The 144,179-nt window shown below is 44.3% G+C and overlaps 3 protein-coding genes and 1 pseudogene across 3 annotated transcripts; all 4 read right to left on the bottom strand.

Moving 5' to 3' along the window:
• Positions 1-5,813: 5,813 nt before the first annotated feature.
• Positions 5,814-21,739, bottom strand: LOC128692296 (sulfoquinovosidase-like). Its single transcript, XM_070096266.1, has 13 exons — positions 21,691-21,739; positions 20,310-20,472; positions 18,963-19,157; positions 18,298-18,505; positions 17,397-17,535; positions 16,796-17,116; positions 15,312-15,592; positions 14,360-14,519; positions 12,590-12,744; positions 10,653-10,802; positions 7,682-7,813; positions 7,428-7,549; positions 5,814-6,708 (listed from the first exon to the last, which is right to left on the bottom strand). The coding sequence occupies exons 1-13, from the start codon at positions 21,735-21,737 to the stop codon at positions 6,493-6,495; spliced, it is 2,289 nt and encodes a 762-aa protein (XP_069952367.1). The 5' UTR covers positions 21,738-21,739; the 3' UTR covers positions 5,814-6,492.
• Positions 21,740-32,918: 11,179 nt separating this feature from the next.
• LOC128692186 (glutamate receptor U1-like) lies at positions 32,919-53,789 on the bottom strand. Its single transcript, XM_070096265.1, has 14 exons — positions 53,658-53,789; positions 51,218-51,354; positions 45,322-45,459; positions 44,986-45,079; positions 43,704-43,931; positions 42,253-42,356; positions 41,384-41,474; positions 39,507-39,665; positions 37,973-38,135; positions 36,519-36,733; positions 35,142-35,267; positions 34,316-34,464; positions 33,194-33,522; positions 32,919-32,950 (listed from the first exon to the last, which is right to left on the bottom strand). Exons 1-14 carry the CDS (start codon positions 53,787-53,789, stop codon positions 32,919-32,921), a joined length of 2,097 nt encoding a protein of 698 aa, XP_069952366.1.
• A 129-nt stretch (positions 53,790-53,918) lies between these two features.
• On the bottom strand, positions 53,919-100,139 carry LOC138854247 (glutamate receptor ionotropic, delta-2-like; annotated as a pseudogene).
• A 3,203-nt stretch (positions 100,140-103,342) lies between these two features.
• On the bottom strand, positions 103,343-132,934 carry LOC138854246 (glutamate receptor ionotropic, delta-2-like). The gene is made up of 14 exons (XM_070096264.1): positions 132,914-132,934; positions 132,470-132,606; positions 125,989-126,126; positions 125,710-125,803; positions 124,482-124,709; positions 123,974-124,077; positions 123,155-123,245; positions 121,148-121,306; positions 119,613-119,775; positions 117,297-117,511; positions 112,454-112,579; positions 108,650-108,798; positions 107,597-107,956; positions 103,343-103,790 (listed from the first exon to the last, which is right to left on the bottom strand). The coding sequence occupies exons 1-14, from the start codon at positions 132,932-132,934 to the stop codon at positions 103,343-103,345; spliced, it is 2,433 nt and encodes an 810-aa protein (XP_069952365.1).
• Between the last annotated feature and the right edge of the window lie 11,245 nt (positions 132,935-144,179).

Genomic DNA, 144,179 nt, shown 5'->3' with positions numbered 1-144,179 from the left:
TCACTGATCGCTACTAGTGTGTGTGTGTGTAAGTTTATTTAGTTAAAGTTACACAGAATACACTAATCATACATAGTAATATATGTGTAAATTACTTAGGGTAACCCAAAAAAGTTAAAGTGACTTATTTCCATTGTGTGTACTCGCTCATTTGTGGTCGCAGGGGTCGATTCATAGCTCCTGGCCACGCCTCTTCACTGATCGCTGCGGGTGTGTGTGGTGGGGTGGGGGTTGGGAGGCTCCGGTCTAGTCTGTGTAACCCATCACACTAAGCCTGGCTGGCGCCTCACACAGAGGAACCCAAATAAAACAGCGGCCAAATACCTAATTACTTAAGTCCCTGCTGCCTCTCCCTGCCTCTCCCTGCCTCCCCAACACACCGGTCCGTTTTCCCAGATTACTGCACCAGAAAATGGGATGGAGTTACACCCCACTGAGAAAGTCGGCTTCTACTCTCCCTCCCTTCCTATCTTCTCCCTCCCTCCCCCATCTTCCTTCCCATTCTGTCTTCTCCCTCCCTCCCTTCTCCCTTCGTTATCACATTCTCCCTCCCAACTCCATCTCTTCTCCCTCTACAGAGGACCTCTTCATCAATCCAGTTTACCTCTCTTACCTAGGCGCTATATGGCCCCTACATATTTAATGCTTCCCATTGTTTATAATATACACGTCTCCACGCCCCTTTATTCTTCTCCTTATTCCTCCTCTTCTTTCTATTCGTGAAACACAACCACCATTTTCATCTCAGTATTTGTCTTGTATTAACTTTCATTTTATAGAAATTCTAATTATCTCTGTGTAAATTATTTTCCCGGAGGGTGACTTAAATCTGTGATGCAGCCTCGATTTATCCATATAAACCAGGGAACGGGGCGGGATTTAGACTCACGGCGAGTGAGTCGTAAAACTCTAGGCCAGTGCGTTAACCACTGGGCCAGCTGGCTCTAATAAGATTCATCTAACTGGGTATATTTCTATACGCCATAGAAATATACTCGCCATGGGTTCAAGGCCTCGCCCGTTCCGTGGCTTGCTAGGAATCATGGTATGACGATATCATGAGTTTACCTGGAGTTTACCTGGAGTTTACCTGGAGTTTACCTGGAGTTTACCTGGAGTTTACCTGGAGCTTACCTGGAGTTTACCTGGAGTTTACCTGGAGTTTACCTGGAGTTTACCTGGAGTTTACCTGGAGTTTACCTGGAGTTTACCTGGAGTTTACCTGGAGTTTACCTGGAGCTTACCTGGAGTTTACCTAGAGTTATCCAAAGAAACTTGGCGATATCCTCCCCTGAGCAACACAAGATTTCTGTGTGTACTCACCTATTTGTGGTTGCAGGGGTCGATTCATAGCTCCTGGTCCCGGAGCTATGACTCGGAGCTATGTGTGTGTGTGACTCAGTGTACACGGAACAGACAGTATGACGCTGCAACACATAATTGCGACTCTCTGATCGCGGGTTCTATCCCCGCCTCATGGTATGGATTGGAATATACCTAGAGCGGTTCTCGAGGGTCAACGCCCCCGCGGCCCGGGTCTGTGAAAAGGCCTCGCAGTGGATAACAGGGTTAGTGCAACAAACTTGCTATTAGATTTAGAGAAAACTCTTCCTCTTTACCACCATTAGAATGAAGAAGGAAGCTTCAGTTATACACGAAATCGCCCGCCATTACGTGACGGGTAAAAAAAAATCTGTGAATTAGCATTAATCAGCACCGAAAGAAATTTCAGGTTCTGGAATTGACAAAGACCGAAGTCCTATAGACCAATTTCCTGTGAAAGAAAACAGTGACGCACCAGACCAAGAATAACATAGTAATATGTCATGACTACCATCATGGCACAGTAGGCCTAGTGAAGTGCTTCTCGTCTTTTTCAGCTGGCTTGCCGCTCCTGTATATAATATTTCGTACCTTCCATGTACACGTTGATGATGATCCCAGCTGAGTGTCCACGTACACAGCTTCAGTTCCTGGTGACGACTTGCTGGTTACATGTGAGATGCTGTGTAACACTGACACACACATATATATGCAATGTAATCACAGTAAACATGGTGATATTACAATAAAATAACCATTGTGAAAACAGTGAAATTCCAAGCGCTTTCATTATTTCTCACATTATCAAGGAATTTCATAATGTGAGAAATCACTAAAGCACTTAAAAATTTCACTATACAGTATATATATATATATATATATATATATATATATATATATATATATATATATATATATATATATATATATATATTCCTTCAATACATTAGGTATTTATCTTCTAAAAAGATCAGATCCTGGCTTCCTAATTCGCTTGTGTCGAAAAAGTCATAAGTGGGAAAGACAGGCTAACGCGGAACCCATTAAGAAAACAAACAAGTCAGTGGAGGCGAGAAGCCAGACAGACCAAGAAAATAAAAGCCAGAGAGTAACAAAAAAATAGACAATTTGAAAAAGAGCATTAAGTCTCAACAATGGGTGTTCTAGTATCTCCTCCAGCACGCCATGTTTGCTCATAAACTCCTCAATCTCTCACTTCATTACCATTCTATTAACACTTGCGAATCGGCGCCATTTTCGTAATTAGAATTTAATCACCTAGGCGCGCTCCTCAATAGGATCCAATCGGCTTTGCTACGGGATTTGTGTTGATCCTCTTAGCGCTCGTCTCCCCGCCCGCCATGTGACGCTTCACACAAAAAAGACGCGACAGGCAAATTCAAAAGGTCGGCTAGAAGTGGCGGACACGGCTCTTTACAGAGAGAACTTGATGTAATTTTGAAATGGCATATAATTTACATATTATTGAAGAAGGGAATATTTCCTTTTCTTGTCCTCACTCTCAGAGTGATAATTTACTCAGTTTTCTTCCACATGTCTTCGACTGGAATAATTGAAGACAAAATCTTACGGAAGAGTTACTTTTATACACACACATATATAATATATATATATATATATATATATATATATATATATATATATATATATATATATATATATATATATATATATATATATATATATATATATATATATATATATATATATATATATATATATATATATATATATATGTCAGGATATAAAATCAATTCTTTAATCGAATTTTTATTCACTCTCAATATAGAAGTTCGAGTGAAGATGTACTGTGTGTCGCTTTATCAGTCTTGCCCATCAGAGACCCTTCAGGAAGTGTAATGGAGGCGTGGGAAGGCATTCTGGCAGATCATTTCACTGCTGGGACCCACAGTGATACAGCAGTGATCATCAGTTGTTGTGGTTCCCAGCAGTGCTGGTGCCTGCTACACTGCTGGGACCCACAGTGCTGGTGCCTGCTACACTGCTGGGACCCACAGTGCTGGTGCCTGCTACACTGCTGGGACCCACAGTGCTGGTGCCTGCTACACTGCTGGGACCCACAGTGCTGGTGCCTGCTACACAGCTGGGACCCACAGTGCTGGTGCCTGCTACACTGCTGGGACCCACAGTGCTGGTGCCTGCTACACTGCTGGGACCCACAGTGCTGGTGCCTGCTACACTGCTGGGACCCACAGTGCTGGTGCCTGCTACACTGCTGGGACCCACAGTGCTGGTGCCTGCTACACTGCTGGGACCCACAGTGCTGGTGTCTGCTACACTGCTGGGACTCACAGTGCTGGTGCCTGCTACACAGCTGGGACCCACAGTGCTGGTGCCTGCTACACTGCTGGGACCCACAGTGCTGGTGCCTGCTACACTGCTGGGACCCACAGTGCTGGTGCCTGCTACACTGCTGGGACCCACAGTGCTGGTGCCTGCTACACTGCTGGGACCCACAGTGCTGGTGCCTGCTACACTGCTGGGACCCACAGTGCTGGTGTCTGCTACACTGCTGGGACTCACAGTGCTGGTGCCTGCTACACAGCTGGGACCCACAGTGCTGGTGCCTGCTACACTGCTGGGACCCACAGTGCTGGTGCCTGCTACACTGCTGGGACCCACAGTGCTGGTGCCTGCTACACTGCTGGGACCCACAGTGCTGGTGCCTGCTACACTGCTGGGACCCACAGTGCTGGTGCCTGCTACACTGCTGGGACCCACAGTGCTGGTCTGCTACACTGCTGGGACCCACAGTGCTGGTGCCTGCTACACTGCTGGGACCCACAGTGCTGGTGCCTGCTACACTGCTGGGACCCACAGTGCTGGTCTGCTACACTGCTGGGACCCACAGTGCTGGTGCCTGCTACACTGCTGGGACCCACAGTGCTGGTGCCTGCTACACTGCTGGGACCCACAGTGCTGCAGCAGTGATCACCACTTGCTGTGTACCTCACAGTAAATGACTGGAACCAGGAGGTAACTTAGACTCTCCAATGTATGTACATCCATGACTCTAGTGTGATGGAGAGAGTAGTGTGATGGAGAGAGTAATGTGATGGAGAGAGTAGTGTGATGGAGAGAGTAGTGTGATGGAGAGAGTAGTGTGATGGAGACAGTAGTGTGATGGAGACAGTAGTGTGATGGAGACAGTAGTGTGATGGAGACAGTAGTGTGATGGAGACAGTAGTGTGAAGGAAACAGTAGTGTGATGGAGACAGTAGTGTGATGGAGACAGTAGTGTGATGGAGACAGTATTGTGTTTCAGACAGTAGTGTGATGGAGACAGTAGTGTGATGGAGACAGTAGTGTGAAGGAAACAGTAGTGTGAAGGAAACAGTAGTGTGAAGGAAACAGTAGTGTGATGGAGACAGTAGTGTGAAGGAAACAGTAGTGTGATGGAGACAGTAGTGTGAAGGAAACAGTAGTGTGAAGGAAACAGTAGTGTGATGGAGACAGTAGTGTGATGGAGAGAGTAGTGTGATGGAGAGAGTAGTGTGATGGAGAGAGTAGTGTGATGGAGAGAGTAGTGTGATGGAGAGAGTAGTGTGATGGAGACAGTAGTGTGATGGAGAGAGTAGTGTGATGGAGAGAGTAGTGTGATGGAGAGAGTAGTGTGATGGAGAGAGTAGTGTGATGGAGAGAGTAGTGTGATGGAGAGAGTAGTGTGATGGAGAGAGTAGTGTGATGGAGAGAGTAGTGTGATGGAGAGAGTAGTGTGATGGAGACAGTAGTGTGATGGAGAGAGTAGTGTGATGGAGAGAGTAGTGTGATGGAGAGAGTAGTGTGATGGAGAGAGTAGTGTGATGGAGAGAGTAGTGTGATGGAGAGAGTAGTGTGATGGAGAGAGTAGTGTGATGGAGAGAGTAGTGTGATGGAGAGAGTAGTGTGATGGAGAGAGTAGTGTGATGAAGACAGTAGTGTGATGGAGAGAGTAGTGTGGTTGAGAGAGTAGTGTGATGGAGAGAGTAGTGTGATGGAGAGAGTAGTGTGATGGAGAGAGTAGTGTGATGGAGAGAGTAGTGTGATGGAGAGAGTAGTGTGGTTGAGAGAGTAGTGTGATGGAGAGAGTAGTGTGATGGAGAGAGTAGTGTGATGGAGAGAGTAGTGCGATGAAGACAGTAGTGTGATGGAGAGAGTAGTGTGGTTGAGAGAGTAGTGGTGGAGAGAGAGAGAGAGAGAGAAAGAGAGAGAAGTCTCTAAGTCTGCCCTGTCTATCGCGATGGTTAATGGGGTTTAAAGTTTATTTTATTACACGAGGGTCATTAAGGTTGCAAGGTGACCTTTCCATCACCAGACAAGAATACTTTAATGCCTTAAATAGGTATTAAAGTAATCTCTCAGCATATATACGCTGAGAGAAATACATCTCTCAGTGTGTATATCCAGCGTCTGTCTGGCATTTGTATATGTAAGACAATCTGGGTTGCAAGGCAAAAGAAAGATATAGATGATGGGCCTGGCTGTCTCTCTGTCGCAAATCGGTTGATTTGAGGCAGAATAAAGAAATTTTATTTTTGAGACCTTGTACCCGTGTGTGTGTGTGTGTGTGTGTGTGTGTGTGTGTGTGTGTGTGTGTGTGTGTGTGTGTGTGTGTGTGTGTGTGTGTGTGTGTGTGTGTGTGTGTGTGTGTGTGTGTGTGTCCGACCTCAGCTCAAGGATTGATGGAGAACCAATACTTACACCAACAGTTACAGTGAGAAACGTTATGTATTTGTGTAGGTATTGGTCAGATTTCCAGCGTCACATGAGCCCTGGTCTCCGTGTAACTTCCTTCACGAAGACTCTTCCCTTTAGTGTGATGAAGGGAGACACTCAAAACCTTGAGTAGTGGTCTTAAAGAAGTCTGCTGATCTCTTTGATGGTCAAAACGAAAAAAAATAATCTGGCCTTGGTTACCACCATCAGTCCTTGAAATCAATAAACCCTACACGAATTTATTTCTATAAACATAGGGTTACAATACACAAACAACCAGCACATGTGCGGGTTGTTTGTGTATTGTTCCAGTCACGGTATTGTACCATTCACGGAATTGTTCCAGTCACGGTATTGTGCATTTGTATTCTTGATAGGGTTTCCAGCTCTCTCTCCATAAACAATCCCTTAAAATACAGGAACAGCCGTGGATTAGAGCACCGATGTCCCCTCTGTAGCCAGGCCGAACTCTTGTGCGATTTCCTGAAAGAGTGGCTGCCAGGGAGAGTCCTTCCTGTAGTAGACAGCAGGGTAGCCCATGGGGACGGGGACTGTGACAGTGACAGGTCCTACCACCGCCTCTTCCGTCACTTCCCAGAAGTACACCCAACCAGACCCTCCTCCAGGTAAGTACACCGTCTGCGTCTCCTGCAGAAGAAATTTGAGAGCGTTAACAGACCAGTTACATACACCATTTGCGTCTCCTTTAGAAGGAGCCAGAGTTAGCCGGTCACCATCTCACAAGTTATTACCATGATACAAGGGCTAGCAAATAATTTGCTTAGCTACATTGCCCCTAGGATCTGGACCTATTCTCTCCTTCCTAGGATACACCGTAGCCCCCCATGTCCTAGGCTCTGTTTGTTAATTACGAGGTCATCCAGGAAACCTTTCTTAATACATTAAATGTAGTATTCTTGACAAATCTGAGGGCAGAGACACGAATGCATTCAGTTGGGACACGAATGCATTCATTTGGGACACGAAGGCATTCACTTGGACCTTGATCAAATCACGTCATGCATTTGAAGCCATCATCAAGGTCCAAGGACAGAAACCTTTACGATAAAGGTGTGAATGCCTTTCTGGCCAGGTCCTTCAAGTTGTTGATAGTCATTTATCTTCTCTATTTACACACGAGTTACAAAATATGATTTTATTTTGACTACTTTTCTCTCTGTGAAGAGCTTCATCAAATCTGCAACCTCTGCATGACTTGATAAAGCTCTACACTGAGCGAAACGTTCTTTCTTCCGATTAAAGTTTGTTCTGCAAGTTCTGCCCCAGCCGTCTCATCTCTAGACATCTCTCTCACATCTCTATACCCAGTTAGGTTATCGTGCTATCGTAGGAGAGGCATAACTCACCTGGCCCTTATGTATGACGGGGGCCACAAGCAGGTCAGGACCATACAGATACTGGTACATAATGTCCCACGAACCGGCATCCTCCTCAAAATCCAGAAACAGGGGCCGCTGTACCGGCGTACCTAAGACCCAGAGAGGTCAAGAAGAGGTCAATTAGAACCCACATCCATTCGCCTAAACAAGAAGTTAAAACAACATGACTCCAAAGAATTTATTGACGATTGTGGTCATAGAAATGGCCCAGATTTTCTTACCTGCGGTAGAGAGTTCCTGTATCAGAGACCTGGTATAAGGAAGCAGTCTAGAGTGTATCTGCGTAAGACGAGCGAATTGGAAGAGTGTGTCCTCGTCAGAGTAGTACTGGTGGTTGGCCTCTGGTTTGTTTCCTGGAAATGGAGAAAGAGGTTTAATGTTCACACAGGCTATATAGTTAGTTAGCTAGGTTTAAATCCTGTCGACCGGACGAGGGTCATTAAGACTGCATTGTCACCTGTACATAAACAATATATATACGCCGAGATATACATCTTTAGATGTATATACATTAAGTATATCCCTGTACATGTCTGCCTAAAAGCGTATCTTCACTGAGAGGTGTATATCTCTCAGAGTATAAGCAGAGTATAAGCAGGATAAAAGGGGTATATCTCTCAGAGTATAAGCAGGATAAAAGGGGTATATCTATCAGAGTATAAGCAGGATAAAAGGGGTATATCTCTCAGAGTATAAGCAGGATAAAAGGGGTATATCTCTCAGAGTATAAGCAGGATAAAAGGGGTATATCTCTCAGAGTATAAGCAGGATAAAAGGGGTATATCTCTCAGAGTATAAGCAGGATAAAAGGGGTATATCTCACAGAGTATAAGCAGGATAAAAGGGGTATATCTCTCAGAGTATAAGCAGGATAAAAGGGGTATATCTCTCAGAGTATAAGCAGGATAAAAGGGGTATATCTCTCAGAGTATAAGCAGGATAAAAGGGGTATATCTCTCAGAGTATAAGCAGGATAAAAGAGGTATATCTATCAGAGTATAAGCAGGATAAAAGGGGTATATCTCTCAGAGTATAAGCAGGATAAAAGGGGTATATCTCTCAGAGTATAAGCAGGATAAAAGGGGTATATCTCTCAGAGTATAAGCAGGATAAAAGGGGTATATCTCACAGAGTATAAGCAGGATAAAAGGGGTATATCTCTCAGAGTATAAGCAGGATAAAAGGGGTATATCTCTCAGAGTATAAGCAGGATAAAAGGGGTATATCTCTCAGAGTATAAGCAGGATAAAAGGTGTATATCTCTCAGAGTATAAGCAGGATAAAAGGGGTATATCTCTCAGAGTATAAGCAGGATAAAAGGGGTATATCTCTCAGAGTATAAGCAGGATAAAAGGGGTATATCTCTCAGAGTATAAGCAGGATAAAAGGGGTATATCTCACAGAGTACAAGCAGGATAAAAGGGGTATATCTCTCAGAGTATAAGCAGGATAAAAGGGGTATATCTCTCAGAGTATAAGCAGGATAAAAGGGGTATATCTCTCAGAGTATAAGCAGGATAAAAGGGGTATATCTCTCAGAGTATAAGCAGGATAAAAGGGGTATATCTCTCAGAGTATAAGCAGGATAAAAGGGGTATATCCCTCAGAGTATAAGCAGGATAAAAGGTGTATATCTCACAGAGTATAAGCAGAATTAAAGCAATTTTGATCGGTGGCGCAGAAGCAAAAATACAGCCTTAGTGATCATCGTGCAGTCGACAGGCTTGAAACCTAACAACCCAACCACAACTAACATCGAGCACTCACAGTTGGAAATAAAAAACATCTGTCAACTTGTGTATTCTCAGAACTATTTATTTACGACAAATACCTACAAATGCTGGTCACCAGGAGCGTGTGACCACCTCTCAAGTCCTGGGTACCTAACGACGCATTCCCATAGCGTAAATAGGTACCTAGACTATAGATAACATTAAAATTTTAAAGATTGCACATTTTTTGGACTCCTGATAGCTAGCTTGTATGTGTAATATAATTATAATAATAATAATAATAATAATAATAATAATAATAATAATAATAATAATAATAATAATAATAATAATAATGATAATAATAATAATAATAATAATAATAATAATAATAATTATTATTATTATTATTATTATTATTATTATTATTATTATTATTATTATTATTATTATTATTATTATTATTATTATTATTTTCAAAACCAAAATAATACACAAATAATCCATACATAGAGTAGAGATTTACATGACTTGTAAATGCTCCGAGACGGACCTAAACACCGTCACAAGATATTCTCTCTCTCTTGTGCTGGTTATTTATACGTGGTGGTAGTTAGCATGTTTACAACCACCATTGATTTTTATGTAGTTTTTCCTTCCCATTTGAAAGTCAGCAGAGACGCGCCTTGATATTGTGTATACAGGTAAAAATTACCAATAGTACGTCTTTGTTTGGAAGACATGGGGAGGGTGAAGAGGCTGCCCCATCGGCCTGACGTAACGCAGTTCCTGCCAGTCCAAAGGTGGCGTTTTTGACCTTTAGATTGACTGTCAGTGTGAGTTAGACAATAACTGATAGAATAAGCTGGACAGTGAATGTATCTTGTGCTCTTCTTCTAATATTCACATTTCTGTTATTCTTTCGACCATCTTCAGTGCTTCAGATAAATGTGCCATTTTCCAGTCAAGTTGAAATAGATATGCATAAATTTATGTCGTAATGAACTATTTTTTGGCTCAGTGGCACTGTGTTGGGCTTGGTATTGCCAGGCTCACGGTTCGAGTCCTCGTCCATTCTTCTGTTTATTCATCAGAGAGTTATTTTTAATGCTTGTTTCAGAATTTTGCTGACGTAGAGAATTTATTTCTGGCGCTATATGTGTTTATTTCAATTAAAAGTGCTAAATATTTTTTTCTGGCGCTGCCTAAATATTCATAGGCCTATGCCATTTATTTAGGCCTTATTGATGAGTACTAATGAGTTAATTACTTTCTCTCCGGGGCATGTACTCAACTTTTTGGGTACTCCTGCCTCGAGTACTTCCCTCAGGGACGTGTGCTAACCCTACTGAGTCCTAACTGGATTACTTCTCTAAGGGACAGGTACTAACCCTAATGAGTCCTAACTAGAGTACTTCTCTCAGGGACGTGTACTAACCCTAGTGAGTCCTAAATGGAGTATTTAGAGGGTTCTACTCACCCTCATGTGTCCTCATGACAGGAGTGAAGACAGCGTACTCAGCAGACCTGAGGAAGAGTTCCTTGCTTCTCACCATCAGTGGAGGCATTGTTGTGTATCCGCCTATGTCGAAGTGGGTGATGCCCATCCCGCTCATACCCAGGTTCAACGCTACAGAGAGAGAGGTACAATGATGGTTCAGTGATACAGGAGGGAGGTACAGTGATGGTTCAGTGATACAGGAGGGAGGTACAGTGATGGTTCGGTGATACAGGAGAGAGGTACAGTGATGGTTCAGTGGTGCAGGAGAGAGAGGTACAGTGATGGTTCAGTGATACAGGAGAGAGGTATAGTAATGGTTCAGTGGTACAGGAGAGAGGTACAGTAATGGTTCAGTGGTACAGGAGAGAGAGGTACAGTAATGGTTCAGTGGTACAGGAGAGAGAGGTACTGTAATGGTTCAGTGGTACAGGAGAGAGAGGTACAGTAATGGTTCAGTGGTACAGGAGAGAGAGGTACAGTAATGGTTCAGTGGTACAGGAGAGAGAGGTACAGTAATGGTTCAGTGGTACAGGAGAGAGAGGTACAGTAATGGTTCAGTGGTACAGGAGATATGTACAGTAATGGTTCAGTGGTACAAGAGAAAGGTACAGTGATAGTTCAGTGGTACAGGAGAGAGGCACAGTGATAGTTCAGTGGTACAGGAGAGAGGTACAGTGATAGTTCAGTGGTACAGGAGAGAGGTATAGTGATAGTTCAGTGATACAGGAGAGAGGTACAGTGATGGTTCAGTGATACAGGTGAGAGGTACAGTGATGGTTCAGTAATACAGGAGAGAGGTACAGTGATAATTCAGTGGTACAGGAGAGAGGTACAGTGATGGTTCAGTGCTACAGGAGAGAGGTACAGTGATGGTTCAGTGGTACAGGAGAGAGGTACAGTGATGGTTCAGTGGTACAGGAGAGAGGTACAGTGATGGTTCAGTGGTACAGGAGAGAGGTACAATGATGGTTCAGTGATACAGGAAAGAGGTACAGTGATGGTTCAGTGCTACAGGAGAGAGGTACAGTGATGGTTCAGTGCTACAGGAGAGAGGTACAGTGATGGTTCAGTGGTACAGGAGAGAGGTACAGTGATGGTTCAGTGGTACAGGAGAGAGGTACAATGATGGTTCAGTTATACAGGAAAGAGGTACAGTGATGGTTCAGTGGTACAGGAGAGAGGTACAGTGATGGTTCAGTGATACAGGAGAGAGGTACAGTGATGGTTCAGTGATACAGGAGAGAGGTACAGTGATGGTTCAGTGATACAGGAGAGAGGTACAATGATGGTTCAGTGATACAGGAAAGAGGTACAGTGATGGTTCAGTGGTACAGGAGAGAGGTACAGTGATAGTTCAGTGATACAGGAGAGAGGTACAGTGATAGTTCAGTGATACAGGAGAGAGGTACAATGATGGTTCAGTGATACAGGAGAGAGGTACAGTGATGGTTCAGTGGTACAGGAGAGAGGTACAGTGATGGTTCAGTGGTACAGGAGAGAGGTACAGTGATGGTTCACCAGGGAGAATGAACCATAACTGATCATGGCTTTCTGATGTAACATCACATAATTTTAAGTAGTTATAATGAATATAATTACGAAATAACAGCAATAAGAATAACAACAATAATAATATTAACAAAGGCACAGGAAAGGCGTCAACAAATGCACTTTACATTTTCTAACAAAAGCCTTAATAACAGTTACCGAAGAGTTATTGTGAATTCTTGATCCATAAAACTGAAGTTGCTTTCCCCTTCCTGGAATCAACCTTCCCCCATTATCTCCCCTCCTTCAGACGTAGTACAGCATCCAGAGGCCTGGTCACAGACCGGGCCGCGGGGGCGTTGACCCCCGAAACTCTCTCCAGGTAAACTCCAGGTAAACACCTCCACTTCCTCTCCCTCGGTACTTACCAGCTATGACAGTCGAAGCCACTCCATCACCCAGAGACCAATCCACATTCTGGTCTCCTGCCCACGCCAGCACCTGGTACTTCGAGGACCCCAGGCCTCCAGACCTCATGAAGGGCACTACATGCCCCAGCTGGCCAGACGCCTCCAGCACCTCCCTGGGTAGAGAGATTTCTCCTTTAGAGTTTGCTCTCAGGGGCTTCGAATTTGGCGAGATGGATGCCGGAGGCTGCCAACTGATCTCACCCCTTTATATTGGAGGAGGTTTAGGGCTTAATAATAATAATAATAATAATAATAATAATAATAATAATAATAATAATAATAATAATAATAATAATAATAATAATAGTAATAATAACCCGCACATGGGAGAGAGGAGCTGACCACGACGTTTCGGCCTGACTTGGTCCATTTACAAAGTCACACTTTGTGTAGAGCTTTATAGAACTTTGCACAGAGCGAAACGTTGTCATAATGACGGCCTGCATTTCGCCTTTTTCTTCAGCAAGTGGCGGCTGGGCAGCTACACAGACACAAACATGGATAACACCGAGGTAATTAGAACAAGAGGTAACGTTTCACTCAAGGAGAGCGAAACGTTGCCTTAACGAATGCTTTCTACCGCTCTAATTGTTGCTAAGTTAGTCATGGTCACAACGCAAATAACTATGTCAACTTAACCTGGTCTGGTCAGGGCCGCTGGGGGCGTTGACCCCCGGAGCACCTGGAAGGTGTTCCGGGGGTCAACAATTTCTGAAACCTGATTCTGATAGAATTATACCATAATTATATCATTCTACTATCTTTTATCATTCTGCTATCTTCTATCATTCTGCAATCTTCTGTCATTGTGCTATCTTCTATCATTCTACTATCATTCTTTTATAATTAAACTATTATCCTACTATAATTCTATCATTCTATCATTTTTCTATCATTCTTCTATCTTTCTCTTATAATTATTCTATCATTTTACCATAATTCCATCATTCTTCTATCATTCTACTATCATTCTGTCAATGGTCACATAGACTCAAAACCTTAGATGAAATTTGAAATTATATAGGCAGATGTTTGCCGTCTCGACTCTTTAATGATACATTAGAGGTCACAGGATATACATATACACAGAAAGGTATGCATATCTCTATGTATATACACTGATAATTTATCCTTAATCCATATTTTAGGTATTAAAGTATTCTTGACCGGTGGTGAACAGGCGACCTCTCGTGTGGTAGACAGGCTTTAAACCCGGTTAAGCAACCAGCATTAGTTTAGTGGGTTTGGAAGGTAGTTGTGGGTTGGTTTATTTTTCGTGTGTTAGGTAGATTAGATAGAGCCTAGTTTCTAGGGTGCTGACCTAGGTGTAACGTTGTATTAAAGAAAAAACCAACCATACCACGGGTGGGGTTAGAACCCGCGATCAGAGAGTCACAAAACTCCAGACCGACGCGTTAACCACTGGGCCAATGGCTAACGCGTCGGTCTGGAGTTTTGTAACTGATCGCGGGTTCTAACCCCACCCGTGGTATGGTTTGTTTGCAGTCGTGTCATTACGATTTCGTAAACTATGAGCAACGTTGTACTGTACACAAGAAGGCAGAAAGACATGTTCCAGAACAAGATTTTCAGGGTAATGTTTCGCTCTGTGTCGAACTTTGTCATGTCAGCGGGATGCAGGAGGTATGGGAAAGATTGAACAAATTTGTTGCAATAAAACCTCGTTCTGCAGCACTGAAATTTGTGCTTCCCTTTACCAGAACTAACCTGTTGCAGCTGGCCCACTGCACCGGCAGCTGGTTGTGGCGTTCTTCAGCCTCAAGGTCGTGGAGGGGATCAGAAGTGAGCATATCTAGTGGAGTGTATTCTCCGAAGTCTGCCATCCATCCACCTAGTCCCAGTTCCACCATGTTCCTGATCATCTCGTCTGTACAAAAAAAAAAAAATTAAGGCAAAATTGGATGCGTCTGCAGTGTGATGCTTGCACTAGTCTATGTGATAGTTGCATAGTATAAAACAAGTGCTAGCCGTGTTTTCCTCTCATAGTATGTTACACAGAATGAGTTTGCTTATCGTATACCATCACACAGAATGGGTTTCACTGTGCTATTCCATCACACAGGATGCGTTTCAATGTCATATTCCATCACACAGGATGGGTATTCATATAGAGTGTTGAAATCCGTCATCCTGAGCTGGGACACTTCAGGCTGAGGGACTGACTACCTAAAACTATTTCTCCAAGGTTGATGGACTGACTACATCTTTACCTCGTCACTCCTGCTGCCAACAATCCATTCTCTGTATCTGGTTGAAAGGCTGGTGTCACCAGGCCACCTTATTTTGAGAACACTTGGTTAAATATCGAGTATTATATGAGGTATATTTGGTATTATATTAGGGATTTTAAATAATATAATGGGTCCAGGGACTGGTCTTAGTGTTCCAGTCGCTGGACCCTATTGTGGGTCTCTGTAAGCTTTTGACTTCTGCCCACAGGATGGGTATCGTAGGCATAATAAAGACGATAAAGCAGTTGAAAATATTGTGCTGTGAATTACAAATAGACACAGAAGGGCAGTGTGTGTGTGTGTGTGTGTGTGTGTGTGTGTGTGTGTGTGTGTGTGTGTGTGTGTGTGTGTGTGTGTGTGTGTGTGTGTGTGTGTGTGTGTGTGTGTGTATATATGTGTGTGTGTGTGTGTGTGTGCAAGTATCTCACCTCTGTACCAGTCTTTGGCCTCCGAGTTGAAGAGATCTATCGTGCCTGCAAGGAACCCGCCGAAGTCCTGCCTGTAGGGCTGCCCGTCGGCGTCCCTCATGAGGTAGCCGAGGGAAGCAGCCTCCAAGAACATGTCGCTGCCTTCTATGAGGTGAGGGTTGATGTAGGCCATAACTCGCACGCCTTCCTCGAGCAGGTCTTGTATCGTCACGTTCAGGTCTACAGAAGAGGACACAGGAGTGAAGGGTTGAGATAGATAGATGGTATAAACCTTGGTAATATACACCGACAAGTTGGTTTAGAAAGACACGTAAGCAAACACTAAAACATATTTATTAGAAAACGTTTCGGTCCTGGGACCTTGATCACTTCGGTCCCAGGACCGAAACGTTTTCTAATAAATATGTTATAGTGTTTGTTTACGTGTCTTTCTAAACCAGATAGATAGATAGATAGATAGATAGAGAGAGAAAGAGAGAGAGAGAGAGAGAGAGAGAGAGAGAGAGAGAGAGAGAGAGAGAGAGAGAGAGAGAGAGAGAGAGAGAGAGAGAGAGAGAGATAGAGAGAGAGAGATAGATAGATAGAGAGAGAGAGAGAGAGAGAGAGAGAGAGAGAGAGAGAGAGAGAGAGAGAGAGAGAGAGAGAGAGAGAGAGAGAGAGAGAGAGAGAGAGAGAGAGAGAGAGAGAGAGAGAGAGAGAGAGAGAGAGAGAGAGAGGAGTGTCAAGGGCAAGACGTGTGGCCAACCTAAGATAAATTATTTATTAATCGAAATAGATACTCCTTATTATTAATCTTAATATTTTATTTAACCTAAAATAATCCAAATAAAAAATAGTCTCTCTATCTCTCTCTTTATGGATAACTAAAGTGTAATGAACACTTGTTAATGATTAGTAAATAACCCATATGGAGATAGAAAAACGAAAGATAAATTGTTATATATACATGTATATATATATATATATATATATATATATATATATATATATATATATATATATATATATATATATATATATATATATATATATATATATACTATATATATATATATATATATATATATATATATATACACACACACAGTAAGTGGAATAGTTTGGGAAGGCGATGTAGTGGAGGCAGGCTCCATACATAGCAACAACTGAAAGACATCAGCTGGAACCTATTGTAGGTTATGCTTACTCTGCCCCTGCCTGAATTCACCAGCAAATTTACTAGTTAGAGACTAGGCAGCGACCAGAGGCAGGAAGATTAAGTTTATTTAGGTACAAGTACGCATAAATATTGTTACGCAAATTATCGTGTATAGTAACATGTGTAAATTACCTAAGTAATTCAACACTGTGAAAATCGATTACAGTAAAAGGAGATATATCAGGAATAAGGTAAATTGAGTTAATTGCATTAGCACAATACGATTTGTCACTGTTCGAAATTAGCTGACCTTAGCGTCTTGTGAGCTTCGTTCTAGTCTGGTGACGACTTTGCCTGTATAGAACTTGCCTTACCTTTGAGGCAGCTTATTTTCCTGGAAGACCTTACTCTCCTTGACGTGATATTTCCTTCATGGAAGCCTCCTTCTCTTCCTGGAGGCGACCTTACCTCCTGGGTGCCACGCTGCTGAGCCAGACAGGTGCCAGTGAGGATCCAGTCTGGGAGGAGTGGTTGAGGACCCAGTCTGGTGGTGACAACTTGTACAGTCTTCAGGAGACTTGACCCCCACACCATGGTAGCGTCGAAGAGAAGGCTGTGAATGTACACTTCGTGCCTCGCCTCTTCCGTGAAGTTCAATACCATATAACTGATGGAGAGAATAAAGGAAGGGGTGAGGAAATGAGAGATGGAGTAGGGGGAGGGAGGGAGAAACTGAAATACCGAATTCCTAACAGAAAAATTAACCTGACTGATAAAAGAACTGTCTGACGCAGACAGAATATATTGGATTCATGAAAGAAACCCGAAATATAAAAAAATAGAAAAGAGGAAAAGTCCTGGATGAGAGGAAGTGTCCTGGAGGAAAGTAAGATTCCTGCAGGAAAGAAAGACTCCTGGAGTCCAGTAGGACTCGATGACTGACTCACCTGTAACTGGAGATGATGATGGAGTATCTCCTGGAGGAGAGGAAGGAAGCCTGGGGCCAGTAGGTAGTGTAGTAGTGACCTCCAGCACCTCCATCTAGGTCAGATATGTTGGCTATTATCCCCCCGTCTCTCCCCACTCCTGCAGGAGGTCATCCAAGGTCACTAACTCTCATAACTTAAAGATTATGTAAAGAACATTAAATAACACTTTTTTTTGGAGAACGTGTGATTATTACGCTTCTTTCCATTATATAAAACATTGGACATTGTCTTGACTGTATCTCTCAGGGGCTCCATCTATGCCCCTCTTTACTCCAAGTCTGCCAGAGAGTTACTGTCTTAAGACTTTCTTTCTAGCAGTGAAGAGTCTTATGTGCCTTTACGCTGCTCTTCTTCAATTCACACGTTACTTAACTAACATTAAAAATTAACATACGCAGTTGAACGGCTAGTTAAAACAAGGAACTAACTTTCCAGTAGAAGAAAAAGGTCACTAGATGATGTGCTCTCAACCCGCTAGTTAATGATCCAAGTCGGACCGTAACGCCGTCATTGGTTTCTTTCTCCTATGTGCGGGTTATTTGTGTATTGTTTCAGTCACGGTATTGTGCTTTTTTTATTCTGTGTCTGACCAAAAATTAAGCTAGCAACCTAACCTAACTTTACTTATCGTAACTTTACTTATCTTAGCACCCTAACCTAACTTAACTTAATCTAATATACCCTAACAGTTTAATCAAGCATAAATTAACCTAACTCCTCTTAAAATCACGCAGTGTAAAAATAACTTAATTTACGTAATTTATCTAATAACTTCCATAACTTTAAGATAAGATAGGGGGATCCAATCCTCAGGTGATTGATTAAATCGTTGGAAACCCAACGTTCGCAGCAGACGTACCTTGCTCGCTCGTCCAGATGGGAAAGTAATGCCCCCTCAGGTTGAGGTACGTGTACTGCTCCCCACCTCCCCACACCTGCTCGTCTTGCTCGGCGGAGAATCTCACCCATATGCGGTTGAAGGTGTTGTTGTCGATGCTGTACTCTGTGTGCATCAACACTGACGGAGAGTCGTCGGCCTGTGAGTCTACTTTCACGACCAACGTTATCTATCAAGGCGGAAGAAATGAGCATTTTACTTCGTGTCAAAATTAGTCACGCCAGTTCGATCGGCTGTGAGTTGTAACTGGGAAGATATGGTGATACCGACAGTATGTAAGTGAAGACACATATATACAGTTCAAGACTTATATTGAACTGTGTATATCTTCCTACTGGGTCATATAGTATGACCCAGTAGGCCTGCCCCCAGTGCTCCTCCGTCACATTATATTGTGTAGGATGGCTTTACTGTTGGACTCGATCACACGGGATGGTTTTCCATCCCGCGTGATTGAGTATGGTAAGAATCGTACACACAGGGAGCTTGGAAAATTGTAAAAATTGTACACACAGGGAGCTTGGCATGCATTACCAAGAAGGTGATAAAAAAGACACATGTGCAACACCTAGGTATCTTTATGGATACCAAGGTATTGCACATGTGTCTTATTCACTAAGACTCACATCGACAGTGTCAGACTCGGCTGGCTGCAGATGCAAGGTGATTAAATCTGGAGAGTTGTCTGCCACCTCGAACTGCACGAGGGGCACCTTCGTCAGCACCTCATCCTCCACCTCGAAGTTGCCTAGAGACTCGGTGAAGTTGGTGCTCCCATATCCCACCCAGATGATGGGGTCCACGATGGTATGATGGAACACCTGTAGAGGACATAGCAACATGGGAGCAACATGCAAATCTCCTGACACTTAACGGCAGGCGAGTTGACTGTTGTGGGAGTAAAGGCGTTGGGCATGTTTCCTTACGCCTGCCGCCCCTGTTCACCTAACAGTAAATAAGTACCCAGGTGTCAGTGGACTGTTTGGTGTTGGTCGCATTTTGGGAGAGGACAAGAGGGCCTCATCGGAAATAAGTCACAGTAATTAACTTTCTTATAATGCTTATCTTCACGGATTAAAAACCAAAATTAGAGTCATCTCGCGGAGCCAGACCGCTGCCTGCTTTTCTACCGATGCTAACTCTGAGCCTGCCATCTTAATTACCAGACTCAATCAAATAACCGATGGAAAAGAAAATATTTCAAAGGTCTATCTTAAAAGAAACAGTTTTCTTTGAAAATTCATAGAAAACTATCGTCTTTTGAAATTGTGCATTAACTATTTTATTTCTCCGAACATTGATATGTTTACATAAGTAGAAGATATTTACAGTAAATTAGCCCGCTTATAAAAATATTTTATGCACAGTAATAACATTTTTGGCAAATGCCATTGAAAAAGTCCTTCCAGAATCAAACAGCACAAGCTATGAAGGCCTTTTCACATAAAATTTAATTTTGGTGGCACTTTCGCAAATACAAAGCAATCACACTATTCGTTCTATTAACTCGGAGGGTTAATAAATCCAGTATATCTCAAGAAAGCCACTGTCATCACACTGTCTGGCTTATTTCCATTGGGTTTTTTTAAATGTCTGCCCAGGATGCAACCCCACAACAGACAGCCAACTAACACTCTGGTACCTGGATACCTGGAATATGCCTGGAGAGGGTTTCGGGGGTCAACGTCCCCGCGGCCCGGTCTGTGACCAGGCCTCGTGGTGGATCAAGGTCTGATTAACCAGGCTGTTACTACTGGCCGCAGGCAAACTGACGTACGAACCACAGCCCGGCTGGTCAGGTACTGACTTTAGGCGCCTGTCCAGTGCCTTCTTGAAGACAGCCAGAGGTCTTACCTACTTACTGTAGGTACACAGGGTCAACAGGTGCAAGGAAACATAACCACATCCCATGAACCATGAACCTGTGCCCCATGAACCTGTCTCACTCAATATGCTCTGAACTCGACACTTACCTCATTACCATCGAAGCTGATGACAAACTCCCCTTCAGTGGTTACTAAGCTAAGGTCAGCGTTCGTCAGCGTCGCCGTCAGCAGCAAAAGGATGCCAAGAACCTGAGAGCATCCTGAAGATGTGTCTGCCATAAGGATGCTCTTAAGTTGGTCGTGAAATTTTCTGTTAATTGGTAAACAAAATGGTGATTTCTCCAGCAAGAAATAGGACAAGTGGACACGGCTGTAGGTTCATTTAGGTACAGGTCTACGTAAGTACAATTAACATATTAAGTAACGTATGTGTAAATTCCTTAGGATTATCCCTCAAAAAGTCAAAATAAGAACAAAAGCTAACTATATTTCCCTGTCATATTTCATTTTCCAGGATGAGGCTCATACAAGGTGCTGGAATCTGTTAGCCTGAGCTGGAAGGCTACAACAGAGGATATTCCAGATATTCCAGCAAGAGTTCATTAGCTACGTCAGCTTCAAGGATTTCGTTCCAGCAGAGTTGCAGTTACTGTCTTTCAAGAATTTCCATATCTCGGATTAGCCTACCCCTATATACAGAAAAAAGGAATTTTTATGCAGCTATCTCCCTAAAAAATCAGTTTCTTCTCGTGCAGGTAGAGACATATTGCGGGGAGAGACATTAAATAATGAGTAGATCTAGGAACGACCTCTTCATCAATATAATCTGGAATGAAGGAACAACCTCGTCATCAATACAGTCTGGAATGAAGGCAGCACGGTAGTGGAGACGGTGCTTCAAGGACACTATTACATCAAGTTTGTAAACTAAACAGAGCTAGGGGTGAACCTGGATTAATAAGCACAACTAAACAAGAATTAAAAGGCCCAATATCGTGACTGGAACAATGCACAAATATCCCGTACAGAGAATAGAGAACCTTGTGGCTTGTAAATGGTCCAAATCGGACCGAAACAGCGTCATAAGCTTCTCTCTCTCTTATATGCGGGTTGTGTATTGTTCACAACTAATGCGAGTAAAAGGGACAGACAGGGGAGCTAGGTAACTATAGTAATTCGTCAAACAGGACAATAAATTAAGAAATAAAGTAATGGTTATTTTGGAAAGGAAAAGATTGCCGATTAATTGAGCAAAAAACTTCTGGGGGGGACAAATTTTCTCTAAATGACAACATTTCGCACGGTGACGACCATCTTCGGGACAGTGACTCAAAAGGCATCGACGCCTAGCGAAACGTTGTCTTTAAATGATGATTTCTTCAGCACAGCGTCTTTTTAACAAATCTTAAATTAGGAAAGAAGACTGTAAGAGCGTTATTATAAAAGAACCTTACGTAGTGCAGTAATGTAGTAGAGTGTTGGGAAATAAATAACAAAAAGGCACAATACCGTGACTGGAACGATACACATAAAAGACAGAAGCTTACGACGACGTTTCGGTCCGACTTGGACCATTGACAAAGTCACACTAACAGGGGATGGAGGCAGTGTAGCCCACACCACCTACCCACATCTGCTGTGTTCTCACTCGCTCTTATCATTGCACAATACCCACAGGAGGGGTGAAGGTAAGGGTGAGTGGGGAAGACAGTGAACAGGTATATTTGCCTACCTGTTGTTGAATTCGGAAAGGGGGGTTATTGCCCCCACGATCCGGTCCCTGACCAGAGCAGGGGTGAAGAGGGGGAAAGAATGAAGGATTTGGGGGAAAGGAAAAGGTATTGGATTTACGGAGCACAAGGGAAGGGGGAAAATGGGAAAGTGTGGAAGGTTCACCAGCTGCGACTCACTGTTTGTTGTTTACGCGGGTTTCATCCCAACGCCACAGGCAGTGACAGAGCGTAACTCCTGTCCCACAGTGACAGAACATAGCTCCTGTTCCACAGTGACAGAGCATAGCTCCTGTCCCACAGTGACAGAACATAGCTCCTGTTCCACAGTGACAGAACATAGCTCCTGTCCCACAGTGACAGAACATAGCTCCTGTTCCACATTGACAGAACATAGCTCCTGTCCCACAGTGACAGAACATAGCTCCTGTCCCACAGTGACAGAACATAGCTCCTGTTCCACAGTGACAGAACATAGCTCCTGTCCCACAGTGACAGAACATAGCTCCTGTTCCACAGTGACAGAACATAGCTCCTGTCCCACAGTGACAGAACATAGCTCCTGTTCCACATTGACAGAGCATAGCTCCTGTTCCAAAGTGAATTAATAAGAAGTAACAGTAATAACAGTAGTAGATGGTGGCCAAACTGACCTAAAAACCAGACAAGTCAGTTTCCTACTACTGTAGGTCCCCGCAACACACACACACTGTAGGTCCCCGCAACACACACACACTGTAGGTCCCCGCAACACACACACACACTGTAGGTCCCCGCAACACACACACACTGTAGGTCCCCGCAACACACACACACTGTAGGTCTCCGCAACTCACACACTGTAGGTCCCCGCAACACACACACACACTGTAGGTCCCCGCAACACACACACACTATAGGTCCCCGCAACACACACACACTGTAGATCCCCACAACATACACACACACTGTAGGTCCCCGCAACACACACACACACACTGTAGGTCCCCGCAACACACTCACACACTGTAGGTCCCCGCAACACACACACTGTGGGTCCCCGCAACACACACACACACTGTAGGTCCCCGCAACACACACACTGTGGGTCCCCGCAACACACTCACACACTGTAGGTCCCTGCAACACAAACACTGTGGGTCCCCGCAACACACACACACTGTAGGTCCCCGCAACACACACATTGTAGGTTCCCGCAACACACACATTGTGGGTTCCCGCAACACACACACTGTAGGTTCCCGCAACACACTGTGGGTTCCCGCAACACACACAGTTGATACCTAGGATATTATAACAAAAAACTACTTGCAAAATGCACTCTTAGTAGTTTTATTCAGTGCTTGAAGTGCCAAACAAACACGACTCCAGGAAAACAATGTAAATGAAATTATTTTGTAAGCATTGACAGATGTTCTGAGCGGTGTCACCCCCGGGGACCGAGGGGGAGGTGGTAGGTGTCCACGGGGGTACCCACGGGGTAATGACCTGGGGGCACGAGCCACACATGATGCAAAATAACCCCTGAGGGGAGAAGTTGAAATGTAACTCTATGCCCTTTCGTGTTGCAATCAACACATCATCAGGAGCTTGCAATGGTGCAGAAATAGAGTGGGAATCCAGGATGATCCTTTCATGTGATGGCGTCCAGTCGTTCTTCCTCCTTCATCTCAATGTTTACGTTCCTTCTTTTCTGAGATGAAAGAAAACGGGAAAGTAAATCAGTTTTTTTTATGTTAATGCAAACAGAGACTATGTCAAAATGTTGTTGAAAAAGACATTTAAGTACAGTTCAGGACATTTATTAGAGGAACGTATAGCCACGAGTGACTTCTTCAGTCCTGATACAGATTCAACAGGTGTAGTGGAGAAAAAGTATTTGTGGCGGTCAGTCCCTCAGTCTGATTATGTCAGAAGAGTTCAGCTCCATGGAGCTGAACTCTTCTCCAGGCTGAGGGACTGACCACCTCAAATACTTTTTCTCCAAGGTTGTTGGACTGATTATATCACCTCTATTTCAGTACTACACCTGCTACCTCTGTATCTGACTGATGAAGCCTACTGTGTAGGCGACAAGTTTCATCAAAAAAGATACCAAACTGTTGTACAGGTGTTGTGGAAACTTATTTGGTCCCTAAAGTTCCACAGGACAGATCCGGCATGGCCATAATGGAATGGCTGAGCAGGGTGGCCCTTATACCCACCCAAAACAAAGCATTCTCTAGTTGGCATGGATTATTGGTAAGCTTATTTAACATCAAAATGGTATACAATACCGACAGGTTGTTAGGTAAGACACATATGCAACAGTTAGACAACTTTATTCCGAAACGTTTCGCCTACACAGTAGGCTTCTTCAGTCGAATACAGAAAGTAGGCAGGAACAGTAGAGATGTGAAGACGATGTAATCAGTCCATCACCCTTAAAGTCGTAGAATTTGAGGTTGTCAGTCCCTCGGCCTGGAGAAGTTCAGTTCCATAGTTCCTATGGAACTGAACTTCTCCAGGCCGAGGGACTGACAACCTCAAATTCTACGACTTTAAGGGTGATGGACTGATTACATCGTCTTCACATCTCTACTGTTCCTGCCTACTTTCTGTATTCGACTGAAGAAGCCTACTGTGTAGGCGAAACGTTTCGGAATAAAGTTGTCTAACTGTTGCATATGTGTCTTACCTAACAAGCTTATTTAATTTATAGATTTACCCTTCAGGGAAGGAGTAGGTAGTTTTACTGTTAGTATATTAATATTAGGTTTACTAAGGCAACTGTAGATTATAATAATGTAGACCTAAGACCTTAACATAGGTAGTAATAGGCCGATAATGTAGGCAAACACTAGGATAAGTTAGCTAGGGAGAACTGGCAGCCCTAGTTTGAACGAAGAGACGAGGGTCTGGAAGAGAGACCAGCTCGTTCTTCTTAAGACAGACACCAACTGGACAAGACGTGCCATGATCAGCAGACAGCGCCCCCCACGTGTCTTCACATTTGAGACCTAGGGAAATCTGGTAGAGGCACCTCGATGTACCGTAGATGACCTCCGTCAGGCCCATACAGTAAGACAAGACCTCCACTTTATCTCGTAGATTTCTGGCCAGTGTCTGGGGAGAATTGTGAGTGAGTTTGATCTGCGGGCCCGGTGTGCAACAGGCAGTGCATGCCCAGTAAGTACCAGTGTCTCAGGGCAGTCTGGAAGCTAGTGTCCGTGTCTGCATAGTTATACTAGAGGATACATACCCTCTTGGATATAGGAATTTCTTAGGTGCAGGCAGGACACTAATAACGATTGAATATTGCAGGAATTAAGGCTCCCGGTTGCATGTGGTTTCTGAGGGGAAGTCCAAAGGGGCTAAGGCTAAGCTTAGGGAAGTTGAAGATCAGGATATATGCTGCAACACCAAGTAAGTTAGTCCTTTATACGTGCATGCAGGCGAGTTTTCTTGCAACATCAATCATTTGTGAAAATCTGTCCTATAAGCCACTTGTGAGGCTGAGGTACCCACCTCAGAGCTCGGTGTCAACAGAGTTTGCCAAGGTAGGCGACTCACTTGGAGGCAGTCCACACAAATTTTCACAAAAAGTGGTCCTTCGAAAACATTGATGTGGAATAGCTAGGTTAAGCTATCATAGCTAGGCCACAGTTAGGAACCAGTTTAACAGAGTTAGGTTAAGTTAGCACTCCTAGGCCCAGAGTTACACAGAGGCTAGGCCAAGCTGACTATACACAGAAGTTGTTATTTGCAGTAATTTACAGGCAGGCCAGGTAGGCTAGAGAAGCTTGTGAATTTAATTATTCACAGTGATTACAAGTAATCCAGAGTAGGAGACTTGTGTTGATTACTTACAGTGGATTTGCAAGGTAGCCATAGTTAGGCTAGGCTTGTGCAATATTTACAACAGTTATAGTAGCTAGGACAGATTTAACCTAGTTATTATTTACAGGGAGTTATAAAGCCAGGTTTAAGCTATAGCACACTAGCTAGGTTAGGATTTACCTTATCCAACCATCCACGCTAGACAGAGTAAACTGGGCAGTTAGGCCAAGCTGTTTACATACATTATTCATTTACTGTTTCACAAGTTGATTTGTTGAATTTATTTGTGTTGACCAAGTGATTTTAATTTGTATACTGCACTTTTTATTGTGTGATTTTCATTGTCTTTGATTCATTTTAATGTGGGATTTGTGAATTGTACCTGAGACTAGGTTAAGTCCTGTAATTATTTGCTGGCATTGTACAGGAAAGTGCTAGGTTAAGCTTTCACATCGATACACATTTTGATTGGGATTTGAGAGCTAACAGTGTACATTTTTTATTCAGAGTAGAGTCAATATAATAAAGGGAGTTGTTAAGCTTGTTGAGAAGCCTTGAGACTCGTTCATTCTCACCTAATATCGTTTGTGCTGTGGGGTGGGCTAATTGAAGTACAAATTAGTACCGTGATCTTAACTAAACCGCAACTATGGTAGGTAAAGATGTAGTACCAGCTGTCCCAGCTCTAAGTCAATTAAAGCGGTCTATGGGAGCCTGTAAGGGGCGACTGAGCAAAGCATGTGAGGAGTGTCGTACGGTCAGGCAAGACCAGGACGTAGACTGAGAGGAACTAGAGAGTTGCCTGAAACCTTTGGAGCAAAGACTGGAGGCCTTTGAGAGATCATTTATCCTTTATGAGACAGAGGCCTATACTACAGGTGAGTCTGAATATACAGTCGAAGTAGCACGGACGGACTATGACGAACGAAGGGCAGAGTGTAAAGCAGAGATGAGACTCTGCAGGCAGTTAATAAAGACTTTGAAGGCCGGTACAGCAGGGGGAGCAAATGTTTCAAGGAACACGAACAACAGCACGCCTGTTAATGTGTTGCCCATATTGCCCCAGTTGAATTTACCAACGTTCGACGGAACCTTAACAGAGTACATTGCTTTCTGGGATCAGTTTAAAGCCCAGATAGATGACAGAGACGATTTGTCAGATGCCGTCAAATTACAATATTTACGTTCACAGCTCAAGGGTAAAGCCTTGGACTTGGTCCGGCATTACCAAACCACCGACACCAATTACCAACATGCCAAAGACCAATTAGAGGACATGTTTGGCAACACTGAGGAGATAAAGGTAGCTATACTTTATCGGTTGTTGGATCTAGAGGCTTGTCGCCATGACCGTCAGAGCCTAGAGAAGTTCCAAATCGAAGTTATGAGTTTGACGAATAGTCTTAAAGATTTACATGATTGGGGTAAGTCGGAATGGTTCATCAGTCAGGTGATTCAGAGGAAACTGGCTGACACTACAGTGCATGAGTTGCACTTAAAATATCAGACGAACCGGTTCACAATACAACAGATCGTTGAGGGGTTGGGAGATCTCGTGTCTCACCTGAGCATAGGTCCGGGGGAGAAATTGCCGACCAAGGTGGAATCGATCAACCCCTCCAGATACTCGAGAGATAAAGCTAAACCACCTCCTACTAGGGTTGGCTCATATGCCCAGGACAAGTCCTCCACCCCCAGAGCCAAGGAAAAAGTCACTCAAGCGGCCAGTATGAAACGGTGCATGTTTTGTGAAGAAGAACATGCTAGTTCAGGGTGTTCAAGCTTCACCACCTATAACCAAAGGGTTCAACGACTAAAGGAGTTGAAACTTTGTTTCAAGTGTTGTGGAGAACATTTTGCCAGGGACTGTAATGCCCAACTCAGGGAGTGTCGGGGCTGCTGGAAGGGTAAGCACCACAGTGCACTGTGTCGTAATGACGCCAGATTAGCACAAGTTAAGGAGAGCAAACCACGAGAAAGGGCAGAGAGCAAGAACAAGTCTGAAGTAGTGATGAGTGTGGCGAGTACGGCACCGAGAATTTGTTCTGGTGAGCAGTTTCAAGGTTCGGTGGCCTTGCCCACCATAATGGCGGTGGTTGCGAATGGGAAGAAGTCTGAAACGACCCATTTGTTCTTCGACAGTGGGGCACAGAGATCCTTCATAGCGGAGAGTCTAGCAACTAGGTTGAAGCTGGAGACAGTTGGTAAAGTTGACATGAAGGTGGAAGGGTTTGGTGGGGAAGTCCCACGCAGGTCTTATCCAGTAGTCAATGTGACGGTCAGGTTAGCCGGGCATCGACGGTAGGAGGGGATTACATAGACGAGTTCGTGTCTACGAGAAGGGTTATCAAGGAGGGTGTTGGCCTGTACAGGACTCCAGCGGGGTACATCGTAGGAGGCAGAGTACCAGCTCACTTCCCTGCGACCCCGGGAAAGGAGGGCTCTGGTATTACAGCGACTGAGGCTGTACTGGTGATGCGGATTGGTGTGCATGAAGGTCTGTCAGAGACGCAAGTTGGCATATCCGACAGTGAGCCGGTCCATAAACTATGGGACCTGGATGTAGTAGGGATTAAAGGTGACCAGCCGCCCCCTGAACACGAAGAGACATATCGAGATTACTTGAACCATGTGCAGTTCAGGGACGGACAGTACTGGGTGCGACTTCCATGGAAACCGGGACACCCAATGCTGCCCACTAATTTCAAGAAGGCACGGGGTCAGTTGAATTCATTGGTGAACAGCCTGACCAAGAAGGGTCTGGTGGGGAAATATGATGATATTATTAAGGAACAGCTGGCCCTTGGGTTCATTGAGAAAGTGCCCAATGCCAGCCCTGGGGAAAACACCCATTATCTTCTACACATGGCAGTCACCAAGGAGTCAGTAACCACTCCCATCAGAGTAGTCTTCAACTGCAGCTCACAGGCGAGTCCCCGAGAGCCATCGTTGAACGACTGTCTGCTCACAGGGTCCTCCCTGATGCAGAAATTAGCAGATGTATTGTTGAGATTCAGGACAGAACAGTACGCCTATGCAGCAGACATTAGCAAAGCCTTCCTATGTATTGGGTTGCAGCCACAAGACAGGGACTACACAAGGTTCTTGTGGTTGGCTAACAGGGAGGTGCCCAAGCAAGGGTATGATACCTACAGATTCAGGGCAGTGTTGTTTGGTGCCACTAGTTCACCATTCTTATTACAGGCTACCATAGACTACCACCTTGTGAACTGTAACAGCCCGCTTAAAGAATTGCTGAAGACCCTATTTTATGTAGACAACATGCAAGGTACCACCTCAGATGAAAGGCTGTTGATGGACATTTACCGAGAGTCTAATCAGGAGATGCTCTCGACTAACATGCCACTAAGAGAATGGGTGACAAACAATCCAACGTTGCGGGGCACGGTGCAACGTGACTATGCTGGCTACTCAGTACCTGAGGTAACATCGGTGTTGGGATTGGAGTGGGAAATCAAGGAAGACAGACTTAGGCTAAAGAGGAAACCTGATGGGGAAGGGAAGCTGACCAGGAGGTCTTTGCTGAGCAAAGTGCAGACTGCCTTCGATCCTTTGGGTTTGTTGACACCCATCACCATTCGAGGGAGGATGCTAGTGCAACAGACCTGGGAGCTGAACCTAGGTTGGGACGACCCACTGCCAGAAACAGTCTGCCAGGAGGGGAATCTGGTTAGCAAAGATCTAGCAGAATTGCATGAGTTCACATTCCCCAGGTCCATCGGGTGCACCGGGCGGGACTATGACTTGCATGTCTTCTGTGATGCCTCCTCCAGGGCCTATGGGGCAGTAGCGTATTTGGTGGCCGGGGACCAGGTCAGTCTGGCCACCAGTCGTGCACGGGTGACATCCCTGAAGGATTGCTCGATCCCAAAGCTAGAGCTCACGGCGATGTTGCTGGGAGCAAGACTGGGTAAGTACGTAGAGGAGGTGTTGAGTAATCTCAGGGTGACACACACCTATGTATGGACAGACTCGGAGGTGGCCTTTCAGTGGGTCCAGAACGACAGGTCTAAGCTCCCCTATGTCAGGAATCGGGTAAAGGAGATACGGGAACTACAGTCAACATCAACAATTCTGTATGTGCCTACAGATCAAAACCCAGCCGACCTGATAAGCCGAGGGGTGACACACAAAAAGCTGAGTAAAAGCGAGATTTGGTTCAAAGGCCCAGACTGGTTACTGGCAAGGGATTGCTGGCCGGAGCAGAAATTCGGGGAGACAACCAGCAGCATAGTACACTTTGCGGGGGAACCCGACACTGAACTATTTGACCCCAGGCACTACTCCTCTTGGAGGAAACTTATAGGAGTCACGGAAATGGTATTTCGATTTGTGAGGAAGCTGCATGACAAGGTAAGCCAAGGTCGACAGTTATCTCTCGTGGGTCCCAGAGAATATTGGATAAGGCAGTACCAAAGGGAGAGGTTTCCAGGAGTGCTGGAAGTACTGGCGACCAGGCAGCAGGTTATGGCGTCGGGACGTGTGTCCAACGACGACTCAGGGAACAGTAAATTGGTTCACTCTTTGGGATTGTTCCTAGATCATGCGGGGCTAATAAGATGCAGGGGACGAATACAAAACTCTGAGCTCAGCTATGGGGCCAAACATCCCATGCTGCTGGGAAAGGAGGGATGGGTGTCAGAGCTATTGATACAAGATGCCCATCAGAGGACCTTACATGGGGGGTTTGGAGATACCCTCACCTGCCTACATCAGAATTACTGGGTACTGAAGGGTTGAGCTGCTGTCAAAAGGGTGCTAAAGAGTTGCACGGTCTGCCGGCGGTACGATGGGAGGACCCTACCATACCCAGGTCCACCACTGCTGCCTCAGGAGCGGGTACATAGTGACAGGCCCTTTGAGACTGTGGGAATAGACTATACTGGGGCTATCACATTGAAGAACCCAGGAGACGATAGGGTGGGCCCTCAGAAAGTATATGTCTGCCTGTTTACTTGTGCCACTACTCGAGCTGTGCATTTGGAGTTGGCAGAAGATATGTCAACAGAGACTTTCGTGAAGTTGTTCAGGAGGTTTACAGCCAGATTCTCGTGCCCGCGATTGATTATCTCAGACAATGGCACAAGCTTTAGGGCGGCCGATAAAGTTTTCAGGAATCTTAGGGACAACGGAGAAGTACAGAACACCTGAAGAGAATAGAGTGCGAGTGGAGGTTCATAGCTCCCAGGGCGCCTTGGCAAGGGGGATTCTATGAACGCATGGTGGGCACAGTCAAAAGGTGCATTCGGAAGGTCTTGCATGGCAGGAGAGTGAGCTTTGATGAACTGAGGACAGTGTTAGTTGAGATAGAGGCAAGAGTCAATAACAGGCCTCTGACCTAAGTACAAAATGGGATTGACGAGCAGGAAGCTCTCACCCCCAATCACATGCTGTTTGGAAGGAGGATTGAGCCCTTCCCCGCAATTTTGAGTCAGTCTTCCAAGGAACTGGATTATTATGGGCCAGATGGTCCCCCCATCAATGAAGAACTGCACAGGAGTCACAACAGACTGGTGAACATCCTGGACAAATGGAACCAGGTGTGGCGCAGGGATTACTTGACAACCTTGCGGGAACAATTCTATGGTGCCGACCCCGAGGCAAATAAGATGATGCTAAGTGAAGGGGACCTGGTGCTAGTAGAATCGGAGGCACCCAGGGCATACTGGCCTCTTGGCCTGGTAGTGTCGACCCACCCAGACAAGGCTGGGTGGTTGAGAATGGTGAAGGTGAGAATGAATGGTGTCGAGATTATAAGACCCATCAACAGGCTTTTACCTCTTGAGGTCCACACGGTGGGACTGGGACATGAGAAATTAGACCAGAGGCTGACCGAGCTGAGCGGCCGGATGACCCGTCGAACGGCGTTCAAGTCCAGGGCCCACTGGGAGGGCCTGCGGGAGGCAGACTTGATCTAGACTTAGCGCCTACCTTCGCCGGCGGGAGGATGTGGAAACTTATTTGGTCCCTAAAGTTCCACAGGACAGATCCGGCATGGCCGTAATGGAATGGCTGAGCTGGGTGGCCCTTATACCCCACCCAAAAAAAAGCATTCTCTAGTTGGTGTGGATTGTGGTAAGCTTATTTAATTTATAGATTTACCCTTCAGGGAAGGAGTAGGTAGTTTTACTGTTAGTATATTAATATTAGGTTTACTAAGGCAACTGTAGATAATAATAATGTAGACCTAAGACCTTAACATAGGTAGTAATAGGCCGATAATATAGACAAACACTAGGATAAGTTAGCTAGGGAGAACTGGCAGCCCTAGTTTGAACGAAGAGACGAGGGTCTGGAAGAGAGACCAGCTCGTTCTCCTTAAGACAGACACCAACTGGACAAGATGTGCCGTGATCAGCAGACGGCGCCCCCCACGTGTCTTCACATTTGAGACCTAGGGAAATCTGGTAGAGGCACCTCGATGTACCGTAGATGACCTCCGTCAGGCCCATACAGTAAGACAAGACCTCCACTTTATCTCGTAGATTTCTGGCCAGTGTCTGGGGAGAATTGTGAGTGAGTTTGATCTGCGGGCCCGGTGTGCAACAGGCAGTGCATGCCCAGTAAGTACCAGTGTCTCAGGGCAGTCTGGAAGCTAGTGTCCGTGTCTGCATAGTTATACTAGAGGATACATACCCTCTTGGATATAGGAATTTCTTAGGTGCAGGCAGGACACTAATAACGATTGAATATTGCAGGAATTAAGGCTCCTGGTTGCACATGGTTTCTGAGGGGAAGTCCAAAGGGGCTAAGGCTAAGCTTAGGGAAGTTGAAGATCAGGATATATGCTGCAACACCAAGTAAGTTAGTCCTTTATACGTGCATGCAGGCGAGTTTTCTTGCAACATCAATCATTTGTGAAAATCTGTCCTATAAGCCACTTGTGAGGCTGAGGTACCCACCTCAGAGCTCGGTGTCAACAGAGTTTGCCAAGGTAGGCGACTCACTTGGAGGCAGTCCACACAAATTTTCACAGGTGTCTTAATCATCAACTTCTCGGTATTTTATACCATTATCAACATAACCTTCACTTATATTGACTCTTTATCTTTATAATAAGTTTTGTTACGAACTAAAAGTGCACAGTCGTGGTCACCACAAATTATAGTTGACTCTCAGACTAAAAATACTCGTAAAAGTTTTATAATGATTTCGTGTGAATTAAGTCGTTACAAATAATGAAATGTTAGCTTGAAATTATATAGCCAGATGAACTTTCTGGAAGTTATATTAAGAAAAATACTAAATGTAATGTGTAATTGAGGTTAAAATAAGAGGAAAAACAGGCCCCTCGAGGTTTTTTTCATGCCAGTGAGGGGTTTTAATCCCCTTCTTTAGATCGATCCTTTGTGCCTCCCAAGCATTTAATGCTTCCCCATAAATATAACAATAATATTCCATAAAACAGGAGCCATATCATACAATAAATTTTAGTAGTGAGTAAAACGACTGCGGTAATACCCTGGTCAGAGCGGTGGTCAGTGCGGTGGCCAGCGTGGTGGTCAGCGTGGTGGTCTGAGTGGTGGTCAGGGTGGTGGTCAGGGTGGTGGTCAGGGTGGTGGTCAGAGATGATCCAGAACCTTCCCCAGACTACAGTGTCAGCGAGGTGGATCAGGAGAGCCAGGCAGGCACCCACACCCAGGATAAAGAAGTGACCAACGAAGTTCTTCAGCTGAAGAGGCTTGGGAGCCCAGGGACCAGACACCCTCCCTGCTGTACACTTGTTGGCTCTGGGCCAGTATTGCTGCCTCCACTTGTTGAACAGTCCGGACTGTGCCATTTTGAGAATCCTGATGAAATAGTTCATTAACATTATAACTTATGAAGCTTTCGAAATACCGGGGCCCAGTTCCTGGATCCATAATGTGCCTCTGTTATCTTTTGACTAGCGCCGCCAGCATGGATCTGGGATGCATAATAAAGCAATAAAACCAATGAAAAATTTAACGTGTTGAGATGGCAAACAAAGACGAAGAGGATATACTTAGGGTTATTAAGCAAGGATAACCCAGCCAGGTAGAGCACAAGTAACAAACTGACTTAGCAACTGACAGGACCCCAGTCAAATACTGGCAGGAAAGGAATAGACAAGTGACCTAATTCCTGTTACTCGGCAGTAACTCTTTTTAAGCACAGATCATTACATAGTGCTATCCTATATATATATATATATATATATATATATATATATATATATATATATATATATATATATATATATATATATATATATATATATATATATATATATATATATATATATACATATATATATATATATATATATATATATAAATATATATATATATATATATATATATATATATATATATATATATATATATATATATATATATATATATATATATATATATATAATCACACACACACACACACACACACGCACGGAGAGAGAGAGAGAGAGAGAGAGAATTGCAGTGTAGACAGACACTGTATACAGTCTTTTTTTGCACCGTTTCTGTCTGCGAGTGAACTTCCTTATATCATCGACAAAGAGTTCACTGCAGTCGGATCTTCCGCTATACATGCTTGTCATTCACTCTTCACTGACCGGCTACTCACTCGGCATTGAAGAGCTGGAGGTATGTTGAGTTTTGCTGAAGTATCCAGCCGAAGCCGCTGCTGAAGAAGTACTGATTGACTTGTGCCAGACGACACTGCTTGGTGGCCTGGTAATCCTCCTCCATAGCGAAGTCAAGCCAAGATTTTTCCTTGTCAGGGAAAAGTTTTTTGAGACGGTAACTTTACTTTTTTGGGGATTTATTAGTGTACGTTGCAGGGATAAGCAAATACATTGTTAGTCAGATCTTTTGTTTACTAAGGTGTTCATTCATCACAGTTTGTCTAGATGATAGAATAAGAGTAGGGAAAGGAATCAGATACGTGGAGAGAGGATACAGAAAGAGCCAGGACAGTAGATGAGGAGAATCAGTAAGGGACAGTGAGAAGCAGAGAGACACAAATAACCCGCACATAGGACAGAGGAGCTTACGACGACGTTTCGGTTCCACTTGGACCATTTACAAAGTCACACAGACACAAAAGAGTAAGGAAGCCAGTGTATATAAGTGAAGGAGACAGGGACGGGACAAAGAGAGGTAGAAACAGAAGTAGTGATAGTGGTAATACTGTGTGGGAGAGTCGAACCTGAGGAATAAACCACGAGGATGACAATATAAAAGTTGCGAAGATGATAATGATGTACAATACCGACAAGTTGATAAGTAAGACACATGTTCAAAAAAATAGGAACAAAGATACCTAACTGCTGCACATGTGTCTTATCAAGGTAAACGTTCCACATATCAAGGCTATGGAAGGGCAGGACGAATGGATATAAGGACCAACAGATATGAGGTATAAGGACAAGCAGGTATAAGGTGCATACCTTAATAAAGGCAATGTGTTTTGTCAGCACGGCTTCGAGTCCCTGGCGGTCAGTCTGCACCAAAAGGTCAGGTCGTTTCTTCAACAAACGACCAATCTTGTAGTAAGTACTTGGAGGCTCGGCACTCTGTAAGTCAACGAACAGGTTTAGCCCTTAGCTTTAATAATAATAATAATAATAATAATAATAATAATAATAATAATAATAATAATAATAATAATGAAAGTTATTTAACTTCACTTAAAAAACAGAACACTACATTGTCGCGTTGGTTAAATTTATAAGGTGCTAAACCCGTGTGAGGTTATTCAGCTCAAAGAGCAGCTACGTGGTTTATGGTTCTAATCCGAAGGATCCAATTGTAAGTGAAAGTGGTTAGAACCAGGTATATGGTATCAAGTTGTGGAAATGACACTTATACAGCCACTTAATACATTTATGGGAAAATTGTGTGGGTCCTGGGGACCTTGTTAACAGTGATGTCAGGAGTACAAGAAACAGTACGTAACTCAGTGGTTAACGCAATGGTCTGTGAGTTCCATAACTCAGTCGCCATAGGTTCAACCCCCACCCGTTCCCTGGTTTGTTTACATTCGTGTCATCGCGATTTCCTGAGTCATGGACCTCAGCTCGTTCACATAACTTGAGCTGATCAGACAGCTAGTGCAAGGAAGCATCGTTTATCGTAGTTTCCAACATTATTACGTATAAAGAAGTGAATTGCAACATATCCAAAACATCCTGGGGAAGGGGATTAATAATCCAATCGTAAATGTTAATCCTTTGTGTTGATAATCCGGATAAAATCTTCATTTTTTAATCCCCAGGTTTGCTAATCGCGGCTCAGCCTCTGCTTAGGCAGACTTTACAAAAACCAACGCAAGGAAAATCATGTGAAGTTTTTGTAGTTTAATTGAGAAATCTACAACGAGGCAGTTGAAAACTTCGTTTTACAAAGCAGTCAAAAATTTAAAAAAAATATATACTATGCGAGAATTTTTTTATTTTTTTTTTGGGGGGGGGGGGAATTCTGAGCGAGACGCTTTCAGAATCGGGTGATTTGTAGCCAAGTGATTAATTTGTGCCAATCGAGACGTTTTAGGAAGCTTTCTTACAAGTGCTGCCCCTGTTCACCTAGCTGTAAATAGGTACCAGGATACTGATTGTCCTGATTGTACATTGTTAGTTGATGGGTAAGACGCGTGTGCAACACTTGGTATCTTTATTGACGAAATTATTGGCCTGTGCTGCGGACTTCATCAGTTGAATGCAAGGAGACGGCAGGCAAAGCGGAAAGGTAGTCTGGGGTAATCAGTCAGGCTTTTAGCTTTGCTGGAACATAATCTATTAGCAAGTACAAACAGTCAGTACACGCACCGAGAAGAGGGCGTCGTGTGGTGTACTGATCCGGTAACTCCAGAGTACCTTGTCCTGGTTAGCCAGTTCTTCCAGAGAGTTGATAAGGTTGATCTTACGAGGTACTGTTAGGAAGGCGATCAGCGTGCTGGTGTAGGCGTAGATGACGACGACCGAGAAGATGCACCATACTCCATACAGCAGCCGCACCGGCTCTGTCTGCCGCATGCGGCCGTCTGCACGACACAATAAATGGTTCATAAAACTGACAAGATGATAAATTAAACACCTGTACAACACTTGGGTATCTGTATTGCGGAAATGTTTCGTCACACAGTGGCTTCATCAGTCCAATACAAAGAATGGGTGAAGATCAGAAGGAATTTGAGGTAATCAGTCCCTCAACCTGGAGTCGACGTAATCAGTATATCAATCTTCTGAAGACTGATAAATTTAGCGCACATGGTGGACTTTATAAAGCTCACTGTATGGGAGAAACGTAGTGAATAAAGGAACAAATTATAATACATTTGTGTATATCTCTTTATTATCAGGACTCATACAACCATTCTCACTCATACACAAATACACACAGGAGAGAGAAGCTTATGACGTCTACTTAAGCTCCTCTCTCCCATGTGCGAGTTAATTTGTATATTGATCAAGTCACGGTATTGTGCCTCTTTGTTCTTTATTCTCATTCGTTTTCATCTAATCTACCTTTAAAGCTAATAATTAAGATATGGGATCTGAAAATGCTTTTTTTTAGTAGTGCAAAGGCGGTTTCATCTCTTGGTTATAGGTTTAGATGAGGACTAGAAGCAACTCACACGAACATCCTGGAAGAGGAGGTACTAAAGAAAGCCTATTGGCCCAGAATCAAAAGGTTAAACTCTCCACCCAAAAGCCTTACTAAAATCCAAATAAACAATATCAAATTCTCTATCATCAACAGCTTTAAAAGTTTTACTGAAGAAAGTTAGTAAATTAGTTAGGCAGGAACTGCCCCTCGTGAGTCCATGTTGAGTACCAGTCATTCCATCCAGACGACCCTGGAGGCTTGCCAAAGAATTGGATTCAGTAATACTACTTGGCAGAAGATTTCACACTTCCATTATCATTAATGACGCTTATCATGAGGAGTAATGAGAGAAATAGATCGTAAACAAGTTACTGAAATGTCGCTGGGTATGGGAATGTTTGTAACCGACCTGAGGCAACGAATCAACCTTAACTTAATTGGTGCGTATTACCCGACTAGCTGATGAATAAGACATGTCACATTTGTATTCGACTGAAGAAACCTACTGATTAGACGACACCTTTCGGCATAGAGATATCCAAGTGTTGGACATATCTTATTCATCAACAGACTCAACCTACCCTCCAGAAGAGGTAACAAAACTGACAAAACATGCAGGATTTTCATTATCCCACCACCTAGGAAGGGGTGAAGCTACAGCTATGGGACTCACTCTGCATTACGAGGCTGGTGGCACACTCCCACACGTATTTATGGATCGGGTACGGAGGCCCGTTCATGGAGTGCGGGTACAGCACAGGCAGCTTTCCTACGTTAGCCAGCATCCACAGGCACGGACCCACCAGCAGGATACTACCCACGATCCCAATCCACACCTTTCCACCGTAAGGACAGAAACAAATAAAAGATTAACTTTATAATTCAGTGGAAAAAGTTAAACCCTTGAGGGTTATAACAGTCTCTGGGGAGAACAGAGGAGCACTGAAGAACTACTGGCTCATGCTAGCAGATTGAGACATTTATGCAACATATGGGAAACTTTATTGAAGAATCATTTCGCCACATAGTAGCTTCATCAGTCCAATACAAAGTAGAAGGGTGTAAGGAGAGGAGGAGTTTGAGGTAATCAATCCCTCAGCCAGGAACCGATGTGTTCAGTCCATCAATCTTGTAGAAAGTACAGCATATGGTCGGAGAAGAGACTTATATACTGTACTCAGGAGAGTCTTAGCAGGAGGCGGGATCACAGAGGACCCATCCACTAGTGTAAGTAGGTCTTCGTCCAAAGGTTGGACAAGTGTTGAAGAATTCCTTGTATCAAGATCCCATGATGTTACAGTGTCTGACAGATGTGATGAATGGTTTTGAAAACCAACAAGTTGAAGATTGAGACACTTATGCAATATATGGGAATCTTACGCCTGTCTGCTGTGTATGGACTGATGAAGCCACTGTGGGGAGAAACGTTGCTTCAATAAAGATTCACATATGTTGCATAAGTGTCTCAATCTTTAACCTGTCTGTTTTCAAAACCATTTATCACATGCTAGGCAGGTCTAACTCGAACCCAAACATTAGCGCTGATAAATTTGCCCAATTGTATTATTAAAGCTACTCACGATATTAGTTTCAGTAATGTTACATCTGGCAGTTTATTGCTCACATAAACATAAGTTAGACACGTTTGCAACATTATTTAAAGTGTTTCAACAAAACCACTAAACAGAAATAAAAATTGTGAGTTTCGGTTTGCCTTAAACCATCATCCTGTCCGGGACAGACCGAAATGTGATGTTATTTTCCATTACAATTTACAAGATTTGTTATGGTTACTTTCAGTGCTGATTGTGTGACCTCTTTTCCGTCAAATTATATTATGTTTAAATTAATCAGGTCTGCAAGTGTATATAACTGAAAAACACAAAAAAAGTGTAAGAAAACGGGAGAAAGGAGGCAGTAAAAAGGAAGCAGGTTTATGAACCATATAGAGGCCTAGGCTGCGACCAGAGGAAAAAGAAGACAGGGCCATAAAGAAGAGAAAACACAAAATAAACATCATAAACAACGGAGGGAAAGGAAATAGTCTTCAGAAACAAGAAGAAGAATGAAAAGATGAAGCAGAGGAGATGATGCCAAGAGAGAAAGCACCTTCCAAGATATCTATACATTTAAATGAAAGACCAAATCCACACGTCTGACTCAATGAAAGGTGTGTTGAAGACTCCGTCAGTCAGTCCAAAATTTACCTGCCAGGAGAAGGGCTCCAGGAAGGCGAGGAAGTTGTCGTGTTCCTTGGAAGAAGGCAGAAGAATGGTGGAAGGCTCCTCGTAGAACTCGTGAGTGAAGTCTATCACAGTCTCCCTGGCCTGGGTGATGGTGAAGCCATTGACGGCGAAGTCCACCATCTGAAACACAGCAGCAACGTGAGACCAGGCCCAAAATATCGACAAACTGAGGCCAAAGACCCTACGTTTCTTAGGGACTCTGGCATGAGACACATGTGCAACACTTGAGTATCTTAATTGTGGAAACGTTTTGTTTAAAAGTTCATGTAAAGAATAAGACTAGAGAAAGCTTATTAGATAAATGGGCACAAGCAAAATTAATGAGACGTTTATTACCTCAATATTACTCTCTTCAGGAGCTTTGTCAAGCCTGTATAAGCAGCACAGAGACACAGAAAGTACATAAAGGGAATGAAGATGCAGGAAACGGAACGTAATAAGAATAGCAAGAGAAGTAATAGTAGTAGTAGTAGTAATGGTGGTGGTGGCAGAGTAAAGCTATTACTAGAAGTAATGTTAGAATTAGAAGTCAACACCAGAGTCTCCTTAGCCAAGGTATCCATCAGATATGTGACCAGGATCAAGATGAATCTTAAACTAGTAAACACGGGGCTTTGCATCATCCCGACAGGAGACTGAGGTGAGGTATATATTGGGGAAAAACAGCCACAAACCTAGAGACACGTCTGAATGAACGCATCTAGGTGTGAAAATGCGACGGCCTGAATAATTCAAGTATATAACACTGGAACGCCTTCGGCCACTTAATGGAACGAAATGACCGATAAGATGATTTCGTTAGGATTTTTAACCCCGGAGGGTTAGCCACCCAGGATAGCCCAAGAAAGTTAGTGAGTCATCGAGAACTGTCTGTTTTATTTCCATTGTGGTCCTCAATCTTGTCCCCCAGGATGCGACTCACACCAGTCGGCTAACATCCAGGTACCTATTTGCTGCTCGGTGAACAGGACAACAGGTGCAAAGAAACGCGTCGAAATGTTTCTACCCCGCCGGGAATCGAACCCGGGCGGTCCGCATGTAAAGCGAGAGCTTTGCCAGCCAGGCCACAGTGTCACCCTATACATTGTCCTCCCTGCGGGGACTCGAATCCCGGTCTCCCGAGTGACAGGCGGGGACATGCCCTTTTAGTTATTCTGAAACCAGACACCTGCAGACGTAAATGCCTAGAAGCTGCATTAATCTATACTTCAGATAGTGTTACACAGGTTCAATGCTAAGTCTGTCTCCTGTCATTGTACGATACCTCGCCTGTCATTGTACCATACCTCACCTGTCATTGTACCATACCTACCTGTCATTGTATCATGCCTCATCTTGCATTGTACCATGCCTCACCTTGCGTTGAACCATGCCTCACCTTGTGTTATACCATGCCTCACCTTGCATTGTACCATGCCTCGCCTTGCGTTGCACCATACCTCACCTTGCGTTGTACTATGCCTCACCTTGCGTTGTACCATGCCTCACCTTGCGTTGTACCATGCCTCACATTGCGTTGTACCAGTCCTCACCTTGCGTTGTACCATGCCTCACCTTGCGTTGTACTATGCCTCACCTTGCGTTGTACCATGACTCACCTTGCGTTGTACCATGCCTCACCTTGCGTTGTACTATGCCTCACCTTGCATTGTGCCATGCCTCACCTTGCATTGTACCATGCCTCACCTTGCGTTGTGCCATGCCTCACCTTGCATTGTAATGCCTCACCTTGCATTGTACCAGTCCTCACCTTGCATTGTACCATGCCTCACCTTGCGCCATACCATGCCTCACCTTGCGTTGTACCATGCCTCACCTTGCGTTGTACCATGCCTCACCTTGCGTTGTACCATGCCCACCAAGCCATCGTATGTTCCGTTTGGCATTGCTACTCCCCATTTTCCGTCGTAAGACACTACCATCTTGTACCTGAAGGAGAAATGAGGAGTCCTGTAGAGGGAAGGAGAGTACCTGAAGGAATCAGTTAGGTACCTGAAGTACATGTAGGAGGCAGAAAGTTACCATTATGAGTACTTCTGTTGTAATACCTTAAGTATTGGAATATACTGGCTTTAATAATAATAATAATAATAATAATAATAATAATAATAATAATAATAATAATAATAATAATAATAATAATAATAATATCACAAAGGCTTATCATTTTTTTATATTTTCAGTTTTATTATCACCAGTTATTAAACTTTGTTTTCTAATCCTTATTTTTAATCATTATTTTTATTCTTATCCTGAAGTTCTTAAATTCTTTTTTTGTTGTTTTGAAATCGAAATGTTTTAATTCTTCCTTTCTAAAAATTCTTATATTTTTAAAGCCCACTGTGTGGGCGAAACGTTGTCACTGATAAAGGTAACCACTGCATCAGTGGACGTCTTTATTAACGTTTCTCGGCTACGTTATCAATAAGATTAACGTAACCTTACCTAACCTAACCTAACCTAACTTAACCTAACCTAACTTACCCAAAACAAACCTAACTTACCCAAAACAAACCTAACTTAACCTAACCTCACTTAACCTAACCTCACTTAACCTAACCTACCTTACCCAAAACAAACTTAACAATCCAAACCTAACCTAACCAATATGGTGCTGGTATTCTTGCATTAAAGAGAACGTGTAAGAACGATTAGAGGCAGTACCTTTTAGGTTCTGACGCCTGGTGAACCTCTGGACAGAACTTACGTGAAGTTGAACCTCTTAGCCATCTCCTGGAGCATCTCCATGCAGAATCCCTTGGCCTCCGTGATCTCCTGGCCAGCCATCGTCAGTGTAATGAATGGTGGACGCTGTGACAGAAGGAAGAACTACGTGTCAACAGTCTGGTAAAAACAGTGAAGATAGTCTGGTAAGAACAGTGAAGATAGTCTGGTGAGAACAGTGAAGATAGTCTGGTGAGAACAGTGAAGATAGTCTAGTAAGAACAGTGAAGATAGTCTGGTGAGAACAGTGAAGATAATCTGGTAAGAACAGTGAAGATAGTCTGGTGAGAACAGTGAAGATAATCTGGTGAGAACAGTGAAGATAGTCTGGTGAGAACAGTGAAGATAGTCTGGTGAGAACAGTGAAGATAGTCTAGTAAGAACAGTGAAGATAGTCTGGTGAGAACAGTGAAGATAATCTGGTAAGAACAGTGAAGATAGTCTGGTGAGAACAGTGAAGATAATCTGGTGAGAACAGTGAAGATAGTCTGGTGAGAACAGTGAAGATAGTCTAGTGAGAACCGTGAAGATAGTCTGGTGAGAACAATGAAGATAATCTGGTAAGAACAGTGAAGATAGTCTGGTGAGAACAGTGAAGATAGTCTGGTGAGAACAGTGAAAATAATCTGGTGAGAACAGTGAAGATAATCTGGTGAGAACAGTGAAGATTGTCTGGTGAGAACAGTGAAGATAATCTGGTGAGAACAGTGAAGATAATCTGGTGAGAACAGTGAAGATAATCTAGTGAGAACAGTGAAGATAATCTGGTGAGAACAGTGAAGATAATCTGGTGAGAACAGTGAAGATAATCTAGTGAGAACAGTGAAGATAATCTAGTGAGAACAGTGAAGATAATCTAGTGAGAACAGTGAAGATAATCTGGTGAGGACAGTGAAGATAGTCTGGTGAGAACAGTGAAGATAATCTAGTGAGAACAGTGAAGATAATCTAGTGAGAACAGTGAAGATAATCTAGTGAGAACAGTGAAGATAATCTGGTGAGGACAGTGAAGATAATCTAGTGAGAACAGTGAAGATAATCTAGTGAGAACAGTGAAGATAATCTGGTGAGGACAGTGAAGATAATCTGGTGAGAACAGTGAAGATAATCTAGTGAAAACAGTGAAGATAATCTGGTCAGAACAGTGAAGATAATCTGGTGAGAACAGTGAAGATAATCTAGTGAGAACAGTGAAGATAATCTAGTGAGAACAGTGAAGATAATCTGGTGAGAACAGTGAAGATAATCTGGTGAGAACAGTGAAGATAATCTAGTGAGAACAGTGAAGATAATCTGGTGAGAACAACCTGGTAAAGATGTAAATTATGTTGATTATTGTTATTATTATTATTATTGTTGCTGTTATGAGAGGCTGATAGACTGAACATGGAGTGCCTGAGAGAGAGAATAAAGGAAAGACCGTCAAAGACTCACTTCTATTGTGGCCACCACCATATGTCTGCCGTTCAGGAAGGCTCGACCATCTGCCAGCAGACGTGCGTATGACTGGACGTCCTGAAAGGAAGCCACACCTCCTTTCACCTCCTGCAAGGACCCTTTACTTCCCTCCAGCTTCTGCAAGGATTCTATACTTTTCTCTAGATCCTGCAAGGAACCCACACTTTCTTGCACATCCGCGAGTGTCTTCGGGTACTCGTGTACCTGCTGGTGCACACACTTCCACCGGAAACTGCCAGAGAGAGACAGAGAGAGAGAAAGCGTTGACATAAGTGTGAGAGACATTGAAATATTTGATGCTAGCTCATATTTGATGCTAGCTCACTTTTAGTCCTTCAAAGGACGTGGTTTAATCCTCATTAAAGGATCGTGATCAACTTCCATCATCCCCTCCCCAGTGCACCGCCCTTCTTCATGGATCAAATCTGATTGTCTGCCAATCAGGAGCTGCGATATGCTGCAGCAGGTATACACTGATTGTTACGTTTGTATGTATAATGTTCGCCAAGACCGGGGTCCTGGCACAGGTCTGCTCAAGCACTGTTTTGGACAGTTCATCTGGACACTGAGTGTCACAGTACCGTGGGTGAAATAACTCCCAAGAAATACAAGCAATGGTACAAGACGGGGCGAAACATCGCCTAGAGATTCTTCTCTCAGCTTCTGATATGTTGTGTTTTAAGAAAGTTTTAATGTAAGATGGAAGTAGAAACTACTACTACTACTACTACTACTACTACGACTACTGCTACTACTACTACTACTACTACTGCTACTACTACTAATAATAATAATAATAATAATAATAATAATAATAATAATAATAATAATAATAATAATTTTCTGTAATAATTATAATAATAATAATTATTATTGTGTACTTGGGGAATCTATCAACACAAGTAGACGGTACAGTGTCCGGGGAAATAGGAAGCAATAGGATTTGATCCAAGGAAGATGAGGGTAGCTTCGACTCCTAAGATCAAGAACTCTTCACCCACCATGAAGGGTAACTGATACTACTCCTTGAGGCTTGACGTACGGGATGTCACCTTGAGATCGAGGGGTTATTGTTAGTGCCTTCTAGTTTGCCTTAAATAGTGTAAACTGGAAGGCGGTATCCTTGTGCGGGTTTTTCAAGAGGCTCGATCCTCCGTCCGCCGAAGAGTGAGACGGGCATGCTACTCTCGTAGTGAGGTTTTCCCCAGAAATAAAAAAAGGTGCAAGTCGAAGTCTCTATCTGACTTCGATGACTCACCTGGAGTTCTTCGGGAGGGAAGCAGCGGTGGAGGGCAGGTCTTGGACCACGAGGCTTCCAGGGTAGACGGTCGCTCTTGGATTGCTCACCACCCCTGTTGAAGGAGAGGTTAATCTGGGATTGCTCACACATTGAATGTCCGTGGTTCAATCCCCGGTGCGGGTGGAAACATTGGGGCGTGTTTCCTTAAGACACCTGCTGCCCCTATTCAGCTAGTAGCACGTAGGTACCTAGGTGATAGTCACATTACACCTGCTGCCCCTGTTCACCTAGCAGCAAGTGGGTACCTGGGAGTTAGTCGACTGGCGTGTGTCGCATCCTGGAGACAAAATTAACCTAAGTTGCGGGAAATGCTCTGCGTAACCAGGGGCTTTCAATATAGTATGGCACTGACAGCAGGGAATATCAGGGCAGATACCCTTGGGGTTATCAAGGGTACTGACAAACATATCTAGTACAGAGTTATCAAGGTGCCTGTGGGAATAAAAGCACACTATGGGACCTTGTAAAACGTTCATTAAAGAAACGTTTAGTTACAACACTATCCTTTACAAGTTTGTGTGGAGTACTTGGTAAACGTAGGATATGAATTGTGAGGAGAGAAGGTGACGAGGAGTCGTGAAGTGAGAACCCATGTCAGGTGAGGAGAGTGATGTGTGCTGTGGAGCGTGAGCCACGACTCACAACAGCTGGCAACTTGAGATTAAGACACATGTGCAACATCTGGGTATCTTTATTGTAGACGTTTCGCCATCCAGTGGCTTTATCAATACAAATTCTAGGACATAACTTGAAAACAGTAGAACTATGTGCAGAAGATGAGGTAATCAGTCCCTCAACCTAGGAGTAGGTGCGAAGAGCACCATAGTCGTGGAGATTCTGAAGCAGAAGAAAGGAGCCTGGCGCTTATATAGTAACGTCAGGTGTAGCAGACGAGGGCATATTCACTGGTAGGCGGGATTCCCCAGTGGAAGTAGGTCCTTCCCAAAGAGTTGGGTTAATTGTAGTAGTAGTTGTCGTAGTCGTGAAGGTTATGTACATATCCTCAGAATTAAGATTCCATGATGTTGCAGTGTCTGACAAGTTGTGTACGAATGGTATATAATACTGACAAGATGAGATTAAGACACATGTGCAACATCTGGGTATGGAACAATGCTCTTCTCCAGACTGAGGGACTGACCACCTCAAAACTTTAAGGGTGATGGACTGATTACATCGTCTTCAAGTCTCTTCTGCTTCTATCAACTTTTCTGTACTCGACTGAAGAAGCCTACTGTGTAGGCGAAACGTTTCGAAATAAAGATACCTAACTGTTGCATGTGTCTTACCTAACAACCTGTCGGTATTGTATACCATTTTGATGTTCAATGGCCATGTTAGTGACAGAGGCGACACTGGCGGTGATGGAACTGTCTTTCCTAAGTAATTTAGAAGAGTTCTCACATAAGAACATAAGAAAGAAGGAACACTGCAGCAGGCCTGTTGGCCCATACTAGGCAGGTCCTTTACAATTCATCCCACTAACAAACATTTGACCAACCCAATTTTCAATGCCACCCAAGAAACAAGCTCCGATGTGCAAGTCCCACTCAAATCCAACCCCTCCCACTCATGCACTTATCCAACCTAAGTTTGAAACTACCCAAAGTCCTAGCCTCAATAACCCAACTAGGTAGACTGTTCCACTCATCAACTACCCTATTTCCAAACCAATACTTTCCTATGTCCTTTCTAAATCTAAACTTATCTAATTTAAATCTATTACTGCGGGTTCTCTCTTGGAGAGATATCCTCAAGACCTTGTTAATATCCCCTTTATTAATACCTATCTTCCACTTATACACTTCGATCAGGTCTCCCCTCATTCTTCGTCTAACAAGTGAATGTAACTTAAGAGTCTTCAATCTTTCTTCATAAGGAAGATTTCTAATGCTATGTATTAATTTAGTCATCCTACACTGAATGTTTTCTAACGAATTTATGTCCATTCTATAATATGGAGACCAGAATTGAGCTGCATAATCTAGGTGAGGCCTTACTAATGATGTATAAAGCTGCAGTATGACCTCTGGACTTCTGTTGCTTACACTTCTTGATATAAATCCCAGTAATCTATTTGCCTTATTACGTACGCTTAGGCATTGTTGTCTTGGTTTAAGGTTGCTGCTTACCATAACCCCCAAGTCCTTTTCGCAATCCGTATGGCTAAGTTCTACATTATTTAACTTATAAGTGCTAGGGTTATGGACACTCCCGAGCTTCAGAACCTTGCATTTATCTACACTGAACTGCATCTGCCACTTTTCTGACCAAGAGTAGAGTTTGTCTAAATCCTCCTGAAGTTCCCTAACATCTACGTTTGAATCAATTATCCTACCTATCTTCGTGTCATCGGCGAATTTGCTCATATCACTAGTAATTCCTTCATCAAGTTCATTGATATATATTATAAACAACAACGGGCCCAAGACTGATCCCTGTGGTACGCCACTTGTTACTGATCACCACTCGGATTTAACCCCATTTATGGACACTCTCTGCTTCCTGTCTGTGAGCCATGATTCGATCCACGTCAGCACTCTTCCCCCAATGCCATGAGCTGCTACTTTCTTCAACAGTCTTTGGTGCGGAACTCTATCAAATGCCTTACTAAAATCTAAGTAAATAATATCAAATTCTTTATCGTGGTCAACAGCCTCAAAAGCTTTACTGAAGAAAGTTGATAAATTAGTTAGACAAGACCGGCCTCTTGTGAATCCATGCTGAGTATCATTAACCAAGCTATGCTTATCGAGATGGCTTCTTATAATTTGAGCTATAATTGACTCTAGTAATTTGCCTACAATTGAGGTCAGGCTTATTGGGCGGTAATTTGACGGTAACGACTTGTCCCCTGTTTTAAAAATAGGAATTACATTAGCCATCTTCCACATATCAGACACTACACATGTTTGAAGAGATAAATTAAAAATATTAGTTAATGGTTCACAGACTTCCATTTTGCATTCCTTTAGAACCCTTGAAAAAACCTCATCAGGACCCGGTGACTTATTTTGCTGCAGTTGGTCTATCTGCTTCACAACCATTTCACTAGTGACTGTGATGTTACATAATTTATCTTCTTCTGGCCCACTATAAAAATTAATTACCGGAATATTATTAGTGTCTTCCTGTGTAAAAACCAAGATAAAATAATTATTTAAAATCAAGCACATTTCATTCTCTTTGTCAGTAAGGTGCCCATAGTTATTTTTAAGGGGACCTATCTTATCTCTAACTTTTGTTCTATATACCTGGAAAAAACCTTTTGGGTTAGTTTTAGAATCCCTAGCAACTTTAATTTCATAGTCCCTTTTAGCTTTTCTTATCCCCTTTTTAATGTCCCTCTTAATGTCAATATACTGATTCATAAGATGACCCTCGCCTCTTTTGATACGCCTATAAATTCCTTTCTTATGCCCTAGTAGATATTTCAGCCTATTATTCATCCATTTTGGGTCATTTCTATTTGATCTAATTTCTTTATAAGGGATAAACGTTCTTTGAGCAGCATGTATTGTGTTCAGAAAACTGTCATATTGATAGCTCTCTTCGTTACCCCAGTCAACAGATGATAAGTGTTCTCTAAGCCCATCGTAATCTGCTAAGCGAAAATCTGGGACTGTTACTGAGTTATCCCTACTATCATACTTCCATTCAATTCTAAATGTAATTGATTTGTGGTCTCTAGCACCCAGTTCCTCTGAAATTTCTAAATTATTAACAAGGGATTCATTGTTTGCCAGAACTAAGTCAAGCAGGTTATTTCCCCTTGTAGGTTCTGTCACAAACTGCTTCAAAAAACAATCCTGAACTACTTCTAAGAAGTCGTATGATTCTAAATTCCCAGTCAAGAAATTCCAATCAATATGACTAAAGTTAAAGTCTCCTAGAATTACTACATTATCGTGCCTTGTGGCCTTAACAATTTCCTCCCATAGTAGTTTCCCTTGGTCCCTATCTAAGTTTGGGGGACGGTATATCACTCCTAAAATCAGTTTTTCATGCCCCTCTGAAAATTCTATCCAAACAGACTCTGTATGTGTTACTTCAGACTTAATACCCGTTTTTATGCAACAGTTCAAGCGATCTCGGACATACAATGCCACCCCACCCCCCTTCCCGATACTTCTATCTACTTGGAACAATTTAAAACCCTGAATGTGACATTCCGAAGGCATGTCCCGACTTTTTGAATTAAACCACGTCTCAGTTAAGGCAAATACGTCAATGTTACCTGCACTAGCAACTAATCTCAACTCGTCCATCTTATTCCTAGCACTACGGCTATTAGCATAATAAACATTGAAAGACTCTCCTTTCTTTTTACCCTTCCTGCTCATTTCTGTTTTTCTATTAAACCTATTACTGTCCTTATCACCCAGTGTCACTGGCTTTTCAATATCTACCTCGTTCTGCTTATTACTAGTTCCTCTACAACTCATAATATTACTACACTGGGACTTCACTGTTTTCCTGCCAAAACCCATACCACTAACTATTCCTAGTTTAAAGTCCTAACAGCTCCCTCCACTGCAATTGCCAGTGCTCCCACCCCAGACCTAGATAAGTGAACCCCATCCCTGGCATACATGTCATTTCTGCCATAGAAGAGGTCCCAGTTGTCAATGAATGTTACCGCATATTCCTTACAGAATTTGTCCAGCCTGCAATTGACACCAATTGCCCTGGACAACCATTCATTTCCAACTCCTCTCCTTGGCAAAATACCACATATGACCTAAAACGCTTTCTTGATAGTTGTGACAGGATCGGCAGGTATAACACCAGACACAAACATCTCTGTGACATTCCCCGTGTCCGACTAAACCTTTACAAAAATTCAATGTATTTCAAAGGACCTAAAATCTGGAACACCCTGCCTGAAAACTCTAGAACTGCAGACACACTCATCACTTTCAAAACTCCAGTTAGAAAACATCTTATCTCCCTGATCCACCCCGACAACTAACTACATGATAACCACCTGGTGGTTCACAATTACACTCACTCACCCACTGACTATAAACACAGGAATACTAATCTTAATCTTAAAATAATGAATCCTAACTAGTCATAAGTTTGCCTATGATACTCCAATATAGACACTTTGTATTGTGCTAAAACAAAAGCATTCACATTGCTAAACTCACAAATTGTGATGTAGTCACTTAGCCTTAATACCATAATCTGTAAAGATTTAATGTTAAGAATTAATCTAAGTCTGCCCGAAATGCCTAGCCATGCTAGGTGTCCTAGTGGCCCCTCTGTAATTAGTATTTTATAACATGTAAACCACACAATATCGAAATCCTGTAAACCCCACATTGTAACCCTTATAGAGAATAAACTTGATTTGATTTGATTTGATTTGATTTGAGGGACTGATCACCACATCTCTTGTACACAGTCTTCACATTATGTCCTTGTATTTGTACTGATACAGCCACTGGCTGGCGAAACGTCTACAAATAATGATACCCAGATGTTTCACATGTGTCTAATTCTAGAATTCGACTACTGCTGCTTCTGTTCCCTGGCGTGAAATCTTTTTTCATCTCTGTATCGAGTAAAAACGCTGCAACGCTTAGGCCTTTCATTCGTGTTTTTTAAATGAATAAAACGCACATTGCGCCTTATGGCATTGTGTTTTGAAGACGTTTCTCCTCTGGCAGACGAAACGTCTTCAAGACAAAAATGCCATAACCCTCGTTAAGTGTTTTATATCTGAACATACTGTGCATTACCAAGGTATTTAATACTTGCTCTCCTCTCGTATATACGGTACTGACTACCTTACCTTCGTGTGTTAGTGTGACTAGTTAATGGATATTTGTGTACTTTATTCTGGTATTTACCCACCATTTTGCTTCACTTACGAGGAAGTGTGTTGGCAGTAGCCACAGGTGCTGCAACCTTGAAGACAACTTCCAGGAAGAGAGGAAGGAGGTGGGGGGTCAGTCTTCCCTCCATGTTAGAGGCAAAAAATTAACTTCTTCGATGATAAGAAGCCTTGTATAGTTTTTTACAGAAGGGGAAGAGCTAGGTGGTGATGGCTTGATCGCCAGGGGAGAAAAAAAAAAACCTCTTTGACTTGAGGTTTTCGTCTTAGTAGAGCCGGACGTGTGTTGAGCCACAGGTGTTCTTGCAGGATCTGCCACACGACAACGGCTGCTTGTCTGTCACTGACCTCTGTAGACAGCTACGAGCCTGCTCACGCAAGCGTTCACCGTAATGCACCGTGCGTAAGAGGACCTTGTTATTCCAGCCCACGCGCAACAGTGGCTTGAAGGTGCCTGCAACTGCAGGCAAGTTGAACTTCAGCGCCTATAAATATAAAAATAAAGCATTTATTACACTATAGAGGTAAACGAAAAAAAATTTCTTCCTTTCTTTGCGTTTGTAAGATGCCAAACGAATGACTTGTGTCCCACAGCACATGGCACTGAGGACAACTTACTGGCACTCTGAGCTGGTCATTGCGACACGGGCATCAATAATAGCTTGCAATGACTTGAAAAATCTTGATAAGACCATAAGGAACACTGCAGAAGGCCTACTGGCCCATACAAGGCAGGTTTCAGTTAATGTTGTCATTCTGCCATACTGCGCCTCAGACATACTCAACACTCACAGTTATCTTTGAGTAAGACATATGTGAAACAGTTGAGAATCTTTATTGCTGAAATGTCTCGCTTACTCCTTGGGGTGAAACGTTCCAGCCATTAATCTTGAGGAATTACCTTTTGAGGAGGTTAGTCACTCAGCCTGGAGAAGATTTCAACTTCTTAGCCTTAGAGAAGCATGTGTCTAGTATGGGGCAGTAGACCTGCTGTAGTGCTCCTCCCTTCTTATACTCTTATGGAACAATGTCGATATTGTTTACCATTTTCGTAATTACATCTGGGTATCTTTATTACGGTGACGTCTCACCCACCAGTGACTTTTACTTCAATTCAGAGTCTTTGCTGGAGACAGAGGAAGATGTAGTCAGTCCCTCAGTGACTTTCTGATCGCAGGTTCTATCCCCACCGGTGGTATGCTTTGTTTGCAATCGTGTCATTATGATTTCGTGAGTCAGTCCCTCAGCCTTGAAGGAAGTTGAAAAGAAATAATATGAGGGACTGACTACCTTAAATCTACATCTCGAAGGGTGATGGACTACTTACATCGTTATCATATCTCTACTACTTCTGCTGCCTCTGTACTCGACTGAAAAAGCCTACTGCGTAGGCGAAGCGTTTCAAAAATAAAGATACACAACTATTGCAAAAGTACCTTATCCCACACCTGCAGACAGGTTAAATGTACACGTGTACCTTTCCCCACACCTGGAGACAGGTTAAATGTACACGTGTACCTTTCCCCACACCTGGAGACAGGTTAAATGTACACGTGTACCTTTTCGAACACCTGCAGACAGGTTAAATGTACACGTGTACCTTTCGAACACCTGCAGACAGGTTAAATGTACACGTGTACCTTTTCGAACACCTGCAGACAGGTTAAATGTACACGTGTACCTTTTCGAACACCTGCAGACAGGTTAAATGTACACGTGTACCTTTTCGAACACCTGCAGACAGGTTAAATGTACACGTGTACCTTTCCCCACACCTGGAGACAGGTTAAATATACACGTGTACCTTTTCCCACACCTGGAGACAGGTTAAATATACACGTGTACCTTTTCCCACACATGGAGACAGGTTAAATATACACGTGTACCTTTTCCCACACCTGGAGACAGGTTAAATATACACGTGTACCTTTTCCCACACCTGGAGACAGGTTAAACATACACGTGTACCTTTTCCCACACCTGGAGACAGGTTAAATGTACACGTGTACCTTTTCCCACACCTGGAGACAGGTTAAATGTACACGTGTACCTTTTCCCACACCTGGAGACAGGTTAAATGTACACGTGTACCTTTCCCCACACCTGGAGACAGGTTAAATATACACGTGTACCTTTCCCCACACCTGGAGACAGGTTAAATATACACGTGTACCTTTCCCCACACCTGGAGACAGGTTAAACATACACGTGTACCTTTTCCCACACCTGGAGACAGGTTAAATGTACACGTGTACCTTTCCCCACACCTGGAGACAGGTTAAATATACACGTGTACCTTTTCCCACACCTGGAGACAGGTTAAATGTACACGTGTACCTTTCCCCACACCTGGAGACAGGTTAAATATACACGTGTACCTTTCCCCACACCTGGAGACAGGTTAAATATACACGTGTACCTTTCCCCACACCTGGAGAGAGGTTAAATATACACGTGTACCTTTTCCCACACCTGGAGACAGGTTAAACATACACGTGTACCTTTTCCCACACCTGGAGACAGGTTAAATGTACACGTGTACCTTTCCCCACACCTGGAGACAGGTTAAATATACACGTGTACCTTTCCCCACACCTGGAGACAGGTTAAATATACACGTGTACCTTTCCCCACACCTGGAGAGAGGTTAAATATACACGTGTACCTTTTCCCACACCTGGAGACAGGTTAAACATACACGTGTACCTTTTCCCACACCTGGAGACAGGTTAAATGTACACGTGTACCTTTCCCCACACCTGGAGACAGGTTAAATGTACACGTGTACCTTTTCCCACACCTGGAGACAGGTTAAATGTACACGTGTAGCTTTTCCCACACCTGGAGACAGGTTGAAGCGTAACAAATCAGAGAACAGCGTCTCACTATCAAATTTTAAGAGAAACAAATTGAAGTGCATCTCGTGGCCGCATCCAGACTTAGAAAACTTATCTGTATGCAGAAACACTTATTATTTGAACATTTTAACTCCGCGACTGGTCAGATTTAAAGGAATAACAATAACGTTTTGAGATAAATAGCGCTTGTTTTACGGTTGTGGGTGCCTTGATGCTGGTGATGGGTGCCTTGATGCTGGTGATGGGCGCCTTGATGCTGGTGAAGGGTGCCTTGATGCTGGGGAAGGGTGCCTTGATGCTGGTGATGGGTGCCTTGATGCTGGTGATGGGCGCCTTGATGCTGCCTTGATGCTTGATGCTTTAGTGATGGGTGCCTTGATGCTCGTGATGGGTGCCTTGATACTGGTGATGGGTGCCTTGATGCTGGTGATGGGTGCCTTGATGCTGGTGATGGGCGCCTTGATGCTGGTGATGGGTGCCTTGATGCTAGTGATGGGTGCCTTCGTGCTGGTGATGGGTGCCTTGTTGCTAGTGATGGGTGCCTTGTTGCTAGTGATGGGTGCCTTGATGCTGGTGATGGGTGCCTTGGTGCTGGTGATGGGTGCCTCGATGCTGGTGATGGGTGCCTTTATACTGGTGATGGGTGCCTTGATGCTGGTGATGGGTGCCTTGATGCTGGTGATGGGTGCCTTGGTGCTGGTGATGGGTGCCTCGATGCTGGTGATGGGTGCCTTTATACTGGTGATGGGTGCCTTGATGCTGGTGATGGGTGCCTTGGTGCTGGTGATGGGTGCCTTGATGCAACACACACACACACACACACACACACACTGTAGGTCCCCACAACACACACACACTGTAGGTCCCCTCAACACACACACACACTGTAGGTCCCCGCAACACACACACACTGTAGGTCGTCGCAACACACACACACACTGCAGGTCCCCGCAACACACACTGTAGGTCCCCGAAACACACACACACTGTAGGTCCCCGCAACACACACTGTAGGTCCCCGCAACACACACACTGTAGGTCCCCGAAACACACACACTGTAGGTCCCCGCAACACACACACACACACACACACACACACACACACACACTGTAGGTCTCAGCAACACACACACACTGTAGGTCCCCGCAACACACACATACTGTAGGTCCCCGCAACACACACACACACACACTGTAGGTCCCCGCAACACACGCAGTGTAGGTCTCCGCAACACACACACACTTTAGGTCCCCGCAACAAACACACACACAGTGTAGGTCCCCTCAACACACACACACACACTGTAGGTCCCCGCAACACACACAGTGTAGGTCTTGGCAACACACACACTTTAGTTCCCCGCAACACACACACACGCAGTGTAGGTCCCCGGAACACACACACACTGTAGGTCCCCGCAACACACACAGTATAGGTCCCCGCAACACACACACTCTGTAGGTCCCCGCAACACACACACAGCGTAGGTCCCCGGAACACACACACACTGTAGGTCCCCGCAACACACACACTGTAGGTCCCCACAATACACACACTGTAGGTTCCCGCAACACACACACTGTAGGTCCCCACAACACGCATACACTGTAGGTCCCCGCAACACACACACTGTGGGTCCCCGCAACACACACACTGTAGGTCCCCGCGACACGCACACTGTAGGTCCCCGCAACACACACACACTGTAGGTCCCCGCAACACACGCACTGTAGGTCCCCGCAACACACGCACTGTAGGTCCCCACAACACACACACTGTAGGTCCCCGCAACATACACACTGTGGTTCCCCACAACACACACACACTGTAGGTCCCCGCAACACACACACACTGTAGGTCCTCACAACACCCATACACTGTAGGTCCCCGCAACACACACACTGTAGGTCCCCACAACACGCATACACTGTAGGTCCCCGCAACACACACTGTAGGTCCCCACAACACACATACACTGTAAATCCCCGCAACACACACACTGTAGGTCCCCACAACACACACACACAGTAGGTCCCCACAACACACACACACACTGTAGGTCTCCGCAACACACACACACTGTAGGTCCCCGTAACACACTCACACACACTGTAGGTCCCCGCAACACACACACTGTGGGTCCCCGCAACACACACACTTTGTAGGTCCCCGCAACACACACACACATTGTAGGTCCCCGCAACACACACACACTGTAGGTCCCCGCAACACACACACTGTGGGTCCCCGCAACACACACACTGTAGGTCCCCGCAACATACACACTGTAGGTCCCCGCAACACACACACACTGTAGGTCCCCCCAACACACACACTCTAGGTCCCCGCAACACACACACACACTGTAGTTCCCCGAAACACACACACACTGTAGGTCCCCGCAACACTCACACACTGTAGGTCCCCACAACACACTCACACACTGTAGGTCCCCGCAACACACACACACTGTATGTCCCCGCAACACACACACTGTAGGTCCCCGCAACACACACACTGTGGGTCCCCGCATCACACACACACACACTGTAGGTCCCCGCAACACACACACTGTAGGTCCCCGCAACACACACTCTGGGTCCCCGCAACACACACGCACACACTGTAGGTCCCCGCAAGACACACACTGTAGGTCCCCGCAACACACACACACACTGTAGGTCCCCGCAACACACACACTGTAGGTCCCCGCAACACACACACTCTGGGTCCCTGCAACACACACACTGTGGGTCCCCACAACACACACACACACACTGTAGGTCCCCACAACACACACACTGTAGGTCCCCGCAACACACACACACACACACTGTAGGTCCCCGCAACACACACACACTGTAGGTCCCCGCAACACACACACTGTAGGTCCCCGCAACACACACACTGTAGGTCCCCGCAACACACACACACACACACACACACACACACTGTAGGTCCCCGCAACACACACACACACACTGTAGGTCCCCACAACACACACACACTGTAGGTCCCCGCAACACACACACACACACTGTAGGTCCCCGCAACACACACACACTGTAGGTCCCCACAACACACACACTGTAGGTCCCCGCAACACACACACACACTGTAGGCCCCCGCAACACACACACACTGTAGGTCCCCGCAACACACACACACTGTAGGTCCCCGCAACACACACACACACTGTAGGTCACCGCAACACACACACACTGTAGGTCCCCGCAACACACACAGTTGATACCTAGGATATTATAACAAGAAAACTACTTCCAAAATGCAACTCTGATGAAAACTCACACTCACACGAGCTTTTAAATCTCTGCACAAAATTCAATTTAAACCAGCAAATAATAGAGCCTACTAGACTGGAGAATACACTAGACCTCATCTTCACTAACAATGATGATCTGATAAGAAATGTCACCATATCAAAATCAATACACTCAGATCACAACATAACTGAGGTTCAGACATGTATGCGTGGAGCCCCAGACCGACATAATGAGATTAGTCACGAGGGTGCATTCACCAAATTCAACTTCAATAACAAAAACATGAAGTGGGACCAAGTAAACCAAGTCCTAACCGATATAAGCTGGGAAGATATACTAAGCAACACAGACCCAAACTTATGCCTAGAACAGATTAACTCGGTGGCGCTCGATGTATGCACAAGGCTTATTCCTCTAAGAAAAAGGAGGAGTAGATGTAAAATAGAAAGAGACAGGCGCTCCCTTTACAGGCGACGGAAAAGAATAACAGAGCGGCTAAAAGAGGTCAATATATCTGAAATGCGTAGGGAGACACTGGTCAGAGAAATAGCAAGCATCGAACTTAAGCTAAAGGAATCTTATAGGAGTCAGGAATCGCGGGAAGAACTAAAAGCCATAAATGAAATCGAAAGAAACCCAAAGTATTTCTTCTCCTATGCCAAATCAAAGTCGAGAACAACGTCCAGTATTGTTCCCCTACTTATACAAGATGGGTCCTACACAGATGACAGCAAGGAAATGAGTGAGCTACTCAAGTCCCAATATGACTCAGTTTTTAGCAAGCCGCTAACCAGACTGAGAGTCGAAGATCAAAATTAATTTTTTTATGAGAGAGCCACAAAATTTGGTTAACACAAGCCTATCCGATGTTATCCTGACGCCAAATGACTTCGAACAGGCGATAAATGACATGCCCAAGCACTCTGCCCCAGGGCCAGACTCATGGAACTCCGTGTTCATCAAAAACTGCAAGAAGCCCCTATCACGAGCCTTTACCATCCTATGGAGAGGGAGCATGGACACGGGGGTCGTCCCGTAGTTACTAAAAACAACAGACATAGCCCCACTCCACAAAGGGGGCAGTAAAGCAACAGCAAAGAAATACAGACCGATAGCACTAACATCCCATATCATAAAAATCTTTGAAAGGGTCCTAAGAAGCAAGATCACCACCCATCTAGAAACCCATCAGTTACACAACCCAGGGCAACATGGGTTTAGAACAGGTCGCTCCTGTCTGTCTCAACTATTGGATCACTACGACAAGGTCCTAAATGCACTAGAAGATACAAAAAAATGCAGATGTAATATATACAGACTTTGCAAAAGCCTTCGACAAGTGTGACCATGGCGTAATAGCGCACAAAATGCGTGCTAAAGGAATAACAGGAAAAGTCGGTCGATGGATCTATAATTTCCTCACTAACAGAACACAGAGAGTAGTCGTCAACAGAGTAAAGTCCGAGGCAGGCACGGTGAAAAGCTCTGTTCCACAAGGCACAGTACTCGCTCCCATCTTGTTCCTCATCCTCATATCCGACATAGACAAGGATGTCAGCCACAGCACCGTGTCTTCCTTTGCAGATGACACCCGAATCTGCATGACAGTGTCTTCCATTGCAGACACTGCAATGCTCCAGGCGGACATCAACCGAATCTTTCAGTGGGCTGCAGAAAACAATATGAAGTTCAACGATGAGAAATTTCAATTACTCAGATATGGTAAACACGAGGAAATTAAATCTTCATCAGAGTACAAAACAAATTCTGGCCACAAAATAGAGCGAAACACCAACGTCAAAGACCTGGGAGTGATCATGTCGGAGGATCTCACCTTCAAGGACCATAACATTGTATCAATCGCATCTGCTAGAAAAATGACAGTATGGATAATGAGAACCTTCAAAACTAGGGAGGCCAAGCCCGTGATGACACTCTTCAGGTCACTTGTTCTATCTAGGCTGGAATATTGCTGCACACTAACAGCAGCTTTCAAGGCAGGTGAAATTGCTGACCTAGAAAATGTACAGAGAACCTTCACGGCGCGCATAACGGAGATAAAACACCTCAATTACTGGGAGCGCTTGAGGTTCCTAAAACTGTATTCCCTGGAATGCAGGCGGGAAAGATACATGATTATATACACTTGGAAAATCCTAGAGGGACTAGTACCGAACTTGCACACGAAAATCACTCACTACGAAAGCAAAAGACTTAGCAGACGATGCAATATCCCCCCAATGAAAAGCAGGGGTGTCACTAGCACGTTAAGAGCCCATACAATAAGTGTCAGGAGCCCGAGACTGTTTAATTGCCTCCCAGCATACATAAGGGGGATTACCAACAGACCCCTGGCAGTCTTCAAGCTGGCACTGGACAAGCACCTAAAGTCGGTACCTGACTAGCCGGGCTGTGGCTCGTACGTTGGTTTGCGTGCAGCCAGCAGCAACAGCCTGGTTGATCAGGCTCTGATCCACCAGGAGGCCTGGTCACAGACCGGGCCGCGGGGGCGTTGACCCCCGGAACTCTCTCCAGGTAAACTCCAGGTTAGTAGTTTTATTCAGTGCTTGAAGTGCCAAACACGACTCCAGGAAAACAATGTAAATGAAATTATTTTGTAAGCATTGACAGATGTTCTGAGCGGTGTCACCCCCGGGGACCGAGGGGGAGGTGGTAGGTGTCCACGGGGGTACCCACGAGGTAATGATCTGGGGGCACGAGCCACACATGATGCAAAATAACCCCTGAGGGGAGAAGTTGAAATGTAACTCTATGCACTTTCATTTTGTAATCAACACATCATCAGGAGCTTGCAATGGTGCAGAAATAGAGTGGGAATCCAGGATGATCCTTTCATGTGATGGCGTCCAGTCGTTCTTCCTCCTTCATCTCAATGTTTACGTTCCTTCTTTTCTGAGATGAAAGAAAACGGGAAAGTAAATCAGTTTTTTTTAAGTTAACGCAAGCGGAGACTATGTCAAAATGTTGTTGAAAAAGACATTTAAGTACAGTTCAGGACATTTATTAGAGGAACGTATAGCCACGAGTGACTTCTTCAGTCCTGATACAGATTCAGCAGGTGTAGTGGAGAATAAGTATTTGTGGTTTTCAGTCCCTCAGTCTGATTATGTCAGAAGAGTTCAGCTCCATGGAGCTGAACTCTTCTCCAGGCTGAGGGACTGACCACCTCAGATACTTTTTCTCCAAGGTTGTTGGACTGATTACTTCACCTTTACTTCACTACTACACCTGCTACCTCTGTATTTGACTGATGAAGCCTACTGTGTAGGCGACAATTTTCAACAAAAAAGATACCGAACTGTTGTACAGGTGTCTTAATCATCAACTGCTCGGTATTTTATACCATTATCAACATAACCTTCACTTATATTGACTCTTTATCTTTATAATAACTTTTGTTACGAACTAAAACTGCACAGTCGTGGTCACCACAAATTATAGTTGACTCTCAGACTAAAAATACTCGTAAAAGTTTTATAATGATTTTGTGTGAATTAAGTCGTTACAAATAATGAAATGTTAGCTTGAAATTATATAGCCAGATGAACTTTCTGCAAGTTATATTAAAAAAATACTAAATGTAATGTGTAATTGAGGTTAAAATCAGAGGAAAAACAGGCCCCTCAAGGTTTTTTCATGCTAGTGAGGGGTTTTAATCCCCTTCCTTAGATCGATTCTTTGTGCCTCCCAAGCATTTAGTGCTTCCCCATAAATATAACAATAATTGTGGAAATTTATTTGGTCCAAATAGTTCCACAGCTCAGATCCAGCATGAGCGTCTGGTCGTCTGAGCCGAGCGACCCTTAAACCCTCCCAAACAAGCAAGGCATTCTCTGGTTGGCGGTTGGTAAGCTTATTTAATTTATAGATTTACTCTTCGGGGAAGGAGTAGGTAGGTTTACTGGTAATACACTAATATTAGGTTTACTAAGGCATCTGTAGATAATGATAGAGTAGACCTAAGACCTTAACATAGGTAGTAATAGGCCGATAATGTAGGCAAACATTAGGATAAGTTAGCTAGGGAGAACTGGCAGCCCTAGCTTGAATGGCGGGGCGCAGGTCACAAAGACAGAATAGCGTCCTTCTTACGATAGACTTCGACTGGACAAGATGTGCCGTGAACATCAGGCGGCGCCCCCACGTGTCTTCACATCTGAGACCTGGGGAAATCTGGTAGAGACACCTCGATGTACCGTAGATGATCTCCTCCATCAGCCCATACAGTAAGACGAGATATTCACCTTTTCCAGTAGGATCTGGCCAGTGACTTAGGAGATTGTGGATTGAGTTAACTGAGGGCTCGGCGTGCTACAGAGAGAGTATGCCCAGAATTAATGCTCCCGGTTGCACGTGGTTCCCAAGGGGAAGTCCAAGGGGGCTAAAGCTAGGCTTAGGAAGTTGAAGATCAGGATATATGCTGCAACACCAAGTAAGTTAGTCCTTTATACGTGCATGCAGGCGAGGTTTCTTGCAATACCAATCATTTGTGAAAAAATCTGTCCTATAAGCCACTTGTGAGGCTGAGGTACCCATCTCAGAGCTCGGTGTCAACAGAGTTTGCCAGGGTAGGCGACTCACTTGGAGGCAGCCCAGACAAATTTTCACAAAAGTGGTCCTTCGAAAACCGGATGTGGAATAGCTAGGTTAAGCTATCATAGCTAGGCCACAGTTAGGAACCAGTTTTACAGAGTTAGGTTAAGCTATCATAGCTAGGCCACAGTTAGGTTAAGCTATCATAGCTAGGCTACAGTTAAGAACCAGTTTAACAAAGTTAGGTTAAGCTATCATAGCTAGGCCACAGGTTAAGCTATCATAGCTAGGCCACAGTTAGGAACCAGTTTAAAAAAGTTAGGTTTAAGTTAGCACACCTAGGTCAAAGTTACTCAGAGGCTAGGCCAAGCTGACTATACACAGAAGTTGTTATTTGCAGTAATTTACAGGCAGGCCAGGTAGGCTAGAGAAGCTTGTGAATTTAATTATTTACAGTGATTACAAGTAATCCAGAGTAGGAGACTTGTGTGTTAATTACTTACAGTGGATTTGCAAGGTAGCCACAGTTAGGCTAGGCTTGTGCAATATTTACAAAAGGTTATAGTAGCTAGGACAGATTTAACCTAGTTATTATTTACAGGGAGTTATAAAGCCAGGTTTAAGTTATAGCACACTAGCTAGGTTAGGATTTACCTTATCCAACCATCCATGCTAAACAGAGTAAGCTGGGCACAGTTAGGCCAAGCTGTTTACATACATTATTTATTTACTGTTTCACAAGTTGAATTGTTGAATTTGCTTGTGTTAACCAAGTGATTTAATTTGTACACTGCACTTTTATTGTGATTTTCATCATCTTTGATTCATGTTAATGTGGGATTTGTGAATTATACCTGAGACTAGGTTAAGTCCTGTAATTATTTGCTGGCATTGTACAGTTGAGTGCTAGATTAAGCTTTCACATCGATACACATTTTGATTGGGATTTGAGAGCTAACAGTGTACATTTTTGATTCATAGTAGAGTCAATATAACAAAGGGAATTGTTAAGCTTGTTGAGAAGCCTTAAGACTCGTTCATTCTCACCTAACACCGTGACGTGCTGTGGGGTGGACTGGGTAAAGTACAATTAGTGTCACACTCCTCATTAAACTTCGACAATGGCAGATGGGGGTTCAGGAGAGTCTGGTTCAGTGCTAACAAAATTAAAACGATCAGTAGCAGCATACAAAGGGCATCTGAACAGAACGCGTAACAGGTGCAAGGCTACTTGCCAACGCAGTAATGTAGACTGCGATGATTTGCAGAACTGCTTGAAGAGTTTGGGGGAAAAGTGGGAAGCCTATGAACAAGCATTCTCAGCATATGAGCTACAGGCTATTGAGGATGAGGAATCCCAGGGAAGTCTTCAGCAGGCTATGGACGAATTCACTAAGGATGATGTAGATTGTCATCAGGAGATGAATATGTACAAAGATAAGTTAAGTACATTAAAGGCTAGTATTCCAAGGATGGTGTTGAACACCGCAGGTACCCCAAACAACCACACACCTGTCAATATGTTGCCCAAGTTGCCCCAGCTGAATTTACCAACGTTTGACGGAACCTTAACAGAGTACATTGGTTTCTGGGATCAGTTTAGAGCCCAGATAGATGACAGAAATGATTTGTCAGATGCCGTCAAGTTGCAGTATTTGCGGTCGCAGCTCAAGGGTAAAGCCTTAGATCTGGTCCGGCACTACCCGATTACTGACGCTAATTACCAACATGCCAAAGACCAATTAGAAGACATGTTTGGCAACACTGAGGAGATAAAGGTAGCTATACTTTATCGGTTGTTGGATCTAGAGGCTTGCCGACATGACCGTCAAAGTCTAGAGAAGTTCCGTATTGAGATTATGAGCTTGACCAATAGTTTCAGAGATCTGCATGGTGAGAATGATTCAAAATGGGTCCTTAGCCAGGTGATTCAGAGGAAACTGGCTAGCACGACAGTGCATGAGTTACACTTAAAATATCGGACGAATAGGTTCACGATAAGCCAAATTATTGAAGGGTTAGGGGATCTCATATCTCACCTGAGCATAGGTCAGGGGGAGAAATTACCTACCAAGGAGAAGTCGGTCGACTTCCCCAGACATTCGAGAGATAGACCTAAACCACCTCCCACTAAAGTAGGCACGTATTATGCCCAGGGCGAGTCCTCCACCCACAGGGCCAAGGGAGAAGCCACTAAAGCGGCCAGTATGAGACGGTGCGTGTTTTGTGATGAAGAACACGCTAGTTCAGGGTGTTCAAGCTTCACCACCTATAACCAAAGGGTTCAACGGCTAAGAGAGTTGAGACTTTGTTTCAAGTGTTGTGGAGAACATTTTGCCAGGGACTGTAACACCATGCTCAGGGAGTGTCGGGGCTGCCGGAAGGGAAAGCACCACAGTGCACTGTGTCCTAATGATGCCGGATTAGCACAAGTTAAGGAGAGCAAACCGCAAGAAAGGGCGGAGAGCAAGAACAAGTCAGAAGTAACGATGAGTGTGGTGAGTACGGCACCGAGAATTTGTTCTGGTGAGCAGTTTCAAGGTTCGGTGGCCTTGCCCACCATAATGGCGGTGGTCGCGAACGGGAAGAAGTCTGAAACAACCCGTTTGTTCTTCGACAGTGGGGCACAGAGATCCTTCATAGCGGAGAGTCTAGCCACTAGGTTGAAGCTGGAGACAGTTGGTAAAGTTGACATGAAGGTGGAAGGGTTTGGTGGGGAAGTCCCACGCAGGTCTTATCCAGTAGTCAATGTGACGGTCAGGTTAGCCGGGCATCGACGGGAAATTTCAGCCTTGATGGTGAAGAGGCTGCCCAATATCATTACCACTAGGGGACTGGCTGAAGCAGTCAAACGTTTGAGGGAGTTGGGTGTGAAGCTAGCAGAACCAGACATTGCTACAGACAATGTTAGTAATGTAGGCATATTGGTAGGAGGGGATTACCTAGACGAGTTCGTGTCTACGAGAAGGGTTATCAAGGAAGGTGTGGGCCTGTACAGGACTCCAGCGGGGTACATCGTAGGAGGCAGAATACCAGCTCACTTCCCTGCGACCCCGGGAAAGGAGGGCTCTGGTATTACAGCGACTGAGGCTGTACTGGTGATGCGGATTGGTGTGCACGAAGGCCTGTCAGAGGCGCAAGTTGGCATATCCGACAGTGAGCCGGTCCATAAACTATGGGACCTGGATGTAGTAGGGATTAAAGGTGACCAGCCGCCCCCCGAACACGAAGAGACGTATCGAGATTACTTGAACCATGTGCAGTTCAGGGACGGGCAGTATTGGGTGCGACTCCCATGGAAACCGGGCCACCCAACGCTGCCCACTAATTTCAAGAGGGCACGTGGTCAGTTGAATTCATTGGTGAACAGCCTGACCAGGAAGGGTCTGGTGGGGAAATATGATGATATTATTAAGGAACAGCTGGCCCTTGGGTTCATCGAGAAAGTGCCCAATGCCAGCCCTGGGGAAAACACCCATTATCTTCCACACATGGCAGTCACCAAGGAGTCGGTAACCACTCCCATCAGAGTAGTCTTCAACTGCAGCTCGCAGGCGAGTCCCCGAGAGCCATCGTTGAACGACTGTCTGCTCACAGGGCCCTCCCTGACGCAGAAATTAGCAGATGTGTTGTTGAGATTCAGGACGGAACAGTACGCCTATGCGGCAGACATTAGCAAAGCCTTCCTACGTATTGGGTTGCAGCCACAGGATAGGGACTACACAAGGTTCTTGTGGCTGGCTAACAGGGAGATGCCCAAGCAAGGGTATGATACCTATAGATTCAGGGCAGTGTTGTTTGGTGCCACTAGTTCACCATTCCTATTACAGGCTACCATAGACTACCACCTTGTGAACTGTAACAGCCCGCTTAAAGAATTACTGAAGACCCTATTTTATGTAGACAACATGCAGGGTACCACCTCAGATGAAAGGCTGTTGATGGATATTTACCGAGAGTCTAATCAGGAGATGCTCTCAGCTAACATGCCATTGAGAGAATGGGTGACAAACAATCCAACGTTGCGGGGCATGGTGGAACATGACTATACTGGCTACTCAGTGCCTGAGGTAACATCGGTGTTGGGACTGGAGTGGGAAGTCAAGGAAGACAGACTTAGGCTAAAGAGGAAGCCTGACGGGGAAGGGAAGCTGACCAGGAGGTCTTTGCTGAGCAAAGTGCAGACTGCCTTCAATCCTTTGGGTTTGTTGACACCCATCACCATTCGAGGGAGGATGCTAGTACAACAGACCTGGGAGCTGAACCTAGGTTGGGACGACCCACTGCCAGAAACAGTCTGCCAGGAGTGGGATCTGGTTAACAAAGACCTAGCGGAATTGCACGAGTTCACATTCCCCAGGTCCATCGGGTGCACCGGGCGGGATTATGACTTGCACGTCTTCTGTGATGCCTCCTCCAGGGCCTATGGGGCAGTAGCGTATTTGGTGGCCGGGGACCAAGTCAATCTGGTCACCAGTCGTGCGCGGGTGACACCCCTGAAGGATTGCTCGATCCCAAAGCTAGAGCTCACGGCGATGTTGCTGGGAGCAAGACTGGGTAAGTACGTAGAGGAGGTGTTAAGTAATCTGAGGGTGACACACACCTATGTATGGACAGACTCGGAGGTGGCCTTACAGTGGGTCCAGAATGACAGGTCTAAGCTCCCCTATGTCAGGAATCGGGTAAAGGAGATACGGGAACTACAGTCAACGTCAACAATTCTGTATGTGCCTACAGATCAAAACCCAGCCGACCTGATAAGCCGAGGGGTGACACACAGAAAGTTGAGTAAAAGCGAGCTTTGGTTCAAAGGCCCAGACTGGTTACCGGCAAGGGATTGCTGGCCGGAACAGAAATTCGTGGAGACAATCAGCAGCATAGTACATTTCGCGGGGGAACACGACACTGAATTATTTGACCCCAGGCGCTACTCCTCGTGGAGAAAACTTATAGGAGTCACGGAAATGGTATTTCGATTCGTGAGGAAGCTGCATGACAAGGTAAGCCAGGGTCGACAGTTGTCTCTAGTGGGTCCCAGAGAATATTGGATAAGGCAGTACCAAAGGGGGAGGTTTCCAGGAGTGCTGGAAGTACTTGCGACCCGGCAGCAGGTTATGGCGTCAGGACGCGTGTCCAACGATGACGACTCAGGGAACAGCAAATTGGTTCACTCATTGGGATTGTTCCTAGATCATGCGGGGCTAATAAGATGCAGGGGAAGAATACAAAACTCTGAGCTCAGCTATGGGGCCAAACATCCCGTGCTGCTGGGAAAGGAGGGATGGGCGACAGAGCTATTGATACAAGATGCCCATCAGAGGACCTTACATGGGTGGTTTGGAGATACCCTCACCTGCCTACATCAGAATTACTGGGTACTGAAGGGTTGAGCTGCCGTCAAAAGGGTGCTAAAGAGTTGCACGGTCTGCCGGCGGTACGATGGGAGGACCCTACCCTACCCAGGTCCACCACCGCTGCCTCAGGAGCGGGTACATAGTGACAGGCCCTTTGAGACTGTAGGAATAGACTATACGGGGGCTATCACATTGAAGAACCCAGGAGACGTTAAGGAGGGCCCTCAGAAAGTATATGTCTGCCTGTTTACCTGTGCCACTACTCGAGCGGTGCATTTGGAGTTGGCAGAAGATATGACGACAGAGACTTTCGTGAAGTTGTTCAGGAGGTTTACTGCCAAATTCTCGTGCCCGCGATTGATTATCTCGGACAATGGCACAAGCTTTAGGGCGGCCGATAAAGTTTTCAGGAATCTTAGGGACAACGGAGAAGTACGAGAACACCTGAAGAGAATAGAGTGCGAGTGGAGGTTCATAGCTCCCAGGGCACCCTGGCAAGGGGGATTCTATGAACGCATGGTGGGCACAGTCAAAAGGTGCATTCGGAAGGTCTTGCACGGCAGGAGGGTGAGCTGTGATGAACTGAGGACAGTGTTAGTTGAGATAGAGGCAAGAGTTAATAACAGGCCTCTGACCTACGTACAAAATGGGATTGACGAGCAAGAAGCTCTCACCCCCAATCACATGCTGTTTGGAAGAAGGATTGAGCCCTTCCCCGCAATTTTGAGTCAGTCTTCCAAGGAGCTGGATTATTATGGGCCAGATGGTCCCCCCATCAATGAAGAACTGCACAGGAGTCACAACAGACTGGTGAACATCCTGGACAAATGGAACCAGGTGTGGCGCAGGGATTACTTGACAACCTTGCGGGAACATTTCTATGGTGCCGACCCCGAGGCGAATAAGATGATGCTAAGTGAAGGGGACCTGGTGCTGGTAGAATCCGAGGCGCCGAGGGCATACTGGCCTCTTGGCCTGGTAGTGTCAACCCACCCAGACAAGGCTGGGCGGTTGAGAATGGTGAAAGTGAGAATGAACGGTGTCGAGACTATAAGACCCATCAACAGGCTTTTGCCTCTCGAGGTCCACACGGTGGGACCGGGACATGAGAAATCAGACCAGAGGTTGAGCGAGCTGAGCGGCCGGACGACCCGTCGAACGGCGCTCGAGTCCAGGGCCCACTGGGGGGGCCTGCGGGAGGCAGACTTGATCTAGACTTAGCGCCTACCTTCGCCGGCGGGAGGATGTGGAAATTTATTTGGTCCAAATAGTTCCACAGCTCAGATCCAGCATGAGCGTCTGGTCGTCTGAGCCGAGCGACCCTTAAACCCTCCCAAACAAGCAAGGCATTCTCTGGTTGGCGGTTGGTAAGCTTATTTAATTTATAGATTTACTCTTCGGGGAAGGAGTAGGTAGGTTTACTGGTAATACACTAATATTAGGTTTACTAAGGCATCTGTAGATAATGATAGAGTAGACCTAAGACCTTAACATAGGTAGTAATAGGCCGATAATGTAGGCAAACATTAGGATAAGTTAGCTAGGGAGAACTGGCAGCCCTAGCTTGAATGGCGGGGCGCAGGTCACAAAGACAGAATAGCGTCCTTCTTACGATAGACTTCGACTGGACAAGACGTGCCGTGAACATCAGGCGGCGCCCCCACGTGTCTTCACATCTGAGACCTGGGGAAATCTGGTAGAGACACCTCGATGTACCGTAGATGATCTCCTCCATCAGCCCATACAGTAAGACGAGATATTCACCTTTTCCAGTAGGATCTGGCCAGTGACTTAGGAGATTGTGGATTGAGTTAACTGAGGGCTCGGCGTGCTACAGAGAGAGTATGCCCAGAATTAATGCTCCCGGTTGCACGTGGTTCCCAAGGGGAAGTCCAAGGGGGCTAAAGCTAGGCTTAGGAAGTTGAAGATCAGGATATATGCTGCAACACCAAGTAAGTTAGTCCTTTATACGTGCATGCAGGCGAGGTTTCTTGCAATACCAATCATTTGTGAAAAAATCTGTCCTATAAGCCACTTGTGAGGCTGAGGTACCCATCTCAGAGCTCGGTGTCAACAGAGTTTGCCAGGGTAGGCGACTCACTTGGAGGCAGCCCAGACAAATTTTCACAATAATATTCCATTAGACAGGAGCCATATCATACAATAAATTTTAGTAGTGAGTAAAACGACTGCGGTAATACCCTGGTCAGCGCGGTGGTCAGAGTGGTGGTCAGAGTGGTGGTCTGAGTGGTGGTCAGGGTGGTGGTCAGGGTGGTGGTCAGAGTGGTGGTCAGGGTGGTGGTCAGGGTGGTGGTCAGGGTGGTGGTGAGAGATGATCCAGAACCTTCCCCAGACTACAGTGTCAGCGAGGTGGATCAGGAGAGCCAGGCAGGCACCCACACCCAGGATAAAGAAGTGACCAACGAAGTTCTTCAGCTGGAGAGGCTTGGGAGCCCATGGACCAGACACCCTCCCTGCTGTACACTTGTTGGCTCTGGGCCAGTATTGCTGCCTCCACTTGTTGAACAGTCCGGACTGTGCCATTTTGAGAATCCTGATGAAATAGTTCATTAACATTATAACTTATTAAGCTTTCGAAATACCGGGGCCCAGTTCCTGGACCCATAATGTGCCTCTGTTATCTTTTGACTAGCGCCGCCAGCATGGGTCTGGGGTGCATAATAAAGCAATAAAACCAATGAAAAATTTAACGTGTTGAGATGGTAAACAAAGACGAAGAGGATATACTTAGGGTTATTAAGCAAGGATAACCCAGCCAGGTAGAGCACAAGTAACCCACTGACTTAGCAACTGGCAGGACGCGAGTCAAATACTGGCAGGAAAGGAATAGACAAGTGACCTAATTCCTGTTACTCGGCAGTAACTCTTTTTAAGCACAGATCATTATATAGTGCTGTCCTACATTATATATATATATATATATATATATATATATATATATATATATATATATATATATATATATATATATGTCGTGCCGAATAGGCAGAACTTGTCATCTTGGCTTAAATAGCAACGCTCATCTTGCCATATAGGACAATCAAAAATTTATGTATGCAATAATTTCGCCAAAATCATTCTGAACCTAACGAAAAAAATATATTTGATTGTGCTTGTTTAGTACTAAATTATTGTAAACGTATTTAAAATATATTTAGTTGGGTTAGGCTAAAATAAATTGCTGTTGTTATAATAAGGTTAGGTAAGTTTTCTAAGATTCTTTTGGTGCAAAATTAAAAATTTTTACATTAACATTAATGAAAAAAATATATCTTTAAACGTATAAGAGAAAATTTCAGAAAGGACTTAATTTTAAATGAGTTTTGGCTAATTGACCAGTTTTACATATTCGGCACGACATATATATATATATATATATATATATATATATATATATATATATATAATCATACACACACACACACACACGCACGGAGAGAGAATTGCAGTGTAGACAGACACTGTATACAGTCTCTTTTTACACCGTTTCTGTCTGCGAGTGAACTTCCTTGTATCATCGACAAAGAGTTCACTGCAGTCGGATCTTCCGCTATACATGCTTGCCATACACTCTTCACTGACCGGCTACTCACTCGGCATTGAAGAGGTAGAGGTATGTTGAGTTTTGCTGAAGTATCCAGCCGATGCCGCTGCTGAAGAAGTATTGATTGACTTGTGCCAGACGACACTGCTTGGTGGCCTGGTAATCCTCCTCCATAGCGAAGTCAAGCCAAGATTTTTCCTTGTGAGGGAAAAGTTTTTTGAGGCGGTAACTTTGCTTTTTTGGAATTTATTAGTGTACGTTGCAGGGATACGCAAATATATTGTTAGTCAGATCTTTTGTTTACTAAGGTGTTCATTCATCACAGTTTGTCTAGATGATAGAATAAGAGCAGGGAAAGGAATCAGATACGTGGAGAGAGGATACAGAAAGAGCAAGGACAGTAGATGAGGAGAATCAGTAAGGGACAGTGGGAAGCAGAGAGACACAAATAACCCGCACATAGGACAGAGGAGTTTACGACGACGTATCGGTCCCACTCGGACCATTTACAAAGTCACACAGACACAAAAGAGTAAGGAAGCCAGTGTGTATAAGTGAAGGAGACAGGGACGGGACAAAGAGAGGTAGAAACAGAAGTAGTGATAGTGGTAATAATGTGTGGGAGAGTCGAACCTGAGGAGTAAACCACGAGGATGACAATATAAAAGTTGCGAAGATGATAATGATGTACAATACCGACAAGTTGATAAGTAAGACTCATGTTCAAAAAAATAGGAACAAAGATACCTAACTGCTGCACATGTGTCTTATCAAGGTAAACGTTCCACATATCAAGGCTATGGAAGGGCAGGACGAGTGGATATAAGGACCAACAGATATGAGGTATAAGGACAAGCAGGTATAAGGTGCATACCTTAATAAAGGCAATGTGTTTTGTCAGCACGGCTTCGAGTCCCTGGCGGTCAGTCTGCACCAAAAGGTCAGGTCGTTTCTTCAACAAACGACCAATCTTGTAGTAAGTACTTGGAGGCTCGGCACTCTGTAAGTCAACGAACAGGTTTAGCCCTTAGCTTTAATAATAATAATAATAATAATAATAATAATAATAATAATAATAATAATAATAATAATAATAATAATAATAATAATAATAATAATAATAATAATAATGAAAGTTATTTAACTTCACTTTAAAAAAGAACACTACATTGTCGCGTTGGTTAAATTTATAAGGTGCTAAACCCGTGTGAGGTTATTCAGCTCAAAGAGCAGCTACGTGGTTTATGGTTCTAATCCGATGGATCCAATTGTAAGTGAAAGTGGTTAGAACCAGGTATATGGTATCAAGTTGTGGAAATGACACTTATACAGCCACTTAATACATTTATGGGAAAATTGTGTGGGTCCTGGGGACCTTGTTAACAGTGATGCTAGGAGTACAAGAAACAGTACGTAAATCAGTGGTTAACGCAATGGTCTGTGAGTTCCAGAACTCAGTCGCCATAGGTTCAACCCCCACCCGTTCCCTGGTTTGTTTACATTCGTGTCATCGCGATTTCCTGAGTCATGGACCTCAGCTCGTGCACATAACCTGAGCTGATCAGACAGCTAGTGCAAGGAAGCATCGTTTATCGTAGTTTCCAACATTATTACGTATAAAGAAGTAAATTGCAACATATCCAAAACATCCTGGGGAAGAGGATTAATAATCCAATCGTAAATGTTAATCCTTTGTGTTGATAATCCGGATAAAATCTTCATTTTTTAATCCCCAGGTTTGCTAATCGCGGCTCAGCCTCTGCTTAGGCAGACTTTACAAAAACCAACGCAAGGAAAATCATGTGAAGTTTTGGTAGTTTAATTGAGAAATCTACAACGAGGCAGTTGAAAACTTCGTTTTACCAAGCAGTCAAAAATTTAAAAAAAAATATATACTATGCGAGTAATTTTTTTTTTTTTAATTCTGAGAGAAACGCTTTCAGAATCGGGTGATTTGTAGCCAAGTGATTAATTTGTGCCAATCGAGACGTTTTAGGAAGCTTTCTTACAACTGCTGCCCCTGTTCACCTAGCTGTAAATAGGTACCAGGATACTGATTGTCCTGATTGTACACTAGAACCATTGATTTCCTATTGTTAGTTGATGGGTAAGACTCGTGTGCAACACTTGGTATCTTTATTGACGAAATTATTGGCCTGTGCTGCGGACTTCATCGGCTGAATGCAAGGAGACGGCAGGCAAAGCGGAAAGGTAGTCTGAGGTAATCAGTCAGGCTTTTAGCTTTGCCGGAACATAATCTATTAGCAAGTACAGTCAGTACACGCACCGAGAAGAGGGCGTCGTGTGGTGTACTGATCCTGTAAGTCCAGAGTACCTTGTCCTGGTTAGCCAGTTCTTCCAGAGAAATGATAAGGTTGGTCTTACGAGGTACTGTAAGGAAGGCGATCAGCGTGCTGGTGTAGGCGTAGATGACGACGACCGAGAAGATCCACCATACTCCATACAGCAGCCGCACCGGCTCTGTCTGCCCCATGCGGCCGTCTGTGTCATGTAAGGGGGTAATGGAACGAAATGATAATTGGGGTTTATGGGAGTAAGGGAGTCAGTAGGCAGGGGATAGGCAGGGAAGGTGAGTCGAGTGACGCACGGCGTAGGTAGGTAATGACAGCTCAGTGGTGACCACCACGACACTCTCATTAACTCTACACTATGTAAAGTAAAAGGACACAAGTGCAACTAATGTGACATTTTATTGTGGCAACGTTTCGCTCTCCAGGAGCTTTATCAAGCCATTACAAACAATACATGGACACAGAGGGTATATATAGGCTCAGAGTGAGGTGCAATACTAGTGAGGTACCATTTCGATGTTCACTAGTGGTGGTAGTAGTAGTAGTAGTAGTGACAAAAGTAATACAATATGGTAGAGCAATTAATTCGTACATGAGAAAAAGGATATAAAAGCCATTACTTGGGTAACATAAAAATAGGTTGGACAAATATAGACTGGAAAGAGGCAGCTTGTTTCAGTGTTCACTCCTTGTATGTGCTTGTGTAGTATAACAGGAGAGACTATGTGATGGCAGGGTTTACTGTTTTCAGGAGGATTCTTGCTAAGACTTCGGAGATGGTGAAACTGCCGTTGTTTTGTTTAATTGTATTCGAAACAGCTATCAGTGCTGATTCGAGGCACTTGCGTCTACGGAAATTAGTTTCTTTGCTCACTAATTGGGCGTCTCTGAATTTCATGAGATGATTGGTGGAATTTCGGTGTTGTACACAGGCGTTGTTCAAGTTATCGTTCCTACATGCGTAAATGTGTTCATTGAGGCGGGTGTCGAGGTTTCTTGCTGTTTCACCTACGTAAATCTTGTCACAGCCTCCACAGGGTATAGTGTAAACTCCTGCATTGACTGGTTCGTGATGCTTGGATTTTGTCCTGGTTAGATCCTTTACTGAAGTGCTAGAAGCGATGGCGACTCTGGTGTTAGCTTGTGAAAGTACTTTTGAGACGTTCAGTGCAACCTGGCTCTTGGGAAGAATTATAACTTTGTTGGGAGTGGTGTTGGTGCGTGGAGAATTAATGATCTGAAGAGTCCAATGACAAGCTACCTTTCCTCGACGTCCTCATTCACAATGTAGACAACAACCTAAGATTTCAAGTTTATCGGAAACCCACCAATAAAAATGATCTCACACACTTCTATTCCAGTCAAGATACCAAGACCAAAAGAGGCATCATCGTCGGGTTTTTCCTAAGAGCATACCGAATTTGTAGTCCTGAGTTTCTTGACGAGGAATGTACATACATTCACCAAACATTCACTGAGTTACATTTTCCTTCTTTTTTCATCAAAGACTGCAAGAAAAGAGCTCTTCAGATCATTAATTCTCCACGCACCAACACCACTCCCAACAAAGTTATAATTCTTCCCAACAGCCAGGGAGAAAGGAGGCAGTAAAACGGAAGCAGGTTTATGAACCATATAGAGGCATAGGCTGCGACCAGAGGAAAAAGAAGACAGGGCCATAAAGAAGAGAAAACACAAAATAAACATCATAAACAACGGAGGGGAAGGAAATAGTCTTCAGAAACAAGAAGAAGAATGAAAAGATGAAGCAGAAGAGATGATGCCAAGAGAGAAAGCACCTTCCAAGATATCTATACATTTAAATGAAAGACCAAATCCACTCGTCTGACTCAATGAAAGGTGTGTTGAAGACTCCGTCAGTCAGTCCAAAATTTACCTGCCAGGAGAAGGGCTCCAGGAAGGCGAGGAAGTTGTCGTGTTCCTTGGAAGAAGGCAGAAGAATGGTGGAAGGCTCCTCGTAGAACTCGTGAGTGAAGTCTATCACAGTCTCCCTGGCCTGGGTGATGGTGAAGCCATTGACGGCGAAGTCCACCATCTGAAACACAGCAGCAACGTGAGACCAGGCCCAAAATATTGACAAACTGAGGCCAAAGACCCTACGTTTCTTAGGGTCTCTGGCATGAGACACATGTGCAACACTTGAGTATCTTAATTGTGGAAACGTTTTGTTTAAAAGTTCATGTAAAGAATAAGACTAGAGAAAGCTTATTAGATAAATGGGCGCAAGCAAAATTAATGAGACGTTTATTACCTCAATATTACTCTCTTCAGGAGCTTTGTCAAGCCTGTATAAGCAGCACAGAGACACAGAAAGTACATAAAGGGAATGAAGATGCAGGAAACGGAACGTAATAAGAATAGCAACAGTAGTAATAATAGTAGTAGTAGTAATGGTGGTGGTGGCGGAGTAAAGCTATTACTAGAAGTAATGTTAGAATTAGAAGTCAACACCAGAGTCTCCTTAGACAAAGTATCCATCAGATATGTGACCAGGATCAAGATGAATCTTAAACTAGTAAACACGGGGCTTTGCATCATCCCGACAGGAGACTGAGGTGAGGTATATATTGGGGAAAAACAGCCACAAACCTAGAGACACGTCTGAATGAACGCATCTAGGTGTGAAAATGCGACGGCCTGAATAATTCAAGTATATAACACTGGAACGCCTTCGGTCACTTAATGGAACGAAATGACCGATAAGATGATTTCGTTAGGATTTTTAACCCCGGAGGGTTAGCCACCCATGATAACCCAAGAAAGTTAGTGAGTCATCGAGAACTGTCTGTTTTATTTCCATTGTAGTACTCAATCTTGTCCCCCAGGATGCGACTCCCACCAGTCGGCTAACATCCAGGTACCTATTTGCTGCTCGGTGAACAAGACAACAGGTGCAAGGAAACGCGTCGAAATGTTTCTACCCCGCCGGGAATCGAACCCGGGCGGTCCGCATGTAAAGCGAGAGCTTTGCCAGCCAGGCCACAGTGTCACCCTATACATTGTCCTCCCTGCGGGGACTCGAACCCCGGTCTCCCGCGTGACAGGCGGTGATACGCCCTCTTAGTTATTCTGAAACCAGACACCTGCAGACGTAAATGCCTAGAAGCTGCATTAATCTATACTTCAGATAAGATAAGATAAGATTTCGTTCGGATTTTTAACCCCGGAGGGTTAGCCACCCAGGATAACCCAAGAAAGTCAGTGCGTCATCGAGGACTGTCTAACTTATTTCCATTGGGGTCCTTAATCTTGTCCCCCAGGATGCGACCCACACAGTCGACTAACACCCAGGTACCTATTTGCTGCTAGGTGAACAGGACAACAGGTGTAAGGAAACGTGTCGAATGTTTCCACCCGCCGGGAATCGAACCCGGGCCCTCCGTGTGTGAAGCGGGAGCTTCAGTGTTACACAGTGTTACACAGTGTTACACAGGTCTAATGCTAAGTCTGTCTCCTGTCATTGTACAATACCTCGCCTGTCATTGTACCATACCTCACCTGTCATTGTACCATACCTACCTGTCATTGTATCATGCCTCACCTTGCATTGTACCATATCTCGCCTTGCGTTGTACCATACCTCACCTTGCGTTGTACCATGCCTCACCTTGCATTGTACCATGCCTCACCTTGCGTTGTACCATGCCTCACCTTGCGTTGTACCATGCCTCACCTTGCTTTGTACTATGCCTCAGCTTGCGTTGTACCATGCCTCACCTTGCGTTGTACTATGCCTCACCTTGCGTTGTACCATGCCTCACCTTGCGTTGTACCATGCCTCACCTTGCATTGTACTATGCCTCACCTTGCGTTGTGCCATGCCTCACCTTGCATTGTACCATGCCTCACCTTGCATTGTACCATGCCTCACCTTTCATTGTAATGCCTCACCTTGCATTGTACCAGTCCTCACCTTGCATTGTACCATGCCTCACCTTGCACCGTACCATGCCTCACCTTGCATTGTACCATGCCTCACCTTGCGTTGTACCATGCCTCACCTTTCATTGTAATGCCTCACCTTGCATTGTACCAGTCCTCACCTTGCATTGTACCATGCCTCACCTCGCGCCGTACCATGCCTCACCTTGCGCCGTACCATGCCTCACCTTGCGCCGTATCATGCCCACCAAGCCATCGTATGTTCCGTTTGGCATTGCTACTCCCCATTTTCCGTCGTAAGACACTACCATCTTGTACCTGAAGGAGGAATGAGGAGTCCTGTAGAGGGAAGGAGAGTACCTGAAGGAATCAGTTAGGTACCTGAAGTACATGTAGGAGGCAGAAAGTTACCATTATGAGTACTTCTGTTGTAATACCTTAAGTATTGGAATATACTGGCTTTAATAATAATAATAATAATAATAATAATAATAATAATAATAATAATAATAATAATAATAATAATAATAATAATATCACAAAGGCTTATCATTTTTTTATATTTTCAGTTTTATTATCATCAGTTATTAAACTTTATTTTCTAATCCTTATTTTTAATCATTATTTTTATTCTTATCCTGAAGTTCTTAAATTCTTTTTTATTGTTTTGAAATCGAAATGTTTTAATTCTTACTTTCTAAAAATTCTTATATTTTTAAAGCCCACTGTGTGGGCGAAACGTTGTCACTGATAAAGGTAACCACTGCATCAGTGGGCGTCTTTATTAACGTTTCTCGGCTACGTTATCAATAAGATTAACGTAACCTTACCTAACCTAACCTAACCTAACTTAACCTAACCTAACTTACCCAAAACAAACCTAACTTAACCTAACCTCACTTAACCTAACCTACCTTACCCAAAACAAACTTAACAATCCAAACCTAACCTAACCAATATGGCGCTGGTATTCTTGCATTAAAGAGAACGTGTAAGAACGATGAGAGGCAGTACCTTTCAGGTTCTGACGCCTGGTGAACCTCTGGACAGAACTTACGTGAAGTTGTAAAGTAAAAGGACACAAGTGCAACTAATGTGACATTTATTGTGGCAACGTTTCGCTCTCCAGGAGTTTTATCAAGCTTGATAAAGCTCCTGGAGAGCGAAACGTTGCCACAATAAATGTCACATTAGTTGCACTTGTGTCCTTTTACTTTACATATTGTCGGTAATTCTACCAACTTTATTACGTGAAGTTGAACCTCTTAGCCATCTCCTGGAGCATCTCCATGCAGAATCCCTTGGCCTCCGTGATCTCCTGGCCAGCCGTCGTCAGTGTAATGAATGGTGGACGCTGTGACAGAAGGAAGAACTACGTGTCAACAGTCTGGTAAATACAGTGAAGATAGTCTGATAAGAACAGTGAAGATAGTCTGGTAAGAACAGTGAAGATAGTCTGGTGAGAACAGTGAAGATAGTCTGGTGAGAACAGTGAAGATAGTCTGGTGAGAACAGTGAAGATAATCTGGTGAGAACAGTGAAGATAGTCTGGTGAGAACAGTGAAGATAGTCTGGTGAGAACAGTGAAGATAATCTGGTGAGAACAGTGAAGATAGTCTGGTGAGAACAGTAAAGATAGTCTGGTGAGAACAGTAAAGATAATCTGGTGAGAACAGTGAAGATAATCTGATGAGAACAGTGTAGATAATCTGGTGAGAACAGTGAAGATAATCTGGTGAGAACAGTGAAGATAATCTAGTGAGAACAGTGAAGATAATCTGGTGAGAACAGTGAAGATAATCTGGTGAGAACAACCTGGTAAAGATGTAAATTATGTTGATTATTGTTATTATTATTATTATTGTTGCTGTTATGAGAGGCTGATAGACTGAACATGGAGTGCCTGAGAGAGAGAATAAAGGAAAGACCGTCAAAGACTCACTTCTATTGTGGCCACCACCATATGTCTGCCGTTCAGGAAGGCTCGGCCATCTGCCAGCAGACGTGCGTATGACTGGACGTCCTGAAAGGAAGCCACACCTCCTTTCACCTCCTTCAAGGACCCAATACTTCCCTCCAGCATCTGCAAGGATTCCATACTTTTCTCTAGATCCTGCAAGGAACCCACACTTTCTTGCACATCCGCGAGTGTCTTCGGGTACTTGTGTACCTGCTGGTGCACACACTTCCACCGGAAACTGCCAGAGAGAGACAGAGAGAGAGAAAGCGTTGACATAAGTGTGAGAGACATTGAAATATTTGATGCTAGCTCATATTTGATGCTAGCTCACGTTTAATCCTTCAAAGGACGTGGTTTGATCCTCATTAAAGGATCGTGATCAACTTCCATCATCCCCTCCCCAGTGCACCGCCCTTCTTCATGGATCAAATCTGATTGTCTGCCAATCAGGAGCTGCGATATGCTGCAGCAGGTATACACTGATTGTTACGTTTGTATGTATAATGTTCTCCAAGACCGGGGTCCTGGCACGGGTCTGCTCAAGCACTGTTTTGGACAGTTCATCTGGACACTGAGTGTCACAGTACCGTGGGTGAAATAACTCCCAAGAAATACAAGCAATGGTACAAGACGGGGCGAAACATCGTCTAGAGATTCTTCTCTCAGCTTCTGATTTGTTGTGTTTTAAGAAAGTTTTAATGTAAGATGGAAGTAGAAACTACTACTGCTACTGCTACTACTACTACTACTACTACTACTACTACTACTACTACTACTAATAATAATAATAATAATAATAATAATAATAATAATAATAATAATAATAATAATAATAATAATAATTTTCTGTAATAATTATAATAATAATAATTATTATGGTGCACTTGGGGAATCTATCAACACAAGTAGACGGTACAGTGTCCGGGGAAATAGGAAGCAATAGGATTTGATCCAAGGAAGAGGAGGGTAGCTTCGACTCCTAAGATCAAGAACTCTTCACCCACCATGAAGGGTAACTGATACTACTCCTTGAGGCTTGACGTACGGGATGTCACCTTGAGATCGAGGGGTTATTATTAGTGCCTTCTAGTTTGCTTTAAATAGTGTAAACTGGAAGGCGGTATCCTTGTGCGGGTTTTTCAAGAGGCTCGATCCTCCGTCCGCCGAAGAGTGAGACGGGCATGCTACTCTCGTAGTGAGGTTTTCCCCAGAAATAAGAAATGGTGCAAGTCGAAGTCTCTAGCTGACTTCGATGACTCACCTGGAGTTCTTCGGGAGGGAAGCAGCGGTGGAGGGCAGGTCTTGGACCACGAGGCTTCCAGGGTAGACGGTCGCTCTTGGATTGCTCACCACCCCTGTTGAAGGAGAGGTTAATCTGGGATTGCTCACACATTGAGTATCCGTGGTTCAATCTCCGGTGCGGGTGGAAACATTGGGGCGTGTTTCCTTAAGACACCTGCTGCCCCTATTCAGCTAGTAGCACGTAGGTACCTAGGTGATAGTCACGTTACACCTGCTGCCCCTGTTCACCTAGCAGCAAGTGGGTACCTGGGAGTTAGTCAACTGGCGTGTGTCGCATCCTGGAGACAAAATTAACTTAAGTTGCGGGAAATGCTCTGCGTAACCAGGGGCTTTCACAAACCAGCGGATACCTCGTCCTGCTGGAATGAGAATCGTGTCGGTGTAGCAGGACATCGAAAATGAGATGCTGAATCAAGAAATGAGGAATATCAATCACCCACAGTTAAGTAACCCTTCTAGTTATAGCAACCTTAGACTGGCCAGTAGTGGTATGTTATAATTAGATAGGTTACGAGTGATCCAGCTACATCAAGTGACCACCAGAGAACATCTGGTAAGTAGTGGGATTATGTACAAATGTTTTCCTTGACGGATGTATCCATGTGTGTCCTACCCCCCCCCCCCCTTCATTCAGTTAAACTAATATAATCTATACAGTCCACAATTAATTAGTAGCACCGTACTTGTGGGTGCTACCCAATCCATACTGGTCTCGGATAGATATGGATAAGATTGTGAGGTCGAGGGGACCACTTGGTGCGACCAGGGGTGGTTAAGTTTTCTCACATGTCTACACGGGGTGACTACGGTAAACAATATGATTGTCTCCCAATGAGATTACTGGTATGTATATAATGTTGAGGTACATACAGGTAAGCACCCTAGAAAATTTTCCATATCTGCCCGTTGGTCCTTCGAAAACGGATGCAATCAGTGAAAAAATTAATTGAATTAATTACTTAATAATTAAGTGACTGATTGAAGGAAGTGGGTGTAGGGTGCACAAGTTTAATCGATCGTGTGATGGATGACAATTAGCCCAATTAATTGCTAGCACATGTGTGGCTAGGATTTATACAAGAGTAAAGTGCAAGAATTACTCTTATAAGGCGCCTACTTAAGTTGTATAATCAGTGATTAATAATTCTCTAACCATGACTGGATCTAATGGAGTTAATGTGGCTGACAAGTCCGTGAATTTTAGAGTAATGAAAGCATCATTACAGGCTATTAAAAGCCATGTGACGAAGGCATTTGATTTAGTGAATCAAAGAACCGTGAACCCTAATGAATTAAAGTTATATTTAGATGCTTTAGAGAGTAGATTTGATTGGTACAAATTGTGGTTTAAAGACTGTGAAAGAGATCTGCTAGAGAATTGTGCAGATGGAATGGAAATGAATGTTTTAATTAATCAACATTACGAATTGGAAGAAAAACTGTCTTGTAAAAGTAAGGCTTTGAATAAATTAAAGGGTGTAAGCCAGGCAGTTGATCAACCTATTAATGCAAAGGGTGTGTTTGCCAAAACCTCCGTAGTACGGTCTGGAGGAAATCAGACTAGGTCGGCAGGAATTAATTGTTCAATTGCAGACCAGTCAGCCAAACAGTTCTAAGGATATAACACATAATGACTCTGAAGTATCTGTCAAGCCTCAAAAGGGAAAAATAATCCCAGTGGTAATAATCATAGTTAAGAGTTAAATAGGCACATATCAAGTCAGGAATCAGTAATAGTGGTTCCTCACATCAAGGTAAGAGGAATAAGTACCTCAGTAAGTGTAACCCAGTTAATAAGAGGTCAGGCAAGGAAAAGAGAGACTGCCTCTTCTGCCAGGGTACTCATTTCACTAAAAATTGTAATGCCTGTAATTCATGGGATATTAAAGTGGAAAGAATGAAAGAACTTGACAGATTTATCAGATGTCTAGACAATCATAATGTAAAGGATTGTCATACCAAATTGAACAGTTGCTATCAATGCAACAAGGGAAAGCACCATACAGTTATGTGCAGGGTTGTATGTGATTCTTATAATAATGGTGACAATAATGATAATGTTAATAACCCTGACACTACAGTGACTGATGTAAAGGTTGCAGCTAATGGCAATAATGATGGCCTAGCTGAGGTAGCCTTGACGGTGTTGGATGTAAAAATTCAGGATAAAGGGCATAAATCCAAAACCATACGGCGTCACTCTCCTCAACACTGGTACGGGCCATGTAATATATGGCAGACTACCGCCTAGTAATAATGACTAGAGGAAGTAGTGAATACGGTCACGGTGTCTTACTCATGAAAGGTCAACCCAGTACAAGTATTCTTCTATCGAGAATGATGTTGAACCAGTCTAATTTGTGGGAGCTGGACAGCATAGGGATTAATGTAAATGAGGAAAGTCCAAATGATTCCTTTACTCAGGAACAATACCTGAAGGATGTTAAATGTGAATCTGGACATTACTGGGTGCGACTTCCGTGGAAGCTTGACCGTCCAGAATTACCTACTAATTATAGGATGGCGTATGGACAGTTAAAGGGCCCAGCTCTGCGAACTGAGCAAGACACCAAAATTGTTGACTGCTTATAATGATATAATTAATAAGCAGTTAAATAATAAATTGTTCTTACTTCAGGCGACGATAAATGCACACCTTAAATGCACAGGCGGTCCACTGAGCGAAGTAATTGGGTAAATAATCTTATGTGGACAATTTCCGGGTGTGACGTCAACTGAAGAGGAACTAATGAGGATATGTGAAGGGGTTAATGAAATAATGAAGAAATGTGCTGGGACTGACTTGGGATACTGAGAGACTTGTTATTGTTAAAGTCTCAAAATTCCAGTATGCCCAATAAATTAATCCAGGGAGCATAGGCTTATGCCCCTGAGAGAATGGAACACTAATTAGTCCATTTTGAGGGTTCAATAAATATGGATGGCCATGGAGTTGGTGCCTATATGCAGTAATGTGCTGGGGCTGACTTGGGATACTGAGAGACTTGTTATTGTTAAAGTCTCAAAATTCCAGTATGCCCAATAAATTAATCCAGGGAGCATAGGCTTATGCCCCTGAGAGAATGGAACACTAATTAGTCCATTTTGAGGGTTCAATAAATATGGGTGGCCAGTGAAGATGGGAAAATTGTACTCCACATTATGTAAGTCGTCTAGCAACGACCTCCGCCCGGCCGCAGTGTGGAAAATTTTTTGATTTTCCGAAACTATAGTGCCTAATAGGTGTTTAATGTGTCTATATGGGTCAAAAATGTATTTGAAAATAAGAGTAGAACCAAGAGTTCCCTTTGCGCATGCGCGGATGTGCGGGGGGGAGGGCGCGTATTGTTTTGAATGGTGGGGAGGAAGCTGAGAAAACATGGAACCACGAAATTGACGTTCACGGTGGCCTAAGGATTAATATAGGCCTCATTTCATAATAAGAAGTGTCGTAATTGTTCCTGGTGGAGAGTGAGGGAACGGGATTTACGGGACCACAGTAATAGAGTGGTAAAAGTGTGATAAGAGAAGGAGCGGGTGACTGACGCGCCACAATGGACTGTGTCCTGGGGAAAATTACCCTTGGATTAATCATCACTCATCGGTCTCAGATCTTAATGGAGTGACCTCTAGTTTGTATAATAGTTATGAGACGTTAAATCGGCTTGTGAATTGTAATGTAATTAATGATAATAACGCTAAGTTAAGAGAATATGTGAAGTGAAATAAGTCGTTTGCTCCGAGTGAACACGCTAGACCTCGTTGTTAACGAGACGAGGAAAGGGAAACTCCTTGAGTCACGATGTCTAAAGCAGGACAAACCAGCGGATACCTAATATAATATGGCACTGACAGCAGGGAATATCAGGGCAGATACCCTTGGGGTTATCAAGGGTACTGACAAACATATGTAGTACAGAGTTATCAAGGTGCCTGTGGGAATACAAGCACATTGTGGGAGCTTGTAAAACGTTCATTAAAGAAACGTTTAGTTACAACACTATCCTTTATAAGTCTGTGTGGAGTACTTGGTAAACGTAGGATATGAATTGTGAGGAGAGAAGGTGACGAGGAGTCGTGAAGTGAGAACCCATGTCAGGTGAGGAGAGTGATGTGTGCTGTGGAGCGTGTGAGCCACGACTCACAACAGCTGGTAACTTCCCTGGCTCTGGCCGATGGTGTCTAAGGTATGAATGCTCGCAGATTCCAGAACTATTTTTCCGTTCCTGTCTCGGATAACCATTTCCGTCCTAGACCAATCTATGTGGTCTGAAGCCGTGGCACTACTACGCAGTACCACTGTATGAATTAAAATATAGGACTTTATGTTGATGTTGGTGTAACATGCGCATCTGTGTCCCATTTAAGTATCCATCTTCAAGGATACCGGGGCTTATTGCTCTCTCTTATAAGAACATAAGAAAGGAGGAACACTGCAGCACGCCTGTTGGCCAATACTAGAAAGGTCCTTTACAATCCAAAGAGGAAGTACTTCCAGTTTCTGAGATCTCATTAAAGTCTTCAGTGTTATTAGAAGCCTAATGAGGGAGCTGTATTTTCTGTATACCTGGAGTATACCTGGAGAGGGTTTCGGGGGTCAACGCCCCCATTGCCCGGTCTGAGACCGGGCCTCATCTGCACTGACATATAACGACAGATCCCTAGCTGTTTCTTGTTACGTATTTTTTATTAAAACCACTACGAGGGGTGGTGTAGAGGTGCTTGAAGTCTCTTTTCCTCTGACATCAACCTTCTTAGACCTAACCATACCCCGGCCGGGATTGATCCCGCGGTCAGAGAGTCTCAAAACTCCAGCCCGTCGCGTTAGCCACTAGACCAGCTAGCCACAATAAGATTCGTCCAACTAGGTATATTTCTACACCATAGGAAGGTTAGCACAGGCACCACTGTGACCACAAATGCAAGTTTTTACAGACGAATCTCCAGCTAGCGTGGCCGTGACGAACTCTAGCTCAAGTCCCTTCACTGCCGTCAACATGACTCACGAAATCATAATGACACGATTGCATACAAACCATACCCCGGCCGAGATTGAACCGGGATTGAACCTGCATTTGTGGTCACAGTGGTGCCTGTGCTAACCTTCCTATGGTGTAGAAATATACCTAGTTGGACGAATCTTATTGTGGCTAGCTGGTCTAGTGGCTAACGCGACGGGCTGGAGTTTTGAGACTCTCTGACCGCGGGTTCAATCCCGGCCGGGGTATGGTTTGTTTGCAATCGTGTCATTACGATTTCGTGAGTCTTCTTAGACCTAATAATAGCCATGTTAGTGGCAGAGGCGACACTGGCGGTGATAGAACTGTCTTGTCTAAGTAATTTAGAAGAGTTCTCACATAGAGTTCAAGTAGAAGAGATAAAGATTAGTTACTGTTGACTCACGAAATCGTAATGACACGATTGTAAACAAACCACGGAACGGGTGGGGTTTGAACTCATGGTGAGTGAGTCGTGAAACTCCAGGCCAGTGCGTAAGTTTTGCGACTTAATCACCTTGGGTTCGAACCCCATCCGTTCCGTGGTTTACTGAAATGTTAAATATTCTCTTCTTCTTTTTGTGACTTCTGACTCCAGAACATATCCCATCTATAAATTATGAGGTGTCTCTAGCGTCTCCGGCCAAAAGAATACACACACACACACGCTTCCAGCAGTGTAAATATTTTACTGGCTCATCTGACGATGATATCTGACCTTTTAACTTGAGTCGCCCATTTGCAGTGATATATCAAAATTACACTGCTGGAATGTTACTAGTGAAGAATAAGGTGGTGAAGGAAAACGCTGGAAGATTAATTATCCAGTATAATCCAAGATAATCTAGTACTCTGGCTGATTTCCTTTTGTGCTCTGAGGCCCTCCCCCGGGATGCCACCCACGACAGTCCAATAACACCCAGGTAACTCTTTACGTCTCTGTTAATAAATGTTGTATGAATACTGATAGGTCGTATTGAAGACAAAGTTTAACAAGAACACAGATTATAATATTGCAGCGCTGTGTGGACGACTTGGGACTTGTTCCTTGGGAACTTACACGTTAAGTTCATCACCGGTACAACCTTGAGTAGCCTTGAGAAACGGTGGATTTGGGAAGGATTTGCCTAGTAAGGGCCAGTAGACATTCTGCAGTGTTCCTTCACTCTTATCTTGTTATGTTTTATGTCTCTCAGTAACCAGGGCATTTAGTAAGGAGTCGCTGCTACCACGACTACTACTGCTGCTGCTGCTGCTGCTGCTGCTGCTGCTGCTGCTGCTGCTGCTGCTGCTGCTGCTGCTGCTGCTGCTGCCGCTGCTGCTGCCGCTGCCGCTGCCGCTGCCGCTGCCGCCGCCGCTGCTGCCGCTGCCGCTGCCGCCGCCGCTACTGCTGCTGCTGCTGCTGCCGCCGCTGCTGCTGCTGCTGCCGTTGCTGCTGCTGCTGCTGCTGCTGCTGCTGCTGCTGCCGCTGCTGCTGCTGCTGCTGCTGCTGCTGCTGCCGCTGCTGCTGCCCCCGCTGCCGCCGCTGCTGCCGCTGCCGCTGCTGTCATTATTACAACAGCAACTACTACTGTAGATCAATGGTTCAGAGTCCATACAAAGGAGAATCTTGAAGATTCTGTTCTTCAAGATTCTCCTTTATATGGACTGATGAAGCCACTGTGTGGCGAAACGTTTCCTCAATAAAGATACCCAAGAGTTGCACATGTGTCTAATTCGGCAACTACTACTACAACAGCAGCTGCTACTACTATTACTACTACTCCACTGCGCATCAGTCCGACTACTGTACACGAGTGGTGGACAATACCAACAAAATGAAGAATTAGACACATGTGCAGTATCTGGGTATCTTTATTTGTAGACGTTTCGCCATCCAGTGGCTTTATCAGTACACAAAATATGAGCTAATCAGTCCCTCAGCCTCGGGGTTGATAAAGAGGACCGTAGTCTTGAAGACTCCAAGGCTGAGGAGCTGCTCAAAATATCGACTTAGATGACAGCCAATAAACTTACACTTAACACTGGCAAAACCTTCTATATTATGTTTGGTAGCAGAGCAGGTGTTGCGCAACTTAACATTAAGATCGACAACACTCTAATTGCCAGACATAATGAGGGCAAATTCCTTGGCCTATACCTCGACAACAACCTAAATTTCAGCACCCATATCCAACACATAACAAAAAAAGTATCCAAAACGGTTGGGATCCTCTCCAAAATACGATACTACGTGCCGCAAACTGCCCTTCTCACACTATACCATTCACTTATATATCCATACCTCACCTATGCTATCTGTGTTTGGGGTTCAACTGCAGCAACACACCTAAAGCCAATAATAACCCAACAAAAAGCCACAGTAAGAATAATCACTAAATCCCATCCCTGGCAACTCCCCTCCCCCCACTCTTCATAGATCTTAACTTACTCCCTATTCAGAACATCCACACTTACTACTATGCAATCTATATCTACAGGACCTTAAATTCCAATATTAACCTTGACCTAAAACGCTTTCTTGATAGTTGTGACAGGATCCACAGGCATAACACCATACACAAACATCTCTATGGCATTCCCCGTGTCCGACTAAACCTTTACAAAAATTCAATGTATTTCAAAGGACCTAAAATCTGGAACACCCTGCCTGAAAATTCTAGAACTGCAGACACACTCATCACTTTCAAAACTACAGTTAGAAAACATCTTATCTCCCTGATACACCCCGACAACTAACTACATGATAACCACCTGGTGGTTCACAATTACACTCACTCACCCACTGACTATAAACACAGAAATACTAATCTTAATCTTAAAATAATGAATCCTAACTAGTCATAAGTTTGCCTATGATACTCCAATATAGACACTTTGTATTGTGCTAAAATAAAAGCATTCACATTGCTAAACTCACAAATTATGATGTAGTCACCTAGCCTTAATACCATAATCTGTAAGGATTTAATGTTAAGAATTGGTATAAACCTTGGTAATAAAAACCTACAAGTTGGTTTAGAAAGACACGTAAGCAAACACTATAACATTTATTAGAAAACGTTTCGGTCCTGGGACCTTAGGTTAGAAGCGATCAAGGTCCCAGGACCGAAACGTTTTCTAATAAATATGTTATAGTGTTTGCTTACGTGTCTTTCTAAACCAATGTTAAGAATTAATCTAAGTCTGCCCGAAATGCCTAGTGTGAGGGAAAAGTTCAATAGATAGGAGTAGAGATATAGTAACGATAGTTTCATTACCGGCTACTAGTTAAGGTAGGGTAAGTCAAGCTTCCGCCTTTCTTCCTCCACCCCTAAAGTGATAGTTTGATTGCCGGCTGCTTGTTAACGTAGGGTCAGTCTAGCTCCCGCTATCCCTTCCCCTCCCTCTTCCACCTCATCCCCCCCGAAAGGTGATGTGTGGGGCTCTGGTCAAACAGTAAATCACTCGACTCACAGCTCCCAACACTACTCTTGGATGTCAGAGAGGGTCACCTGGCAATCAACGAGCAGAACAGAAGGACTAACGTCCAGAGACTTCTCCATTTTGTATTGAACTACCTGTGCACCTGTATGAAAGTGCAGGACGTAACTCCACAGCATTGCAGCGGTAAAGAATCTGCTTTCCTGTCATCGGGATAATAATCACGGCGATTCTCTGTGAAGAACTAGCCAGTGGATGGTCACCAACTCCTGCGACCTCCCCCACCCTTATCATCAGCAACGGCTACGGTTTCAACAACAGTGTCACCAACACCAGACACCCTTGTAGATATTAGCGTTGAGTTCAAATGTTATTTTATTCATTTCATTTTTCATTTTTCTTTCAAATAGGATATACCTTTCATGTTTTGTTGTTTTATGTTTGATTTAATAAATAGTGTTTATCTTTGTGAATTATTATTTCTTTTTCTATTCATTAATTTTCTTGAGGAGGAGCCAGCCTTGGTAATACTGTCTGAAGTTGTTACAGGGCTGAGTAAGCCTTCACAAGTGGCGACCTTGCCAGGATCAACTCTACTGAATCAAGATTCAACTCCATCTCGAATCTACCATTGGAACTTCAACGCCGCATACCACAGACGGTTACCACCAGCCATGAGTAATCATTCTCTATGGTAGGACTACAGTACAGGTATTTGAAAGATTTGGTGATTGTTATAGTCTCAATTTATTGTAAGTCAAGTCAGGCAGGATATAATATTTAATTCTGCCACCTTTTGGAGCTTGAAACACTTTGGAGGATTAGACTCTAGGGACCCGAGATTTTCCAGTGACAATTTGTTTCATTGAGCTCTTTATTATATCAAGGGAACTGTCATAGGACACTCTTGATTTGTTGGTGAGAAGATTGGATGGTCAAGTGACCCCATTCTACTTACTGTTTGCTCGGAGCCGGCATAGAACCCTTCGTTTTCATTAATACATATTGTTTAATTGAAGCAGGGATCGAGCCCTCTGGTTTATTTACAGTTTGAGCGGAGCAGGAATTGAACCGTCCGTTTTCTTTAATACCCGTTTCATTTCCCCTGATAGTTTAAGTTATTCTTGCAAGCATGGATGAATACCAGTTTTGGATGAACGCTGGAAGTAAGTTAGGAATAACAGGGAAAAATTTAGAATCTTTCATTAGTGCTAAGATCCAGGAAAGACTTGAAAGAGAGAGAATTGAGAGAGAAGAAAGACAGTTAGAAAGGGAAAGAGAAGAAGAAAAGGAGAGAGAGAGAATCGAAAGAGAAGAAGAAAAGGAGAGAGAGAGAATCGAAAGAGAAGAGAAAAAGGAGAGAGAGAGAATTGAGAGAGAAATCCAAGAAAGACAGTTAGAAAGAGAGCGAGAAGACCAAAAAGAGTGTGATAAACTTGATCGTGAGGAAAGAGCTAGAGTACATGAAGAACAGGTTAAATTAAGAGAACTTGAGGAAAGAGCAAAGGATAGAGAAGTTGAGGAAAAAGCTAGAGAACGTGAGGAAAGAGCTAGAGAGCATGAGTTAATAGAGAGAGAAAAGGATCACGAACTCGAAAAATCTCGCCTTGAATTGGAGAATAAAAAGTTAACTTTTACACAACAACAATTAGAGGAAGGAGTAATGGAACAACGTGCAGTCAGTGCACATATTCCAACCCCTAATTTACCTCCCTTCACAGAGGGGGAAGACATAACTTCATACATTATCAGGTTTGAAAATACCGCTACCCTCTGTGAATGGCCTGCTGACACCTGGGCTACCAGGTTAGGAATGTTATTTTCTGGTACAGCCTTGAATATCTATGCAACTTTGTCGCAGGATATCATATGTAATTATAACCTACTGAAGAAGGCAATCCTTAAAGCATATCAAAAAACCACTAATTCTTACAGGAAAGATTTCAGGTATGCCACCTTACAGCCTGGCCAGAACTTTCAACAGTTACAGGTAACACTCTTTCGTTTGTTCGACTTTTGGATAGAGAGTTCAGGAATTGATCACAGTTATGAATCTCTTCGAGACTTCATGGTTACTGACCAGTTCCTGACAGCTCTTCCTCACCAGATACGAACATTCATTAGAGAACGTAACCTGATTAAAGCTGAGGAAGTTGCTGAGGCTGCTGACCTGTATGCTGAGGCTCACAATTCCTATAAAGACCTAAAGGGATCGAACCCTAAGGGCAAGGGTTCATCAGACCTTAAGAAATCAAAGCCTCTAGTGGAAAGTAAAATGACTTCTTTTATTCCTGTTTGTCATTTGTGTTGTGTTAAGGGACATAAACGTCCAGATTGTCCTTCTAAGAAGGTCCAAAAAGTTGGAAGATGTTTTAAAGACTGTAATGACCAAGCACCCTTCTGTTCAGGAACAGTTAATGGACTTAATGTATCCACCATTTTACGAGACACTGGATGCACATGTATAGTCATTTCTGATAAGCTGTTCCCTAACCTTAAAGAAACTCATTCCTCTGCTATACTTTCAGACTACTTGGGCCGTACAGACACTTTTCCTACCATCCGTTGTTACATTAGGTCTAAATGGTTCACAGGTTGGTCTGAAGCCGTACTAGCTCCCATCACTTCTTGCTCCGTACTAATAGGTAATGTAAAAGGTGCCATTCTTCCTTCTGAGGTTGACCTTTCATCACCAAAGATGGATATAAGTGTTTCAGATCCTCTTCCTGTAGAGTCAGAAAAGCCCCTCGAAAGTTCAGATGAGACAATGTCTCGTGAGATTCATGTGGGATTAAAAACCAGTGATTCTACTCTCGAAAGCAAGGTAGTAGGATCACCGGTTCACTTGTTAGATGAAAGTGAAGATATCACCTCCAATACCATAAATGTCTTGACTAGGGCTCAGACCAAAGCCCAGGTTTCTCCTACTGTCCATCCTTTGATTTTTCCTGACTTTAAGCCTTTAGATATATCGAAGGACTCCTTTGTCAATTTCCATCGTAATTGCCCTTCTCTTCAGAATTGCCATAATGCCGCTAAACAAAATCAAGTTATCCAAAGGAAAAACTTTTCATATAAATTTGAATATATAAAAGGTATCTTGTACAAGTCAGTATTCAAATTAAATTCAGATGAGATAGACTATTCCATCTTAGTTGTTCCAAGTCAATGCAGAGAGACTGTTCTTAAAATGGCTCATGACCGGCCAGTGGCCGGACATTTCTCGCATCGTAAAACCTTAAATAAAATTAGGGAAACCTATTTTTGGCCAAAAATGTCCTCAGATATCACTACCTATTGTAGATCGTGTAAAGTTTGCCAACTGTCATTCTCCCGAGGTACCAGGCGAGTACCTATGGTCAAAATGCCTATCTTTACGGTACCGTTTGAAAGAGTAGCTATTGACATCGTTGGTCCTTTATCTCCACTTTCATCTGGGGGACATAGATATATATTAACATTAGTTGATTATGCTTCGAGTTTCCCTGAAGCCGTTCCCTTAAAGACCATAACTACTACAGAGGTGGCTGAAGCCCTTTTGTCCATCTTCTCCAGAGTGGGCATCCCTAGAGAAATTTTGTCTGACCATGGGACACAATTCACATCTGACTTAATGCAACATCTATACCAACTTCTGGGAGTGAAGCCTCTCTTCACCACACCCTATCATCCCAGCTGTAATGGGAGGATTGAGCGCCAGCATTCGATTCTCAAGTCCATTTTAAGAAAACTTTGCTCCCTTAAACCTAAGGAGTGGCATCGCTACCTACCCTGTGCTTTGTTTGCCATGAGGGAAGTTCCCAGTGACTCGTTGGGGTTTTCACCTTTTGAACTTCTCTATGGTAGACAGGCCAGAGGCCCATTGTCCATCCTTCATGACTTATGGACTAATGAGGAGGTAAATGCTGAGGTTCAGTCTTCTTACCAGTTTCTCCTTGACCTTAGATCCAAACTTGAGGAGACCTCTGACATAGTTTCGAAAAACCTAAGCTTGTCAATGGACCAGTACAAAACCTATTTTGATTCCAAAAGTCAGAGGAGAAGTTTTAAAGTAGGTGATGAAGTTCTTGTACTTTTGCCTATCAAGTCAAATAAATTATTAGTAGCATGGAAAGGTCCATATAAAGTATTAAAAATTTGTGGGGAAAGTTGACTACCTCATAGAAGTCAAGGGGAAACCTAAGCTTTATCATATCAACATCCTTAAGAAATATTACCGAAGAAATTCGGTTAACTGCCTTAATAACTTTGACTTAGTTTTTCCACACGAACTTGATAAGACAACTGAAGAATGTAAAGTGTGCGTAATTGACACCTCTAACTTAGACTATGATGAAGAACTACATGACTTGGTGACTTTTGACCACTCGGGCGCAACCAACATTAATATTAATGAATCTTTGGATGACACATGAACTACTTCAATGTGTGAGTAACTTTTCAGACGTCTTTACTGATATTCCAGGTGTTACCTCCACGGTAGTCCATAAGATTGACTTATTGACGGACAATCCTATCAAACGGAAATCATACCCAGTTCCAGTTCACCTTAGGGATGCATTTGACCGAGAGGTAGACAAATTGTTAAAACTAAAGATCATTGAACCTTCAATATCTTCATATTGTTCACCAGTAGTCATGGTTAAGAAGGAGGATAATTCATATAGACTTGCTATTGACTTCAGAGGCCTTAATGCTATAACTCGGTGGGATGCTGAGCCTATGCCCTTAATAGATAGCGATCTACACAAATTTTATGACTCTTCCTTCTTTTCAGAGATTGATATTGCGCAGGCATATCATCAAGTAATGTTAGATCCTTCTTCTAAGCAGTACACCGCTTTTCCTACACACCAAGGACTGATGCAATATAGAACTATGCCCTTCGGTTTGGTAACTGCCTGTGCTACCTACGTGAGACTGATGAGAAAGGTCTTGGGTAATAGGCCAAATGTTTCAGTTTATTTTGATTACATTTACGTAATGACATCTACATGGGGCGAACATATCCAAACATTAACATCAGTTTTGCGTAGGTTTCGCTCACATGGCCTCACTGCCAAGCCGAAGAAATGCTTCCTTGGGTATAACAAGATTAGATATCTTGGACTGATACTTTCTAATAACTCTCTGCAGCCTCTCCCCAGTAAGATCAAAGCTTTATTAGAATTTAAATTCCCCAAAACCAAGAAACTCATGGGTAGCTTTCTTGGTTCTGTAAATTTTTATGCACGGTTTATCCCGAATCTTGCTGATCTTACAGGCATCTTATCGGACTTCCTTAAAAAGTCTGTGAAGGAACCTCTTGAACTTTCCGACGTAGCTCGGGAAAAGTTTAATGAGATTAAAAGTATCTTTTCGAAAGACCCTATACTTAAGATTCCAGATATTAATAGAACATTTTGTTTGAGAACTGATGCCTCCAATACTGGCTTAGGTGCGGTGCTACTACAATACCATGATGGTACTCCCTTCCCTGTATGCTTCCTAAGCCGGAAACTCCTTCCCGCAGAAACAGGATACTCCACAATAGAAAAGGAATGTTTAGCCCTTGTGTGGGGTATCTCCAAACTTAAATTTTATTTGCTGGGAAAAGAATTCATTTTAGAAACGGACCACAAACCTTTGATATACCTAGAAACTTTTAAGGGAACCAACAGTCGCCTCTTGAGGTGGACATTGGCACTCCAGGCTTTTAAGTTCCATATTGTGTATATCAATGGTTCATCCAATTATTTCTCTGACTGGTTAAGTCGTGACAGTCAGTAGAATATTTGTTGCCTTACGCGACTTCCACATGTTAGAACTTTTTCCTCATCTATTCTTCTTATACTCCTTGACTATAAGTCTTGGTATGGGGGAGTGTGAGGGAAAAGTTCAATAGATAGGAGTAGAGATATAGTAACGATAGTTTCATTACTGGCTACTAGTTAAGGTAGGGTAAGTCACGCTCCCGTTTTTCCCGCCTTTTCTCCCCCACCCCTAAAGTGATAGTTTGATTGCCGGCTGCTTGTTAACATAGGGTCAGTCTAGCTCCCGCTATCCCTTCCCCTCCCTCTTCCACCTCCCCCCCCCCCGAAAGGTGACGTGTGGGGCTCTGGTCAAACAGTAAATCACTCGACTCACAGCTCCCAACACTACTCTTGGATGTCAGAGAGGGTCACCTGGCAATCAACGAGCAGAACAGGAGAAGGACTAACGTCCAGAGACTTCTCCATTTTGTATTGAACTACCTGTGCACCTGTATGAAAGTGCAGGACGTAACTCCACAGCATTGCAGCGGTAAAGAATCTGCTTTCCTGTCATCGGGATAATAATCACAGCGATTCTCTGTGAAGAACTAGCCAGTGGATGGTCACCAACTTCTGCGACCTCCCCCACCCTTATCATCAGCAACGGCTACGGTTTCAACAACAGTGTCACCAACACCAGACACCCTTGTAGATATTAGCGTTGAGTTCAAATGTTATTTTATTCATTTTATTTTTCATTTTTCTTTCAAATAGGATATACCTTTCATGTTTTGTTGTTTTATGTTTGATTTAATAAATAGTGTTTATCTTTGTGAATTATTATTTCTTTTTCTATTCATTAATTTTCCTGAGGAGGAGCCAGCCTGAGTAATACTGTCTGAAGTTGTTACAGGGCTGAGTAAGCCTTCACACCTAGCCATGCTAGGTGTCCTAGTGGCCCCCTCTGTAATTAGTATTTTATAACATGTAAACCACACAATATCCAAATCCTCTAAACCCCACATTGTAACCCTTATAGAGAATAAACTTGATTTGATTTGATTTGAGGGACTGATCACCACATCTCTTTTACACAGTCTTCACATTATGTCCTTGTATTTGTACTGATACAGCCACTGGCTGGCGAAACGTCTACAAAGAATGATACCCAGATGTTTCACATGTGTCTAATTCTACAATTCGACTACTGCTGCTTCTGTTCCTTTGCGTGAAATCTTTTTTCATCTCTGTATCGAGTAAAAACGCAGCAACGCTTAGGCCTTTCATTCGTGTGTTTTATGTAAATAAAACTCACATTGCGCCTTACGGCATTGCTTTAAAGACGTTTCATCTCTGGCAGACGAAACGTCTTCAAGACAAAAATGCCATAACCCTCGTTAAGTGTTTTATATCTGAACATACTGTGCATTACCAAGGTATTTAATACTTGCTCTCCTCTCGTATATACGGTACTGACTACCTTACCTTCGTGTGTTAGTGTGACTAGTTAATGGATATTTGTGTACTTTATTCTGGTATTTACCCACCATTTTGCTTCACTTACGAGGAAGTGTGTTGGCAGTAGCCACAGGTGCTGCAACCTTGAAGACAACTTCCAGGAAGAGAGAAAGGAGGTGGGGGGTCAGTCTTCCCTCCATGTTAGAGGCAAAAAATGAACTTCCTCGATGATAAGAAGCCTTGTAAAGTTTTTTACAGAGGGGGAAGAGCTAGGTGGTGATGGCTTGATCGCCAGGGGAGAAAAAAAAAAAACCTCTTTGACTTGAGGTTTTCGTCTTAGTAGAGCCGGACGTGTGTTGAGCCACAGGTGTTCTTGCAGGATCTGCCACACGACAACGGCTGCTTGTCTGTCACTGACCTCTGTAGACAGCTACGAGCCTGCTCACGCAAGCGTTCACCGTAATGCACCGTGCATAAGAGGACCTTGTTATTCCAGCCCACGCGCAATAGTGGCTCGAAGGTGCCTGCAACTACAGGCAAGTTGAACTTCAGCGCCTATAAATATAAAAATAAAGCATTTATTACACTATAGAGGTAAACGAAAAAAAAATTTCTTCCTTTCTTTGCATTTGTAAGATGCCAAACGAATGACTTGTGTCCTACTGCACATGGCACTGAGGACAACTTACTGGCACTCTGAGCTGGTCATTGCGACACGGGCATCAATAATAGCTTGCAATGACTTGAAAAATCTTGATAAGACCATAAGGAACACTGCAGAAGGCCTAATGGCCCATACAAGGCAGGTTTCAGTTAATGTTGTCATTCTGCCATACTGCGCCTCAGACATACTCAACACTCACCGTTATCGAACATTAAAATGGTATAAAATACCGACAGGTTGTTAGGTAGGACACATATGCAACAGTTAGGTATCTTTATTTCGAAACGTTTCGCCTACACAGTAGGCTTCTTCAGTCGAGTACAGAAAAGTTGATAGAAGCAGAAGAGACTTGAAGACGATGTAATCAGTCCATCACCCTTAAAGTTTTGAGGTGGTCTTAAAGTTTTGAGGTGGTTAGTCCCTCAGTCTGGAGAAGAGCATTGTTTCATAGTCTGAAACAATATGGAGTTGAAGTGACAGGATGGAGCCTTATATAGCGCCAGGAGGTGAGACGTAGGTCACTAGTAGAAGTAAGAACGCAGATGTTGGGAGGTCAGGTCCCTCTCAAATCCAGCCGTTCTCACTAGTAGAGGTTGTCGAAGTTGATTGCAGGTCTGTACCAAGATACCCTTGTGTTGCAGTATCTGACAGATTGAACATTAAAATGGTATAAAATACCGACAGGTTGTTAGGTAAGACACATATACAACAGTTAGGTGTCTTTATTTCGAAACGTTTCGCCTACACAGTAGGCTTCTTCAGTCGAGTACAGAAAAGTTGATAGAAGCAGAAGAGACTTGAAGACGATGTAATCAGTCCATCACCCTTAAAGTTTTGAGGTGGTCAGTCCCTCAGTCTGGAGAAGAGCATTGTTTCATAGTCTGAAACAATATGGAGTTGAAGTGACAGGATGGAGCCTTATATAGCGCCAGGAGGTGAGACGTAGGTCACTAGTAGAAGTAAGAACGCAGATGTTGGGAGGTCAGGTCCCTCTCAAATCCAGTCGTTCTCACTAGTAGAGGTTGTCGAAGTTGATTGCAGGTCTGTACCAAGATACCCTTGTGTTGCAGTGTCTGACAGATTGAACATTAAAATGGTATAAAATACAGACAGGTTGTTAGGTAAGACACATATGCAACAGTTAGGTATCTTTATTTCGAAACGTTTCGCCTACACAGTAGGCTTCTTCAGTCGAGTACAGAAAAGTTGATAGAAGCAGAAGAGACTTGAAGACGATGTAATCAGTCCATCACCCTTAAAGTTTTGAGGTGGTCAGTCCCTCAGTCTGGAGAAGAGCAGGTTAAATGTACATGCGTACCTTTTCCCACACCTGGAGACAGGTTAAATGTACACGTGTACCTTTCCCCACACCTGGAGACAGGTTAAATGTACACGTGTACCTTTTCCCACACCTGGAGACAGGTTAAATGTACACGTGTACCTTTTCCCACACCTGCAGACAGGTTAAATGTACACGTGTACCTTTTCCCACACCTGGAGACAGGTTAAATGTACACGTGTACCTTTTCCCACACCTGCAGACAGGTTAAATGTACACGTGTACCTTTTCCCACACCTGGAGACAGGTTAAATGTGCATGTGTACATTTTCCTACACCTGCAGACAGGTTAAATGTACACGTGTACCTTTTCCCACACCTGGAGACAGGTTAAATGTACACATATACCTTTTCCCACACCTGGAGGCGGGTTAAATGTACATGTGTACCTTTTCCCACACCTGGAGACAGGTTAAATGTACACGTGTACCTTTTCCAACACCTGGAGACAGGTTAAATGTACACGTGTGCCTTCCCCCACACCTGGAGACAGGTTAAATGTACACGAGGACCTTTCCCCACACCTGGAGACAGGTTAAATGTACACGAGTGCCTTTTCCCACGCCTGGAGACAGGTTAAATGTACACGAGGACCTTTTCCCACACCTAGAGACAGGTTAAATGTACACGAGGACCTTTTCCCACACCTGGAGACAGGTTAAATGTACACGAGTGCCTTTCCCCACACCTGGAGACAGGTTAAATGTACACGTGTACCTTTTCCCACACCTGGAGACAGGTTAAATATACACGTGTACCTTTTCCCACACCTGGAGACAGGTTAAATGTACACGTGTGCCTTTCCCCACACCTGCAGACAGGTTAAATATACACGTGTACCTTTTCCCACACCTGGAGACAGGTTAAATGTACAAGTGTACCTTTCCCCACACCTGGAGAGAGGTTAAATATACACGTGTACCTTTTCCCACACCTGGAGTCAGGTTGAAGCGTAACAAATCAGAGAACAGCGTCTCACTATCAAAATTTAAGAGAAACAAATTGAAGTGCATCTCGTGGCCGCATCCAGACTTAGAAAACTTATCTGTATGCAGAAACACTTATTATTTGAACATTTTAACTCCGCGACTGGTCAGATTTAAAGGAATAACAGTAATGTTTTGAGATAAATAATGCTTGTTTTATGGTTGTGGGTGCCTTGATGCTGGTGATGGGTGCCTTGATGCTGGTGATGGGCGCCTTGATGCTGGTGATGGATGCCTTGATGCTGGTGATGGGTGCCTTGATGCTTGTGATGGGTGCCTTGATGCTAGTGATGGGTGCCTTGATGCTGGTGGTGGGTGCCTTTGTTATTGCTGTTCTTGCTGCTGAACAGCAGTTAGTGCCGATGAAGGTAGCGTTAGTAGCAATGATACGGCCGTGGACTAGTTTGGCTTTAATTGGATAGGAGTGAGTACACAACAGGCAGTGTGAGGGAGTGACTGCAAGCCAGTCCGTGGAGGGGGAGCACTTGTGTCTATCAAGTGGGTCGGCCTCGGAGTGAGAGCGAATGGGCTCAGCCTCCCACTGACCTGGGTGAGCCTACAGAGGGCAGCACCTAAATGCCGCAAAATATGAACTAGTCAGAGCAGACGGCTAGGCTGTGTGTTCTGACAGTACAGGCTGTCTACATTTGCTCGGCCACGCACCTCGCGTCGTCCTGACGCGACAATACTGGTGGGCCCGTAGGTATAAAGGAATTACTTACACTAGCTACCCCAGAGAGGGACTGGCTTTCGCTCACTTGTAAATCAAAAATGGACATAACAATGCAACTAAAAAAAAAAACTCTCCCATCCAGGGGAAGAGAAAACTGGTTTGCCCGCTCTGATTCACTGAGGAGAGAGTCCGGAGATGTCAGCACTGGAACTAAAATCTTCTATATACAGGTTGTCCACAGGGCTGAACATCAGTTGACCACTCGTCTACGAATGTTGTTGCACCCTCACATCTGCAAACAATGACTGACAGTAGCATTTCCTAAGGTGTGACATGTGACTCAGAGGGCAGCACTGCCCTGACCGTAATACAGGCTCTTTTTTTTTATATAAAAACACTGGGCGCACATACCTACAATAATACTATATCCATGGAATTCATTACACTCTGGGTACCCTTCTAAAAGTATTTACATAATTACATGATGTTGTCCACCCTGACTCCATTATCGACTAGCTATACAATGTGTGTGCATTTATACCCATTTCTGCAAGCAAACAAGTAGCATAACTAGCGTAGGAGTCAGACAAGTCAGTAGGTACGTCAATGTCACAGAAATGTACTGTTGTCCTGGGTCGCAGGCCATAAGTATGGAGCCTTACTGGGCCGTCTTCCGTAACAGTAGTAGTGGGAGAAGGGATAGATGGGTTGTCCCTAGCAGTGGTCTGATTGTGGTGTTGCAACGCACGTGACTCCAGCTCTGCTTCGGTCTGCACATGGTCCACATACTTCGTATGTAGACAGCCTGTACTGTCTGCACAGACAGCCAATGCTGTCTGCCAACTTAGTTCATATTTTGCGCCACTCAAGTGTTGCCTTCTGTAGCCAGGCCTCTCGGTGGGCATGCCAGCCTGCTGGCCCTTGCCACGCTCTCACTCACACAGCGGTCTAGCAGCAAGACACAAGTACTAGTAGCTCTCTCTCATGGGATGGCCCTGCCCAGGCCATGGGCATAAACACACAAGCCTGTGTACCCACCACTACTTAACAATAAAGTAAGAAGCCTCCGAAGACGTATCATTTACTCCCCGCTACCAGACCAAACAAATAATCCTTTCTATAAATGGTGGCAGCGGTGGTCGCAGCAGTTGTTTGCCCAGAGAGAGGAAGGAGAGGTATGAAGTCATCTTCACTTCATCATCCCATACAACAAGCATCCGTCTCTCAACAAGTTATCCTGATGTCGTGTCTGCACGTTTGAGCATCCAGACGCAGGTACAAGCAGGATCCAGCCGAAATTTGCCGAAATTCTCTGAGAATTGTAAGTGACCCCACGCTACAGCGTCCCACACTGTTTCTCAAGTCACGCGTTCAGCATCACTTGTATGTTGCTGTCGTTGTTCAGCTCAGCACAGCTGTTTCAGCAGGCCAGAGGTGAGCTTTGTGGTGATTTCTGCGTCCAGTGTGTTTCCCTGTGTTTGTGGGTGGGAGAGAAGGGGAGGAAGTGGCCGTTCCTCACCTTGCCCATGCTCGCCCTACTCACGCTCACCCGTCTACCATACACTCACCACTGCCCCACTCCCTCTGCTGTGTTTTCTGCTGTTTTTCGTGTGATTCATTGCCAGAGCTGTGTATCCGAGTGCCCGAGGCCACCCGAAGCTACGTGGATCAGCATGCCACGTAGATCACGACACCACGTGGATCACGACGCCATGTTGGGTGTGGGTGATGTCACGTGTATCTATAAGCCACATGAGTTACCAGATGTCCCAGGCCACATGCTGTGGTCTGCTGCCCGCATCACATTGACGTCACCGACGATGCTGCCCGACTTCATGATGTCACGATGTCTGCCTGGCATCACCTCACGATGTCTGCCTGACGTTACCTCGAGATGTCTGCTGACGTCATCACGCCTGACATCACAAGATGTCACCATCGAGTGTTTCAGTAATTATTTCAGTATTGTCGAGAAGATTGAGAGAAGATATATGTCGTGTGTTAATTAATTCATCTCAGTCAGTGTTCTCACATGTTAGTGTACCATATGTACCGCGGTGTGTTTAAAGTTTCCGTGTGTCCAGTGAGGTCTGAGCCAGACCTGAGTAGCACCACTGTGCTAAGTCACCCGATGTGACCAGTGCGTTTGACAGCTGATGTCAAGACAGCCCTGAGTGACCGAGCCCTCTTGTACAGAAAGCTTTTATGCTCGTCGCTCGTGATGTTCTGCAGAATCATACCTGCTACGATTCCCATCGAGATTTGTTTCACTTCACCTCCAGACCGTCAGAGCACAGTTATATGTAGAGAAACAAGTCTGGGGACGCTTAGACTAACCTCTGCTATAACTCCAACTGCCGAGAGAATGATACTCGCCAAGCTGCAGTTAGCCACTGTCGGCAGGCGCTGTGTCAGCCTCGTGTCACAAGCTTCAGTGAGCAGCCTGCGCAAAGATGATGTCACTTTGACTGCTAGCTCGCTCACTGCAGTCTGGTGTATGATGTTACAACTCCCAGATGTTTCGCCCAGTCGTCTCTGCCACGACTCGCTCCACAACTCGCTCCACACTCGCCGGCAGTGACAACCCAGCGACAGTACCAGTCGAGAAGTGTCCTCCTGAGTCGCTTGCCAGAAGTCCTGCCCAGTTGCCGAGTTTTGTCGACGCCTCACTCTAGGGCACCAGCATGTCGTGCCCCAGGTTGAGTGAAAACCTGCAGCGACTCCTACGATGAGATGACTGCTTCACCGTTCTAGAGGAGACCGTACCCTGTTATGTCACAGCTCAGCCACAGCGATGTCTCCTGTGTGGCAGTATCTGTCCAGACGCAGGAAGGCATGCAGTGATGCCCTTCGACGCTCATTGCCTATGACCACGATGATTAGCACACCACACATGTTTTTTTCTTCCCTCCCTGTAGGAAGTTTCTTTTCCATGTTCATATGTATATACATGTACATGTTTTTTTATTTTGTGTTCTGTGCCCTGTTCCTACGAGAGAGAGACCGAGCTCCTTTTACCACCAGTATTGTGGCGTCGGGACGACGTGCGGTAGGTGGCCGAGCATATGTAGACAGCCTATACTGTCTGCACAGCTTAGTTCATATTTCGTGACACTCAAGTGTTGCCCTCTGTAGCCAGGCCTCTCGGTGGGCACGCCAGCCTGCCGGCCCTTGCCACGCTCTCACTCACACAGCGGCCTAGCAGCAAGACACAAGTACTAGTAGCTCTCTCTCGTGGGATGGCCCTGCCGGGGCCATGGGCACAAACACAAATGCATGTGTACCCTCCACTACTTAACAATAAAATAAGAAGCCTCCGAAGACATATCATTTACTCCCCACTACCAGACCAAACAAATAATCCTTTTTATACCTTGATGCTGGTGATAGGTGCCTTGATACTGATGATGGGTGCCTTGATGCTGGTGATGGGAGCCTTGATGCTGGTGATAGGTGCCTTGATGCTGGTTATGGGTGCCTTGATGCTGGGGATGGGTGCCTAGATGCTGGTGATGGGTGCCTTGATGTTGGTGATGGGTGCCTTGATGCTGGTGATGGGTGCCTATATGCTGGTAATGGGTGCCTTGATGCTTGTGATGGGTGCCTTGATGCTGGTGATGGGTGCCTTGATGCTGGTGATGGGTGCCTTGATGCTGGGGATGGGTGCCTTGATGCTAGTGATGGGTGCCTTGATGCTGGAGATGGGTGCCTTGATGCTGGTGATGAGTGCCTTGATGCTGGTGATGGGTGTCTTGATGCTGGTGATGGGTGCCTTGATGCTGGTGATGGGTGCCTTGATGCTGGTGATGGGCGCCTTGATGCTGGTGATGGGCGCTTTAATGCTGGTGATGAGTGCCTTGATGCTGGTGATGGGCGCTTTGATGCTGGTGATGAGTGCCTTGATGCTGGTGATAGGTGCCTTGATGCTGGTGATGGGTGCCTTGATGCTGGTGTTGAGTGCCTTGATGCTGGTGATGGGTGCGTTGATGCTGGTGATATGTTCCTTGATGCTAGTGATGGGTGCCTTGATGCTGGTGATGGGTGCCTTGATGCTGGGGATGGGTGAATTTATGTTGGTGATGGGTGCATTGATGCTAGTGATTGGTGCCTATATGCTGGTAATGGGTGCCTTGATGTTGATGATGGGTGCCTTGATGTTGGTGATGGGTACCTTGATGCTAGCGATGGGTGCCTTGATGCTGGTGATGGGTGTCTTGATGCTGGTGATGGGTGCCTTCGTGCTGGTGAGGGGTGCCTTCATGCTTGTGATGGGTGCCTTGGTGCTGGTGATGGGTGCCTTGATGCTAGTGATGGATGCCTTGATACTGGTGATGGGTGCCTTGGTGCTGGTGATGGGTGCCTTGATGCTGGTGATGGATACCTTGGTGCTTGTGATGGGTGCCTTGATGCTGGTGATGGGTGCCTTGGTGCTGGTGATGGGTGCCTTGATGCTAGTGATGGGTGCCTTGATACTGGTGATGGGTGCCTTGGTTCTGGTAATGGGTGCCTTGATGCTAGTGATGGGTGCCTTGGTGCTGGTGATGGGTGCCTTGATGCTGGTGATGGGTGCCTTGATGCTGGTGATCGGTGCCTTGGTGCTGGTGATGGGTGCCTTGACGCTGGTGATTGGTGCCTTGGTGCTGGTGATGGGTGCCTTTATGCAACACACACACACACACACACACACACTGTAGGTCCCCGCAACACACACACACTGTAGGTCCCTGCAACACACACACACACACACTGTAGGTCCACGCAACACACACACACACTGTAGGTCCCCGCAACACACACACACTGTAGGTCCCCACAACACACACACACTGTAGGTCCCCGCAACACACACACACTGTAGGTCCCCGCAACACACACACTATAGGTCCCGCAACACACACTGTAGGTCCCCGCAACACACACTGTAGGTCCCCGCAACACACACACACACTGTAGGTCCCAGCAACATACACAATGTAGGTCCCCGCAACACACACTGTAGGTCCCCGCAACACACACACACTGTAGGTCCCCGCAACACACACACACTGTAGGTCCCCGCAACACACACACACTGTAGGTCCCCGCAACACACACACTGTAGGTCCCCGCAACACACACACACACACACTGTAGGTCCCCGCAACACACACAGTGTAGGTCCCCGCAACACACACACACTTTAGGTCCCTGCAACACACACACACAGTGTAGGACCCCGCAACACACACACACACACTGTAGGTCCCCGCAACACACACACACACACACTGTAGGTCCCCGCAACACACACAGTGTAGGTCCCCGCAACACACACACACGCTTCAGGTCCCCGCAACACACACACACACATTGTAGGTCCCCGGAACACACATACACTGTAGGTCCCCGCAACACACACAGTGTAGGTCCCCGCAACACACACTCTGTAGGTTCCCACAACACACACAGTGTAGGTCCCCGGAACACACACACACTGTAGGTCCCCGCAATACACACACTGTAGGTGCCCACAACACACACACTGTAGGTCCCCGCAACACACACACTGTAGGTCCCCACAACACACATACACTGTAGGTTCCCGCAACACACACACTGTAGGTCCCCGCAACACACACACTGTGGGTCCCCGCAACACACACACTGTGGGTCCCTGCAACACACACGCACACTGTAGGTCCCCGCAACGCACTCGCAGTGTAGGTCCCCGCAACACACACACTGTGGGTCCCCGCAACAAACACTGTAGGTCCCCGCAACACACACACACTGTAGGTCGCCGCAACACACACACTGTGGGTCCCCGCAACACACACACACACACACTGTAGGTCCCCGCAACACACACACTGGGTCCCCGCAACACACACACTGTGGGTCCCCGCAACACATACACACACTGTAGGTCCCCGCAACACACACACTGTGGGTCCCCGCAACACACACACACTGCAGGTCCCTGCAACACACACACTGTGGGTCCCCGCAACACACACACACACACACTGTAGGTCCCCGCAACACACACACTGTGGGTCCCTGCAACACACACACACACTGTAGGTCCCCGCAACACACACACTGTGGGTCCCCGCAACACACACACACACTGTAGGTCCCCGCAACACACACACTGTAGGTCCCCGCAACACACACACTGTAGGTCCCCGCAACACACACACAATGTAGGTCCCCGCAACACACACACTGTGGGTTCCTGCAACACACACACTGTAGGTCCCCGCAACACACACACACACTGTAGGTCTCCGCAACACACACTGTAGGTCCCCGCAACACACACACACTGTAGTTCCCCGCAACACACACACTGTAGGTCCCCGCAACACACACACTGTAGGTCCCCGCAACACACACACTGTAAGTCCCTGCAACACACACTGTGGGTTCCCGCAACACACACACTGTAGGTCCCCGCAACACACACACTGTGGGTTCCCGCAACACACACACTATAGGTCCCCGCAACACACACACTGTAGGTCCCTGCAACATACACACTGTAGGTTCCCGCAACACACACACACTGTAGGTCCCCGCAACACACACACTGTAGGTCCCCGCAACACACACACTGTGGGTTCCCGCAACACACACACTGTAGGTCCCCGCAACACACACACACTGTAGGTCCCCGCAACACACACACTGTAGGTCCCCGCAACACACACACTGTAGGTCCCCGCAACACACACACTGTGGGTCCCCGCAACACACTCACACACTGTAGGTCCCCGCAACACACACACTGTGGGTCCCCGCAACACACACACACACACTGTAGGTCCCCGCAACACACACACTGTGGGTCCCCGCAACACACACACACTGTAGGTCCCCGCAACACATACACTGTAGGTCCCCGCAACACACTGTGGGTCCCCGCAACACACACACTGTAGGTTCCCGCAACACACACACTGTGGGTTCCCGCAACACACACACTGTGGGTTCCCGCAACACACACAGTTGATACCTAGGATATAGGATATTATAACAAAAAAAACTACTTGCAGAATGCACTCTTAGTAGTTTTATTCAGTGCTTGAAGTGCCAAACAAACACGACTCCAGGAAAACAATGTAAATGAAATTATTTTGTAAGCATTGACAGATGTTCTGAGCGGTGTCACCCCCGGGGACCGATGGGGAGGTGGTAGGTGTCCACGGGGGTACCCATGGGGTAATGACCTGGGGGCACGAGCCACACATGATGCAAAATAACTCCTGAGGGGAGAAGTTGAAATGTAACTCTAGGCCCTTTCATGTTGCAATCAACACATCATCAGGAGCTTGCAATGGTGCAGAAATAGAGTGGGAATCCAGGATGATCCTTTCATGTGATGGCGTCCAGTCGTTCTTCCTCCTTCATCTCAATGTTTACGTTCCTTCTTTTCTGAGATGAAAGAAAACGGGAAAGTAAATCAGTTTTTTTTAAGTTAACGCAAGCGGAGACTATGTCAAAATGTTGTTGAAAAAGACATTTAAGTACCTTTCTTGCACAACATTTAAGTACAGTTCAGGACATTTATTAGAGGAACGTATAGCCACGAGTGACTTCTTCAGTCCTGATACAGATTCAGCAGGTGTAGTGGAGAAAAAGTATTTGTGGTGGTCAGTCCCTCAGTCTGATTATGTCAGAAGAGTTCAGCTCCATGGAGCTGAACTCTTCTCCAGGCTGAGTAAGTAAGTAAGTAAGTAAGTAAGTAAATTTATTCAGGTATACACAATACAGTTACATAGAATTATCATACATAGCAGGACTGACCACCTCAAATATTTTTCTCCAAGGTTGTTGGACTGATTACATCACCTTTATTTCACTACTACACCTGCTACCTCTGTATTTGACTGATGAAGCCTACTGTGTAGGCGACAAGTTACATCAAAAAAGATACCGAACTGTTGTACAGGTGTCTTAATCATCAACTTCTCGGTATTTTATACCATTATCAACATAACCTTCACTTATATTGACTCTTTATCTTTATAATAAGATTTGTTATGAACTTAAACTGCACAGTCGTGGTCACCACAAATTATAGTTGACTCTCAGACTAAAAATACTCGTAAATGTTTTATAATGATTTCGTGTGAATTAAGTCGTTCCAAATAATGAAATGTTAGCTTGAAATTATATAGCCAGATGAACTTTCTGGAAGTTATATTAAGAAAAATACTAAATGTAATGTGTAATTGAGGTTAAAATCAGAGGAAAAACAGGCCCCTCAAGGTTTTTTCATGCTAGTGAGGGGTTTTAATCCCCTTCCTTAGATCGATTCTTTGTGCCTCCCAAGCATTTAGTGCTTCCCCATAAATATAACAATAATGTTCCATAAGACATGAGCCATATCATACAATAAATTTTAGTAGTGAGTAAAACGACTGCGGTAATACCCTGGTCAGAGCGGTGGCCAGCGTGGTGGTCAGGGTGGTGGTCTGAGTGGTGGTCAGGGTGGTGGTCAGGGTGGTGGTCAGAGATGATCCAGAACCTTCCCCAGACTACAGTGTCAGCGAGGTGGATCAGGAGAGCCAGGCAGGCACCCACACCCAGGATAAAGAAGTGACCAACGAAGTTCTTCAGCTGGAGAGGCTTGGGAGCCCAGGGACCAGACACCCTCCCTGCTGTACACTTGTTGGCTCTGGGCCAGTATTGCTGCCTCCACTTGTTGAACAGTCCGGACTGTGCCATTTTGAGAATCCTGATGAAATAGTTCATTAACATTATAACTTATTAAGCTTTCGAAATACCGGGGCCCAGTTCCTGGACCCATTATGTGCCTCTGTTATCTTTTGACTAGCGCCGCCAGCATGGGTCTGGGGTGCATAATAAAGCAATAAAACCAATGAAAAATTTAACGTGTTGAGATGGTAAACAAAGACGAAGAGGATATACTTAGGGTTATTAAGCAAGGATAACCCAGCCAGGTAGAGCACAAGTAACCCACTGACTTAGCAACTGACAGGACCCGAGTCAAATACTGGCAGGAAAGGAATAGACAAGTGACCTAATTCCTGTTACTCGGCAGTAACTCTTTTTAAGCACAGATCATTACATAGTGCTATCCTATATATATATATATATATATATATATATATATATATATATATATATATATATATATATATATATATATATATATATATATATATATATATATATATATATATATATATATATATATATATATATATATATATATATATATATAATCACACACACGCACGGAGAGAGAGAGAGAGAATTGCAGTGTAGGCAGACACTGTATACAGTCTCTTTTTGCACCGTTTCTGTCTGAGAGTGAACTTCCTTATATCATCGACAAAGAGTTCACTGCAGTCGGATCTTCCACTATACATGCTTGTCATTCACTCTTCACTGACCGGCTACTCACTCGGCATTGAAGAGCTGGAGGTATATTGAGTTTTGCTGAAGTATCCAGCCGAAGCCGCTGCTGAAGAAGTACTGATTGACTTGTGCCAGACGACACTGCTTGGTGGCCTGGTAATCCTCCTCCATAGCGAAGTCAAGCCAAGATTTTTCCTTGTCAGGGAAAAGTTTTTTGAGGCGGCAACTTTGCTTTTTTTGGAATTTATTAGTGTACGTTGCAGGGATACGCAAATATATTGTTAGTCAGATCTTTTGTTTACTAAGGAGTTCATTCATCACAGTTTGTCTAGAAGATAGAATAAGAGCAGGGAAAGGAATCAGATACGTGGAGAGAGGATACAAAAAGAGCCAGGGCAGTAGATGAGGAGAATCAGTAAGGGACAGTGGGAAGCAGAGAGACACAAATAACCCGCACATAGGACAGAGGAGCTTACGACGACGTTTTGGTCCCACTTGGACCATTTACAAAGTCACACAGACACAAAAGAGTAAGGAAGCCAGTGTATATAAGTGAAGGAGACAGGGACGGGACAAAGAGAGGTAGAAACAGAAGTAGTGATAGTGAAAATATTGTGTGGGAGAGTCGAACCTGAGGAATAAACCACGAGGATGACAATATAAAAGTTGCGATGATAATGGTATACAATACCGACAAGTTGATAAGTAAGACACATGTTCAAAAAAATAGGAACAAAGATACCTAACTGCTGCACATGTGTCTTATCAAGGTAAACGTTCCACATAGTATGCACTTGGTATCTGCAGGCATGGGAAATCTGGAAAAACAGATGGGACGTGCAACTATGACCACCCTAGAAAATGCCGTGCCCATATGACAACAGGAAAATGCAAACTCCCTTCCTGTAAGCTTTTTCACCCTGAAATGTGTCCCTCTTCAGTACAGGAAAGACTGTGCTATAACTTAAATTGCCAGGCACACCATCTAAAGGGGACAAAAAGATACAAAACATCCAGGCCATGGGAAAACCTGAGTAGCCACAGCCACTCAAGAGGAAGAGGTTTTTTTTGTGCCAGGAAGAAAAAAAAACTGGCAGGAAATGGCAGAAATCGTACATCAAATCCAGTCATTCCTGGAGTGGAACCACAGTCGATGGCCTCCACTCCAAACCAACAGATACAGATACTAATGCCGGAACCCCCCCCCCCCTTAGTACCAACAATACCACCAGTCCGATGACATTCTTCTTTGCAAATATACAGGGTCTAAAGCCAGCAACAAACAACAAAATACCTTTCATCCGTGGACTGCTTGCAGAGGCAAAGGCAAAGGCAATGTTCGTGGCTTTCACTGAGACCCACATAAAGGATCACTTGGACAACGAAATATGGATCCCAGGTTGCAACCTATACAGATGCGACAGAGTGAACAGGCAAAAAGGGGGGGATGGGTTGGCCTGTACATTGCAGAGTCACTTGTGTGCACCAAATTCAACTTCAATAACAAAAACATAAAGTGGGACCAAGTAAACCAAATCCTAACTGATATAAGCTGGGAAGATATACTAAGCAACACAGACCCCAACTTATGCCTACAACAGATTAACTCGGTGGCGCTCGATGTATGCACAAGGCTTATTCCTCTAAGAAAAAGGAGGAGTAGATGTAAAATAGAAAGGGACAGGCGCTCTCCTTACAGGCGACGGAAAAGAATAACAGAGCGGCTAAAAGAGGTCAATATATCTGAAAGGCGTAGGGAGACACTGGTCAGAGAAATAGCAAGCATCGAACTTAAGCTAAAGGAATCTTATAGGAGTCAGGAATCGCGGGAAGAACTAAAAGCCATAAATGAAATCGAAAGAAACCCAAAGTATTTCTTCTCCTATGCCAAATCAAAGTCGAGAACAACGTCCAGTATTGGGCCCCTACTTAAGCAAGATGGGTCCTACATAGATGACATCAAGGAAATGAGTGAGCTACTCAAGTCCCAATATGACTCAGTTTTTAGCAAGCTGCTAACCAGACTGAGAGTCGAAGATCAAAATTAATTTTTTATGAGAGAGCCACAGAATTTGGTAAACACAAGCCTATCTGATGTTATCCTGACGCCAAATGACTTCGAACAGGCGATAAATGACATGCCCAAGCACTCTGCCCCAGGGCCAGACTCATGGAACTCCGTGTTCATCAAGAACTGCAAGAAGCCCCTATCACGAGCTTTTACCATCCTATGGAGAGGGAGCATGGACACGGGGGTCGTCCCGCAGTTACTAAAAACAACAGACATAGCCCCACTCCACAAAGGGGGCAGAAAAGCAACAGCAAAGAACTACAGACCGATAGCACTAACATCCCATATCATAAAAATCTTTGAAAGGGTCCTAAGAAGCAAGATCACCACCAATCTAGAAACCCATCAATTACACAACCCAGGGCAACATGGGTTTAGAACAGGTCGCTCCTGTCTGTCTCAACTATTGGATCACTACGACAAGGTCCTAGATGCACTAGAAGACAAAAGGAATGCAGATGTAATATATACAGACTTTGCAAAAGCCTTCGACAAGTGTGACCATGGCGTAATAGCGCACAAAATGCGTGCTAAAGGAATAACGGGAAAAGTCGGTCGATTGATCTATAATTTCCTCATTAACAGAACACAGAGAGTAGTAGTCAACAGAGTAAAGTCCGAGGCAGCTACGGTGAAAAGCTCTGATCCACAAGGCACAGTACTTGCTCCCATCTTGTTCCTCATCCTCATATCTGACATAGACAAGGATGTCAGCTACAGCACCCTGTCTTCCTTTGCAGATGACACCCGAATCTGCATGACAGTGTCTTCCATTGCAGACACTGCAAGGCTCCAGGAGGACATCAACCAAATCTTTCAGTGGGCTGCAGAAAACAATATGAAGTTTAACGATGAGAAATTTCATTTACTCAGATATGGCAAACACGAGGAAATTAAATCGTCATCAGAGTACAAAACAAATTCTGGCCACAAAATAGAGCGAAACACCAACGTCAAAGACCTGGGGGTGATCATGTCGGAGGATCTCACCTTCAAGGATCATAACATTGTATCAATCGCATCTGCTAGAAAAATGACAGGATGGATAATGAGAACCTTCAAAACTAGGGATGCCAAGCCCATGATGACACTCTTCAGGTCACTTGTTCTATCTAGGCTGGAATATTTCTGCACACTAGCAGCACCTTTCAAGGCAGGTGAAATTGCTGACCCAGAAAATGTACAGAGAACCTTCACGGCGCGCATAACGGAGATAAAACACCTCAATTACTGGGAGCGCTTGAGGTTCCTAAACCTGTATTCCCTGGAACGCAGGCGGGAGAGATACATGATTATATACACCTGGAAAATCCTAGAGGGACTAGTACCGAACTTGCACACGAAAATCACTCACTACGAAAGCAAAAGACTTGGCAGACGATGCAACATCCCCCCAATGAAAAGCAGGGGTGTCACTAGCACGTTAAGAGACCATACAATAAGTGTCAGGGGCCCGAGACTATTCAACTGCCTCCCAGCATACATAAGGGGGATTACCAATAGACCCCTGGCAGTCTTCAAGCTGGCACTGGACAAGCACCTAAAGTCGGTTCCTGACCAGCCGGGCTGTGGCTCGTACGTTGGTTTGCGTGCAGCCAGCAGTAACAGCCTGGTTGATCAGGCTCTGATCCACCAGGAGGCCTGGTCACAGACTGGGCTGCAGGGGCGTTGACCTCCGGAACTCTCTCCAGGTAAACTCCATTTATGGAAGGGCAGGACGAGTGGATATAAGGACCAACAGATATGAGGTATAAGGACAAGCAGGTATAAGGTGCATACCTTAATAAAGGCAATGTGTTTTGTCAGCACGGCTTCGAGTCCCTGGCGGTCAGTCTGCGCCAAAAGGTCAGGTCGTTTCTTCAACAAACGACCAATCTTGTAGTAAGTACTTGGAGGCTCGGCACTCTGTAAGTCAACGAACAGGTTTAGCCCTTAGCTTTAATAATAATAATTATAATAATAATAATAATAATAATAATAATAATAATAATAATAATAATAATAATAATAATAATAATAATAATAATAATGAAAGTTATTTAACTTCACTTTAAAAAACAGAACACTGTATTGTCGCGTTGGTTAAATTTATAAGGTGCTAAACCCGTGTGAGGTTATTCAGCTCAAAGAGCAGCTACGTGGTTCATGGTTCTAATCCGAAGGATCCAATTGTAAGTGAAAGTGGTTAGAACCAGGTATATGGTATCAAGTTGTGGAAATGACACTTATACAGCCACTTAATACATTTATGGGAAAATTGTGTGGTCTCAGTGGTAGTAACCAGTTACCAGTCTCAGTAGTAGTAACCAGTTACCAGTAACCTGTCCGTTGACTCAACGACCAACCGTCTTGAGTCACGGTCTTTCATATTGTGCTGAGCTGACACTAATTCAAAAGACCCACTACGGGGTACTGGCCAGCCGGCTAGTCAGTTTTACGAGTGTAGCCAAGGAGATAGGTACGGCTGCGGGCTCTGTCCACATATCAGTAATTATACGTATAACAGCCTACGTGAGTATTTCTACCCTAATCCACGTATCGAACTCCCACATGATAAATGGTGACAGCGGCGTGGAGCGTGGATTTACGTTTTTAAGGGTAATTCAAGGCGTTTGAAGACTGTTGTGAGTAGCCGGCAGGGTCAAAGGTGAATGCCCTCCCCTCACACCCTCCAGCCAGCAGCTTATACCCTCACTCACTACCTACTGCCTGCAAGCCTGTTGCAGCCGTTTCAAGCTTCCTGGCTTAGTTCGTGTGCTAATTGCTTCAATCTCCGAGGGGTTGACCCGGATTTTGCAATTAAGCCAGTCAGTAAGCCAGACTGTGGAAGTGAACGCCAGTCAGCCTATCATCCAGCCTGTCTCCTGTCATCCAACTGCTCCTCCGTGCTTTGTGCATCGTTACCCGTCTTCCAGTCATCCATTCTCGTGGGGTAAGCCAGTCAGCCAACCCAGCTTCTAACCCAGCTGAGAGAGAGAAGTAAGCCACGCAGTAAGAAGTAAGCCAAGCTCCTCTGAGGTGTTGTTTATATCGCTTTGTGCTCCCTGTTGGATGCTAAGAGTGGTTTTTTTTTACCATTCCTGTGGCATAGAGTGGGTTGTTAGCCATCTTCGTGGGTGAGTGGGGTGCGCGGCAGACCCCCAGCGTCCCCCCCACCACATTCTCCCACCACCCGGGGTGCGCGGCAGTACCCCAGCGAGAGTCATACCCACCACTCTCCCACCACCACCAGCCATCCACCCATATACTTGTGGTTGTTTGCACCCTTGTACCGGGTCCTAGTACTGTTTTGGCTCACATAATTGGTCAAGAGATTGTAGCTGGTGCCAACGAGATAAAGCCAGTTATGTGAGTTCGCCTAGAAAGCACATTCTTCACGACAACAGTGCGAGTGGAAGAGGAAGCACCGCCCGCCCACAGGACAATATCTTCGCCCCACCACCAGTACTCACCGCCAGTCTACTACTCCAGACTCCAGTGATAATTTTCTTAGACATTTTTCTTGCATTTAAAGACATTTGCGAGTGTGAGACATTTATAGTAAATTGCTTGTGTACTCTAAACCTTGTGTTTTTTTCAGTGTAAACGCAGTATTTCTTTAACTCAGTATTTTTCCAATATTTTTCAGTGTTTTCACTTATCTTATATTATTTTATTCTGTGTTTTTCATTTTGCTACTCGTCTGTAGTAAGTATTATTGTGTAGTGTACCAGTCAGTCACTCTGTGTGAAGCGATTCATTTTTTTTTATTGTATTCTTTCAGCGTTGTATTCTCAGTATATCATTGTATTTCATGCAGTGATATTCACCCCAGTATACCACATTTTCCATTTATTTCTATGTGTGTCATTTTTTTCGTATGCCAACAGTGTCTCATTTCTCTAATTTTTTCGCAGACTGTGTACCATTATTTTTGCCAGCAAATTTTTGTTGTATCAGTCACAGCAGGAATTTGTTGTAAGAATAAATTAATACTGTTGGGTGCTCCGTCACTGTAAGTGTTATATTCCCTGTTTTGTTCCTGTGTTTTATTTTTTTTTGTAATTCTTGAACAAATTCACTCTTGATGCAATTTCAATTACTTTTAACGTAAAGTGTTTTTCTTACTCTGTTTGAGTAAATTGTTTTGTCTAATTTACAATTAAGAGTTAAAGTGTTCAATTAGTTTATTTTTTTGGTCTTCATATTTTAATTCATTATTTTACCTGAGTTTTCCCAGTGACACTTTATTACTGCAGTGATTGTTTCTACACCTTATTTTGTTGCACTTGTTCTGAAGTGAATTATTTTTGAACTTGTTCTGCAGTGAATTATTTTCTTTTATTGATATCTTATGAATTATATTTTAATTTTGTCTATGCATTCTTAGAAAATATTTAAAATTTCCCAGTTTACAATTTAGTAATTTTATTTTACACTTTCACATTGATTTAAAATTTTAATTAATTAATTTCTTTATTAGCAAGAGTAAAGACAGCTCATTTTGCATTTAATTCAGTCTCCAGTAATATTTTTACTTGTATATTTCAATGTAAATTTTTTTATTTTTGCCAATAGTCCTTTAAATTGAGTTTTCATTCCTCTTGCAGTGTATTTAAACATTATTCTGCAGAATTAGTTGTATATCTTTTCATTTCAATTCTAGAATTTTATATCATTTTTATTGTTCATTATTTTTGCCTTATGTCCTTGAGTAAGTTCCCTGAGATCATGTCCCAGTCACTTTTGAATGTTCACTTAGTGTATCATGCCAGTCAAAGTCAATATGATTCAGTCCACAGTACCAACATTCCCTTACTCACTGAAAGACAATACCTAGCCTTTGAGCAATGTGTTTGTTCTCACAGCTTGTATCTGAGATTTGTTAAAGTGCTGCGAAATGTGAAGTTCAGATTAAGTTCCTATAGATCCGTGAATTACTTATTAACGTAGCCGAGCGGTCAGGCACTAGTAATACTGTCACTCCTGTCTGGACTCCAGCCACAATATCATGCACGCATGATAGTGCTCTACTATCCTTGCGATGGCGACTTGTTCAAGTATTCGTTCCTTCCCAGGGGACGCTTTGAGAAGAACTTTACTTGCAACGAGTTATGCCATCTCTTGCTGATGCCACAAGCCGTGCAGAAAGACGTTTCTGTGGTTAGTGTGCTCACTTGAGTGTTGTTGTTGTCCCTTGTGTTTCAGATTGTGATCCCATCCTAGTTGACAGTAATCAGTGCATTGTAAGAAGTTATTTCTCGAGTAACTTCCACGTTGTTAAAGTTTGTAAGTGTAGTTTCTTTATTGCTGATACCTCGTGTCACTGTGTGCGACTCAGATTGAATATCAGCATTGTTCACCATGTTCATTTCTTTTCTCCTGTGCTTGCAGTTTGAGATAGTAGATTCGTTCTCCCTTGCTCATATTGCGTGTTATAGCGTTAATTTTTTTCAACCGGGGGGAGTCATCCACTCCACCGAGTTTGTTCATTCCTCCAGTAAGAAAGAACCGATCCCTTGTGTTCTGGTGATTCGATTCCTGCTCCAGGAAGATCTTATTCTGACTGTGAAGCCACCAGCTCCCATCAGTGACTTTCTCATGAACCAAGAATTACTGTATCGAACAGCCGAGTTGGGTACTCCTAGCAGAAGAGTATACCAGTTAGTAATTCCACAGTCACTAGTGAATGTAGCCTTACAGCTAGTTCACGATGTACCAGGTGTTGCACACCCTGGTATGGATCGTTCAGTAAAACAAGCCAGATTGAAATACTTTTGGCCTCGAATGGCAACTGATATTTCTGAGTATGTTAGGAAATGTAGTGTCTGCATGCAACATAAAGGTAATGCTAATGGTCCTAATCCAATCCAAGTGTATCCAACTACTAGCGAACCTTGGGAAAGAGTTGCGCTAGATTTGTTAACTAATTTCCAATGTTCCCTCCAAGGTAACAAACATCTGTGTGTTATGGTAGAAGTGAATTGCAACATATCCAAAACATCCTGGGGAAGAGGATTAATAATCCAATCGTAAATGTTAATCCTTTGTGTTGATAATCCGGATAAAATCTTCATTTTTTAATCCCCAGGTTTGCTAATCGCGGCTCAGCCTCTGCTTAGGCAGACTTTACAAAACCAACGCAAGGAAAATCATGTGAAGTTTTTGTAGTTTAATTAAGAAATCTACAACGAGGCAGTTGAAAACTTCGTTTTACCAAGCAGTCAAAAATTTAAAAAAAAATATATACTATGCGAGTAATTTTTTTTTTTAATTCTGAGCGAGACGCTTTCAGAATCGGGTGATTTGTAGCCAAGTGATTAATTTGTGCCAATCGAGACGTTTTAGGAAGCTTTCTTACAACTGCTGCCCCTGTTCACCTAGCTGTAAATAGGTACCAGGATACTGATTGTCCTGATTATACACTAGAAGCATTGATTTCCTATTGTTAGTTGATGGGTAAGACGCGTGTGCAACACTTGGTATCTTTATTGACGAAATTATTGGCCTGTGCTGCGGACTTCATCAGTTGAATGCAAGGAGACGGCAGGCAAAGCGGAAAGGTAGTCTGAGGTAATCAGTCAGGCTTTTAGCTTTGCTGGAACATAATCTATTAGCAAGTACAAACAGTTAGTACACGCACCGAGAAGAGGGCGTCGTGTGATGTACTGATCCTGTAAGTCCAGAGTACCTTGTCCTGGTTAGCCAGTTCTTCCAGAGAATTGATAAGGTTGGTCTTACGAGGTACTGTTAGGAAGGCGATCAGCGTGCTGGTGTAGGCGTAGATGACGACGACCGAGAAGATGCACCATACTCCATACAGCAGCCGCACCGGCTCTGTCTGCCGCATGCGGCCGTCTGTCATGTAAGGGGGTAATGGAACGAAATGATAATTGGGGTTTATGGGAGTAAGGGAGTCAGTAGGCAGGGAAAAGGCAGGAGAGGTGAGTCGAGTGACGCGTGGCGTAGGTAGGTAATGACAGGTCAGTGGTGACGACCACGAGACTCTCATTTACTCTACACTACTCACTAACATATGCCTCGCCCACTCTTCACTCATATATAAACATAATAAAATATAAGAAATAGAAATACAGTAACGGGGACAGTGAATATTACTATTCTACTCAAACACAGTTTATTAAGTCCTTGTACAATAATATATTTGGGAACAGGAAAACATTATTGGGGTTTAGATAAATGGGGTGGTACACGTAAGCAGTGAGACAGGGAATACAATCAACTTGACGAAAATGAATATAACTTACAATATGGTTCAGAGGACAGTTCGTCACAGGAACTAAGCCACAGGTCCCATGACCTACACAGCACGAGTACTGCTCCAAGCCAGTACTCTGCCCAATGTCTCCAACAGTCTCCTCCAGAGACTTCAGCAGCCTTCTCCCGAGCCCTGCACCCCAGCAGCAACTCAGCTCGAAGTCTCTCTGCTCAGAGCTCTGCACCCAGGCCAGAGCTCTGCACGAATCTCCCTACTCAGCTGTTCCTTTGGCTTTTATTGTCCCGAGATCACCCCCACAATGAGATGTGCACACGTGGTGTTGATCTGACGCCGAGGTCTGACGCCGTCCAGAACAAACGACCTCAGTCTTAAGCCGAAAAGGCGTGGCTGACAGACGTTTGCCAAGGCAAGGTGTGACCATATAATTGGTTAAATTAGGTCTCCCCAGAGACCTCACAAGCCCAGCTGAACTACATCACATCTGCACGACACAATAAATGGTTCATAAAACTGACAAGATGATAAAATAGACACCTGTACAACACTTGGGTATCTGTATTGTGGAAATGTTTCGTCACACAGTGGCTTCATCAGTCCAATACAAAGAATGGGTGAAGATCAGAAGGAGTTTGAGGTAATCAGTCCCTTAACCTGGAGTCGACGTAATCAGTCTATCAATCTTTTGAAGACTGATAAATTTAGCGCTCACGGTGGACTTTATAAAGCTCACTGTATGGGAGAAACGTAGTGAATAAAGGAACAAATTATGATACATTTGTGTATATCTCTTTATTATCAGGACTCGTACAACCATTCTCACTCATACACAAATGCACACAGGAGAGAGAAGCTTATAACGTCTACTTAAGCTCCTCTCTCCCATGTGTGAGTTATTTGTATATTGTTCAAGTCACGGTATTGTGCCTCTTTGTTCTTTGATCTCATTCGTTTCCATCTAATCTACCTTTAAAGCTAATAATTAAGATATGGGATCTGAAAATGCTTTTTGTTAGTAGTGCAAACGCGGTTTCATCTCTTGGTTATAGGTTTAGATGAGGACTAGAAGCAACTCACACGAACATCCTGGAACAGGAGGTACTAAAGAAAGCCTATTGGCCCAGAATCAAAAGGTCAAACTCACCACCCAAAAGCCTTACTAAAATCCAAATAAACAATATCAAATTCTTTATCATCAAGAGCTTCAAAAGCTTTACTGAAGAACGTTAGTAAATTAGTTAGGCAGGAACGGCCCCTCGTGAGTCCATCTTGAGTACCAGTCACTCCATCCAGACGACCCTGGAGGCTTGCCAAAGAATTGGATTCAGTAATACTACTTGGCAGAAGATTTCACACTTCCATTATCATTAATGACGCTTATCATGAGGAGTAATGAGAGAAATAGATCGTAAACAAGTTACTGAAATGTCGCTGGGTATGGGAATGTTTGTAACTGACCTGAGGCAACGAATCAACGTTTTCTTAATTGGTGCGTATTACCCGACAAGCTGATGAATAAGACATGTCACATTTGTATTCGACTGAAGAAACCTACTGATTAGACGACACCTTTCGGCATAGAGATATCCAAGTGTTGGACATATCTTATTCATCAACAGACTCAACCTACCCTCCAGAAGAGGTAACAAAACTTCCAAAACATGCAGGATTTTCATTATCCCACCACCTAGGAAGGGGTGAAGCTACAGCTATGGGACTCACTCTGCATTACGAGGCTGATGGCACACTCCCACACGTATTTGTGGATCGGGTACGGAGGCCCGTTCATGGAGTGCGGGTACAGCACAGGCAGCTTTCCTACGTTAGCCAGCATCCACAGGCACGGACCCACCAGCAGGATACTACCCACGATCCCAATCCACACCTTTCCACCGTAAGGACAGAAACAAATAGAAGATTAACTTTATAATTCATTGGAAAATGTTAAACCCTTGAGGGTTATAACAGTCTCTGGGGAGAACAGAGGAGCACTGAAGAACTACTGGCTCATGCTAGGCAGATTGAGACACTTATGCAACATAGGGGAAACTTTATTGAAGAAACATTTCGCCGCATAGTAGCTTCATCGGTCCAATACAAAGTAGAAGGGTGTAAGGAGAGGAGGAGTTTGAGGTAATCAGTCCCTCAGCCAGGAACCGATGTGTTCAGTCCATCAATCTTGTAGAAAATACAGCATATGGTCGGAGAAGTGACTTATATACTGTACTCGGGAGAGTCTTAGCAGGAGGCGGGATCACAGAGGAACCATCCACTAGTGTAAGTAAGTCTTCGTCCAAAGGTTGGACAAGTGTTGAAGAATTCCTTGTATCAAGATCCCATGATGTTACAGTGTCTGACAGATGTGATGAATGGTTTTGAAAACCAACAAGTTGAAGATTGAGACACTTATGCAATGTATGGGAATCTAACACCTGTCTGCTGTGTATGGACTGATGAAGCCACTGTGGGGAGAAACGTTGCTTCAGTAAAGATTCGTATATGTTGCATAAGTGTCTCAATCTTTAACCTGTCTGTTTTCAAAACCATTTATCACATGCTAGGCAGGTCTAACTCGAACCCAACCATTCGCGCTGATAAATTTGCCCCATTGTATTATTAAAGCTACTCACGATATTAGTTTCAGTAATGTTGCATCTGGCAGTTTATTGCTAACATAAACATAAGTTAGACACGTTTGCAACATTATTTAAAGTGTTTCAACAAAACCACTAAACAGAAATGAAAATTGTGAGTTTCGGCTCGCCTTAAACCATCATCCTGTCCGGGAGAGACCGAAATGTGATGTTATTTTCCATTACAATTTACATGATTTGTTATGGTTACTTTCAGTGCTGATTGTGTGACCTCTTTTCCGTCAAATTATATTATGTTTAAATTAATCAGATCTGCAAGTGTATATAACTGAAAAACAAGAAAAAAGTGTAAGAAAACGGGAGAAAGGAGGCAGTAAAAAGGAAGCAGGTTTATGAACTATATAGAAGCATAGGCTGCGACCAGAGGAAAAAGAAGACAGGGCCATAAAGAAGAGAAAACACAAAATAAACATCATAAACAACGGAGGGAAAGGAAATAGTCTTCAGAAACAAGAAGAAGAATGAAAAGATGAAGCAGAAGAGATGATGCCAAGAGAGAAAGCACCTTCCAAGATATCTATACATTTAAATGAAAGACCAAATCCACACGTCTGACTCAATGAAAGGTGTGTTGAAGACTCCGTCAGTCAGTCCAAAATTTACCTGCCAGGAGAAGGGCTCCAGGAAGGCGAGGAAGTTGTCGTGTTCCTTGGAAGAAGGCAGAAGAATGGTGGAAGGCTCCTCGTAGAACTCGTGAGTGAAGTCTATCACAGTCTCCCTGGCCTGGGTGATGGTGAAGCCATTGACGGCGAAGTCCACCATCTGAAACACAGCAGCAAAGTGAGACCAGCCTCAAAATATCGACAAACTGAGGCCAGAGACCCTACGTCTCTTAGGGTCTCTGGCATGAGACACATGTGCAACACTTGAGTGCCTTTATTGTAGAAACGTTTTGTTTCCAAGTTCATGTAAAGAATAAGACTAGAGAAAGCTTATTAGATAAATGGGCACAAGCAAAATTAATGAGACGTTTATTACCTCAATATTACTCTCTTCAGGAGCTTTGTCAAGCCTGTATAAACAGCACAGAGACACAGAAAGTACATAAAGGGAATGAAGATGCAGGAAACGGAACGTAATAAGAATAGCAACAGTAGTAATAATAGTAGTAGTAGTAATGGTGGTGGTGGCGGAGTAAAGCTATTACTAGAAGTAATGTTAGAATTAGAAGTCAACACCAGAGTCTCCTTAGACAAGGTATCCATCAGATATGTGACCAGGATCAAGATGAATCTTAAACTAGTAAACACGGGGCTTTGCATCATCCCGACAGGAGACTGAGGTGAGGTATATATTGGGGAAAAACAGCCACAAACCTAGAGACACGTCTGAATGAACGCATCTAGGTGTGAAAATGCGACGGCCTGAATAATTCAAGTATATAACACTGGAACGCCTTCGGCCACTTAATGGAACGAAATGACCGTTAAGATGATTTCGTTAGGATTTTTAACCCCGGAGGGTTAGCCACCCATGATAACCCAAGAAAGTTAGTGAGTCATCGAGAACTGTCTGTTTTATTTCCATTGTGGTCCTCAATCTTGTCCCCCAGGATGCGACTCACACCAGTCGACTAACATCCAGGTACCTATTTGCTGCTCGGTGAACAGGACAACAGGTGCAAGGAAACGCGTCGAAATGTTTCTACCCCGCCAGGAATCGAACCCGGGCCCTCCGTGTGCAAAGCGAGAGCTTTGCCGGCCAGGCCACAGTGTCACCCTAAACATTGTCCTCCCTGCGGGGACTCGAACCCCGGTCTCCCGCGTGACAGGCAGGGATACGCCCTCTTAGTTATTCTGAAACCAGACACCTGCAGACGTAAATGCCTAGAAGCTGCATTAATCTATACTTCAGATAGTGTTACACAGGTCTAATGCTAAGTCTGTCTCCTGTCATTGTACGATACCTCGCCTGTCATTGTACCATACCTCACCTGTCATTGTACCATACCTACCTGTCATTGTATCATGCCTCACCTTGCGTTGTACCATGCCTTACCTTGCGTTGTACCATGCCTCACCTTGCGTTATATCATGCCTCACCTTGCGTTGTACCATGCCTCACCTTGCGTTGTACCATGCCTCACCTTGCGTTGTACCATGCCTCGCCTTGCGTTGCACCATACCTCACCTTGTGTTGTACTATGCCTCACCTTGCATTGTACCATGCCTCACCTTGCGTTGTACCATGCCTCACATTGCGTTGTACCAGTCCTCACCTTGCGTTGTACCATGCCTCACCTTGCGTTGTACTATGCCTCACCTTGCATTGTACCATGACTCACCTTGCGTTGTACCATGCCTCACCTTGCGTTGTACTATGCCTCACCTTGCATTGTGCCATGCCTCACCTTGCATTGTACCATGCCTCACCTTGCGTTGTACCATGCCTCACCTTTCATTGTAATGCCTCACCTTGCACCGTACCATGCCTCACCTTGTGCCATACCATGCCTCACCTTGCATTGTACCATGCCTCACCTTGCGTTGTACCATGCCTCACCTTTCATTGTAATGCCTCACCTTGCACCGTACCATGCCTCACCTTGCGTTGTACCATCCCTCACCTTGCACTGTACCATGCCTCACTTTGCGTTGTATCATGCCTCACCTTGCGTTGTACCATGCCCACCAAGCCATCGTATGTTCCGTTTGGCATTGCTACTCCCCATTTTCCGTCGTAAGACACTACCATCTTGTACCTGAAGGAGGAATGAGGAGCCCTGTAGAGGGAAGGAGAGTACCTGAAGGAATCAGTTAGGTACCTGAAGTACATGTAGGAGGCAGAAAGTTACCATTATGAGTACTTCTGTTGTAATACCTTAAGTATTCGAATATACTGGCTTTAATAATAATAATAATAATAATAATAATAATAATAATAATGATAATATCACAAAGGCTTATCATTTTTTTATATTTTCAGTTTTATTATCATCAGTTATTAAACTTTATTTTCTAATCCTTATTTTTAATCGTTATTTTTATTCTTATCCTGAAGTTCTTAAATTCTTTTTTTGTTGTTTTGAAATCGAAATGTTTTAATTCATCCTTTCTAAAAATTCTTATGTTTTTAAAGCCCACTGTGTGGGCGAAACGTTGTCACTGATAAAGGTAACCACTGCATCAGTGGAAGTCTTTATTAACGTTTCTCGGCTACGTTATCAATAAGATTAACGTAACCTTACCTAACCTAACCTAACCTAACTTAACCTAACCTAACTTACCCAAAACAAACCTAACTTAACCTAACCTCACTTAACCTAACCTCACTTAACCTAACCTACCTTACCCAAAACAAACTTAACAATCCAAACCTAACCTAACCAATATGGCGCTGGTATTCTTGCATTAAAGAGAACGTGTAAGAACGATGAGAGGCAGTACCTTTGAGGTTCTGACGCCTGGTGAACCTCTGGACAGAACTTACGTGAAGTTGAACCTCTTAGCCATCTCCTGGAGCATCTCCATGCAGAATCCCTTGGCCTCCGTGATATCCTGGCCAACCATCGTCAGTGTAATGAATGGTGGACGCTGTGACAGAAGGAAGAACTACGTGTCAACAGTCTGGTAAAAACAGTGAAGATAGTCTGATAAGAACAGTGAAGATAATCTGGTAAGAACAGTGAAGATAGTCTGGTAAGAATAGTGAAGATAGACTGGTGAGAACAGTGAAGATAGTCTGGTGAGAACAGTGAAGATAGTCTGGTGAGAACAGTGAAGATAATCTGGTGAGAACAGTGAAGATAGTCTGGTGAGAACAGTGAAAATAATCTGGTGAGAACAGTGAAGATAATCTGGTGAGAACAACCTGGTAAAGATGTAAATTATGTTGATTATTGTTATTATTATTATTGTTGTTGTTGTTATGAGAGGCTGATAGACTGAACATGGAGTGCCTGAGAGAGAGAATAAAGGAAAGACCGTCAAAGACTCACTTCTATTGTGGCCACCACCATATGTCTGCCGTTCAGGAAGGCTCGACCATCTGCCAGCAGACGTGCGTATGACTGGACGTCCAGCAAGGAAGCCACACCTCCTTTCACCTCCTTCAAGGACCCAACGCTTCCCTCCAGCTTCTGCAAGGATTCCATAGTTTTGTCTAGATCCTGCAAGGAACCCACACTTTCTTGCACATCCGCGAGTGTCTTCGGGTACTTGTGTACCTGCTGGCGCACACACTTCCACCGGAAACTGCCAGAGAAAGACAGAGAGAGAGAAAGTGTTGACATTGAGAGACATTGAAATATTTGATGCTAGCTCATATTTGATGCTAGCTCACATTTAATCCTTCAAAGGATCGTGATCAACTTCCATCATTCCCTCCCCAGTGCACCGCCTTTCTTCATGGATCAAATCTGATTGTCTGCCAATCAGGAGCTGCGATATGCTGCAGCAGGTATACACTGAGTGTTACGTTTGTATGTATAATGTTCGCCAAGACCGGGGTCCTGGCACGGGTCTGCTCAAGCACTGTTTTGGACAGTTCATCTGGACACTGAGTGTCACAGTACCGTGGGTGAAATAACTCCCAAGAAATACATGCAATGGTACAAGACGGGGCGAAACATCGTCTAGAGATTCTTCTCTCAGCTTCTGATTTGTTGTGTTTTAAAGAATGTTTTGATGTAAGATGGAAGTAGAAACTACTACTACTACTACTACTACTACTACTACTACTACTACTACTACTAATAATAATAATAATAATAATAATAATAATAATAATAATAATAATAATAATAATAATAATAATAATAATAATAATAATAATAATAATTATTGTGTACTTGGGAAATCTATCAACACAAGTAGACGGTACAGTGTCCGGGGAAATAGGAAGCAATAGGATTTGATCCAAGGAAGAGGAGGCAGCTTCGACTCCTAAGATCAAGAACTCTTCACCCACCATGAAGGGTAACTGATACTACTCCTTGAGGCTTGACGTACTGGATGTCACCTTGAGATCGAGGGGTTATTGTTAGTGCCTTCTAGTTTGCTTTAAATAGTGTAAACTGGAAGGCTGTGTCCTTGTGCGGGTTTTTCAAGAGGCTCGATCCTCCGTCCGCCGAAGAGTGAGACGGGCATGCTACTTTCGTAGTGAGGTTTTCCCCAGAAATAAGAAAAGGTGCAAGTCGAAGTCTCTAGCTGACTTCGATGACTCACCTGGAGTTCTTTGGGAGGGAAGCAACGGTGGAGGGCAGGTCTTGGACCACGAGGCTTCCAGGGTAGACGGTCGCTCTTGGATTGCTCACCACCCCTGTTGAAGGAGAGGTTAATCTGGGATTGCTCACACATTGAGTGTCCGTGGTTCGATCTCCGGTGCGGGTGGAAACATTGGGGCGTGTTTTCTTAAGACACCTGCTGCCCCTATTCACCTAGCAGCAAGTGGGTACCTGGGAGTTAGTCGACTGGCGTGTGTCGCATCCTGTAGACAAAATTAACCTAAGTTGCGGGAAATGCTCTGCGTAACCAGGGGCTTTCAATATAGTTTGGCACTGACAGCAGGGAATATCAGGGCAGATACCCTTGGGGTTGTCAAGGGTACTGACAAACATATCTAGTACAGAGTTATCAAGGTGCCTGTGGGAATAAAAGCACACTATGGGAGCTTGTAAAACGTTCATTAAAGAAACGTTTAGTTACAACACTATCCTTTACAAGTTTGTGTGGAGTACTTGGTAAACGTAGGATATGAATTGTGAGGAGAGAAGGTGACGAGGAGTCGTGAAGTGAGAACCCATGTCAGGTGAGGAGAGTGATGTGTGCTGTGGAGCGTGTGAGCCGTGACTCACAACAGCTGGCAACTTCCATGGTTCTGGCCGATGGTGTCTAAGGTATGAATGCTCGCAGATTCCAGAACTATTTTTCCGTTCCTGTCTCGGATAACCATTTCCGTCCTAGACCAATCTATGTGGTCTGAAGCCGTGGCACTACTACGCAGTACCACTGTATGAATTAAAATATAGGACTTTACGTTGATGTTGGTGTAACATGCACATCTGTGTCCCATTTAATTATCCATCTTCAAGGATACCGGGGCTTATTGCTCTCTCTTATAAGAACATAAGAAAGGAGGAACACTGCAGCATGCCTGCTGGCCAATACTAGAAAGGTCCTTTACAATCCAAAGAGGAAGTACTTCCAGTTTCTGAGATCTCATTAAAGTCTTCAGTGTTATTAGAAGCCTAATGAGGGAGCTGTATTTTCTGTATACCTGGAGTATACCTGGAGAGGATTTCGGGGGCCAACGCCCCCATTGCCCGGTCTGAGACCAGGCCTCATCTGCACTGACATGTAACGACAGATCCCTAGCTGTTTCTTGTTACGTATATTTTATTAAAACCACTACGAGGGCTGGTGTAGAGATGCTTGAAGTCTCTTTTCCGCTGACATCAACCTTCTTAGACCTAATAATGGCCATGTTAGTGGCAGAGGCGACACTGGCAGTGATGGAACTGTCTTTCCTAAGTAATTTAGAAGAGTTCTGACATAGAGTCCAAGTAGAGGAGATAAGGATTAGTTACTGTTGACTCATGAAATCGTAATGACACGATTGTAAACAAACCACGTAACGGGTGGGGTTTGAACTCATGGTGAGTGAGTCGTGAAACTCCAGGCCAGTGCATAAGTTTTGCGACTTAATCACCATGGGTTCGAACCCCATACGTTCCGTGGTTTACTGAAATGTTAAATATTCTCTTCTTCTTTTTGTGACTTCTGACTCCAGAACATATCCAATCTATAAATTATGAGGTGTCTCTAGCGTCTCCGGCCAAAAGAATACACACACACACACGCTTCCAGCAGTGTAAATATTTTACTGGCTCATCTGACGATGATATCTGACCTTTTAACTTGAGTCGCCCATTTGCAGTGATATATCAAAATTACAGTGCTGGAATGTTACTAGTGAAGAATAAGGTGGTGAAGGAAAACGCTGGAAGATTAATTATCCAGTATAATCCAAGATAATCTAGTACTCTGGCTGATTTCCTTTTGTGCTCTGAGGCCCTCCCCCGGGATGCCACCCACGACAGTCCAATAACACCCAGGTAACTCTTTACGTCTCTGTTAATAAATGTTGTATGAATACTGATAGGTCGTATTGAAGACAAAGTTTCACAAGAACACAGATTATAATGAGGAAATGGTATGGTGATACAGACAAGATGTGGAAAAAGACACTTATGTACAGTTCAGGACATTTATTAAAGGAAACGTTTCGCCACGAGTGGCTTCTTCAGTCCTAATCTTAGTTTTCTCTGTATTAGGACTGAAGAAGTCACTCGTGGCGAAACGTTTCCTTTAATAAATGTCCTGAACTGTACATAAGTGTCTTTTTCCACACATTATAATATTGTAGCGCTGTGTGGACGACTTGGGACTAACTCCTTGGGAACTTACACGTTAAGTTCATCACCGGTACAACCTTGAGTAGCCTTGAGAAACGGTGGATTTGGGAAGGATTTGCCTAGTAAGGGCCAGTAGACCTTCTGCAGTGTTCCTTCACTCTTATCTTGTTATGTATTATGCCTATCAGTAACCAGGACGTTTAGTAAGGAGTCGCTGCTGCTGCTGATGATGATGATGCTGCTGCTGCTGCTGCTGTTGCTGCTGCTGCTGCTGCTGCTGCTGCTGCTGCTGCTGCTGCTGCTGCTGCTGCTGCTGCTGCTGTTGCTGCTGCTGCTGCTGCTACAACAGCAACTGCTACTACTGTTAGGTAAGACACATATGCAACAGTTAGGTAACTTTATTTCGAAACGTTTCGCCTACACAGTAGGCTTCTTCAGTCGAGTACAGAAAAGTTGATAGAAGCAGAAGATACTTGAAGACGATGTAATCAGTCCATCACCCTTAAAGTTTTGAGGTGGTCAGTCCCTCAGTCTGGAGAAGAGCATTGTTCCATAGTATGAAACAATATGGAGATGAAGTGACAGGATGGAGCCTTATATAGCGCCAAGAGGTGAGACGTAGGCCACTAGAAGAGGTAAGAACTCAGATGTTGAGAGGTCAGGTCCCTCTCAAATCCAGCCGCTCTCACTAGTGGAGGTTGTCGAAGTTGATTGCAGGTCTGTACCAAGATACCCTTGTGTTGCAGTGTCTGACAGATTGAACATTAAAATGGTATAAAATACCGACAGGTTGTTAGGTAAGACACATATGCAACAGTTAGGTATCTTTATTTCGAAACGTTTCGCCTACACAGTAGGCTTCTTCAGTCGAGTACAGAAAAGTTGATAGAAGCAGAAGATACTTGAAGACTTCAAGTATCTTCTGCTTCTATCAACCAGAATTGAGCTGCATAATCTAGGTGAGGCCTTACTAATGATGTATAAAGCTGCAGTATGACCTCTGGACTTCTGTTGCTTACACTTCTTGATATAAATCCCAGTAATCTATTTGCCTTATTACGTACGCTTAGGCATTGCTGTCTTGGTTTAAGGTTGCTGCTTACCATAACCCCCAAGTCCTTTTCGCAATCTGTATGGCTAAGTTCTACATTATTTAACTTATAAGTGCTAGGGTTATGGACACTCCCGAGCTTCAGAACCTTGCATTTATCTACATTGAACTGCATCTGCCACTTTTCTGACCAAGAGTAGAGTTTGTCTAAATCCTCCTGAAGTTCCCTAACATCTACGTTTGAATCAATTATCCTAACTATCTTTGTGTCATCGGCGAATTTGCTCATATCACTAGTAATTCCTTCATCAAGATCATTGATATATATTATAAACAACAACGGGCCCAAGACTGATCCCTGTGGAACGCCATTTGTTACTGATCCCCACTCGGATTTAACCCCATTTATGGACGCTCTCTGCTTCCTGTCTGTGAGCCATGATTCGATCCACGAGAGCACTTTTCCCCCAATGCCATGAGCTGCTACTTTCTTCAACAGTCTTTGGTGCAGAACTCTATCAAATGCCTTACTAAAATATAAGTAAATACATAATATCAAATTCTTTATCGTGGTCAACAGCCTCAAAAGCTTTATTGAAGAAAGTTAATAAATTAGTTAGACAAGACCGGCCTCTTGTGAATCCATGCTGAGTATCATTAATCAAGCTATGCTTATCGAGATGGCTTCTTATAATCTCAGCTATAATTGACTAGTAATTTGCCTACAATTGAGGTCAGGCTTATTGGGCGGTAATTTGACGGTAACGACTTGTCCCCTGTTTTAAAAATAGGAATTACATTAGCCATCTTCCACATATCAGACACTACACCTGTTTGAAGAGACAACTTAAAAATATTAGTTAATGGTTCACAGACTTCCATTTTGCATTCCTTTAGAACCCTTGAAAAAACCTCATCAGGACCCGGTGACTTATTTTGCTTCAGTCTGTCTATCTGCTTCACAACCATTTCACTAGTGACTGTGATGTTACATAATTTATCTTCTTCTGGCCCATTATAGAAATTAATTACCGGAATATTATTAGTGTCTTCCTGTGTAAAAACCGAGAGAAAATAATTATATAAAATCAAGTACATTTCATTCTCTTTGTCAGTAAGGTGCCCATAGTTATTTTTAAGGGGACCTATCTTATCTCTGACTTTTGTTCTATATACCTGGAAAAAACTTTTTGGGTTAGTTTTAGAATCCCTAGCAACTTTAATTTCATATTCCCTTTTAGCTTTTCTTATCCCCTTTTTAATGTCCCTCTTAATGTCAATATACTGATTCATAAGATGACCCTCGCCTCTTTTGATACGCCTTTAAATTCCTTTCTTATGCCCTAGTAGATATTTCAGCCTATTATTCATCCATTTTGGGTCATTTCTATTTGATCTAATTTCTTTATAAGGGATAAACGTTCTTTGAGCAGCATGTATTGTGTTCAGAAAACTGTCATATTGATAGCTCTCTTCGTTACCCCAGTCAACAGATGATAAGTGTTCTCTAAGCCCATCGTAATCTGCTAAGCGAAAATCTGGGACTGTTACTGAGTTATCCCTACTATCGTACTTCCAATCAATTCTAAATGTAATTGATTTGTGGTCGCTAGCACCCAGTTCCTCTGAAACTTCTAAATTATTAACAAGAGATTCATTGTTTGCCAGAACTAAGTCAAGCAGGTTATTTCCCCTTGTAGGTTCTGTCACAAACTGCTTCAAAAAACAATCCTGAACTACTTCTAAGAAGTCGTATGATTCTAAATTCCCAGTCAAGAAATTCCAATCAATATGACTAAAGTTAAAGTCTCCTAGAATTACTACATTATCGTGCCTTGTGGCCCTAACAGTTTCCTTCCAAAGTAGTCTCCCCTGGTCCCTATCTAAATTTGGGGGACGGTATATCACACCTAAAATTAATTTTTCATGCCCCTCTGAAAATTCTATCCAAACAGACTCTGTATGTGTTACTTCAGACTTAATACCCGCTTTTATAGCAACAGTTCAAGCGATCTCGGACATACAATGCCACCCCACCCCCATTCCCGATACTTCTATCTACTTGGAACAATTTAAAACCCTGAATGTGACATTCTGCAGGCATGTCCCGACTTTTTGAATTAAACCACGTCTCGGTAATGGCAAATACATCTATGTTACCTAGTAGTAACATAGACTAGTAACTAGTCTCAACTCGTCCATCTTATTCCTAGCACTGCGACTATTTGTGTAATAAATACTTAAAGACCCTCCTCTCTCTTTTCCCTTCCTGCTCCTTTCTGTTATTCCACTAAACCTATTACTGTCCTTGTCAATTAGTGCCACTGGCTTTCCAATATCCACCTCATTTTGCCTACTACTAGTTCTCCTAGTACTCATATTACTACCCTGAGACTTCACAGTTTTCCCGCAAAAACCCATACCACTAACTATTCCTAGTTTAAAGACCTAACAGCTCCCTCCACTGCGTTGGCCAGTGCTCCCACCCCACACCTAGATAAGTGAACCCCATCCCTGGCATACATGTCATTTCTGCCATAGAAGAGGTCCCAGTTGTCAATGAATGTTACCGCATTTTCCTTATAGTATTTGTCCAGCCAGCAATTGACACCAATTGCTCTGGACAACCATTCATTTCCAACTCCTCTCCTTGGCAAAATGCCACATATGACAGGTTTCCCACCCTTCCTCCTAATTATCTCTATTGCTGACCTATACCTGCTAATCAGGTCCTCACTCCTACGTCTGCCAACATCGTTGCCTCCAGCACTGAGACAGATAATAGGATTGCTCCCATTACCTCTCATGATGTCGTGCGTTTTATGTAAATAAAACTCACATTGCGCCTTACGGCATTGTTTTAAAGACGTTTCATCTCTGGCAGACGAAATGTCTTCAAGACAAAAATGCCATAACCCTCGTTAAGTGTTTTATATCTGAACATACTGTGCATTACCAAGGTATTTAATACTTGCTCTCCTCTCGTATATACGGTACTGACTACCTTACCTTCGTGTGTTAGTGTGACTAGTTAATGGATATTTGTGTACTTTATTCTGGGTAGCATTGAAAATTGGGTTGGTCACATGTTTGTTAGTGGGATGAATTGTAAAGGACCTGCCTAGTATGGGCCAACAGGCCTGCTGCAGTGTTCCTCCTTTCTTATGTTCTTATGTTCTTATGTATTTACCCACCATTTTGCTTCACTTACGAGGAAGTGTGTTGACAGTAGCCACAGGTGCTGCAACCTTGAAGACAACTGCCAGGAAGAGAGGAAGGAGGTGGGGGGTCAGTCTTCCCTCCATGTTAGAGGCAAAAAATGAACTTCCTCGATGATAAGAAGCCTTGTATAGTTTTTTACAGAGGGGGAAGAGCTAGGTGGTGATGGCTTGATCGCCAGGGGAGAAAAAAAAACCTCTTTGACTTGAGGTTTTCGTCTTAGTAGAGCCGGACGTGTGTTGAGCCACAGGTGTTCTTGCAGGATCTGCCACACGACAACGGCTGCTTGTCTGTCACTGACCTCTGTAGACAGCTACGAGCCTGCTCACGCAAGCGTTCACCGTAATGCACCGTGCGTAAGAGGACTTTGTTATTCCAGCCCACGCGCAACAGTGGCTCGAAGGTGCCTGCAACTACAGGCAAGTTGAATTTCAGCGCCTATAAATATAAAAATAAAGCATTTATTACACTATAGAGGTAAACGAAAAAAAAATTCTTCCTTTCTTTGCGTCTGTAAGATGCCAAACGAATGACTTGTGTCCCACAGCACATGGCACTGAGGACAACTTACTAGCACTCTGAGCTGGTCATTGCGACACGGGCATCAATAATAGCTTGCAATGACTTGAAAAATCTTGACAAGACCATAATGAACACTGCAGAAGGCCTACTGGCCCATACAAGGCAGGTTTCAGTTAATGTTGTCATTCTGCCATACTGCGCCTCAGACATACTCAACACTCACCGTTATCTTTGAGTAAGACATATGTGAAACAGTTGAGAATCTTTATTGCTGAAATGTCTCGCTTACACCTTGGGGTGAAACGTTCCAGCAATTAATCTTGAGGAATTACCTTTTGAGGAGGTTAGTCGCTCAGCCTGGAGAAGATTTCAACTTCTTAGCCTTAGAGAAGCATGTGTCTAGTATGGGGCAGTAGACCTGCTGTAGTGCTCCTCCCTTCTTATACTCTTATGGAACAATGTCGATATTGTTTACCATTTTCGTAATTACATCTGGGTATCTTTATTACGGTGACGTCTCACCCACCAGTGACTTTTACTTCAATTCAGAGAGTCTTTGCTGGAGACAGAGGAAGATGTAGTCAGTCCCTCAGTGACTTTCTGATCGCAGGTTCTAACCCCACCGGTGGTATGCTTTGTTTGCAATCGTGTCATTACGATTTCGTGAGTCAGTCCCTCAGCCTTGAAGGAAGTTGAAAACAAATAATATGAGGGACTGACTACCATAAATCTACATCTCGAAGGGTGATGGACTACTTACATCGTTATCATATCTCTACTACTTCTGCTGCCTCTGTACTCGACTGAAAAAGCCTACTGCGCAGGCGAAGCGTTTCAAAAATAAAGATACACAACTGTTGCAAAAGTACCTTATCCCACACCTGCAGACAGGTTAAATGTACACGTGTACCTTTCCCCACACCTGGAGACAGGTTAAATGTACACGTGTACATTTCCCCACACCTGGAGACAGGTTAAATGTACACGTGTACCTTTTCCCACACCTGGAGACAGGTTAAATGTACACGTGTACCTTTTCCCACACCTGGAGACAGGTTAAATGTACACGTGTACCTTTTCCCACACCTGGAGACAGGTTAAATGTACACGTGTGCCTTTCCCCACACCTGGAGACAGGTTAAATATACACGTGTACCTTTTCCCACACCTGGAGTCAGGTTGAAGCGTAACAAATCAGAGAACAGCGTCTCACTATCAAATTTTAAGAGAAACAAATTGAAGTGCATCTCGTGGCCGCATCCAGACTTAGAAAACTTATCTGTATGCAGAAACACTTATTATTTGAACATTTTAACTCGGCGACTGGTCAGATTTAAAGGAATAACAATAACGTTTTCAGATAAATAGCGCTTGTTTTACGGTTGTGGGTGCCTTGATGCTGGTGATGGGTGCCTTGATGCTGGTGATGGGTGCTTTGATGCTGGTGATGGATGCCTTGATGATGGTGATGGGTGCCTTGATGCTGGTGATGGGTGCCTTGATGCTGGTGATGGGTGCCTTGATGCTGGTGATGGGTGCCTTGATACTGGTGATGGGTGCCTTGATGCTGGTGATGGGTGCTTTGATGCTGGTGATGGGCGCCTTGATGCTGGTGATGGGTGCCTTGATGCTGGTGATGGGTGCCTTGATGCTGGTGATGGGTGCCTTGATGCTGGGGATGGGTGCCTTGATGCTGGTGATGGGTGCCTTGATGCTGGTGATGGGCGCCTTGATGCTGGTGATGGGTGCCTTGATGCTGGGGATGGGTGCCTTGATGCTGGTGATGGGTGCCTTGATGCTGGTGATGGGTGCCTTGATGCTGGTGATGGGTGCCTTGATGCTGGTGATGGGTGCCTTGATGCTGGTGATGGGTGCCTTGATGCTGGTGATGGGCGCCTTGATGCTGGGGAAGGGTGCCTTGATGCTGGGGATGGGTGCCTTGATGCTGGTGATGGGTGCCATGATGCTGGTGATGGGTGCCTTGATGCTGGTGATGGGTGCCTTGATGCTGGTGATGGGTGACTTGATGCTGGTGATGGGTGCCTTGATGCTGTGATGGGCGCCTTGATGCTGGTGATGGGTGCCTTGATGCTGGTGATGGGTGCCTTGATGCTGGTGATGGGTGCCTTGATGCTTGTGATGGGTGCCTTGATGCTGGGGATGGGTGCCTTGATGCTGGTGATGGGTGCCTTGATGCTGGTGATGGGCGCCTTGATGCTGGTGATGGATGCCTTGATGCTGGTGATGGATGCCTTGATGCTGGTGATGGATGCCTTGATACTGGTGATGGATGCCTTGATGCTGGTGATGGATGCCTTGATGCTGGTGATGGGCGCCTTGATGCTGGTGATGGATGCCTTGATGCTGGTGATGGGTGCCTTGATGCTGGGGATGGGTGCCTTGATGCTGGTGATGGGTGCCTTGATGCTGGGGATGGGTGCCTTGATGCTGGTGATGGGTGCCTTGATGCTGGTGATGGGTGCCTTGATGCTTGGGATGGGTGCCTTGATGCTGGTGATGGGTGCCTTGATGCTGGTGATGGGTGCCTTGATGCTGGGGATGGGTGCCTTGATGCTGGTGATGATTGCCTTGATGCTGGTGATGGGTGTCTTGATGCTGGGGATGGTTGCCTTGATGCTGGAGATGGGTGCCTTGATGCTGGGGATGGGTGCCTTGATGCTGGTGATGGGTGCCTTGATGCTGGTGATGGGTGCCTTGATGCTGGTGATGGGTGCCTTGATGCTGGTGATGGGCGTCTTGATGCTGGTGATGGGTGCTTTGATGCTGATGATGGGTGCTTTGATGCTGGTGATGGGCGCCTTGATGCTGGTGATGGATGCCTTGATGCTGGGGGTGGGTGCCTTGATGCTGGGGATGGGTGCCTTGACTGGTGGGTGCCTAGATGCTGGTGATGGGTGCCTTGATGCTGGTGATGGGTGCCTTGATGCTGGTGATGGGTGCCTTGATGCTGGTGATGGGCGCCTTGATGCTGGTGATGGGTGCCTTGATGCTAGTGATGGGTGCCTTGATGCTGGTGATGGGTGCCTTGATGCTGGTGATGGGTGCCTTGATGCTGGTGATGGGTGCCTTGATGCTGGTGATGGGTGCCTTGATGCTGGTGATGGGCGCCTTGATGCTGGTGATGGGTGCCTTGATGCTAGTGATGGGTGCCTTGATGCTGGGGATGGGTGCTTTGATGCTGGTGATGGGCGCCTTGATGCTGGTGATGGATGCCTTGATGCTGGGGATGGGTGCCTTGATGCTGGTGATGGGCGCCTTGATGCTGGTGATGGGTCCCTTGATGCTAGTGATGGGTGCCTTGATGCTGGTGATGGGCACATTGATGCTGGTGATGGATGCCTTGATGCTGGTGATGGGCGCATTGCTGGTGATGGGTGCCTTGATGCTGATGGAGGGTTGTTGGTGCTGGTAAAGGGTGCCTTGATGCTGGTGATGGGTGCCTTGATACTGGTGATGGGTGTCTTGATGCTGGGGATAGGTGCCTTGATGCTGGTGATGGATGCCTTGATGCTGGGGATGGGTGCCTTGATGCTGGTGATGGGTGCCTTGATGCTGGGGATGGGTGCCTTGATGATGGGGATAGGTGCCTTGATGGTGATGGGTGCCTTGATGCTGGGGATGGGTGCCTTGATGCTGGGGATGGGTGCCTTGATGCTGGTGATGGGTGCCTTGATGCTGGTGGAGGGTTGTTGGTGCTGGTAAAGGGGGCCTTGATGCTGATGGGTGCCTTGATGCTGGTGATGGGTGCCTTGATGCTGGTGATGGGCGCCTTGATGCTGGTGATGGATACCTTGATGCTGGTGATGGGCGCATTGATGCTGGTGATGGGTGCCTTGATGCTGGAGGGTTGTTGGTGCTGGTAAAGGGTGCCTTGATGCTGGTGATGGGTGCCTTGATGCTGGTGATGGGTGTCTTGATGCTGGGGATAGGTGCCTTGATGCTGGTGATGGATGCCTTGATGCTGGGGATGGGTGTCTTGATGCTGGTGATGGGTGCCTTGATGCTGGGTATTGATGCCTTGACGATGGGGATAGGTGTCTTGATGCTGGTGATGGGTGCCTTGATGCAGGGAATGGGTGCCTTGATGCTGGGGATGTGTGCCTTGATGCTGGTGATGGGTGCCTTGATGCTGGTGGAGGGTTGTTGGTGCTGGTAAAGGGATCCTTGATGCTGCTGATGGGTGCCTTGATGCTGGTGATGGGTGCCTTGATGCTGGTGATGGATGCCTTGATGCTGGTGATGGATGCCTTGATGCTGGTGATGGGTGCCTTGATGCTGATGGAGGGTTGTTGGTGCTGGTGAAGGGTGCCTTGATGCTGGTGATGGGTGCCTTGATGCCGGTGATGGGTGCCTTGATGCTGGTGAAGGTTTGTTGGTGCTGGTGAAGGGTGCCTTGATGCTGGTGAAAGGTCCTTGATGCTGGTGATGGGTGCCTTGATGCTGGTGAAGGGTGCCTTGATGCTGGTGAAGGGTGCCTTGATGCTGGTGAAAGGTCCTTGATGCTAGTGATGGGTGCCTTGATGCTGGTGAGGGGTGCCTTGATGCTGGTGATGGGTGCCTTGATGCTGGCGATGAGTGCCTTGATGCTCGTGATGGGTGCCTTGATGCTGGTGATGGGTTCCTTGATGCTGGTGATGAGTGCCTTGATGCAGGTGATGGGTTTCTTGATGCTGGTGATGGGTTCCTTGATGATGGTGATGGGTGCCTTGATGCTGGTGATGCGTGCCTAGATGCTGGTAATGGGTGCCTTGATGCTGGTGATGGGTGCCTTGATGTTGGTGATGGGTGCCTTGATGCTGGTGATTGGTGCCTTGATGCTGGTGATGGGTGCCTTGATGCTGATGATTGATGCCTTGATGCTGGTGATGGGTGCCTTGACTGGTGGGTGCCTAGATGCTGGTGATGGGTGCCTTGATGCTGGTGATGGGTGCCTTGATGCTGGTGATGGGTGCCTTGCTGATGATGGGCGCCTTGATGCTGACGATGGGCGCCTTGACGCTGGGGATGGGTGTCTTGATGCTGGTGATGGGTGCCTTGATGCTGGTGATGGGTGTCTTGATGCTGGTGATGAGTGCCTTGATGCTGGTGATGGGTGTCTTGATGCTGGTGATGGGTGCCTTGATGCTGATGATGGGTGCCTTGACGCTGGGGATGGGTGTCTTGATGCTGGTGATGGGTGCCTTGATGCTGGTGATGGGTGTCTTGATGCTGGTGATGAGTGCCTTGATGCTGGTGATGGGTGTCTTGATGCTGGTAATGGCTGCCTTGATGCTGGTGATGGGTGCCTTGATGCTGATGATGGGTGCCTTGACGCTGGGGATGGGTGTCTTGATGCTGGTGATGGGTGCCTTGATGCTGGTGATGGGTGTCTTGATGCTGGTGATGAGTGCCTTGATGCTGGTGATGGGTGTCTTGATGCTGGTAATGGCTGCCTTGATGCTGGTGATTGGTGCCTGTATGCTGGTAATGGGTACCTTGACGCTGGTGTTTGGTGCCTTGATGCTGTTGATGGGTGCCTTGATGCTAGTGATTGGTGCCTAGATGCTGGTAATGGGTGCCTTGATGCTGGTAATGGCTGACTTGATGCTGGTGATGGGTGCCTAGATGCTGGTGATGGGAGCTGGTGATGGGTGCCTTGATGCTGGTAATGGGTGCCTAGATGCTGGTAATATGTGCCTTGATGCAGGTGATGGGTGCCTTGATTCTGGCGATGGGTGCCTAGATGCTGGTAATGGGTGCTTTGATGCTGGGGATGGGTGCCTAGATGCTGTTAATGGGTGCCTTGATGCTGGTGATCGGTGCCTAGATGCTGGTGATTACTGCCTTGATGCTGGTAATGGGTGCCTTGATGCTGGTGATGAGTGTCTAGATGCTGGTAATGGGTGCCTAGATGCTTGTAATGGGTGCCTTGATGCTGGTGATGGGTGCCTTGATGCTGGTGATGGGTGCCTAGATGCTGGTGATGGGTACCTAGATGCTGGTGATGGCTGCCTTGATGCTGGTAATGGGTGCCTTGATGCTGGTGATGAGTGCCTAGATGCTGGTAATGGGTGCCTAGATGCTGGTAATGGGTGCGTTGATGCTGGTGATGGGTGCCTTGATGCTGGCAATGGCTGCCTTGATGCTGGTGATGGGTGCCTAGATGCTGGTAATGGGTGCCTTGATGCTGGTGATGGGTGCCTAGATGCTGGTAATGGCTGCCTTGATGCTGGTGATGGGTGCCTAGATGCTGGTAATGGCAGCCTTGATGCTGGTGATGGGTGCCTTGATGCTGGTGAAAGGTCCTTGATGCCGAGGTGATTTCCCCTCCAACCAAAGAAAAGGACAAGCCTTCGCGGTCGTTCAGTCAATCGCTCTCTTGATAAAAAAAAAACTTCACAGTTCAATTGAACATCCGAATTGCAACATCTTATAATAAAAATAAGTTAGATGTTTGAGCAATACTTGGGTGTCTTTATTGTGAAAACGTTTCGCCACGCAGTGACTTCATCAGTCCTATTAAGAACATAAGAACGAAAGAGTATTGGTTTTGTGAAGACTTACTCAGCCCTGTAACAACTTCAGACAGTATTACCCAGGCTGGCTCCTCCTCAGGAAAATTAGTGAATAGAAAAAGAAATAATAACAGACAAACATAAACACTTTATTATATAGAAAATATAAAATATAAAATGTAAAACACTTAAATATGAAATATTAACCCTACATTAAAGAAAATGAAAAATGAAAAATATAAATGATAACTGAATTCAACGCTAATATGTATATGGGTGTCTGGTGTTGGTGACACTGTTGTTGAAATCGTAGCCGTTGCTGATGATGGGGGGAAGGGGTCGCAGGTGTTGGTGACCACCACTGGCTAGTTCTTCACAGATTAACGCTGTGAGTATTATCCCGATGACAGGAAAGCAGGTTCTTTACCGCTGCAATGATGTGGGGTTACGTCCTGCAATTTCATACAGGTGCACAGGTAGTTCAATACAAAATGGGGATGTCTCCAGGACGTTAGTCCTTCTCCTGTTCTGCTCGTTGATTGACAGGTGACCCTCACTGTCATCCAAGCTGAAAAGATAGACAGGTTACCCACTACTTAAATAATCACTCTGCATGGCAGTGTACATTACTCAAAAGACGTGGTGATTATTACAACAGTCAACATAGAGCAAGACTGAAAGGACTAAGTTTATTATTGGTCAAAAGTGAAGCTTTTAACCAATAAATCCACTAGAACACAAGGCAGGCATGTACTTACAGTAGTGTTGGGAGCTGTGAGTCGAGTGATTTACTGTTTGACCAGAGCCCCACACGTCACCTTTCAAGGAGGGGGTGGAAGAGGGAGGGGAAGGGATAGTGGGAGCTAGACTGACCCTACGTTAACAAGCAGCCGGCAATCAAACTATCACTTTCGGGGAGGGGGAAGAAAGGCGGGAGCGTGACTTACCCTACCTTAACTAGTAGCCGGTAATGAAACTATTGTTACTATATTGCTACTCCTATCTATTGAACTTTTCCCTCACACTCCCCCATACCAAGACTTATAGTCAAGGAGTATAAGAAGAATAGGTGAGGAAAAAGTTCTAACATGTGGAAGTCGTGTAAGGCAACAAATCTTCTACTGACTGTCATGGCTTAACCAGTCAGAGAAATAATTGGATGAACCATTGATATACACAATATGGAACTTAAAAGCCTGGAGTGCCAATGTCCACCTCAAGAGGCGACTGTTGGTTCCCTTAAAAGTTTCTAGGTATATCAAAGGTTTGTGGTCCGTTTCTAAAATGAATTCTTTTCCCAGCAATTAAAATTTAAGTTTGGAGATACCCCACACAAGGGCTAAACATTCCTTTTCTATTGTAGAGTATCTTGTTTCTGCGGGAAGGAGTTTCCGGCTTAGGAAGCATACAGGGAAGGGAGTACCATCATGATATTGTAGTAACACTGCACCTAAGCCAGTATTGGAGGCATCAGTTCTCAAACAAAATGTTTTATTAATATCTGGAATCTTAAGTATAGGGTCTTTCGAAAAGATACTTTTAATCTCATTAAACTTTTCCCGAGCTACGTCGGAAAGTTCAAGAGGTTCCTTCACAGACTTTTTAAGGAAGTCGGATAAGATGCCTGTAAGATCAGTAAGGTTAGGGATAAACCGTGCATAAAAATTTACAGAACCAAGAAAGCTTCGCATGAGCTTCTTGGTTTTGGGGAATTTAAATTATAATAAAGCTTTGATCTTACTGGGGAGAGGTTGCAGAGAGTTATTAGAAAGCATCAGTCCAAGATATCTAATCTTGTTATACCCAAGGAAGCATTTCTTCGGCTTGGCAGTGAGGCCATGTGAGCGTAACCTACGCAAAACTGATGTTAATGTTTGGATATGTTCGCCCCACGTAGATGTCATTACGTAAATGTTATCAAAATAAACTGAAACATTTGGCCTATTACCCAAGACCTTTCTCATCAGTCTCACGTAGGTAGCACAGGCAGTTACCAAACCGAAGGGCATAGTTCTATACTGCATCAGCACTTGGTGTGTAGGAAAAGCGGTGTACTGCTTAGAAGAAGGATCTCACATTACTTGATGATATGCCTGTGCAATATCAATCTCTGAAAAGAAGGAAGCGTCATAAAATTTGTGTAGATCGCTATCTATTAAGGGCATAGGCTCAGCATCCCACCGAGTTATAGCATTAAGGCCTCTGAAGTCAATAGCAAGTCTATATGAATTATCCTCCTTAACCATGACTACTGGTGAACAATATGAAGATACTGAAGGTTCAATGATCTTTAGTTTTAATAATTTGTCTACCTCTCTGTCAAATGCATCCCTAAGGTGAGCTGGAACTGGGTATAATTTCCGTTTGATAGGATTGTCCGTCACTAAGTCAATCTTATGGACTACCGTGGAGGTAACACCTGGAATATCAGTAAAGACGTCTGAAAAGTTACTCACACATTGAAGTAGTTCATGTCTCTTATGGTCATCCAAAGATTCATTAATATTAATGTTGGTTGCGTCCGAGTGGTCAAGAGTCACCAAGTCATGTAGTTCTTCATCATAGTCTAAGTTAGAGGTGTCAATTATGCACACTTTACATTCTTCAGTTGTCTTATCAAGTTCGTGTGGAAAAACTAAGTCAAAGTTGTTAAGGCAGTTAACCGAATTTCTTCGGTAATATTTCTTAAGGATGTTGATATGATAAAGCTTAGGTTTCCCCTTGACTTCTATGAGGTAGTCAACTTTCCCACAAATTTTTAATACTTTATATGGACCTTTCCATGCTACTAATAATTTATTTGACTTAATAGGCAAAAGTACAAGAACTTCATCTCCTACTTTAAAACTTCTCCTCTGACTTTTGGAATCAAAATAGGTTTTGTACTGGTCCATTGACAAGCTTAGGTTTTTCGAAACTATGTCAGATGTCTCCTCAAGTTTGGATCTAAGGTCAAGGAGAAACTGGTAAGAAGACTGAACCTCAGCATTTACCTCCTCATTAGTCCATAAGTCATGAAGGATGGACAATGGGCCTCTGGCCTGTCTACCATAGAGAAGTTCAAAAGGTGAAAACCCCAAAGAGTCACTGGGAACTTCCCTCATGGCAAACAAAGCACAGGGTAGGTAACGATGCCACTCCTTAGGTTTAAGGGAGCAAAGTTTCCTTAAAATGGACTTGAGAATCGAATGCTGGCACTCAATCCTCCCATTACAGCTGGGATGATAGGGTGTGGTGAAGAGAGGCTTCACTCCCAGAAGTTGGTATAGATGTTGCATTAAGTCAGATGTGAATTGTGTCCCACGGTCAGACAAAATTTTTCTAGGGATGCCCACTCTGGAGAAGATGGACAAAAGGGCTTCAGCCACCTCTGTAGTAGTTATGGTCTTTAAGGGAACGGCTTCAGGGAAACTCGAAGCATAATCAACTAATGTTAATATATATCTATGTCCCCCAGATGAAAGTGGAGATAAAGGACCAACGATGTCAATAGCTACTCTTTCAAATGGTACCGTAAAGATAGGCATTTTGACCATAGGTACTCGCCTGGTACCTCGGGAGGATGACAGTTGGCAAACTTTACACGATCTACAATAGGTAGTGATATCTGAGGACATTTTTGGCCAAAAATAGGTTTCCCTAATTTTATTTAAGGTTTTACGATGCGAGAAATGTCCGGCCACTGGCAGGTCATGAGCCATTTTAAGAACAGTCTCTCTGCATTGACTTGGAACAACTAAGATGGAATAGTCTATCTCATCTGAATTTAATTTGAATACTGACTTGTACAAGATACCTTTTATATATTCAAATTTATATGAAAAGTTTTTCCTTTGGATAACTTGATTTTGTTTAGCGGCATTATGGCAATTCTGAAGAGAAAGGCAGTTACGTTGTAAATTGACAAAGGAGTCCTTCGATATATCTAAAGGCTTAAAGTCAGGGAAAATCAAAGGATGGACAGTAGGAGAAGCCTGGGCTTTGGTCTGAGCCCTAGTCAAGACATTTATGGTATCGGAGGTGATACCTTCACTTTCATCTAACAAGTGAACCGGTGATCCTACTACCTCGCTTTCGAGAGTAGCATCACTGGTTTTTAATCCCACATGAATCTCACGAGACATTGTCTCATCGAGGGGCTTCTCTGACTCTACAGGAAGAGGATCTGAAACACTTATATCCATCTTTGGTGATGAAAGGTCAACCTCAGAAGGAAGAATGGCACCTTTTACATTGTGTAAAGTAAAAGGACACAAGTGCAACTAATGTGACATTTATTGTGGCAACGTTTCGCTCTCCAGGAGCTTTATCAAGCTTGATAAAGCTCCTGGAGAGCGAAACGTTGCCACAGTAAATGTCACATTAGTTGCACTTGTGTCCTTTTACTTTACATATTGTCGGTAATTCTACCAACTTTATTACAACCTTTTACATTACCTATTAGTATGGAGCAAGAAGTGATGGGAGCTAGTACGGCTTCAGACCAACCTGTGAACCATTTAGACCTAATGTAACAACGGATGGTAGGAAAAGTGTCTGTACGGCCCAAGTAGTCTGAAAGTATAGCAGAGGAATGAGTTTCTTTAAGATTAGGGAACAGCTTATCAGAAATTACTATACATGTGCATCCAGTGTCTCGTAAAATGGTAGATACATTAAGTCCATTAACTGTTCCTGAACAGAAGGGTGCTTGGTCATTACAGTCTTTAAAACATCTTCCAACTTTTTGGACCTTCTTAGAAGGACAATCTGGACGTTTATGTCCCTTAACACCACACAAATGACAAACAGGAATAAAAGAAGTCATTTTACTTTCCACTAGAGGCTTTGATTTCTTAAGGTCTGATGAACCCTTGCCCTTAGGGTTCGATCCCTTTAGGTCTTTATAGGAATTGTGAGCCTCAGCATACAGGTCAGCAGCCTCAGCAACTTCCTCAGCTTTAATCAGGTTACGTTCTCTAATGAATGTTCGTA

This window comes from Cherax quadricarinatus, chromosome 53 (assembly GCF_038502225.1).
Source record: "Cherax quadricarinatus isolate ZL_2023a chromosome 53, ASM3850222v1, whole genome shotgun sequence".
Lineage (NCBI taxonomy): Eukaryota > Metazoa > Arthropoda > Malacostraca > Decapoda > Parastacidae > Cherax > Cherax quadricarinatus.
The sequence above is the reverse complement of the archived record's forward strand: the minus strand, read 5'-3'. Positions and strand labels throughout refer to the sequence as shown.

Coding starts and splice junctions, on each gene's coding strand:
- LOC128692296 (XM_070096266.1), bottom strand. CDS start 21,737: ATGGTCCAAGTCGGACCGAAACGTCGTCGTAAGCTTCTGTCTTTTAT. Junction 17,117..17,396: donor ATCATCATCTCCAGTTACAG/GTGAGTCAGTCA, acceptor TCTCTCCATCAG/TTATATGGTATTGAACTTCA. Junction 7,814..10,652: donor TGTCATGAGGACACATGAGG/GTGAGTAGAACC, acceptor CTCCATTTCCAG/GAAACAAACCAGAGGCCAAC.
- LOC128692186 (XM_070096265.1), bottom strand. CDS start 53,789: ATGCACTTCAATTTGTTTCTCTTAAAATTTGATAGTGAGACGCTGTTC. Junction 38,136..39,506: donor TGGAGCCCTTCTCCTGGCAG/GTAAATTTTGGA, acceptor TACGGTGGAAAG/GTGTGGATTGGGATCGTGGG. Junction 33,523..34,315: donor CTCCAGCTCTTCAATGCCGA/GTGAGTAGCCGG, acceptor CTATTTCATCAG/GATTCTCAAAATGGCACAGT.
- LOC138854246 (XM_070096264.1), bottom strand. CDS start 132,934: ATGTCTTACTCAAAGATAACG. Junction 125,804..125,988: donor GAGCATTTCCCGCAACTTAG/GTTAATTTTGTC, acceptor CTCCTTCAACAG/GGGTGGTGAGCAATCCAAGA. Junction 119,776..121,147: donor TGGAGCCCTTCTCCTGGCAG/GTAAATTTTGGA, acceptor TACGGTGGAAAG/GTGTGGATTGGGATCGTGGG.